At 41.5% G+C, this 144,179-nt stretch overlaps 1 protein-coding gene across 4 annotated transcripts; it reads right to left on the bottom strand.

Annotated features, from left to right (window-relative positions):
• Window positions 1-43,808: 43,808 nt before the first annotated feature.
• Window positions 43,809-134,410, bottom strand: TSC22D1 (TSC22 domain family member 1). 4 transcript variants are annotated; one of them, XM_059491658.1, is made up of 4 exons: window positions 134,035-134,410; window positions 130,556-133,407; window positions 46,209-46,260; window positions 43,809-45,218 (listed from the first exon to the last, which is right to left on the bottom strand). In XM_059491658.1, the coding sequence occupies exons 2-4, from the start codon at window positions 133,372-133,374 to the stop codon at window positions 44,961-44,963; spliced, it is 3,129 nt and encodes a 1,042-aa protein (XP_059347641.1). In that variant the 5' UTR covers window positions 133,375-133,407; window positions 134,035-134,410; the 3' UTR covers window positions 43,809-44,960. The 4 variants fall into 4 exon arrangements, with proteins under 4 accessions (XP_059347641.1, XP_059347636.1, XP_059347648.1 ...); XM_059491653.1 differs by lacking the exon at window positions 134,035-134,410 and having other exon boundaries at window positions 130,556-133,416; XM_059491665.1 differs by lacking the exons at window positions 130,556-133,407; window positions 134,035-134,410 and adding an exon at window positions 46,670-46,958.
• Window positions 134,411-144,179: the final 9,769 nt, after the last annotated feature.

The following is a 144,179-nucleotide window of genomic DNA, read 5'->3' as shown; positions in this document are numbered from 1 at the left end:
CTAAACTATTACCATAACAGCAGTGTTTTAAAAACCCCACTACTTAGAGGTTTATAAGGTTCCTTGGAGAGGTTATTGCAGAAGCCACAAAATGGAAACAGAGGAGAGAGTTTCTCAGCTGCTTTGTGCCTTCCCACATGCTTTCGGCCCTGTGCAGAGAGACCTGCCTGGTTGAAACACAACTAAAGCCTCTCTTAAGCAACCTGCTCATCTTGGGGCCATCCAGGAGCTTTCCCTGCACCAGGAGGATCCCCCATCAAGATTTAAGAGCCCACTGTTCCATTGCTCCAGAAGAGTTTTAGAAGAAAAACTGAAGGGATAATTTAGCAGCTGAGACAGCCAGTGTTTCTCTCCCAACAACCTTGTTTCAAACAAGACCCTCAGTTCAATCCTTTTTTTTCTGTTCACTTTTCATGTTTTATTTTCCAGGTATTTTGAATTAAGGGTATCCAGGCTCTGAAAATTCACCAAACGAAACATCAAAGTGTTTCAACGTGTCTAAATGAAATGCTCTATCTTTTCTAACACTTTCATATTTGTTTAATACTCTCCATCAAAAAAAGTGTTCCCAACATTGTTTATCCAATTCAAGGTCCACACACTCTTAGGCTGTCAAAAAATAAAGACATCAGCAAAAGCTGTATTATTTCAAGACATTTCCTTATAAAGCAATGGCACTGTGTATTAGCAGCCTTTATTCTCTGCAGATCCCTGTCTCAGCTGCAGAGGAAGGAAAGGGCTGGCTGGTCAGAGAGAAGGGACCTGGCTGAGCCTCTGCTGACTCGTGCCAAAGCACATCCCCATGCCTGCACAGCCAGCACAGTGCCATCCTCACTGGGGCTTTCCTCCCTCTCCTCCACTAGCCAGAAAAATCTGGCACTCCCCTTGGGGCACTGAGCCAGAGTCCCCTCCCTGGCTGGCCCAGCTGTGCTGGAGATCAGGGGGAGCTGGAGATTGGAGAGGATGAGTAACCATGGAGCAGGCAGCAGCTGCCTTTCTTTATCCCAGGAAGAGTCGTTGCTCTGAGGTGGCATCCCTGCAGGCAAGCCAGATTTCCAGTCTATTAAACTGACTACTTCCTTCATCACCTGTATTTTCCCTTAGTTTTTTTAGGAGTTGCCTTAACCTTTGTGCAGCATGACTTAATTCACCATTTCTGATGATCTAACAGATTCCAACGCTCAGACCTCTCTCTGTGATTTCACTGCTCTGCTGTCTCCTCTTTGCCTGGTTGCCATCTGACGTGGAAAACATCCCTTTCTCAGCCCTTCCTCCCCCTTGCCTTATCTCCTGACCACCCCCTGTCCCCAGACCTGTTCGACAGAAATCCCACCACGCACTCCTTGCCCATTGGAGCCTTACCCCTCCTGGCCCCCCAGAGCAGGGAAGGACCACAGCCCACACCTCCTGGCTGCCAAGAAGGCAGTCTGGAATGTGAGCTCATGTTTTCCTAAAATAAGCAGGAGCTGTGCATTTAAGCCCAGCACCTGTGGCGAGGCGGGAGCGGCTGTTGGCGCCGTGCAGCACTCAGGGCGCTGCTCGCACGTGGCGTGGCGTGGCACAGCGCGAGCCAGCGGCATGGAGCAGCCAGCAGCCTTCCAGGGGTGACTAATGCCGTGCTGCTAAAAACAGCTTCCAGGGGTTTTCCATGAGCAAATCTCACTATAGGTCGAGTGCTGGCTTTTCACCTGCTAAATACAAGAGCCTCACTGTAATGTCCACGCTGATGGATTTTTTTTTTTTTTTTTTGCCGGTGCATAGTACAACTGGCAAAGGAAAGCTCGCTCTTTCCTAAGTGATGGCAGCATCTGATCCTTGTTAACACTGCTCTTAAAAGCTAAAAATATCACCCTTTAAATAGATTATGTGAGAGTGTAGAAACAAGGATCTGTGGTAGACATGCAAGAGAAGACTGGAACACAAAGTATATTGCACGCATGGACACAAAGGTACAAGGGCCAAAGAGAAGGTATGGAAAGTAACATCCTGGTGTGGCTTCCCAGAGATGCACAGTTACATCAAATAACTCATCTTGTCAAAAACACATGACACTCAGCTAGCTCACAAAAGGACCAAGCAAAATTCTTCAGAGCCTTGTTTCAGAAATAAAGTGACAAGAACTGCCATCAGTCCTTTGGACTTCCCAGGGTCTGTGTCCCTTCTGGCCTGCAGGGCTTTGCTGCTCCTCTCTCAGGCTGCTGGGTTATTTCAGCGCCTCTGTGTGAATCAAAGCCACATCTCCAAGAAAACTGAATGAACACATGGCTCGGCTCACTGTGAGGACAGAGTATATACAGTGTGAATTTCTGGACTTATTCAATTAATGTCTTGCCTAAACAGGCTCCAGAGCTATGTTTTCCTGCATAGTTGAGGGTTTCAGTCAAGCAGCTGAATCGTGTAATCCACCATCTCAGACATGACATATTACTTGCCCGTTCTCACTGTCCCTGACAAGTTGGTTCATCTTATAAATCATTTGGGGCTTCCAAATGAAATATAGATTCATTTTATTTTGCTTACTTCATTTTAGGAGCAAGCAGCCCAGAGATGGGTGTGTCAAAGTTCCTTCGCAATACTGCTCCTAGGAACAATAAAGTCCTTGCACAAACATTAGTGGAAAGTAAAAGGCGAGTTGTGCAATTACAATTGAAATCAGATTGCCTTGAGAAGCTGTCAAAATATCTATGAATACATCACCCCCATTAGCAATGTTATACCAGCTCCTGAATTTTGTGGGAAATACATATCCATATCTCCTTCTAGCTTAGAGCACCCACTTTCCCACCTTAGAACTTCCTATTGTGACTTCTGTTCAATATTAAACACCACCAGGGGCAATGTGAGCACGATGGCAGGGACCACAGATCTTCTCCTCAGAGGCTTCATTTAGTTCATGCTGCTGTTAAGGTGATGAAGAAGAGGTACCAGATGTGGCATTTGACAGTGCAAGGGGCACTGCAAGATTGGCATGGGGCAGCTCACAGTGGCCCAGGTCCTTGAGAAGATGGCCAAGTTTGAAGACCCTGTATCTTCATCCTGAGGGCTCCACAGAATCCCAGTGTGAAAAAGATGGATGCCATGGAGTGGCCCTGTCCTGGCCTGACTAGAGAGAGAACATAAATTTTCTAACATGGTTTTGACTCCAGAGAGGGGTCAACCAGCCCAGTGTGGCAGAGACGAGGTTTCACCACCTTGAAGCAATTAATTGTAGCATTCCCGAGGGGCAGGAGACTGCCTTCAACTTACTTCTAATTAATTTACAAATTATCCTGCTGGCCCATAAAGAGCATCATGCACTAATTAAGCCCAGCTGCTTCATGAGAAGAGTTACAAAAAAATCTGTAGATTTCGGGTACCTAAAAGAAATGTCCTATCTGCAATTTTTTCAACTAGCACTCATTGTTCCTGGAAGTTGTAAAAGCTGAGAATGTGTTCAGTAACAAAGATTTAAGCATTTGTATTAAATCCTGGGGATGTCCACAATTATAATCAACAGGAGATAAAGATAGTGCCAGTGACTACCTAGGACTTGCATCTCATGCTGATGGAGAGCCATGGTTAAAACTTTTCCCACCGATGGAACACTTATAAGATGCTCTCCTGTGTGCTTTCTTTGGTTTCTGATGAGGTGTAAGCTCACCTTGAGCTGGCATGATTACCTGTCTCTGCTCACTAGGGAGCAGGTTATACTCATGATACCTGTAGGAAATTAACTGATTGTGAGACCTGCTCCTCCCTGCTCCATGTGGCAGAGTTTGGACGTGTTCAGAGGTTGCTGGAGATGGGGGATTAGACAGAGAGGGAGGGAGTCAGAGATTTGCACAGCCAGGCAGCTCACTGGTTGCATAAGCCCTGTGTCTGTGGGAAATCAGACTAAACCTTTTCAGAAGCAATACAAACATGTAGCCTTTTAGGACTAAAGTCATTTATGCAGAAATTTCCCCTATGGTCAGACTATTTCATAATTATCCACACTGGGATGTCTTGCATTTTGCTTTGAAGCATCTGGTTCTGGGCATGTCACCATTAGTTTGATCTAGCAGTTCCTATCCTTATATAATAGCAAACCACTTCATGGCTATTTCACACAAAATGTCTCTCTTTTTGCCCACTAAATGACCTGGAACTAGAACACAAACATTCTGTTTGCACAGTTTTACATAACATTCACCAGAGTTTTCACACAACACTATTAAAGACTAATTTGTTTCTGTTCCCAGGCTGATGGAAAGCAGCTCTTTTGGTAGCTTGATTGCGTCAGTGTTCTTTGAATATGTAAATAAAGATACTGAGATAAGACCTGTCCAACTGCAGAGCTCTTTTCTCTTTATGTTTACCAGATACTTCAAGCTAAATAAAATTACTCTTTGCACTTACTCTGCCTAAGAACATGCTCAACGAACAGGTAATCAAATTTTCTTGGCCCTCCCCAACATATTGTGGTCACAAGCAGCATCTAAGAGGATTTACAATCCCACTTTTCAAAGAGGCATTCTGAAAAATTACTTAGGATCCCAAATATACCACATTGAAAAGCAACTTAACTCCCAAGAAATGAGTTTTTCAGGGAGATTTAGATTCTTGAGCATTTAATGGCCAGCTTAGAAAGAGAAGTTTCTACTTCACAGAATGTGAAAAGTGTTACCTTGCCGACTCCTATTGATCTTGACAGAAATGCATTACTGGTTGGCATCTGACAATGGCACTGAGCACCCATCCTCATCTTCATTGCAAAGTGATTGAAAGATGCTTTTCTAACTGTCTTTAAATATCATTTGCTGGGAAAAGGGCAGAAATGTTTTCACTGCCTGGTTTCTTTAGGTGTAGTGACTTGGTGGTCCATTTCCTTGGCAAGACTTCCTGAAGTGCCTGAATTGTCAATATAGACAGATGATTTTGGAACAATATTTTGCAAAACTGGCCTTAGTCTATTTAGAAAAGATATTGATATGTCCCACCCAACATGTGAACTGTCCTCTTGAGATGCCCAATTTTGAAAGACATGAGAGATCAGTCAGCTGCATATCTACTTCTGGATGAATGCGGCCCTAAACCTCATACATGTAGCCTCAAAATATGAGGTTACAAGCCTAACAGTACAGGTTCATCAAATCAGCTCATCAGATGCTGGGGACATGGAGCAGGGGTGCTGGTAGAAGGTGCCAACAGTTAAAAGGAAAAAGACACTGGCTCTCTCTGTCTTCATCTGTGTCCCTGCCTTCTTTGCCAGCTTCTTCCCTCCTGGACTTTAATTCACCAGATGCTTTGCATGGATATTCTGGTGTCTGAAGCAGGGAAATCACCTCCTATTAGAATAATATGACGATATTCCATTCATTTTGCCAGAGTTAATTTTAAACAACTGCTACAGGTTAAAGTCTTTTACGTAACATCCCCAAGCAAAAAGCAATGCCAATAGTATCTTAGGGCAAAAACAAGTGAAAAGAAAACTAAGAAATTCAGAAGCAGAAAATTATTCAGATCACATTTTAATTTTTTTTTTTTAATAATGGCTGAACAGAAGGCATGTACCAGACAGTTACAGGAGTGAATTAGAAGGGTTCATTTGCCCTTCAGAAGGGCACATGAGCTACCTGCTCTTTATGGTATGATATGAAACTGCAAACCTACATTGCAAAGAGAATATTATATAAAGTAATAGAACTTTACTTGCCCAGTCAGTCCTTCTGACATTTCTTGGGATTGTTTTTGTCTGTGTATTTTGACAAGTCAAAAGAAATGTTCTCTATTTGCAATTGCTACCTTACACCACACCCCAAGAATTATCATTTTTTTAAAAGATCAATCAGAAAAGAAAGATTATTATTCACTAATATTAGTCATTGATAGAGGAACAAGGTCACTTTAAAGGTCAGAATATTTCAGTAGCTACAGAAATTCTGCCTAAATTACTCAGCATCCCATCCAACAGTGCATAACAAGAGGTTCTGGAGGCAGAATGGCCCAGAGAAGCATTTGGCTACCATCAGGTTTATGATGCTGCTTGAAGCAACACAGAGCCTGATGCTATTCCATGGCATCAGCTGTTGATGGAAATGTGTTCAGCCCACCAGAGTTTTCCCAGAGTACTGCCACTTCAGTATGCAAAAAACCCCCAAGCCCTTAAAAATATTTTGATGCAAAACTGCCTCTGAAATCAGTGGCCTTTATGAGGAGCTCAACACTGCCCCAGGCTCCCCAAGAGCTGCTCTGCCCTCCTCCTGCTTGGGAGAGGGAAAACCCACATGTCCTATAGAGGCATGGATAGTTCAAGGAGGCAACAAAGGCTGTTCCCTTTCCACCTGTTTCCCCCCTGGGACAGCCTGGAAATGCCACCAAAGATCCAGCATCAGAAGTTATGCCTTGCTTTAGAAATCCCCACACCTTTTCCTCTTCTTTTCCTGCAAAGCAGCAGGAGGATGATGAGCCAGGATGTTCCCACCATTCCCACCACCCTGTGGGTCTCAGGCACCTTTTCCTGAGCCCTTCTGCAGGCATCATTGCCCTTGCTGGGGAGGAAAGCACAGCACCAGGGTCTGAGGCATCTCCTGCTGGCACCGTGCCCCAGGCAGGCTGCCGAGGCCAGTGACCGTCCCCACCACAGCCAGCTCAGCCTTATCTCCATACTGAATAAACAACCAAGCATCTGCTTTAGGATATCAGCTGGAACAAAAGCTCTGGACATTTTGAGTGCAATTTAACAATGTCTACGACCTCAGACGATTTGTTGTTTCTTTAGCGCGTGCGGAGCCTGACCCCATTCACATCCTCTAAATCCTTTTGCTGTCTTCTTCTTTTCCTGCCCTCAAAAAGGCCACAGGATGAAAACAAAAGAAAAAAATCCAAGGGGAACCAGTATTAAATTTTAAGCAGCAACAACCAAGCACTTCATCAGTGTGAACACGGTATTCATAAATCTTTATCACCAACAATTTTTTTTATATTTGGAAACCACTCTCCTACAAATTAGTCCCATTTGTCCACTCAGTGCTAATGTCATTAAAATCGACCTCGTTTGTCAAAGCATATGAATCCAGAAATCTGTGGACTTGTTAATTTCTCAGTTTGAAAACGTAATCTTGATTCATAAACTAAATTTTATGGAAAGAAATCTTGTTGTATTTGGAAACTACACTCCTGTTACTCCAAGGAAAATTAAGCATAGACCACCCTTTGTTTGGGTTGGCACTGGAGGACACTTTAACACCTGTATAGCCCAAGAGCAGCCACTCATTCCTTTCCATTTCAACCCAATATTTTTCACCTCAGTCTCTGGCTGTGGTTGCCACAGAAATTTCAGAATGGTGGAGGTGAGGTGACAACAATAAACGTGATTTATCACAGCTGCCTGAGACTATTCTGAAAAAATGGGATCCTTTTCTTTTTCACAGAAGGATAACTCTGGGTATGGGCAAATGCTTGGGGAAAAAAATAAAAATCAAAAAGAAAAACAATGCCAACATTTTCCTGAAGCTCATTAATTTTGTTATTTATAATTTTTATTCCATATTTCTTTACTAATTCCACTGCCCCTTAATGCAACCCGTTCTTTTACAATGAAATCTAACTTCTAATTTCACTTTCGATTTCTGAAGTAACATCAAAATTGGTCTTAGCTGATTACAACCGCTAAAATGTTCAGCTCTTCACTAATGGGCTGCTACAGGAAGAGATGGATACAAATCCTACTTTGAAGGAGAATGTGAGTGGGTATCAGAGGTAGTGCAAAAGTGTGGCTGTGTATTTGTTTTTTGCATTTGATATAAAAACAGGGAAAGCAAAAATAAAGAATCATAGGCTAGTTCACCTTGGAAAAGACTTCCAAGATCATCAAGTCCAACCATTAACCCAGCGATGCCAGGCCCACCACTAAACTATGTCCCTAACCACATCTTTTTGTTATACACACTGGAACTAAAGGATAAAAAACCCCAAAACAATGCACCAATTTCCCATCTACTCTGTGTCTTGTTTGCAGATGAAAACTCTGCAGTGTCCTGCAAGAAGCCTTAAAATGGGTACTGATGACAGGTGCAGTACAGCCAAAAGACAGCTTTGATAACAAAGTATTTCACAGCCTGCTGTTGCTTTTAAAGAGGGTGTGCAGCCCTCACAGATTGCTGAGGAGGCAGCCAGGTGGGTGAGATGCATACAGTGCATGAGAACAGGCACAGATCGTGCAGGCAAGAAAACAACTTTTGAAAAACAAGCTCTTTTTCGTAGGGGCTTTGGCAAGAACCCACCGAAAGGGTTAAGACCCATCTGACCTCAGTAAGGCCAAACTTTTCTTCTCTCTTTTGGGCATCTCTGAAACAGTGACTTAGGTTTATGTGGTAACCAGCACTGTCCCGTTGCAGGTTCGTGGTGTAAACAGCGCTGTTTACACCTACAGCTCCTACAACTTCAAGCCAAATGCCTACAAAATATTACGCATCCCACTGAAGTGCTATTTGTCTTGATCAGAAATAGATTTTGACTTGCTGCTCGGAGACTACCAGGTGCTGTGGAAGAGGGGAGGAAGTCCCTAAGGACCCTAGCTCGCAGCCACAGCTCCAAAAATCTGCAAAAATGCTGCATGGGTGGCACATGGCCTGTCCCTGCTGCAGGCAGCTCACCATCCCACCAAACCTGAGCCTCAGCATCGCTCCCCTTCTGCCTCCTGCCCACGGAGCCTGTCTGGGCAGCTGCAGCATGGAGAGCAGCTGGCAGGCAGACAGGGCAGGAGGCTTCTAAGGAGCTGCCAGCCACTCCTGGGTACAGCAGCATGGCCACAGCCCCCCACAAGAGTCAAAAAACAGTGGACTTTCCTGGCCTCACCCGTGTGTCCTCCTCCAGGTCCTGGCTGTCACTTCTCTTCCTGCCCCCTACCAGGGTTCATCCCTCTGGGCGGTGTCATGCAAAATACAGGACAGCAGAAGAACCAGCTGGCCCCAGACTGGGACATGATGGTGGGACGCAGAAGACATCTTCCTATGTGCAATTGCTCGTTGCTGCACACAGGCTGGGGAGCAAGGAAATGAGGCCAGGATCGTGGGATGTGAAGAGGAGAGAGCCAGATCCCATGTGAAAGCAGTCTGTTGGAGCTGGAGACATGTCCCCACTAATGTCCAGGTGAGATGGAGGAGAGTTGCCCATCTGTGGAGCAAAACATGAGGGATGGATGAAGGCTCAGCATGGTCCCATCCCCTCAGCTGTGATCCAGGGCAGCCTGGACTGTGCATCTTTGGTGGTTTTCCCCATAATAGCCCTGGCCCATGTACTGCTCAGCCCACCTACAAGCAGCTCCTATGCTGCTGAGCCCCTGGCAGCCAGATCAGCAGGGCTGGGAGTCTCTGGGACAGCCCTGACCTGGCTGCTGCACTCAGCCCCTCTGCCTGCCCCTTCAAAGCTGCCTGCTTCACCTCATGTTTCCCTGCTGTGCTCCAAGGGCCATGGCTTTGGGAAGTATTTATGTAGCAATAAAGCAGCATTTTCACTGGGGAAAGCTGCATTTTAATAGTAAGAGGAGAGGACTGTTAAAGGCTGCAGAAGGCCCCGTTTGGCGCCAGGCACTGCTTTTTTTTCTCTCCTCCATATGTACCCCATATGCAAGTACAGCTGAGAAGCTGACATGAAAATTTTTTTAAAAAGGAGACAAATATCTGAAACTGCCCTGAGAAGGAGGTTCGGGGCTTCTGAGCTCTGCTTTTCCAAGAGCTGTGAAGACCCCAGAGATCCCTTACCTCTGTACTTTCTAATTCCCTCCTTGGAGGTAATTAATAGCACAGGTAACTGTGATGTGGGTGTATTGGTGAGAACTTTACACTCTTTATGCCCTCTCAACAGCGCAGCTGCTATTCAGTGTTTTGGTTCTGTGCTGTGAGAACACATCTGTGGCTGACAGGGCACAGGCAGGGGCTGTTTTAGCAATAGTAGCACACTACTTTGGATGGCTGTGATGGGTCTTAGGGAGCAGAGGTAGGTCTGTGATGGGAGTACTATCCCAGCCTCTCCTACTGGCCCTCCACTGTCACTAGTCTAGAGTATCCAGCACTGCCTAAGGCATCAATTTACCCTCACCTCAAGAGTTCCTCCTAGCACAGACCACCAGGTCAATCAGAACCTAAACCCTCTCCAGGCCGTGTTTTCAGCTGCAGGAGAGGCATGGCAGTGCTGTGCTGTCAACAAGGAAGCCATGCTCACAAGCTCTGTCTTCGTTTCAGCTGAGAAATTCACTGCCCATAGATTCATGTGGATGGGTCTGTCTGTGTCCTTTGCATGGAACTGTTAAGGGATAAGGACTCAAAACATTCCTCCCTTTGTGGAGATGCCGTGTTCTGTGGGTTTTCCCAAGGCTTTTCTCCCATCACTGCTTAGGACATCCCCCAGCTCCTGATGGATCAGGTCTGCAGCCACCATTTCAATGGAGCCCAGTCTCATCGCAGGGCCTGCAGGTGGTGGGACCTTCACACTCTTGTCCTTTCTCTTTCTTTCTTTTCCCTCCTGCATGTCCTTGGGTGATGTTGTTGCACATCCATATTGCAAAACAAAGATTTTGTAGTTTTATATTGCAATAAACAATAATAACCAAGATGGTTACTTACCTGTTTTCTTTTGCAACCAAAGTGTTCTGTAATAACCCTTACATGTACGTATTTACAAACACTGATCATCCAGTGTCATTTCACTCTAATCCACCCCAAGGAATTAACAAGGATCTGGTTACCCTTGTCTTCTGCAGTGTTGTAATACCCTGCTGCTCACTGCAATACTCAATAGCTTCATATAGACATGTGAAATGTATCTTTAAATATTTTTTAAATGTCATAATCTCTCCACTAGAACAAATATTCCTTGGACTTCTTCCTTTCAGACTTGGAAGCACTCCCAGGATTCACTTTGGTGTCTAAACAAAAATATGATCTTTAATCAGGTAGCATGAGAAATACATAAATCTGGGGGTTTGAGGGGAATAAAACCTACATCATTACATTTCTTTGTTGTACTTTTCTCATCATCCTGGAGAACTCTTTGGCATTAGGTGAGCATCCCTCCAAGTATCCAGAACTCAACTTTTGAAACATCTGGCTTGTTCATCACATCTCCAAATCTGACTCAGCCTAAGACATCCTCATACCTGCAGTAAAAGGGGCTCCTCCCTTCATGCCTCCTCTCCCATAGTTCCCTTAATTTCACTGTGCATCCTCCACTGAGCAGACACATCATTGTCATGTGGTGGCTTACGGTGGACTCAAGGACCTTTTGCTCCCCAAAGGCTGCCCTGTGTTGAGGCTTCTGATCAAATGTCCTTCCATGAAAGCAGTAGGAGAGGAGACTGGTTCTTGCTTGCATTCAAAGAAATGGAGGTTACATTCCCAAAACTCAATATATATCAAGCTTACCAGGAGCATTTAACATGTGGACAGATTCTATGATGCCAATTTTTTTTTAAATATTTGTCAAATGTATGTTAGCATAGAGGTCTGCAGCTAAGGCAGTCACAGTATTTCCCTGTCCCATGTCCTAGACCCAGATTCCCACCCTTGTTTGCTGCATCCTTGAGCTTCTACAACTCCTCTGGGAAGTTATTTGGTATTGCTTGTATTTCAGCTGTGTTCAGCACTGTCATCGTGCCAGACACTGTCAAACTAGACAAATCAGATAAAGCAAGGGCAGACACACAATTTCTACCTCCTATTTTATACCTAGGGGAGATCTTAGCGTGCCACTTAAAAGGACCCAAACTGCAGCATGAAAAGTTCTTTGTAAGCTGGTCAGGCTCCTGGGTGGCCACAGTGCCTCTGTTTCCCCCAGCAAACATCTGCTTTTTTAAAGTTCTGGTCCTTGTTCCCACATAGACCGCAGGGTTTGTGGCCCTTTCAACGCCATGCACATGAAGAAGCAGGCATCCCCAGGCTCCCTGCCACCCCTCTCAGCTGGTCCCTGGCCAGGAAGGATGCCTGCTTCCCCAGTCTCCCACTTCCAGTGCTCTGTGTCAGCAGCTCCCAACAACGTCCTTGATGGGGCCACCTGAGAAAGAGTTGCTGCCCTTCCCCTCCTCACAACAGCCATGCAGAACAACAACCGCCTGCTGCCTGCTCTCTCCTGCAGTGCATTTTAAAACATTTAAAACATCCCTTTTCATGGCCCATCAGGTCCCCTAAGTCCCTCCCTGTTTGTTAAAATGTAACAGGAGGATGGAGATGAGGATGTGAGTCCTCTTGGCTTGCTTCTCAGCTAAGAGAAACTGGGGGGTGCTGCTCCCCATGCTTCTCAGCCCACAGGAGGAGGAGGAGGAGGGCTGCCAGGGACAGGCAAGAAGACCTTTTCTAGGAGCAGCTCACTGGGGAGCATCACCCTCTCTCGGCAGTAAGATGGAGAAGAGAAGCAGACAAGAAAGGAAAATGGATGGCAGGGAGTCAAGCTGATGAGTAATGGACTTGGGAAGTGGACTGTGGCAGGGAAAGGTACTTTTCACAGGTATAAAATGTCTCCTGCAATAGTGCCTACTGAAAAAGATCATTTTGCTCCTACTTTAACTGGTTTTTACACTTCAGTAGAGCAGACAATGATGCAGTATATGATTCTCTTACAAAGAGTGAGTTTTCTGCACTGTAATAAACACTACATTGATGGTACTTGAGTCACTTTTCTATATGGAACATCAGGGAAAATATTCAAAAACCTATGGCAACATCTTTTCTGTAGCTTTGGGGAGTCAGCCTTGAACAGAGAACAATTCACTGGAATATCCTATAGGGTAGAAAAGGTAAGATTTGTTATTTTCCATTAAAATCTTTAGGGTATTTTCTGTAAAAACTCTATAAAGCTATTAGTCTTTGGGAGATCTGAATGCCTCTGAATTTTGTTCTACCACTTGAAGTGTTGTTTTAGAACTACTTCAGCCTTTTAAATGTGTGTCTGCCAGACAATACAGCTGATAAGAATTTGCCATTAATTGGAGAGTGGGGCATGTACCAGACTAAGTGATTTACTTTTAGAGTGCTGTTATTATGGTTGTAGACTGCATTTGGTTGCTTAGAAACCATCCTTATCGATGATTCAAGTTTTCTCCTGATAGCGTGGTGAACAGATAGCACCTTCTTTTTCACTCAGTGGTTGTCAGGGGGAACAATTTTGTAAAAACCGCTGCAAGAGGCAGTATCCCTCCACAGACAGGCAATAGCATAGATGACATGTTGCTTTTGGCCAATTTGATCCTTATTCCAAAGGATTAAATAAGATTTTTAGAAAACAGCATTTGGCAACACAATGCTTAGAGACCTATTGTTCAGCTGGGGGGAGAGGGAGAAAAAAACTTGCACATCAAGTGGGAAGAATTATCTGACAAACAGCATATCTAACAAGCAAAAGATACTGAGAAAAAGGTCTCTGTAATGTTTCATTAAAACCACAGACACATTACCAATGTGGACTTTTAGGCTGGAACTCATTAGTAAATGAATTCTATCTGTGACAGCCTTGTCAAACCCAAGCTTTACTGATTACATTTGGCTTTCAGGCAGTAATCCCCAGAGAAAATTATTTATTTCAGCACTCGATGAGTTACTTCATCGATGGCAGTGATAATGACATTATCTTGACTTAGGTTAGCATTTATAGGCCTCTTGGAAGGACTGAGTGTTCAAGGGGGATTTGAATGAAGACAGGTGGGAAGTCAAGCATGATGGTGCACAAATAGTTAGAAATGTTTGGAAAGCCCAGCCCAATAGCAAAGGGATTCACCAAACTGGGCTGAAGTGGGGAATGCTAAGAGGAAATGACCCCCAGCATAGGCAGCAAGGCCACAGTGGAGAGGGACTTCAGGCTGCCTGCCTCCCTTGGCCAGCCCCTTGCCCTGCTGGCATGCACGGGCTGAGCAATGCTGGCTTTGACTCCTGCCAGCTCCCAGCTGAACCTGGGATGGAACCCCTCCGACAGAGAGGATGTCAGATTTCCCAGAGGGAATGAGAAAATGAAGCTGTATGGGTGATGATCAGCAGGTAATGATATGCAAAATCAGAGAGGTAACAGGCACAGGCAGAGCTGAGCTGGGAGGCTGAGGAGTAGAAACAGGCTGTTAATGGATCAGGCCAATATCAACTTGCTTTCTTAGCAGTAAAGAAGAGACAAAGCGAAGAGGGATGGATCAGAGCAGCAGCAACTCTGACTCCTCTTTAGGCAATCCTTTTTTCCTTCCACTGACCTTGGGTCAATAGAGACACATTGGGATCCTTAAGGGAATTTCTCCTCGAACTCCAGACATTAATGGTCCCAAAGGAATTAATGTTTTACCTTCACACATCTGCCATGGCAATTCATACAATACAGATCTGGTGGCCCAAAATACCTGCTTTAACAGGCCAGACATGGAACAGGAGCTCCAGGAGAATTCAGAGCTACCTTTGAGATATGTCTGATACAGATACCACAGGTGAGATTGCACCACAAGATCCCAAGCTTTGCCAGTTTGAGCTATGAAGACATTTTCTGAAATGCAGGGACAAAACCTAAGCCCAGGAAACAAGGCTATCCCAGCAACAGCTGTTTGGAAACTCCTTCCTTTGGGAAATCTTTTCCAGTTTAGAGGACATCAAACAGAGATCTAAGGATGCTTGACAGCCCTTTAGCATATCCAAAGCAAAGGATGCCTGTTAATGTTTCTGTTGTCATCCAGCTAGCCTAGTAAGGCTCCATCTCCATGAGGAAATGCACAGCAAACCACCCTGGGTGTGCCAGGGACAAGAAATCAAAGCAATAACACATTTGAGGGCTCATAACCTCTAAGACCACATCACATCACCCTTCTCCTGAACTGTCTGTATGGAAACTTACTCTGTGGCAGGAGCATCTGCAGGCCTTGTGTGAATTCAGGAGGTTTTATGTCTGCTGAAATTGTTCTGTCAATTTTCACTGTAGAATATGTCTCTCAAAGTGCAGTGAGCATGTACCAAGTCATTCTGATCCAGTATCACCCCAGCTGTAACAATGAAAGAAAGAACAGCTTATCTTTCCCAGTAATTAACTCTAATCTGACAAGACATAGGTGAATAATTGCAAGAATAAAGGCTATTACATCTCCAAGAAATGAAATTTGATCTGCTTTTTTTTAGCTCCAGTCTTCAGCTGGACCACAAAATTGTTTCTGTTGCAAATCAGAAGGGTGATATGATTAAACAGCAAATCTACTATTACTGCTTTTAAGGCAATACTAACTTTTAATATCCTAAGCAAGTAAGCTTAAGATAGAAGCTGCAAAATTCAATTACAATTTCTGGAACAGAGTCTAAGCCATAGGGAGCAAATGGCTCAACTTTAGAAAAACTTTATTTAGGGAAAAGGAGGCTGGGTGTTAGGGTAGTACATAGTCCTAAGATACTGCTTCAAAACAAAAAATCTGCATATTAAGTCTTTCACTCAGTATCATGCATATTGTCAAAGGAAAGGAGTGGACTTCAATTTGCTAGATGACCATGACCATCATAAATTGCAATGAAACTTTCCTCAGGGAGTTTGTCAGTAAAGAGGAATTCTGCAGAAACTGCAGGAGGAGAAGAAAAAGTGAAGAGATGTTTCCTCCAGCACACCTGGTATTGAGGACACTCTATGAGCAAAACCTTGAAGGGCACCACCTCCTAAATTTCCAGAACAACAATCTAGAGAACAGCTGAGCTTATAAAGTACTTGAAAGTGCTGTGTGCAATTTAAAATAAAAACTATAAGGCTAAATGAAGTGAATTGTTTAGCCATAGCCTAAATTAACAAATAATGCAGAGGATAATACTTTTCACCATGTAGCCATATTAATTTCTGTACACAACAGTGTATTTTGAAAGCAATGTGGTTCAGAGCTACCAATAATACGTGGCTGCTGTGCTCTTTCAAATGGCCTGTCTGTGCTGAGGACAATACAAAATATGATTTTATTAATCTTTCATTCTAATTTCGTGGCACTCAGCAGTGTTTGTGACTGTGCACAATGGCAGGCACCAATCCAGAGGCTGTACTGGCACAAGCTGGGTTTGTTCCATTGACCCCAGCAGAGCCATGCTGATTTACACCAGCTGAAATCTGGCCCATGGTTTCAGCCTCGGAAGGATTAAACTTAATTAGTTCTTTATGTTTGACCCACAACATGGGGATATCCCAGCATCTCAGACCCGAGGGTGCCCATCTCTGCCCTCAGCTGTAGTAAAGATCCCCATTTAGACCAACATCATGACAGCTGCCTGGCAAGAAGCAGAAACTCTGCTGGGGCACCAGGCCCACTGACTGGTTGGGATGGCCACGAGGGGGTCACACAACAGGTTTTTCAGAGGTGGGAGGGCTCCGTGGGGAGCCCAATTCCTGCCCTGACAGAGGCAGCTTTCAAGACCAGCCCTACAGGACAGCAGCCCTTGAAAACCATCTTCTGAGACTTTCTCTACAAGGAAGAAGGGTTTGACTCTTCCAAGGAGTCCTCCTCATGCTTGGTCTGGATGTGCTCTTGGTCTGGTGGTGCTGGGAAAGGTGAGTGTGGGGTCCTTGTCTGCCTCACACCACGGCACATGTGTTGTGGCCCTCCATCACATCACCCTCCTGCTGGCTGGCTCTGCCTCCTTGTTTTTCTGCTGCTAAATTTCCCTCCTTGAAAGCTAATGTGGGATGGGCAGACTCACACAACTGCTAGCTTTGCAGTGTGCTCTGAAAGTTTCCAAATCTCTGACCAACAGGGAAGCAGAGCGCCCTTTGCAGGTAAAGATTTAACACCCAGGTCCTGCCACCCAGACAGTGCTCCTGCTTCTTTGACCAAAACACTCACTGCCGACCCTCTGAGGATATCAGAAGTCAAATAATTTGGGATTTTAGAGGTTAAAACACAAGCACCTTAGCTTGCCTTGCTGTGCCAGAACCCAGCAGCAGTCTGCCGGGTTCCCAGCATGATCCATGGGCCATGGGAACCACTGCTGAATGAGGACACATTGCCTCACTGTCCTGTGCTCACTGCAGTTTGACAAATGCCTCTAAGGAGCAACTTACACAGAACTCATTGTAATCATCATGCCTTGGGGCTGTGTCCTTTCTTTCCAAGCAGAAGGAGCTGAAAGCATGTATGGAAACTATTTCTCACTGGGCACACTGGTGCAGAGAAATCCAAAGCCTTTTTCCCTGTGCTTCTCAGCCTGCACACCCTCACTCACCCTCCTCACAGCCTTCTGGTTTATTAATCACAGAATTATTAAGGTTGGAGATGTCTGAGATCATCAAATCCAACCATTAACAAGCACCACTGTGCTCAATATGCAACTATTATGCATAGGACAGCTTAGGGCACCTGCTGTTGAGCAATCTGCAGTTGAGGGATTATTTTCTGGTCCTCAGCTGAACAGGTTCCCTGTGATGTGGCTACAGAGTGAACAGGAAGAATAATAAATGCAAAACTCATGGCATTCACCCTGTGCAAGCCTGAGGGAAATCCTAACTCTGACAAAGTCAATGGTTACCTCCTCCTACTGCATTAGGATTTTGCCTCTTTTTTTTTTTTTTTTTTTTTTTTCCCTGTTTGGAACTGAGCAATCTGTCATGCCAGGAATGGTGCCTGGGTTTGTTTTGCAAAACATAGCTAGGAATGTCACAATGCCTGCCTTCCACGTAGGCACAAACATCTTCAGTATAATCATATAAAAATCCCCTGCTGCTAAGCTGTACCTATGAGGAGTTGATTTCACTGTGTCCCTTCACTTGAAGGCTTGCTGAAATGCAGCTGTTAACCCTAAGGTATATCTCCTTACAGATCTGAAGACTGTACACTGGTTCAGTAATTTTGTCATTTCATCTGGGAAAGATCAAGTCTGGAAACCTTTTTTTTTCCTCTGTTCTCTCTAACTTGGTAATTACACTGTCTGTGAGAAAACAGAGCAGAAAGGAAATTGCTTCTAAAGGACATGGTAATAAACGTGTCACGTATATCACTTAGCTGGGTTGTGTTTGTTATTAGCTCAGAATGGAAGAAGACTCGAGCTGCAGTGCAGGAGCATGATGGACGGGTTCTCCCAAGAGTGCAATTCCAGACTGCACTGATTATCCCACATTTGCACCAAGGGGACCCAGCCCATGCCATGCACCTCATTAGCTTTCAGAGGGACCTGGGAATCCTATTTCTGTGTACATTTATCCACAGTTCAGCAGCAGAGAATTCCCTAACATTTCCCTCTTTGATAATTTCCATTGACTGAGGATACGACTAATTTCAATTAAACCAATATGTACTGAGGATTACTCCTCTGACTTCACACTAATGCCAGCCAACAGAGGTGAAAATCCTCCTTGTGGGGACTCCTCCTTGGGAGCTGTCAGCTCCATGAACTTCAGCTGTGAGGTTCACCTGTGGAAATGAACATAATGATGTTGGCTTGATGGTGAATCTCAGACAGGACTCACAGGCTAGTGAATGCAAACACTCATAAATTTCCCTGTAACCAAGATTTCCCCTTTATGTCTTCAAAATGTATGTACTCAGGATAGGCATGCTAAGCTACTGCTTTAGATCAATCCCAAGCTGTAAAATAGAGATAAATGTGTTGAACAAATAGCTGCTTTACTTGTGTTTCCCACTACTTTGCATAAATGAAATGGCAAAAAGCAGCTTGGACATGTAGTTGAATCAGGCCAAAGGTTGTCTGGAATTTCCTGTTGGAATATATGTGTTCCTATATAGACAGACCATGGATGGGCAACCAAGCAGCTGGGCTTTTGGCTAGCACTGGAGCTAGAGAATTGTATTATGGACATCCTTAATTTTTATCAAAACCCAAAGTAGTCCTGCTCAGAGGTGAGAAAGTCAGGCAGCTGCACCAGGGCATGCAGAACAGACACTCCTGGGCTTTGAAATGGGGGAAGCCATCCCAAGACACTGAAATATCTCCCAGATTTAGGGAGGACTTTCAGGTCAGCTGAGCTTGGGTCACTCCAGGGCGGTGAGTGTAGATCTGCTGCTAAGTGAGAAAATATGCTGTGATGGCGGCTGGGTCACAGTGACAATCAGATCAAATGGGGCCAGTTTAGTCTCTGTGGCCAGTCCTGGGTCAAAGACTACATACCATCAAAAAAAAAACCCTAACCAAAACAAAAAAAAATCCCACATAAAAACCAAAAAAAAAAACAAAAAAAAAAACAAAAAAAAACAAAAATAAACCAGGACACATATATCTATATATCTGTAGCTCCTCCTTGGTCACATGAAGCACATCTGTCAAGGCACATCTTTTGAAAGCTGTATATTGGCTTTTGTTTTTTTTTCCAGGACATTACAAAGGCGGCATCCATTCACAAAATCTCTTTCTGCCTGATTTAAGTTAATAAGCTCCACCAAGACAGCAATTATTGCCCTGTTTGGCTGCTGCCTGCATCCATTATGTGTGTGTATATTATTGCTATTTATCAGCAATCTCCTTGGAGCTATACAGTGACACAGGATTATGACATTCGTTGCTCCCAGAGCTTGCTATACCAATTACAAACAAATGATCAGCAACAACCATAACTACAGAGCTTCTGGTACAAGTCAGCCAACTTTTGAGCCATGGTTGGGGATTCAAAGAATCAAACTGTGGCTTGTCAGATTATCAGGACTTTGAGTTTTAATATGATCCATCAGAAAAAGCCAGTGCTTTGGCTAGAGTACATTTGATGCACATTCCTGTGAGGATGGTTTTCCTTGTTTGGTTGGGGCTTTTTTTCCCCACACATGGCATTGGTTTTAAAGCATTTAAGTGGTGATTATCCCTTATTTTCCTCCGTTATTGGCAACAATGAATTGTGGGGATAAACAGACTATATGCAATGGTTAAAAAAAATAAAAGCACTTTTCTGAGCTAAGAAAATGAACTGTGGAGCAAAGACCATGGCGCAATTACACAGGCTTATTCACTGATAGAAGTAAGTGCTGCAGCAGGCAATTATTTCCAGATTCTACCATGCAAGAAAGGCAAACTGTTTGCTGGAGAGCATTCATGAGGGTCAGATGATGGAGGGAAAGGCCAGGAAGACAAGAAGGAAAGCTTTCACATCCCTTTTTCAAGCTGTCACATGAAAGAAATGCCTGTAGTAACATTCAGTGAATATGAACAGGGGGACGTTTGCAAACTGCCAAAACGTCCCTTGGTGAGGCAGAGAAAGGAGAGAGAAGAAAATTATCATGAAATAAAACAATAGGAGAATTGACACCATTTTGTGCTATTTTTGTCATCTGGAGCTGTGGGAAGAGAAGCAAGCTGTGCCTATCCAGCATGTTCTACCCTGGTGCAGCTGCAGCTCCTGCACAGACTCCTCACGTGCTGCTGGGGAAGCACATCCCAATGATGGTGATAAACCTTGATGGCAACAAGGAGAAATGGAGAGAGCAGAGTTAACAAAGGTCATGGACCTGACTCACCACCACGTGAAGTAAACAACAGTGTTAAAAACATGTGCCCTGAGCCCTGGCCCAGCTGCAAAATCACCTGGGCCTGTTCAGAAACCACACTGCTCCTGGTAGCACGTGTGCATATACCAAATTAGCCACGTATTCTTACAGACTTCTGCTGAGCTAAGACTGTTGCTGGTTGCTGTTCAGCCCTGAGTTGGTGGCTGCAGGACCCCCAGATGATGGCATCTGCTCTGGATGATGGGCAGAGACCAGCCCCTTGGAGAGTCTGGAGCTGTTGCCCTGCAGTGACTGCATGGGGGACCCAAAACACGCACGTTTCTACCAAAGACACCAAGGCAGTGGGGTGGCTCTGGAGCTGCTGGCACATATTCCACCATCCCAAGGCTCAGGCAAGCTGGGACCAGCACACCACTCCTGTGGGCACAACAGCTCCATTAGCCCAGGAAGCTGCTCAGGATTAAATGAGGCTGCAGAGAAAGCTCCTCAGGAAATACAGCCACTCAGGCATAAGAAAGCGGGTCCTGCTATCTACAAGCAATGGGCTGAAAAACAGGAAATGGAGGTCAGGAGAAGACAGCCAGTTCTCATATGGCAGCGTGATAGCAGTGACCTTCCGCCGGGGTCTGCCTCTGTGCAGTGACCTCGGCTGCTCAGTCCTTCACAAACGGCCTGGAAAAGGGGTGAGGAGGGAGGGGAGAGAGCTGGCCACTGATAAGGAGCTGGCTGAGGACAAGAACAGGCTGTGAGAACTGCAGACGGCGAGGGGTCCAAGGGCAGATCAAATTCAACATACACAACTGCAAAACTAGGTATTTTGAGGGGGAAAAGAGTCCTGGATTCACATGGGCTCTGCACAGACCACTGCTGGTCCAGAGCCAGGTCCTGTGTTTAGTGTCCACCAAAGCATGAACTCAGCCCTCAGCAGCAGTCAAGAAAGCAGGTCAAACACTAGGAGCCTGCAGGAAGTGAACAAAGATCACAGAGCCTGGCAGGAGAAGAATTACAAACCTTGTCCTCCCTCCTCTTAAAACAACTGGACATGGATGCTGGACTGGATGCGAAACCAGTCTAACCCACACAACATGGCCTTCTCCATCAGCCATGCTGTCACCTCAGTGCACATCCAGGGTGGGAGGTCTGTGCACCACTCAGTGTCACTGACACAGCCTTGCTCTCTCTACACACAGTAAATGAGAAGGCATGCAAATAATATGAAAAGGAGGCCTCTACACCTTTCCACAAAGATAACTCTGTCCCAATCAATAAGTGACTTTTTTCCCAGCCCTTAACAATGGGATATAAAATGTCAATAACCAAAGCAAACACCAGAATACCAGCCTTGGGAAGGTCCATCACATTCCTTGTTTGCCAGCCAAAAGCTGGCCTAAAACGCATGTAGCAATAGGTTTATTGCTTTTTGGTTGTCAATAACAATCTACATTATTTACAGTAAAAGTCACCTGGCCATGGAGCTATGCCATGGGGCACCCTCTCTCTCCTGCCATTTTTAGCCATACTTTCACAATACAGATCTTGTTGCAGGGCTACTGCAAGCAGCTGGACAGTTTGCCATGTGTTTTCTTGCTACAGCTTGAAATAATTCCTGGGGACGTGTTACATCCTGAAAGCTGAGACAGCCCCAGACCAAAGCAGCCAGTGAGCCCGCTGCACTCTTTCAGGAACTGGTCTGTGTGTCACAAGCAGGCAATTTACACCAAAACACTCAAGATTGTGCTCATATGGGCTTGAAACAAGTAGTACTTGTGGCAAGATGAAAGGGGGTTTTGCTTTCATCTTAGATGGTAACCTTGCTCCTTCTCCCAAAATCAGAAACTGACACCTCAAGCTTTGGTAGCACAAGATGTCAGCAGACTCTGCTGCCCAGGGACAGTAAGGAATGGGGCAGCTGGGAGAGCTGGTGAGGAACACACAAGGAGAGTGCATGGAACAGGCATGGAGCCATAGTGGGAGAAGCATTGGGGACCTCTGGGGACATGCAGGGGGTTTAGTGGGGTGTGGGAAGGGTGTGGGAAGCATGCGTGGCACACAGAGACACTTAAGAAGGTGCAAAGGGACAGGTGGGATACAGGAGAGGTGCATGGGGGGGCACAAGAGACCCATGGGTGTGTGGTGGGGCACGGGGAAGCATGGCAGGACATGCAGGCAAACATGGAAGGACAGGTGTGGAAAAGTGGTCACATGTCCTTCTCCACAGCAGGACACGTGTAGAAGTGGTGAGACACATGGGAGAGCATGTGGAAACATGAGGGAGACACAGGGGTTTGGGGGCCAGGCACGGCATGACACAGGTGGCAGGAGGAATGGGGGTCACAGAATGGGGGCCCACTGGAGATTGAGGGCACCCACAAGGCTTCTCCAGGCAAGTGTCCTCACCTCCCATAGGGCCCCCCTGTGTCCCAGCCTGTGGTGGGCAAGAGGACTCAGGGGGATGTGCACACTTCAAGGGCCAGAGGAAGGAGCACCAGCAGCCCCTTTGCACCAGCCCTCCATAGAAAAGGTGGGTGTGAGAGAATTATACCTAAAACACAGAGATAACACTAAGATATGTAATTATTTGTGCATACGTACTTACAACTAATTAATATATAGATATGAAATAAGAAAGCAAAGATGGCCAGACAGCAGATCTGGAAGGCAAGTGTGAAGCACAGTGAAACCCCCATCCACCAGGGAGGAAAAGTAGCCCAGCCCTGGTGAGGCGATGCTGAGGTGGTGTGAAGGTGGGGGAGGGCATTAGGGGGGCTCTCTGAGGGTCACTCAAGTATGCTCCCCTGGGGCCTGGAGAAGGCAGGACTTCTTTTCCCAGACTTCCTCTTCAAAAGGAGGAAAACCTTCTGCCTGTTCATTGCAAAGTGTATCTCTGACCCAGTGAAACCAGTAGAGGAAGTGTCAAGCCACACCCTGCAAAAAAAAACAATGCTGTGTGAATGTGTATGTCTGTATCTGTGCACAGATGGCTCAGGGCAAGGGAGGCTTTGTGGCCCAAGGGATCCAAAATCTGCCCTGTGGCTGTGGGGCTGCTCCATGGGCTGAGAGCCCATCTGGCCACAATGGCCCACCAGCTCTCCAGCACTTGGGCTGCCAAAGCTGGTCGCAGCCAAAAGCTGGCTTATGGAGGGCTTCTCATCCCAGCCTAGTGTGCCTCCACTCAAAACTAATTTACAGTTCTTCCTTGATCTAAACCCACCAAGAAAAGGAGATAGGTGGAAAGTGCACAGATGTACTTCTTTCCCTTCCCTCCATCTCAGCAGTAGAGTTTTCCCCAGGAAGGCAGGCAAGGAGATTTTCTGGTGTCCCAAAGGGGTGGAGGGATGTCACCATTATATTTTCTGAAAAATTCTTTCGCCAGGATTTTTCTCCTGAGAAGCTGAAAAGCATCAGAAAATAAATGTAAACAATAATTATCTGATTGCTTGGAATGTGGTCTGGAGGTTGCTTACCAACAGGTGCATCTTTGATTGGTTCCATGTGAATTGTTTTTACTTAATGACCAATCCCAGTCCAGCTGTGTCAGACTCTATGGTCAGTTGCAGGTTTTTATTATTCATTCTTGTCTAGCCTTTCTCTTTCTTTAGTATAGTTACATTATATTATATTATGTTATGTTTTATGTTATGTTTTATGTTATGTTTTATGTTATGTATTATATTATGTTATGTTATGTTATGTTATGTTATGTTATGTTATATTATATTATATTATATTATATTATATTATATTATATTATATTATATTATATTATCAGTCTTCTGAGAACTTGGAGTCAATTCTCATCTCTCACCTCGTCCTGGGGACCCTCACAACACCACAACAATTGGTGACCACAGTGGGAGACCCACAGCCACAATTTTTGTGTGGCCAGGCAGAATGACCCACTACACCATGGTAAGTGGGACTCTTCCCCAGATGTGGTTGGCCACAATCCAGCTTTACTGTTGAATTGTCCTCACATCTCTGAAGACAAACTTTAAAAGAATTATGTTACAGCTCTTGGTGTTTTCCTGTCCTTAGGAAAAACTTGTTGATTTGCTTTTCTTACAAAAAAAGAGCAACTCCAAATCAGCTATTACAGGCTAATTTAGCCCACACCATTCCTACAGCCTGATACCTTTCTGATAACACGGCGTGAGGGTTTGGGTGGATTTGTTTTTCTCGTGTTTACTTTAAATCAAGTCAGTCTGTTTTTCTCTTTCACTTCTGCAACTCCCTGATGTGTGAGGCAGCATTTTATCTCAAAGTGCCCCCAGCTAACAGCAGGAGCTACCACTCACAGCATAAACAGCCAGGGATTCTCCACTGCTGCCCGTCTCCTCTGCCCACAGCCCCACACAGCTGCAGGTCTCACCCCTTGGAGTTAATGTGGTGTTTCTGCTGCATTGCCTTGTGCTGGTTACTGGGACTTTACACTCCCTGCACCAAGATTGTGTTTGAAGCTCAATTTCCATGCTTGGCATCAGGCAGACACCATGTTGGCCTCCATGAGAGGGGGACCAATGTGGGTGACACCCCTCAGGTTGATTGCTCCCAACCTCCTTCCCTGCTCAGCAGCTGCCTTGGGGACAGGGTGGCTTTGGCAGCTGCCAGCAGGGACCTGCCCCAGGACCTGAATCCGTGGGGTGGGTACCCAGAGTGGGGGGAGAGGCTCTTGGAAGGCTGATATTAAAAATGGCAAGGAAAAGGAAGAAGAAAGGGAAGCCAAAGTAGAAACTGAGAGCTCTGGAGCTGGGAGAAGGAGTCAGTCTGTTACTCTGCTTTTACTCTGCTGCTGTTAATCTCTACCCACTGAATGAGTCCAATTAGTAATTATCAGTGTATGCCAGCTGTTATTTCAGTACTGGCAACACCTGCATTTAGACAACATCTGTTTTTTCTGTGAAGCTGCAAGTGCTATAGTTAACATATTGGTATTTAATGTTTTTTTGGTTTGGGTTTTTTTCTTTTAAATCTTCAACCTGTTCTGTAGTGCTGTGCTAGCAGTACACAAGCAAACGAAACTCAGCAGTTCAAAATTACTATAAATTAATGAACTTCTCCTTTCCACATTTGTCCCCAGCCTCAGAGCCGCCCTGCCTTTTGCTGCTTCATCGTACTCACTCAAAATAAATCCAATAGAAGTTGCAACATCTTAGCACATTTCACATAAGGCTATTCCTGGCACATGCTGAAAAGCATCTATTTTAATGGGACTTGGGGGGGTGGGTAAACCATTTAGCCAGTTTTAGGAGGAGGTGCCTGTATCAATAGCAACTGAAGCATCTCTACAAGAGAAAAAGAAGAAGAAACCTTCTGAGAGAGAGAGATGCTATTAAGTTGTTGAGGCTTTCAGATCTCAGGGCATCTTCTATTTTATTTATAGCTCCTCTGTGACTAAATATTATTTTTCAATTACTATATTATGTTTTTTTCAGTTGGGCTTCTTATCCTTTCTTCGAAGCAATGTGACCACATAGTAAACTGTTTTTGAGTAGTGTTTGCTGTTTGAGGTTACCAGATGAAACCACAGAGTTCCTTATCTTGTCTTTCTGCATCTGTTTTTACATGAGCTAGCAGAGCAAAAGAGCAAAGCACTAACAATCGAAAACTCCTTTTTCCCCTCTCCCCACCCATATTTTTGAAGCCACAGGAGAAGTCCCCTGTAGGATCCAGCAGCTGGCTCTCTCTGTTTTTTCTGTCTGCAAACCAGGTAGGAACATACTTCCAAAGGGTGGGCAGCGAGGGAAAGCAGGAAAGTGGAAGGCAGTCACCAGCCTGGCATGGGCCCCCCTGAAACTTGTGTTTGTGCCTTAGGAAACAGCTCTGGAAATAGCAATAAAGTTTGATTTGCTACCTTTCCTCCCCAAACTTTCAGCGTTCAATATTTAATGGCTACTAAGTCTTGACAGAAAACCTGTCTGGACATGAAAGCTGGTGGGAGTTTGCTCAGTTCTTGGGATCCTGGGCAGCAGTGCAGGGGGTTTGGGGGCTGTTCTCCCAAGGGTTGTTATCTGGTGTTGGGAGGGCAGTGACTGTCACTGCTGCCATCTGGAATAGCTTTAATCACTCTCAAGGGAAAACTTTTGGGTGAGCCCCGGTGACAAAATCTGCTCCTGTATTTATAGTTTTAGATTACAAGCTCATTAAAGACTTCTAGCAGGGATGAACTGGGCCACTTTTTCAGGCAGGGATGTGGGGATTGGAACATCTGGTCCCTGAGCTGTGCTGTGCTCTGCTGGTACCTAGAGGCCTTTCCAACCCACTGAAGATTCCACAGACCTTGAGGTGCTTTCAAAGGCATGTTTTACATGTTCCAGTGATCATGCTGGATGTATCCCAACACAATGTTTCTACACAGGTGTGCTAGTACAAATCACCGTGTAAGGCTGTCTCCTTGCAAGGGTTCAGCAAAGTCTGGCCAGGCTGGGATTGGTGCTTAAGAACAGCCATACTTGGACTGCTGTGGCTTTTTGATCTTGTGACCTTTAGCTAAGAGGGAAATTATTTAAGAAAACATTATAAACAGCTTCTTGGAAGTATGTCTTCAATTATCATTATCTCCAAACTATTGCTCCATGTCACAACGAGGTGCCCAGCCATTTCAGGGATACTTGGCCAGACAGCACTAAGCTGCCTCTTGTGCTCTGTTCCCACATGTTCATCACACTGAACCAGCTCTGTAGGAAAACAAAGTCTGGCCCAGATCACCTGGAGCACCTGGGATGGCAAGGAGGAGGAGGAGGCAGTGGAGGAAGCAGTGAGCACAGGAGCTCAAGTGTGTTCTGGTGGAGATCAAGTCAACAGCTCATCTGCTAGGTAGCCTCCTCTCCCTAAGCTCATGGCTGGATTTCAGAGACAACACAATTTTTCTAGCATGGAATGACCTCCTCAATCAACAGATTAATTTCTGAGCAAAAATTTGTAATATCAGACTCTCAGGGATTTCATTTTTTGTGCACAGCCTCCAGTAAATCACGTGGAAATTTTGCCTGAGAAACAGAATTAGTGTCATTATCTGGAGACCCAACTTGAAAAGACAGAACTGATAATGACATGGGTTTAGTGCTGTCTCTCAGAAACTCCAGCTTTAATAAGATGGCCGGGAGAGCTGCGTTTAGACAAACATTTCCTGCTGGCAGAAGCCATTTCTGAATCACTTGTCAAGCTCCATGTAAGTCCAGGAAGCTTCACCCCAGCGGGTGACTTCTCACTGCTGGGCCATATCTAAGTCTAACCTGAATCCTGCTCCTCCTTCAGCTTCAGGCCATTGCTACTAATCTGCCACCTTCAAGAGCAGAGCAACAGCTTGCTCTTGTTTCCGTTGGTATATATCTTTGAAAGCTCTTTCCCGTCCTCATTCTGCTCACTTCTCCCCAGGGAGGACCCTAAGTGACCCCAGAGGTTATATGCACAGGCCTGTATCTTTTATGTATTAGCATGGTTCTTATAGGCCTTTTCTAAATACCAAAGGTGAAAAGCACACACTGCATCTCAGGTTGGCTGCTACAGATTCCTGAACCTCGTGGCTTTTACCCATAAACCCTTTTTCATAGAATGATAGTGTGGTTTGGGTTGGAAGGGGCCTTTAAAGATCATCTCATTCCAGCCTCCCTGCAGGGACACCTTTCACTAGATCAGGTTGCTCAGAGCCACATCCAGCCTGGCCTTGAACACTTTCAGGGATGGGGCATCCACAGTTTCTCTGAGCAACCTGTGCCAATGCCTCACCACCCTTAAAGAAAATAATTTCTTCCTAATACCTAAAATAAACCCACCCTCTTTCAGTTGGAAGCCTTCACCCCTTGTCCTAGCACTACATATCCTTGTAAAATATTCCTCTCCAACTTTCTTGTAGCTTTCTTTTCCTATGGGACCAGCTGTCACTTCTATTCCCAGTGCTTTTCTCCCCAACACTGTAGCATTTCAGCTAACGTCCTCTTCCCTGGTAACTGCTCCCTATCCCATCCCCCGGGAGTTGGGTTCACAGCCCCAGGGTCCCTTCCAGCAGGGGCTTATCACACCCAGCCCCAAAAGGTGAGGGCAACCCAAGTTCTTGCTAACAGATCCCTTGGGGTGGATTAGAGTGAAAGGACATTGGACAATCAGTGTTTGCAAACATATAAATGAATATAAAATTAACCCTACATATACATATATATATATATATATATATATATATGTGTGTGTGTGTGTGTGTGTATGTATATGTATATATATGGAGGGTTAATTTTAGAACAATTTGGTTGCAACATAAAGCAGGCATGCAGCCGTTTTGGTTACTGTTATCTACAGTAATATGTCAATATGAAAGCATAAAAATATCACTCACTTAAGAAAATGTGTAAGGGAAAAGAAAGATAAAGAAAGAAAAGGTAGGAGTAGAAATGTGTCACCACCCATGGATCTCACAGCAAGACTTGACTGTTGCAATTTAGTGTCCCTGGGTCAAAGTGATGATCACAGTCTTGATCTGTTCAGGGTGGGGAAAAAAGGCCATAAAACACAGGGTCCAATGGGTTCAAATACACTCGGGCTCCTTGGGAGCACCCAGGCACCTCCCCTGGAGGCGAGCCTCAGAAAGCCTGGTGGAAAGCCTCAGAAATGTGTCTGGGGGCACTTTGGGGTCTTCGATGGTTTGTGACACCTCCTAAGACATGACAGCTCCCTCTCATATCGGTGCAGTTCAGCCAGGAATGCCCCATGACGAGGGATGAAAACCCTCAGGACCTTTCCCAGGTGGAGCTGTGAGGGGAGCTTTACAACTGAGTGGCTTATGTAAGGGAGGGCAACTGGAATGATGAAAAGCACCATCCCACCTTATAGGATCAGCCTCTTATCGGCCTCAAAACCAGTTTGTAGCTCCAGTGCTGATTGTTCAGCCCCTCTGGCTTATGCAGACTAGAGGTTTGCCATCACACACACAAAAACTCACCTCCTCCCTTCGGGGGGGTGCAAAGCACCATGCCACCTCCCCAGAATGGGCCATTGTTTTGAGTCATTAACCATTAACATTTCTCCAGGCTGGTTTATTGCAGGATGTGGTGGTGTGGCCTTCCCACCAGGCATGAGTGGTAACCTTCTCCCGTGGGCATTCTTGACACGGCATGTCACACCTGAAAGGCATCTTCTTCCTAACAATTTCATCTCCTACACTGAGTGGCTTCTTTCTCTCCTTTTTTTTTTTTTTTTTTTTTTTTTGGTGTTCTCCCTGCTTCACTTGTTGCATGAAGGCAGGCGCCGACAGGCCTCGCAGGAGGAGGCACACCGAGCAGCCAGTGCTCGCTCTCCTCCCTGCTTCACCCTGACTGCCTGGGACAGAGCTGACACAATTCACAATTGCTTTTGCCAGTCCCAGGGGACCTTTCCCCATCCTGCCCCATCCACATCCCCGCTGTGCCTCTCCAAGGGCACCCAAAATCCGGCTCTGGTCACAGGCCCACATGCAGAGGTGGGCTCAGTGCTCCAGCCTTGCAGAGGTAGAAGGCATCCCTCCATGTGCCCTCTTTGCCCTGACCCATTTCACTCCCTTTCTCTGCTTTACTTCCTGTGACAAATGTGCTGTGCCGGGTCTGTGGAAAGCAGCTGGAAGAGTTTCATGCCCGCACTGTTTTCCTCCTTTATCCCGCTCAGCAGGCTTGGATCCATTCAAATCTCCCTTTCTTTTCTTTATTTTTTTCATCTTTTCAGTGCAGCTTCCTACAATTTCAGCTTTTTGGCTGACTCGAGGCTTGAAATCTGTCTTTCCTCTTTCCTGTGCTTCCTCCTGCAGTAACCCTTCATGTGCCATGGCCTTGCTTTCCACAGGCACGTGGAGGCCTGGTATGAACATCAGAGTGGAAAGCTGCTGGCACCCAACAGAGCCACATATAAGGAATGTCAGGGTGAAAAGTTTTCAGGACACACTGCAAGGTGTGCTGGCTCCATCCTGCAGAGAGACAAGGCAGGTAGATGCCCTTAACACCGCACAGCAGGACTGCAGGCTCAGGCAGGCCCTCAGGGACAGGCAAGAAGCAGAGCCATTCCATGTCACAGCTGTGCCTTGGGCTCGGACACCCCTGTTCTGATGGCACAAATGCAAACACATTTCTGGCCACCTCATGTCTTCTGAGGACTTGCCACAGCCTGATGCAGGAACACCGGCAGTCAGCTGCTCTTCCATTTGGCAGATGCCTGTGCAGCTGGAAGCCCATGGTAGGAAACCAGAGGGATGTCCCACCACCAGCCAGCCGTGCTGCTGGCAGCTGCAAGCTCAGCTGGTGCTCTACAGTTGGACTAGATGATCTTTTCCAGCCTAAATGATCCTACAATCAGCAGTGAAGATTTTACATTATTGGATAACAGAGCAGGATGAGTTATCAGAGGGGAACAGGAACCCTCACTGGGCTTCTACCAACCTACCTAACTACAAGGACCTGCAACAGAAAAGGACATTTTTGCTTTGTCCTGATTTAAACCATATTGGTGAGCCAGCCTGAAGCTGGTCTGACTTCCCTCTGCTCTCACCAGGAAGCATTTTTTGTGTCTATTTATTTCTGGATGCTGTTCACTGTGTGCACACTATCATATGATTCTGTTTGATGCTGGAGTAATAGTAATAATAATAATAATAATAATAATAATAATAATAATAATAATAACGATAATGATGATGATGATGATGATGAGGATAGTTATTGTTATATGCTTACACATACAGTGTGACACTGGCACCCCATTCCCAAATAGCTGGAGTCAGACGTGGAGCTCAGCATGCTGTTTCCTGGAACAGATCCCCAAGTACTACAGATAACTGTCTCAAGTTAATGCTCCAGATTGGGCAGCTCTTCGAGTTTTATTTTTGTTTAAGAAGCGTATTTGCCAAGAATAGGCATATTTGCTGATCTGGAATTTTCCTCGGACATTAAACGAGCCAATGGCAACAACGCAGGAGTCATCCTTGTCACATGGGTCAACCTCATCTCTCTTTTTAAACAAGTCAGGCATTTCCAGCCTCACAGCCCTGTCAGCTCCATGCCCATATCCCAGCAGCAGAGTGCAGGGAAGACTCAGTGCCTGGCAAACCCAGCTTGGTCAAAAGCAAATGACAAAAGAAAATACCCATACCAAAAAAAGTCATTTTCTCTTAAGAAATGCTCTTTCCTGCTTTTTATCTCTGGTTTAGGGCTTTTTTCATATGATTTCATGGCATTTCATTTGTCCTGCATATTATAGAGGAAAACCTTTTTATTTTTTAATTCTGTTTCATTTTAAAACTATTAAAACCATCTGCCACTTAGTAAACACTAGCATACTTTCTTTTCTAGATCAAAGTGTCTCCTGTCTGTGTTGTAATGGAAGTTTGACATTATTTTTTTTACAAGACAGGCAGGAGACACTTTGATCAGGTGCCAAACTGTTTCACTACAACAAACAGGCAACACTCTGAGCTAGGAACGATAAGATGTTATTATGCGCCGTGATGATTTCATGACATGTCAGCCATGATGTTAAAAAACCCTACAGAATATATAACTTTAAAAATATCACTGTGAAATTCCAGATTTTTTTAAATGAACAACTTATGAATTGAAAGTGTTCCTATTATATTTTCCCCTACAGATTTATGACCTTTTTGTAGCATAATTGGCTATTTTTTTGAGTTATTTTAATTTTGATCAGTATCTTCTGTCAAAAACACTTAATTTGAAAAAATTCTGATGGATTCAACTTAAAAAGCTTTTTTAAAAAGCCTATTTATAGACTAAATATTATTGTACCTGTCAGAGAACAAAGGAATCACCTGCTAGCTCTTTTGTCATTCCTAAATAAGTTAATTGCTTGAGGAGTATTTGATCCATATTTCTCAAATGCACTGCTCCGACCAGCCCCCCATACATGTTTGCCTTTTATCCTGGGATGCAGGATGACTCCACAGAGCCCATGGCTTTCCAATAACATAAATACACACTGTGGAAAAACAAACAAGCAAACAAAACCATGCACATTGTAATTTCTATCTTAATTTGCATTCTGAAGAGAAGATGAGCTCTTCCATAGCCACCTACACCAAGCACATGGACACCACAGACAGGCTGGGTGTGAGTGTGCAGCCCCTGAACAGGCAGCTGCAGGTGGAGCAGGTAAAGTCAAACAGTCTCTCTTCCTCTCCCTAAAAGCAGGTTTTCTCCTGCTTTGTCAGCAGAAATTATTCCAGCTTTCCATGTGGACAGTCACAGCTGAGGAAGGGTTGGTTGTCTCTGATGGACATGGCAGCTGGAGGAGGTGTCTGCTGCCCAGGATACCTGGTAGCAGAAGGGAAGCAGCATGCACAAGGTCTCACCAGTGGGAAAAGATGGGCACTCCTCCTCATCTGCAACTTGCAAATTATTTTACCACAAATGAGGTGAGAAACTTCATGGGCCGAGAAAAAAGTTGCATCAAAGAAAAGTCTGATTGGGTATTAGAGAAAAAAACCCAAACAACAGTGGGAGAGATTCTTCAGAAGGACTGTGGATTTTTTGTCCTTGGAGTTTTCCAAAACTCATGTGGACACAGTCCTGAGTGATCTGCCCTCATGCCAAAATTAGCCCAGCTCTGAGTGAGAAGTTGGAGCACATGACCTCCCCAGGTCCCTTAAAGGTTCAGTCATTCTACATGTATGCTACTTTGTCCCTGCAATCACGTGATGAATTCCAGGCCAGGAGATAACAAGTCTCAGGTTTTCCCAAGGGTGATCTTGTATCCTTACCCACATTTGCTGTGCTGGTGGTGCAGGTCATCACCTCCCATTCCAGGCACATGCCATTGGAGGCACAGCATCCAATCCTTCTAGGAAAAAGTCCTTGGCTTCCCAAATAACTGCATTTCAAGCATGCATTTGAACCAGTCTGGGGTTGAAGGACACCACCCAAAGTCAGGCAGAGACCCAAGGCAGCACCAGTCTGGGGGCACAGAGAGTTGTTTGTCCAACACAACCACATGCTCCCGTGGCGTCAGCACACAGAGCATGTCTGAGCACAGCCCAGGCCGCTGCACACCGGGGTTCTGTGTCAGTATGTGCAGCACAAACAGGCACCAAGTGCAGATCACTTCATATTTGGGTCTGCTTTCATCCCCTGATGCTTAAGGTCAGCAGGTGTCACAGCCTGGAAAATGACTTTCCAGCATCAGTGGAACAAAGGCTGCTCAAGAAACAATTAAGCCTTAGATCAGCTTCTCATCTTTTAAAAGCAAGTTGTTCAAAACCAAAAGCCATAGGATTGTGTACATTTGTCTTTTCAACCCAGCAGTAAGTATTTTAAAGTGCAATAAATCATTACTCATAGAATCACAGAATATGCTGAGTTGGAAGGGACCCCCAAGGATCATTGAGTCCAACTCCTAGCCCTGCTCAGCACTGTCCCCAAGAGTTACACCATGTGCCTGAGAGCACTGTCCAAATATTTCTGGAGCTCTGTCAGGCTGGTGCTGTGGTCATTACCCTGGGGAGCTGTTCCAGTACCCCACCACCCCCCGGGTGAAGAAGCTTTTCCTAATGTCCAACCTGAACCTCCCCTGGCACAACTTCAGGCCAGTCCCTGTCGCTGGTCACCACAGGGAAGAGATCCGTGCCTGCCCCTGCTTTTCCCCTCACAAGGAAGTTGGGAACTGCAAGGTCACCCCTTAGTCTCCTCCAGGCAAAACAGACCAAGAGACTTCAGCTGCTCTTCATATGGCTTCTCCTCCAGGCCCTTAAATCCAGAGCCTGGGAGGCTAAAGGTTTGGGTTGGGCATTGCCAACCATCCAGAAGCTGTGCTATTATTGTATGATTCCAGTTTTTCAAACAACTCTCCTGTCCTTTGCTGTGCTCCCGATGAAGTTCTGATGTAGTAGACTGGAGGTGGGACCATTAATGCTGCTGGTTATTTTTGCTGGAAATGGCTGTTTCTATTTTTCAGTCTCAATAACTCAGCCAGCAGTTTCTGGGAAACAGAAAAGTCAGTGCTTTCTCCTGACCCTTCAAAACTCAACCTTTAGGAAAGCTGTTGTTGGAGAGTTCTGGATCCACAGTCCTGCCCCCACTGTTGGGGCCACTGAGAAAGCCCTGCTGGCTGTAGGGTGGCCGTGCTCCTGGGCACTGAGGGGCATTATCCCTGGTGCCTGGGCTCCGGCTCCAGGGAAGCAATCTTCTACAGCTGGTGCCAAACACTGCCCAGGTTGCAGAGCCATAATAAAAGCCCTCCAGATTCTTTTGGGGTGAGCGAATGAACACCACTGCCTCTGAACTAAATGCTACTTTTAAGAGGCTCAGTCGAGCTGTAGCATTCTATAAACCCAGTCTGAACATTGTTTCTCCTCACCCATATGCACAGCTGAAAGAGAGTGGCCCCTTGCCTTCCCCATTTTTGTAAACAAGGCTGCAACCTTTATTCCTGCCTTGAGGAACAGATTGAACTGCTTTTGATGATCCAGAACAATGTCATCCTTTATTCCCTCTTCAAAAGCAATTAGTATTTCAGCTTGATTATTTGCAGATAATATGAGTCACCAGATAAAACACACTGAATACAAAATGCTCCTTGGGAGGGGAAGAGAGAAATGGTATTTAAGGTTAAAAATTCAGCATATGCTTAAATATCACAAAACTGTCACACATCGAGGAAAATAATTCAGTCCCATTTCATGAAACAGGAAGATTGATCCTGTGTTTGTTTAACCCCAAACCCTTAATTAATTTGTTGCAGGATCAGGGCACCATGACACCAAAGGCAGATTGTGTCACTGTCACAGCACAAGTTTGGTGCAGCACGATTTCAGAGCTGTCAAACTATCCAAAATTTCAGGCCAAATATGTAATTTTATCTTAAAAAGACAGTTTTTGAATTTTCTTCTCTTATTTCTTTTCTGATTTCTAGCTTGATGTATTGCAGCTCGTTGATATTTTCAGCTCTTTTATCCAGAAACCCAAGGCTAGAAGCTGACTCATTTTTAATAGAATGTACAAATCTCACAGGAGCAGCATTATTTCAGGAACTCACATTTTAATGGGAACATCAAATCTATCTGGCATTATGATAAGGTCATCAGAAATTAGCAATACTGAAGGTTTATCCTGAGTTTGCTTCTAACATAGATGATGGCTGATATATCTTTTCTCTGTACTGATGTTGCCAAGTAGCTTCTTTGACAAACTTTGAAGTAAATATAGAAATGGACTTTTGTGAAAATTTAGACCAAAAATAAAATATGCTTTTCTCTTTTTCTGAAAAGAAAATTAATGTCTGAGAGTTTTCATATATGACATCTCAAAAGAGTGTTTTCATTTCAACCTTTCCCTAGATTGGAAATGAGATTCCCTAGATTCCATGGCTGGAACAGCCATAAACTGCCAGGCTTTGCTGGAAGGATTCTTCCTTCCCCCTGGGATGTACATCACTGTGTGCAGAACTGCTGTGGCCTTCCACAGAGTGTTTTATATTTACATCAGTTTTTTAGCATTGATACAAAACTTTTTTCCTCTCTAAATTACTAACAACTGATACTTATACTTTCACATCCCCAAAAGGAAACTCTTTTAAATAAAGGGGTGCTTGCCACTGAATCAGTGTGGTGAAATGCAAAGAGAACTGTGGTGCAAGTTAATTTTACCTCCAGATTGCCTATGAGTAGCCATGCTGAGATGGAATTAGAAAATCCATGGAAGTGGAAGTGTTTTCCTCTGGGCTATAGGGTGCAGCCCTCTCCTTGCCCTATGTGCCTCACCAGTGGCTGGGGGCATAACCCTCAGGAGGAGCTCCTTGAGGGAAGGGTGGGGGGCAGTGGCCGGCTGAAAGCTCCTGTATCACCTGTCTTACAGGCCTTCCACCTCCTGATCCAACAGGCTCAGAATGTATGGCCTGGGGGGTCTAGGCACACATATGTGTTCTGCCAAAACCCAGATCGGCCAGGAGCAAGTTAAAACACTGCAGGCTTTGAGGATGCTCCAGTAGAAAAGCAGCCCCAAAACTCCTCACTATCAACTCTTTAAAACAGAAAGGGACACCTGCTAGACTAGTTCCTTCCCCTGTAAGATTTCACTTGATTTATTAAAAATAAACTAAGAGCAGCAATATTGTGAAAGGCAGATGGAGAGAGCCCATGGCTGCAGGCTTCTCACAAGGCTTTGCTGGGCCCCTGTACTCAGGGGCACAGACAGGTACAGCACTTCAGCCCAGCTGCTTCACTCAGCTGCGTTATTCTGATAATGCATTTGAAATGCTTCGCTCAGCTGCATTTGATTTTCTCCCATCCCAGGTAAGTATTTGGTTTTCCCCTCTATCAACTGGGGGCCACTTCTCCCTGAAGGCAGGGATGCTTGCAGTGAGCTGCAAACCAAATCCACTCTTCATGCTCACCTTCACTTTTCATTTCTCTTCAGATCTGGGGTTTTCATCAACTGTATCTTTTCTACAAAGAAGCCTTCTGGCTTCTTTCACTTGTGATTTTGCAAGTCTTTATAATCAGTTCTTACAAATGCTTTAAGCAAGACCACTGAAGCACTTTGTAACATCCTTCTGGAGCATTTATAAACAAGGTTGTGTCAGGGACCAGCCTGACATCACTTAGAGACAAACATTTACCTCTAGGGTCATGGAAATATTTCCAAAGAACTGTTCCTTGCAGAGTTTCAGTGGTCTAGCCTGCCCAGATGTTTGGTCCTCACCTCAGTCACCTCACAGGGTCAGTGCAAGCAGGAAGGGTGGCCCTGGAGTAGCTGGCACCAGGGAAGATGCCACTAACAGCACCAGAGACAATTAAGTCAGCGAAAAAGCCCAACTGCTTTTAGTATGGACATTCCCATTAATTCATCATGCTTTCATGTCTATGCAAAAGATACAATAAGTTACCCCTGGAGCACCTTTGGAACTCCTTAATGCCCTACCTCCCATGGCAGAAAGATTCTCTTCTGCAGTCTAGAGAAGTAACCACTCTCAGTACATTATAAAGCAGGTTTCACGGCTCCCCAGCGGTGCCAAGTTTCCAGCTTCTCTCGGCTGTGCAAGGAAGGGGAAATGAGCTCCTGCAAGCCTCCCGTGAGGAATGGATCCTCGTTTCCAGCGCCTGTAAGCGGGGCCGGCAGGGCAGGAGGGGGATGCAGTGCAGAGCACGGCAGGCTGCAGCCCCAGGTGAGCCCACGGAGGGCACTCTGTTCTGGCAGCGGCCGGTTTCACGGAGATCAGGAGTGTAAGCACAGATCTAATTGAATTGCAGATGCCTTTTCTGATGGCTATCTGCTAGCAAAGCTTCAATTAAAGCAGGAGCAAAGGCAGAACGGGGAGGTTCTCGGTAACAAAACTAATGGAAGGAAGAGTGGCCATTTACAGCAGCCTCCATAGGGAGCATAATGCAGGTAGATTCTTTTATCAAGATTTTTTTTGGGGGGGGGTGTGGGGCGAGAGATCTGAAACCTCAGCACAGATACCCAGCTTCCAAATCCTAGAGATCCTGAGTGTATGTTGGACTGGAAAGCAGCTAACCATAATTCAAATAATACACAAATAAGCTCATGTCCATTGCTTCCAATACTCCCTGATGAACAACTTCATCTGCTTTCCATTCTGAAGGCCATTGAGGTTTGTTCTTCTTGACTTTGGTTTTAAGGCTGAAAGGTTTTATTCACTCCCCTTTTGTTACTTCCAAGATTAAAGTGGCTTTGCCTTGAGCTTGCACTTGCCAGATCAGAACCTCTCATCTTCTTACAGTGCCTTTGGAGCTCCAAAGAGGGAAAACTTGAACAGAGCTCTCAGTGCACCCAAACTACAAGACTATAAATTGGAGTATTATGACTTTTGTTTTGTTTTGTTTTGTTTTTTTACCTGCAGCTACTTTCTCATGATGGCTTGAGCCACATCCAGTGTGTATTACCACATACACATCACTGAAAAGCCACCCCCACCCAATGCAGCTGAAGAATCAAAATTGAAGATGGCTTGAGAACCTGGTTTAGCTCAGCAATAAGGTTCTTGAGAACTGTTTTCCCTTTCCTCAGACGATTCTTACGCTGTACCCAAATTCCTGTTGTGCAACAGTTTGGAGGCCTCTGGGCCATGTCCTACCCAAACCCTCTTGCTTCTTGGCACAGCACAACTCTCCTGGGGGCATCTCAATGGACAATCACCCCCTGGGATTCAGTTTCAAGGAAAATAATCAGAGTTTGGCTGATTTTCCCCTTTGAACTGCTGCCCTTTTCCGATGTATTTACAATGTAAGGAAGTCAGTTTATTCATGGTTTGGCTTTTAACTTTGTTGTTGAGTTTGGCTTTGCTCCTGTTGGAAATTGGACCCCAGTTGAGGAGGGCAGTTGCCAGTGTCTGCTGGAAACTCCTTGCCTGGGATTCTCAAGCAGGCCGTTTGTTGACCTAGCTCAGCACAAACTAAATAAATGCAGTCAGAAGAGTCTGCTTACTCATCACAGGAAAAGGACTGGCCCAGTGGCAGGAGTTTTCCAGAATATCCCCAAACATTTCAAATGCCTAAGTTCACTCCAGACTTCTAAGGAGGTCCCTCCAGCAACCATTCTCCATTTAATTTCAAACATCTGAAGTAACACTGAATAGCAAAGGTTGGAATTGGGCTGATTTCCTTGAATTTCTAACTTATTTCAGGTTTAGTCCAGCAGAAAATTCACCAGGAAGTTAAAAAATACAACCCTAAAAGAGAGGAGAAAAGTGACAAATAATGCATCATCTGTAAGATGTAACCTGTTAGTAATGTGCTGAGGATGCTTAACGAGAGGTTTTGCAAATGGCACATATTAAATAAACAAGTATGCCTCCAGCCAGCAAGCTGCTATTTCTCCCTGCAAGGAATAAATAATACTTAAAATTCTTTGTATTAAGATTTTTAGCTACAAAAAATCACGGGTGGTAATTCCCAAATAGCCTTGTGGGGTTCTTTCTGCAGCTGAACCACAGGAAGCTGCCTCCCAGGCATTGATTTATTCCCTAAGAATTAGGGAGAGGCATCTCTAAGGCACTGCATTTACTCCCCTGCTGCTGGGAGGTTTTGTCTGGGTGCTCTCTGGACAGTTTCCAGGCATGTTATTGAAGAGTATTTCTCTTTCCTTCCACAACAGTCACTTGCTCACTCCCCCCTGACAGGGATGGGGGAGAGATTTGGAGAAGTGAGAAGGTTTATAGGTTGATATCAAGACAGTCTAACAGGTAAAGCAAAAGCCATGCACACCAGCAAAGTACAACAGGGAATCCATTCATCACCACCCATGGGCAGGCAGGTGTTCAGCCATCCCCGTGATAGCAGGGCCCAGTCACATGTAATGGTGACTTGGGAAGACAAACCCCATAATTTCAAACATTCCTTCTTCTTCCCCCAGCTTTATATGCTGAGCATGATGCCATATGGTCTGGGATATCCCTTTGGGGTCAGCTGTCCCAGCTGTGTCCCCTTCCAGCCCTGTCTCTGGTGGGGTGAGAGGCAGAAAGGGCCCTGACTCTGCGTCAGCCCTGATCAGCTGTAACAAACACATCCCTGTGTTACCAACACTGTTCTCCATACAAAACCAAGCTATAGCTCCACACTAGCTCCTATGATGAATCCTAGCTTCATCCCAGCCCAAACCAGCATATTCTCCATTCCTGATTCCATACCATTTACATCACGCTCAGGTCCCACACTCTCCAGTACATCCTCATTACCCACCACCACTGTCACCATCCTTTGATATAACACACAGGATCATTTCCTTAGTTTATGGATCAGCCCTGTGAAGTGTCTGTCAAGCATCCACAAACACCCACAAAATGTCCTTTGAGATTGTTTAGTCCCTGGCTTTGGTCAGGAGATGTGGTGTGCTGAGTGGAGTCACTGGGCACCAAGGCAGGTCACGTCAGGTCACTGCTGCACTTGCCCTGCTTCCTGTAAGGCTTGTCCTCCACTGGTTTGGGTGATTCCTGCTGCAGTAATTCCTATAACAGCCAAGCCAAACTCCACATTAGAACAATTTCAAGATGTTTCCATTACAATCTCCACCTCTGGTTCATTTGGAGCAGACCATGGGGTTTAAAATTGCAGTTAACTCTTCTGCTTGCCCTGCTCTGGCCTGGACTTTTCCACACTCCTTTAGGAGCGTACCTGCTCCAAGTGAAGCCTTATCTATGAACCACAGACCCTTCAGGGATCCACCTGCTGTGGCATGGACTTACCCACAGCCACAGTTGCTTTGAGGTAGACCAGTTTCAGCATGGTCTTTTCCATGGGGCACAACGCCTTCAGAGATGTTCCTGCCTCACCCACAGCCAGTCCCTTGGAAAATAAACCTGCTCCACTATGGCCTTACCCATGACTGCAGTCCCTCCAGGGGTGTATTTGCTCTCTCCTGGGCCTATCCTAAGCCACACACTTTGGAGTAGTCTTGCATGACCTCAAGTAGAACCTTGATGTTTCAAGGTGTGCCTTCTCCAGTATGGACTTACCCTTGGGCCACAATCCCTTCAGAGTCCAGCTGCTGTGGCACAGACACCATGGCCACAGATGCTGTGAGATGTACCTGCTCTGGCACGGCCTTATCCAGGGCCACAGATGCCTCAGGGTGTCCAGCTCCCACATGGACTAACTCACAGATCCCAGGCCCTTCCACTCAGGTTCATGCTGGAGCTCCAGCCTGTCCAGAGCAGCAGCACAGCAGCAGCTCTGGCTATCTGCCAGCCCGACACATTGCCATGGCTGTTATCGAAATGTTCTCAGGCACCACAGAGTAAGGAGATAAGCTGCACAGCAGTGCACTGGGCAGCCACTAACGAGCACTAGACTCAGGCAAGCAAGCCCTGTGACAAACAGGAGCCTGTCAATTAATAGCAAAACAGCAATACTAGTGATAAAATCGATGGAGCACATTCCAATCACATCTGGCGGTACTCTGAGCCCCACAGCAGGTGACAAAAAGGACTGTTGTGGTTTAACCAGGCAGCTGCTGAGTGCTACAACAGCCACTTGCTCTTGTTTCTCTTTCCTTCCTCCCCCACAGTGGGATAGGGGAGAGAATCAGAAAAGTGAGAAAACTCGTGTATTAAGATGAAGACAGTTTAACAGAGAAGCCAACAAGGAATCCATTCACCACTCCCCATGGGCAGGCAGGTGTTCAGCCATCTCCAGGAAAGCAGGGCTCCACCACATGTAGCAGTGATTTGGGAAGACAAACACCATCATTCTGAACTTCCTCCTCTTCTTCCCCCAGCTCTACACACTCTGCACAACACCGTATTTTATAGGATAGCCCTATGGTCAGCTGGAGTCAGCTGTCATGGCCATGCCCCCTCCCTGCTCCTTGTGCACCCCAGCCCTCTCTCTGGTGGGGTGAGAGGTAGAAAAAGCCCTGACTCAGTGTCAGCCCTGTTCAGCTGTATCAAACACATCCCTGTGTTATCTGCTTTGGTCACAAATCCAGCCCATGATCAGCTACTCTGAGAAAAAGTAGCTCTACCCCCAGCTAGTTACCACTTTCAAGTGTTTATGGAGACCCCCAAAATCTGAACTGCCTAGACTTGCCTCAGAATTATTTGCCAAAAAAATTTTGGATTAAAAAAAAAAGGCATAAGAAGAAAAAAGACCAGCAACCTGATCTCAGTGATAATTTGCTTTGATCAGTTTATCATATTGCTGTTAAAAATAAAGCCAGTGTGCAGTTAATTGACAGCAAGAAATGAAATGACAAACAGCTTGAATACAGCCTGAAGAGTTACTGAATTAGAGATATGCAGAGAATAAAAAGGTTGACATATAAAAGAGAGGTTACATTTAATATGACTCAGTGCGGATGAAAACACGAGCATCTCAGAGTTTGTAAAAAGAAAAATTTTGGCGGAAAAAGACAACACTCTTGGCCACTGATAACATTTGATTTAAAGTTCTCTGAAAAATTATTTGTTCTAGAACAAAAGGAAAAATCAAAACAATTAATTCCAGAAGTATTACAACATAACTGACAAACATCTACTCTTTGTCTGGAGTTTAAGCACAGTTTTAGTCAATTTGAATCCATTTCATGAAGAGGCTGCAGCTTTGATAGTGCTATTGCTAAAATCATCTCAGCAACAAAACATTGCTTGGCCTCATGTTAGTGGTTAATAAACAGTTCCAAGAACCAGCTCCAGAGTTTGGAACTACTCAGTACATAAATGATCAGATTTGCCACTGTTTAGCACAGTGTAGTAAAATTATTAATGTATTACCTAACCAAAATCCTGAAGCCTTCCAAATAATTTCTTAAAGAACAGTTAAAAAAAACCCAGAGGTCCATTTCATTAAAAATAAAAACATTCACAAATGTTGATAGCTGAAGCGGGTGAAAAAACAGATCTGTGTAAGTATATTAAAAAAGTCAAATTTACAATGTTACGGCCTGAAAGCAGTGAAGAGACAGTCAGAAAATAAAGGCAACTGCAGACAATTAAGCCCTTTAAAAAGCACCAAAATTAGCATTCCTTTTGTCGGATCCAAATAATTCAAGCGTTGTTCTGCCACAAAGGCCATCAACAATTTCTAATTTTAGCTTAATCCATTAGAAAGAAAAACCCTGCATTTCTCACTGGTGTTTCCTCATTAAGAGCACTCCTAAATTGTACACTGAAATCTCAAGAACACAAGCTATGAATTCAAGTTCACACTCCCATGAGCACTTTAATATGGCAATCCCAATAAAGGCAATTCAACTACTTGTGATTCAGCTAAGCAGTGCCTTAACTGCTACATGGTAAGTATGCACCAAAAGCAGAAATTCAGCTATGAATTACACAAGAGTGACCTGTCCCACCTTGAACCTTCAGCTTTCTTGTTTCCTGTGCTACACTTGATTACTCTCAGTAACAAGAAGCTCCACAAAAATAGTATCTCCTGATTTCATTACAAGTGAGCAATCATATGACCCTATAAAAAACCCTTTGTAAATAACCTTTATATTTTAAGGCAAATTAATTTCTTTTCCACGGCTGTAAAATTGCAAATTCCTTTGCTCCCCTGGTTGCAGTGTATTGATCACACCTTCACTACTCTTTCATCTAGAAATTCATAAGCTCAGATTCCATTTTAATCAGTATTACTAAGAAGCATTTTTTCAAACTTACATGCACAAAACTGGAAATTATTCTCAACGTTTTTCAGAAGGCACAATTAATACTGCTGGGATAGCTGCCTTTGTCACCGAGTTAAGGGTGGGAACAGTGCACAGGCAAGGACACAGTTTGCCACTAAGAAACAGCTTATATATTGTTATATACAACAGATATCTGTGGCCCCATACAGGACTGGACCAAACCCAGCGTTTTGCTTAGTCAAAGGGTGTCCTACTCCCTTCCTCCTCCCTTTAACTTCAGTATCTGCCTGTTTTCAAGAACTGACCTCACCACCCATGTAAAACTGCATTGCAACATCTTAAACGTGGCTGTGGTTAACACCAGTACACTATACAAACAGTGATTTATCAACATTGTATGCTTTATTGAAAGTTGACAAGTGCAACAGTTAAATACATCGACGTGTTACAACTGTAGAGAACATGCACAAAAACATATGCATACTACTATACAGATCATATGCAAAAAATCCATACTGGGAAATCCAATTTTTTTTTCCTTAATTCTTTGCTAGCAGGGCTTGATAATTTTTGGAGTGGTTTTCCCCATCTTGAACCAAACTACAATGAACAATGATTTACTTCAAGATAATCAGCAGCCAGGGAACTTCAGAAGTTACACAAACAGCATTAATTTGCCAAATTCTGAACATTTGCGTAGGTGCATTCTTATTTATGTAGCATAAAAAAAAAACTTTTCAAACTTCTTCAGATCAGCCAATGAAACAACTAAACTTCAATCTGTACAACCTAAATAGTTACAGTTTTCTATTTTACAAAGTAATTACACTAAATACACAAATGTACAGTAGGCAAATAACCTTCATGGTAATAATCCTATGACCCAACAACTGTATTGTCACCTACCTGTTTTCTATATATAATACAGCTTTATGCACCTGTCCACTGGTTCAGAAAACGGTGCAAATATTTGCACTTAAGGTTTCAGGTGACAATTAAGTGTTAAACACTGAGATTACCTTTCTCCCTCTTCCTCTTAGATCCTACGCACCAATCCACACTTTGGAACCCCAATGCACTACAGGGGGGTGAGCCATCACTTTTTACTCCAGTCTATTTCTTCACGTTTCCAAGTTTGAAAAGCACTTGTATCAGCTGTAGCACTGGATGAGTGGAAGATTTAAAAACAAACCAAAAAAATTCAGGCATGCAGCTTCGTTTCTCAGCCATTTGCAGAAGCTGCTCAAGTCCCCAGTGTACTTGTGCTAATTCTCTGGAAGAAGTTTATTTTATTCAACCAACCTAAGGACATAGACTCCTTCAAGCCAAAGGGGTAAGGGAGGTAAGGGAGAGACAGATGAGTGTGTAATACAAGGGGGAGAAGCCTCTCCTGATGTGTGCAAGGCATGGAGTCCTCAGTCTGGGTTGCAATGTGCATTGAAATGGATGAAGGGTGGCTGTGGCGGATTCCCGCTAGTCCTCCTCGCCCTGGACAGTCCAGAAGCCAGCAATCATGGTGGCGATGACATCGGGAGCTATGCTGAAGGCCCTGAGCCCTGTGATGCTGGCTGAGCAGGCTGCTGCGCTGTCCCTTGTGACTGGGAAGAGGAAGGCGGAGAACCAGTCTGCAGCTGTGCTTGGAACTGGGCAAGCTGCTCTGGGCTGGCAAGTGTTTTTAGCAGAGTGTTCTCTTGCTCCAGCTGCGAGTTCTTCTCTATCAGCTCTTTGATTTGCTCTTTGAGGACCTCCACTTCCTCCCTGACAGCGTACATCAAGTGGCTCTTTACCAGATCCTGCAACGCAGAGCAGAGTGTGCGCGTTAGGGGAGCGGCGCAGCGGTGGGCCCGGGCGGCGGACCCCGCTATGCGGGGTGGCCCCGGGCAGCGCTGTCCCTGCCGTGCCGTACCGAGCCGAGCCGGGCCCGGGCTGTCACCGCGGGACTCACGTGCGGCCCGGCCTGCACAGCGGCCCCGCCCCCCGCCAGGCCCCGCCCCCGCGCGCGCCGGCTGCAGCCAGTTCTGGGCGCAGGTTGCCGCATTTCCCTCCCTCCCGCCGTCCGCGCGCGGCCGCGGGTGACGTCAGAGCGCGGCGCGGCCAATGGGCGGCCGAGTTATTTATAGCCCGGAGTTAAAGGCTCGGAGTTTGCCTAGCAACAGCCGGAGAGGCTCCCGGGAGAGCGGCTCCAGGCACCGCTCCAGTAACAAAGGGCGGCCGGGCCCCCGGCTCCGCGCCGGGCGGGGGCCGGGGCAGCGGCCGCGGCGGTCCCCGAGGCGAACCCGCCGGCTGCGGGCACCGCAGCGCCCGTGCCGCCCGCGGGGAGAAGGGCGCAGCGGCGGGCATGTCCCGCTGCAGCCCGCGGGGGATGCGCTCGCCTGCGCTTGTGGGGGGAGTTAAAAAGATAAAATGAAAAGTACCCCAAAACGCCCTCCTCTCTCTGGGAAAGTAAAACCCCCCAAATACGCTCCGCTTGGTGCCCAGCAGCGCCCCTCCGCCGCCGCATGGAGCCGGGATCAATCGTTTGGGGAGGCAGTAGCCAAGAGCAATGCCGTCATTCCCTCCCCGGCATCAATACACAAACGTGCGCATTCCTCCCCGCGGGAAGCCTTTGATCAATTAAAAATAAAAATAGCAAAACAACAAAAAGCTCCCGAAACCGACGCCGTGCCTCCCCTTCCGTCCCGGCTCCGCTACCGAAACGCGTCCCAGCACGGTATAGCCGCTCTATCCCCATATTGTTTACCGCTTCAAGCACGAACGAGGTTTTATGCCCCATCGGTACTTACCATCGCTTGCTCGATTTTGTTGTCGATAGCTACTACGCTTGCACCAGAGGAGCTGCAAGAGAGAAAGAAAGAGAAAAAACATACAACATTAGCGGCGGCTGAATTATTTAAGAGACAAGAGACGCGAGCATTGGTAGCCAGTTGGCTGAGAAAGTCATCCTCCCGCTGCCCTGCCGCCGCCTCACCAGGATGCTCTAATGCAGCAAAGCAACCTGTAAAGCCGCGCCGAGCCCCCCCGCCCGCAGCCCCGACCAAATATCCCGACATTTTGCCCCCCGACGGACCATAAAGATGGAGCTCGATGGCAGGCTGCGGCAGAAGCGCTGGGCGCCGGGGAAGGCAGCAGCTCCGAGGGGAGAGGCGGGCGCCGGTGCCGCCGCTGCGGCTCCCCCGGACAAAGGAGCTCACCTGCCCCGCTACCGCCGCGCCGGCAGAGCCGCTCGGACACAACACTTATTTACCTACTGTCGAGCCTCAGGGACGAGGTGTCGGTGCCCAGCAATGACGATAAGAACGAAATCGAGAAGTGTCTTAGTTGATAAACTCCTAGATCCATTGCCACCGGTCTACAACATTGGGCATTCATGCAACCGCGGCCAGAAACGCTCCCCGGGAAAAAAAAATATTTCAGGTCTCGCTCCTCTCGGAGGCGTGTGTGCGTGCGGGGCCGCTCCGCCGGGCGAGGCGGGGCCGGGACCCTGTGGGACCCTGCGGGGCTGCGCTCGGCCGGCTCCGAGCGGGGTCAGCGCTCCGCCGCGCAGCACAAAACCCGGGCATCCCGGCCCCCCCCATCATTTATGCGCCGGCGCCGCCTCCCATTGGCTGCGCTGCCCGGGCCCCGCCCCGCGCCGCGCATCTCATTAGCGCGTTCCACCCCCCCCCCCCTCCCGCCGCGCGCGGCGCGGGCCCGTGGCGCCCACGCGGAACGGACCTGCACGCGCGGGAAGGGGGGGGGGGGGGGGGGGCTCGGTCCCGCCGCCTCCGCGAGCTCCGGCACGCGCGCTGCTGCCGCAGCGCCGCTCGCGCTGCCGGCCCCTGCCCGCAGCGACCGAGCGGGGATTAAAAATAAAAAAATTTAAAAAAAAAAGAGAGAAAAAATAATTAGCGGGCCCGAGGAGCGGCGGGGAAACCCCGCACGGCCCAGCGGGAGCGCGGGACGCGCCGAGGGCCGCCCGTGGCCTCGCCGACACCGCCACCTATCGGCGCGCGGCAGCGGGGAAGTCCCGGTGCCGCCTCCCAGGGCTTGTCCAGGAGCCGCCGTGCCTCCGCCGCGGCCCGACACCCGCACGTTTGTGCCCGCACAGCGCAGCCCCTAGCCCGCAGCTCTGCTCGCTTCGCCCAGGCCAAGCAGGAAAAGCAGGATACCCGCACACTGCAGATAAAACTCTTTCAGACAGCCACGAGACACCGCCATCCCTTACACACACCTAGCGAGCCCATAAAACCTTTTCTGAAAAAAATATCCAGCCACTGATCGTCTACAAAAGCACATACGGCACAAACCTGTGGATTTCTAACAAGCCGGCTGATATTATTCTGCAGTAACAGGGAAAATGCCTATTCACTTATTTTTAGGTTGCACCATAAGGCACTTAGTCTTAAAAGTTGCAGTACATGCCTTAATAATTTAGGATAAGATCCTTCTCCCACTAACTGTGGTGTTTTTCTCAACAAATGTTATGCTCTCATGCGTCATGGAACACAGCAACTAAACTCAGTGCCTGTCCAAATGATCTTCTCTATCAGTAACAGCCTAGAAAGAGAGCCAAGGCTGAACTAGACCACCATCAAATCCCGTCACAAGAAACAGCCAGCCTCTAAAACCACTCTTTTCTAGACCTGCACTTTCAGCATGTGTTACATTACTTAAAGGCAGAAAAAGAAGTCAAAAACCTCTTCCATTCTCTACAGCAAACTCCTCCAAGAGCTATAAGTCACATACATCACAGGTGCTGCTCCCAGAGAAGCAGGAAAGCCAGGAGGCACGGAATAATCACCTTAAAGCTAAATTTAGCATTTGCGTATCTGCATCATCCTTCTTAGTTTATTTATGCTGTCCTAGACTACTATTCTTTCATTCAGTAATGCCAGCAGAGTAGTACAAACTAATCCTGTTCACAGGGAGGTCACATTTAAGAATAATAATTCCTCACAGCCACTTTCCTGCTACCATACATAGAGGGTTCACATCCCACAAAGGCACAGCTCTCATCCCACCCTTTGGATATGTGGGGAATTTGCACAGGATAGCAGCTGAGAGGCTGGCAATTAAAGGAAGTGTTTCAGAAAAACCCTTGCCTGTGCTGACTGGCAAACTCGTGACAGCAAGTGAGGGGAAGCGATGCCTTTGAACACGTGCACCGGGCTCCAGCTCCCCATGGACAGCACCGGGAGCCACGGGCTGCAGGGACACCTCCCGGGCACTCTCCCTGCAGAGGTACGCACTGCACACTGCCATCGGGTGAGCCCTTCCACACACAGGGCCAGCAGCACGGCATCTCTGCTGGAATCTCCATCAGCTCCTTGACTGGAGCTAAATTCATGTTTTGTGACAGGCTGGGCTCAAAATCAGGGATGTCTCAAATGACTCCTCCCCATGGCAGTTACTCAGCACAATTAACAAAACTGCAGCTGGACAAAAGCTCTGGGAACACCTCTGTGCCTTGTAGTTCTTTATCAGAGAAAGGGCAGAGTAGGTGCAAAACCAGAAGTCCTATCACTGCTAATCAGGCTCTCATAGAAGAACTTGAAGATAGCAAACTCACAGGCCAGGACAGACTTATCCTGACAACTCCTGCTTTGCTGTTGCAGGACAGACAGCGGACAATTGTATTTGGTTTCATTCATACATGTAGAAATAAAGTCATGGATTCATTCCAAGATGGTTGTTGGTTCTGCCATAACGACTGATAATTATTAAATACCATTACTCCGTTTACAACAGAAAAATTATACCATTCTCAAACTAAATTAACAACACTGCCGTCTTTAATCTATATTAATCTTCACAAAGTAGAGATAAAACATATGATCCTAAATCAAATTCCCACTGAACTCATTAACCATCTTCCATTAACTTCAGTGGGCTTTTAACAAAATCTGTCATTTATTTTTAGATGCCTACAAGCAGAGTTGTGATTCAACAGAAAGCTGTCAGCTGCGTAAGTAGGACTGCATATTAATATGCACGCTCTGCTTTGCCCACTCTACAAGAAAGCAAACCATAAGTGTCCCTTTATGGCTGAGAAAGTGGATCATCTAGGAATTTAAAAAAAAACCCCATGATATAAATTACTTTAATCTCCAAAATTGGGGTGAAATTTTTTGGGAGGAGGGGACAGCACCACTATCTCTAATGTTCTCAGTTCAATACCCCATCCTCTGCCTGACAAGGACAGACACTGAACTCTAAGGACTGGGGTTTTGCTGTTGTTTTTTAACAAATGTCTCATGATCATGAAAGTACATGGAAAATTTAAGGAAGATAGTTCTCCAAACTCAGATTTCCTCTAGAAAGACGATCAAGATTACTACTGTGTTACTCAAAACATTATAACCACCTCTTTTAAGACCTCATTAACAGATAATACATGATATTCGACTCCTGGAAAAGCCTTAATTCCTGGGAGTAGAGGTGAAAAAGGCTGCAGAATTCCTCAGTTTGGTTACGGCACTCTAGGCCTGCACTGGGTTGGACAAATTCACGTTGTTAGCACATGCTTTGAAAGCCTGTGTATCTACAGAACACCCCAGGCGTTCACAAACTGCATAAAGTAACAGAAAAAGACTCGAGATGGGCTCCTGAGAAATCAGCAGGGTAGAGAACAATACAGCAAAGGAGTAGCTCACCAGCATCTTTGATCCTCAAGTAAACTGACTTCTTAAATTGAACATACAAACAGCAATCAGACTTTTTAGCACGTGTCACCTTTTGTAATATTTCAGCTCTTAAACACTGTTCCTCCCACTAAATAATTTCCTCTTGTCTCAATTTATTCATGCTAATCACTTGAAGAAAGTGCTTTTCATCTTAAGCACATAATGAGGTAAACTACAGCACAATCATTTTGTCTCTGTGCAAGTCGGGTTTGTCATATTTCTCCATGCGTGTTAAAAAGTTCTTTAAGTTAAAACATTTACCTTTTAAGTACCTTGTCAGTGTGTGCTCCCTTCAGATGACAACATTAAAAACCCTCGATAAGCATCTTCTGAACATAAAATAAATCTCATCTTTTGATGATGTTACAAAGATGCCACACCAGAAACCATATTAGAAAAACAGCAATTGCTGTCACAGCACACTTTCATCTTATGCCCAGACAGGCTCAGATCTTGTGAACTTCAACTACAGCTTTCAGCTGCAGAGTGCAAGTACTGAAAAGGTTAAAAATAAAATCTGCTATTTATTCAAAAAAGGCTTCAGTAATTAGATTCTACCTGACATCTGACTGTGCATTCCACTTGGCATCTAAAAATGGAGAATAAATGGCAGAGTACTATTCTGCCTTAAAATTCATAGATTCAAAATTCTTTGTGTACTGACAGAAACCGTCCTGGCATCCAACTTATGCAGAATTGTGCCAAGCTAATAACTGAGACAGCTCTGGCTGCACTTGACATCAAGGACTAAAGGTTTATTTCAAGAGACCATGATTTTTTTTTCTTCATCTTAGTAAAGGTACATAACTGGAGAAGCTGTCCAACAAACTTTCTTTCCCACAGTAAATCAAATATTTTTGACAGACTAAGGACCAAAAAAACCCAACCAAACAAACAAAATAACTCCACCCACACAAGCCCCATCTTCAGATAGCCTAAATAAAGATCACAAAATCTCAGCCAACTTCCTTCTCCAGCTCCAAACCTTTACTTAAGATCTTGATTTAAAGAAACCAAGCCACTAAGAACTTACTGCTCAGCTCCAAAAGACTTGTATTTTATTTCTAGATTGAATTCCACTATTTCAATTTACATACTTCTGCTAAATTGAAAAAGCTCTTTCTGCAAGACAGTACTCTCTCAGTTTTCCTAAATGTGAGCTTTTCCTCCCCCATAGTAATCTTATTTGCATCTATAATTTAGTTTATTTGTTTGCTAGAAATTGGGGTTTAGTTCCAGGAAAAACAGATAAAAGGGAAAGCTATGCAATATGCCAGTGAAATGAAGTGCTGTATTTGTACATCCCTTTTTTTCCCCCCTTTTTTTTTTCTTTTTTCCAGATGTGCAAGCATAACTAAATAAATATTTAGTGGAAAGAATACACACACCCTACTGGGGCTCTGGAAATAACCTGACAGTATCTCTGATCACAGTGCATACACAGAAGTATCATGCTGTGAGCTCTGCACAAGAGAGAGAAGGCTGCATTTAAAGCAAGAAGATAACCATGTAAGATCAAAAGAAAAACAAGGAGAGGTTCTCACTGGTTCCTCTGAGGATATCCTCTTTCTCTTTGACAGGCAACTAATTACCAAGTCAATCCTAGTTATTTTTAATGAGAATTATAATGATTCTACCAATTTTAATGCTGACAAAACAAAACATTCTGTCTATAATCAAGTATCTGGACAGGCAAAGAGATGACCCACTTGTTACCCATCAGAGCTCTGCAGGGAAATATGAGCCATCTTAAAGCAATTTTGATGCTTGGAGAGGGATGTAGGGCATCCCCTTTCCCGAGATCATTCACAGATAACCATCTAGCAATGCAGTTGAGATGAAGGTCTGCGCTCTGTACATATCCAATGAGTTTTAAAGTCCCCTCACAGAGCCAGCTGAAGTCTATCACACTCAAAACCTGAAATTACATCCAGATGCTACTCCACTTTAAATTTAAAGAAGTAATGCATTTGCAGTAACATGCAGCTTGGGAATCACAGGCTTTCCTGATTTCAGAAACCCATAAATAAGCAGGTCTGAAATATTTGACTTTACTACAAGTGAAAGCCCTCCTCCTCAGCATCCCATAAAGTGCCCTTGACCAAGGACTGCAAAGGAAAGAATCCACCAACATGTTAGCATCCTGGAAGTTTTTAAGTGAGACATCTGAGCCAGGAATATTTTCTTTCCTCCAGAAAGCTCCACACAATGTCACACTGCATGCTGACATTGTCCCCAGGATGGATGTGGGAAAGAAGTTTAGTGTCATAATGCAGTATATATAGAAGAGTGATAAAATGTTACAACCTCTAAGCTTCCCAAATTTTTTTTTCCTTTATATGAAATTTGGCTTCAATAATTTAAGACTTAATGCATAGAAAGTGCTCAATTCCCTAGTCTTCTGTGTACTTTTCATGTGTAAATGCTCTTCTCAAAGGCAAGAACACCTCTAAGTAAAAACCACTTACACAAATATTTAATCTCACTTATTCTAACTGTACAACAGATATTTTCAACCACATACTCCAAAATTAAATGAAGAGGGAAGGAAAGAGTCACGGGAGCATTTTAAGTTACACTTAACATAACAAGCATGGCAAGCATAGGGAGTGTTTTGGCACACTGACATGACAAGCATTTGGAAAGATGAAATTCTCTGTTATTAAAAATCATCTCTAACCCAGGGGACAAACAGCCCAGGAAGGACTACAAGAAAATGGCTGACACCCACCCACCCCAGGTTACCTTCAATAGTACACAGTGGGTTTAGTGAGCAAATTAAAAACCCGCCAAATTTAACTGTAACTAAGAAGGGTAATCTTCTATTATTTTTGAACTTGTATTATTTTCTGTTTGCTTAAGGCTGAGGAAAAACCATACTCTCATGAAATGGGAAAATTATGTCTTACTGAGTACTGCTAATTGTGGAAGGGAGAGATATAGGACCTCGAGGCTCTTCATTTCCCCTGTTCCCAGCCCCTGGTAAAGTTTACACCCATTTTGCCTTTTTTTTTTTTTTAACTCCTTAATTCATTCCTTCCTCTTTTCCCTCCTCCTCCCCTGTTTCTAATTGTTACCCTTGAAACTATACTGAAAATCTTGGATCAGCTAATAATTTAGTCATGCTTATTAAAAAACTATTTATACAGCATTAACAGCTGGTCTACACTTCCCACTGAATACCATTTGCCCTTTGATGGCCATTTTTTGGTATGACATTTGAAATTATGCCTTTGTTCCCTACAGAAGCCCATCACACTAGAAGCCAACTCAGGGTTGCTAGAAAAAAAAGCCAAAACCTCTGCAATTAACTGGAGTTGGCCTATGGTCTTGAGGAAGCTGGGAATTAAGTTCCCTACCCCAGCTTTTACAGAAATTATTAAGAACAGCTGATGAAAAGTACAGAAACAAAATATAAGCCCTCAGTGTGGGAAAGGAGCAGCCGGGATGTGGAATCCGATCTGCCGTGAACGAGGATGAAAATCGGCCACTTCTCAGCTTTTGTGGGGCTCATCCCTCGTTACTACCCTGCTGTGCAGAACCATTTTTAGGTAATTCTGTTAAATAACAATAACCTCCCAACACCGCAACTTGTTTACAGTATAGAAAAATAAAGACAATAAGCTCAGAGTTCAGTGCCACTTTTCCTCCTCACTAAGTATTTTGAGACAATAGACCTCTATCCAGTTGCCCATTTCCACTCCCACAGTTTCAGTCTCTGCAATTAACAGCAAATGGCTTCACGTTTATCAGCAGTATCAATGTACAAGTAGGGAAATCACTTTAACTCCCCGGGTTCCAATGCATGCATATTACACAAATTTGAAACGCTGTATTTCTTAGTCTGTAAGTGGTCAAAATACTCTGCTCTAGTAATGCCACAACCCACAGTTTATCATAATTTGGTGACATCCTAAAAAAAATATATATAGGAAAAATTCAAGACCTTCTGTATCATGCAAGAACTGTACTTTATCAGGCTGAATTTACTGTAGCAAATTTAAAGGTATTTCTCTACCTGAATGGAAATTTAAATTTCTAGAAATCAACCCCATGTATCTCCATTACCATTCAGGAAGCATGGGGAGAATTTCCACAAACAAATAAGAATATGACCTGATTTACTGCACAGTGTGTATACCCCAAAATCTTAATTTCCTTTAACAGCCAATGAGTTGAGCATTTGTGGGATAATTTCCTGCCTAACCTGTACCTTCCCCCCATCTGTGAAAACAAGCATATGAGAGGAATTTGATGAATTTAAACTCAGTACAGCATTGAGAAACAGGTTCAGCTCAACTTTGCAGTGGGAAAGCACTCCCAGGCTTCTTAATCCAGCCACAGCTTCAGTGATTTAAGAGACACAAATCCTGCTGACTCACAGTCACAGAAATCCCAACAGAGTATCTCCATTTACACTCTCCTTGCTGAAGGAATAAAATGTAAAATGATACTGACTTGAAATAGAATATAAGATACCTGGGATAGTAGGTAAGACTATGAAATTAGGTGCGCTTCAAAACTTAAAAGAACAGATTGATCAAAATTACAGTTTGACCTGACTGCCTTGTGGCTTTAGGGGTGTATTACCTACTTTAGCACAACACTTTGTTCTCAAAACCCTGCCACACTGCAAACCAGAGAGAACAGAACACAGGTGTGCTGGCTCAGCATATTTTGAACATGTCCCTGGAGCACCTTCTAGGCCAGAGACTGCAAACAGCTGGCATGGGTCCAGGTTCACTCCAAAAGGCTGTATATCCTGAAGTCTTGGTTCTCCTTTAAATGGGAGCCAGCCTTCCTCAGTACCCTACTGATCCTGGAAAGGAACCTCAGGCAGTAAGAAGCTCTAATTTTCCACAGGACAGCATCTTCCAGCTTAACTGCAGCAAGCACCTCCAGACAGCGGGATCCATGGTGGCCATGCAGGGCACACACCACTGACATTTAGCTGCCCTTGAGCCAGGCACTCTGCAAACAGCAGAAGACATTCTCTTTATCTTTTAATACACAACTTGCAAAGGAAAGATTGCAGCCTATCATTTCATCCCTAATCAGTGTCTGGGTAATCGTCTTTACACAGTGAAGGCTGCATTTGCATTTACAAGTGGCCCTGTTTAGGAAGCATTCCAGTCCTCTCCCTAAAACTGCTGATGCATGTTTTTTGGTGGATAGCCACCTAAACCGTTTAATTAGATGTCCAAGGGTCTTTTGTATATATAATGTCCAAGGCTCATGTATATACTGTCAGGCACCTAATACTTCTGAAAAACAATTAGTTCATCCTCCAGAAACCACTGTCCTTATAAAAATACCCTGAACCTCTGTGGCTTAAAACAATTCAAAACAAAACCCAATCCCCACAAAAACAAAACCAAAGTAACTGTAGTATCAGAAGTCTGAGTAATGCAGTTAGAAATGCATGGAGTCCAGAACAGCTCCCAGGAATTGTTTCCTCATTCCTACACAGGGTTAGCCCAGTAGCCACTCTTCTACAACCACAACACAATGAGCCGCCACACTATTCTCAATATATGGGAAGGAGAGAAAATCCCTACTGCAACACAGGATTTAAATTCCCTCTTCCATCTCCACTGACAGAGCCAAGGAACCACTGCTGTCCATCAAGCACAGAGGACAGAAGGATCTTTTCTAAAACCCACACTAGGCAACCTCCCATGCAGGGAGGCCTGCCTCCTCCCACACAAGGTACAGAACAGGGGAATTCTTCTCTGACTGTTCCCAGCTACTACTAATGGATAGAGGCCCTCACCAGGTGGACAGTAACATCAATCAGCAGCTCAGGTACAAGCAATCATGACAACTACAAACAAAAATATTTGTAAGTGAATGTTTGAGTCACAGGATAGCACTGCTGCCACTCAGATAGGCTACTGACTTGCCCAAACCTGTTTTTCAGCCCTATTTCTGAAGAACTCTGCATTTAAAACAAGCTGTCAATAAACTGATGCAGGTAGAACAGAAACATTAAACTGATTCTGAGGCTGGGGGGGAATTTACTTATACTGATAGACTGAAAGATGTCAAGGTACTTGAAAGGATCCTTTAAATCCTTGGGAGGACTGAGATGTGACTTGAGTGAAAAAATACCTTCAAATAGGGAAAACACTAGGTTTAAGGGGCTATTAAACTTTTGTTTTACTTCTTCATATTAGAGTACAACTACCTAATAATTGCCTAATGATGAGTTAAAACCTCTTTTTAAAAAAGATTAACAACATTAGCTCATAAATACAGTGAGATTTCTATCCCTTGATATCACAGTACCATAGCATCATTTAGGTTGGAAAAGACCTTTAAAATCATTGAGTCCAACTGTAAAACCTAACACTGCCAAGTCCACCTGTCAGAGAATAGATGCCCATCACTCAGGTATGCTTTTAATAAATTTAAATTATTGATGGGCCAATAGGGATGACCTAAATATAACAGCAAGACAGATGCTTTCATGTCTGCCTTCACTATTCATGTATTTTAACCAACTACAGCCCATTTTACCCATCCTAAGAGTTAGCAGATGTACCCAGTGCTCTCTCCTTCCAGTTTATGCCATAACCAAAGGCTGAAATATCTTCTGACTGTGTTCATCTCCCCCTACCCTCCCATCTTCTACACTTCCAACCAAGTTTCAAAAAGGAACATGGAGGATGCCACACCACTATTCTTTCTGTATGAATATGGAAAGAGGGTGGCGTACATCCAAAGTGGACACAGTCACCTGTCTGCAGTCTGCACTTCACAAGAGGCTGCAGCTCCTGCACACCCATACAATCATCATTTCCAGCTGTCTAGTGCTAGACAGCTCCCCAGCAGTACACAGACATTAGGGATTGCTTTGCCAAAACAACTTGGTGGAGCTCCAGAGCATAAACTCTGAATCTTGAACTTCATTCTGGCAGCCAAACTTAAAATGCAAAATATGCATAAAGTATTTAATTTTATTAAGAGTCCAAGTCCTTCTCAGTATGCTGCAAAGTGCCCTTGACCAAGGACTGCAAGAAGGAAAAGATTCACCAACTATATTCATAATCTCTTAAGTTTTCAATGAGATGCCTGACCCCAGAATTGCTTCTCTTTCCTCCAGAAAACCACACACAAGTGCACCCACTCTCAAATTCTGCATCTACACCAGAAAAAGCTAAATGCTTCTTTGTATTTGACCCATGCATCCAGCAGGGTCAGTTTTGAGAAAAAACATAGTCACATACAATATTAGCCAAGATTGCCATTTAGCATTTGCTATTTATGGTGACAGGACAACCAGCCAATTTGAATTCACTGAACAATAACCAGGAGAAAACCAGCATCTCTGCAAGAGAAACTAGAGGAAATAAAGGCAAATGAAAACTAAATAGAAAGTAGCTTGCAGAATAAGACTACAGGAGAAACTGTCCCCATTTTCTGTATAATGCTGGCAGATGCAGACTTTGGTTTATGACTAGAGGTGCTACATCATGCTCCTGTGTGTATCACTAAAGGTCAGTCACAACAAAACCTTTTAATAATGCAAAAGGGTTAAAGAAAATTACATGTTTACTTCACCAGACCTTTTTCATTACACATTCTGTGGAATAGCTTGGTTGACGGTAGGAAACAATGCTACCTCCTCAATACTAGTTCTCATGTTCAGTAATACATGATCCCAATCACTGCCGTATACATGTGCTGCTCACACATAACTGTTCCCATTACATATCAATTGCAGTGATAGAATATTATACTTAAGCAATCAGATTAATTTACTACAATTCTTCTGTTAATTTGAAAGTCCAACATGTTTTCATAAACTATCAATTACTGAAAAAAATAAAATTGAGCTTTTAAAAAGTTTTCCAATGTACAATTTTATATTCTTTAAAGCAACATCATTCATAGGGGAAAGCTATTCTCCACAGGCAATACCACAAACATAACGTGACAAAAATATGAAGTTGAATGTATTAGCTGATATATGAAAACATTTATATAAGATCAAGGGGTTTAGATTTTAAGGGTGTGGCATAACAAAAGCACCAGTTCAGAGATCAGAAGTTAGGAACAAATTCCATGCTCCCTCCCACAGATGGGTATTTTCCTTCTGCACACAGAAAAACAACTCTACAACATGAAGAGTCAGGGCATTTTTTCCCTTCACTGTCATGAATTTTTAACTCAGTAAAATAATTCTTCCAATTCACCAAGTTACTTGGTATTTCTTTTAAACACAAGAAAGAACCACATAAAAAACCATGCAGTTCATATTTCACTGTAAATACAGAAAAGGAGGTTGCAGAAGACTAAGCTGTATTTCAGTTCTCTCCAAACATTTAACAAGACTGATTAACTAAACTTTCCTTTCATCACATGACAGTACAGAAGATAGTGCATATTATGTATGAGAAGTATTTAAAAGTATTTGAATGAATACAAACTTCCTTTATAATGAGTTTCAAATCCTGTTTTTTTAAATTCCCTTTTTTTGGTTTAATATTACATTACTTAAGATTTGAAATAAATGGAATAATGTTCTTTGAAAAAATAAATAAAAGCACTGTAAGAGCAAATGTTTTATAATATGGATTATTTTAAATACTGCATATTTCAAGGCATGTAGATTTCCACTGAATAAGGAATCAACTCTGCATGACGCTACTCTCAACCAGTATGATGTTCCTAGCCTGAAATAGTTTTAACAAGTGCCAAGCACTTTGATTTAGAGGTATTAAATACTTGCACAAACAAAATAAAGGAACCTCCCCCAAAAATTAAAACAAATAAACCAAGCATCTACATATTAAAAATATTTACAAATACCTCTTCAGATGCTGTTCCAGTTCCAAGAATAACACTTTCATGATTATTTGGTCAGGCACTTGTTTCTGGAGAAATCCCACTTTCATTGATGTGTCTTTTTAGTACCTGCTGATTAGTTTCCCCCAGATGGAGGGCCAGAAGAAATACCTCTCAGTCCTTGGTGGCTGTAAGATTAGAATTAGCATTCCACTATTAACTGCAGGTCCTGAATTCTGCAGCACTTTAAGAATCGCAAAGCCTTGCCCGTTAAAGATTATCCACTTGCTTCAATTCAAAGTTTGCTGAGTTTAATACTGGTTGGTCATGATCAAGAAAAACAAGAAGGGCAAACAGTGACACCACAGATCCTGAGGTCACATGGTGTTCTGTTACATAAAGCATCAAAAGAGATTAAAATCTTCATGATTACGTTTTCAAATCTCAAACAAATGCATCTTCTCTCAGCAGTGCCAAATTCGTCAACTCTGAAGCTGATTCAACTTGCTCCCACTTTTTGTGAAGCATGTATTAATCACTACAGGTAGCTAATTCTGCTTAGAGGAAGGCAGCACGAGTTGTACTGTTTCTCAAATCAAAGTTTTAAGGCTTAATGACAATTCTAATTAGACACAAAAATGACAGTAGCCTGTTTGCCAGAAAATATTTTACACAGGCAAATCCTGTCCGTCATTGCTACTTTAAAAAGAACCAGTGATGAGAGTTGGAGACATGTATCTAGTTAGTGAGATAAAGATAGCAACTCATCATGTATCAAGCCAAACTACAGTCCAATATTCTTCCTCACAGATTGCCATGAGGAGGTTTTGGTGCATTGTAGTAGCTCTCTGCCATGTAACTATGAGCCTATATGCAGAGATACCATAATCCAACATTGCTTCAACGTAAGCATTTTCCTTTCTTGACTCTGTTGAATGCTTTTCAGTGGGGAAAGAAGTGCCTACAGCACACTGTAGAGAAGGAAAGATTAATTTCCTTACTCCACAGGCAAGCTGCAGAGTAAGAGAGAATGCTCACCACAGAAACAGCCAGGCACTTGCAGTATGTGTGCAGGAGCTCCCACCACACCAGAGAGCATGGGCATTGATTGCAATGGTTATGCCCTTCCATCAGACCAAGACCACACAAATGCAGAGACAAAACCAGAAATCAAACCTAGCAGATGTTATTTGGGCTTACTGCTGACTGCTAAAGTGATGTCAGATGTGTCTCCTCAAGTAGATTTGCCTTGCAAGAATACATTAGAAAGAAACCAAGAATCATAGAATGATTTAGGTTGGAAGAGACCTTAAAGACCATCTAGTTCCAACCCCCTTGCCATGGGAAGGAACACCTTCCACTGGACCAGGTTGCTCAAAACCCCATCCAACCTGACCTTGAACAGGGATAGGGCATCCACAGCTCCTCTGGGCCTTCTGTGCCAGTGTTTCACCATTCTCACAGTAAAGAATTGCTTCCTGTTATCTGATCTAAACCTGCCCTCTGGCAGCTGGCTCAGAGCATGGCCATGTATTATTTACCTGCACTTCTGCTGTACCTTGCCAAGGCAGTGAAGAGGTGATCGATGGGAAGAGAAGTAGGTATTATACAATAAAACAGGAAGGGGTCTGGCTTGGGTGAGGAAGGGAGAGTTAAAACCAACTCTACTTAGAACCAAGAAGTCTACCATCTCACACAAAGAATATTTTCTTTAGGAAGCAGTGAGGAAGCAAAGAAAAGAAAAAATGCAAATTGTTGGAAATGAGGGGTGCAGTGGGGTTAGTTTCCCATTCCCAAAGCCTGGAGGGAATTCAGCTAATTTAAATGGAACTTCAGATGTACTGACTGTGAAGGAGGGCAGAATATTTCTAAACAGCCTTCCCAGATCCTTGTACGCCTGTCTTACAAGGACAGAGCATAATGTTCCTTTTAAGGCACACCAAGGAGTTGAAGCTGACAAAAGTTACACTTTACAATAAAAGTTTCTCTTATTATATCAAGTCCACCTCTCTCAGCACAGCATGGGAATGGGTAACAGGCAAGGCTGATTTTAGCATTCTCCTCGCACTCCCACTGAAAAGGCACAGAGGTGGGACCACTCAGATGGTGGAGCAGTTGTATTCCTGGATCCTGGTCCTTGGAGAAGAGGCAGACTGATATAACAGCCCTAAGAGAGGGATGTTTACTCTGAAAGCAGAGCTACTCTTGAAAACTTCAAGTGGATACAACTACATATAAGAGGGAGGTGAATCAAAGTCAACAGCCTTCAATGGAAAATAAACAAGGAACAAAGGAAACACCAATTAACAACTACGGAGAAAGTCTGACCCAGTATTATTTAATAACATAAGTATTCAAAATGAAATATTACTTATAGCATGGAATCTTGTTTATTTTAAAGAGCTGAAGCATCAAGCTGACTAGAAGAATGCTCAAAACCAACTCCAAAAAGCTGAACCAAGACAGAGATTTTACTTTGGGCGCATCCTTACATATACTTCCAGAGTTGGAGACTTGGTACAGCAATAACTCCTAATGAATCTTGCTGGTTACATAATCCCATATATCAGGTGTGCTACAACCTCTCTCAGACATTCTGCACAGCTGAGCAGAGGCAGTCAGGCTCAGCTAACTGTGTCCCACAGAACTGCACCAAGAGAGCTGATAGATTTCAAGATGCCATTCTCCTAACGCTGTTTAACATCCTTCTTGCCATCTCTGTTGCCTGTAAAGCTGCACAGTTGACACCAGGTAGGAGAACCCATCTTCCTCCACACCTACTGTGCGTACAGTACCTGCACAGGTCACAGGTGTTTTCCAGGATGCCTGAAGCTATGAATATACACTGACATATGTTGGAGTGGGAAAGGATGAAAGCAGTGACATGAACCTTTCCAGTCTTTATTTTCTCCTTTCCAGTCTTTACTTTCTCCTTTCCTATTCTGAGATGCCCTCTGAACAGAAGCTCCATCACACTAGCAGCTGTGCCATGAGAGTTAAAAGTAGGGTCCAGTAAGTTGTGCACGTCTGACTAACACACTGCTCAGCTCCAAAGCTGTTCTTACTCAAATCTGGGTTTCCCATATAGCCAGAGAGATCACTAAATGTTAGATTACATGGTGAATGGTGATAGGATAGGAATTTCTTAAGAGACACAAGTTTAAACACTGAATAAAATTTATGAAATATTAATAACTGTACTATCAACTCACATCCAAACACAAATAAAAAGATACTACTGCAAGTATTATTTTTGCAGTGAAATGAATTTCTGCTAAAATTCTTGCAATTTGCTATGCTTGTTAGAAGAAGCCACATCAGAGTCAGATTGAAAGTGAAAAGCAAATATATGCACACCTAAGCACGTATGATGTGGGACTGCAGCATATATGCAGCTGCTTCATTCTGCAGAGCAGCAAGTTCACTGCTGCACTCACAAAGAAAAGCCACAGCTAGCTCCATCTCTGGTAACACCAATCACCTTTCCTCACACTTCAGCCCCAGTTCTGGTGATGACTTTACAGCAAGGCAACACTCACAGACTTCATTTGATGATACTTTAGCTGTGTCAAGGAAAATTATTTCTATACCACTGATCTAGAAGCACCTGATTCAAATTAATCAGCTTTTTATTTGGGAGATGGTTGTGCACTATATCAATTCCATTTCTCACCTTCACAAAAGGCAAAGGATATGCTCTGTCAGTTACCAGACTGAAAAAAAATCAAAGTGAAAACACAACTGCTTCAGAGGCAGGTATTCTGACAACTGTGTAATTTTTTTTGTAAGCATTTCCCATAAATCTGACAAAGTTGGTTCCAGTGCATTCAAGTAATTAAAAGCATTACTCAGTTACGTGCAAGTCAACAACTTACAGGTAACAGAAATCGCAAAGAAATTGTAAAACAACTGGATTATCTAAGAGATTGAATATTTTTATTGCTTTGAAAAATAGCCTCTAGCTGCAACTGAAAAATGCCTGAAGTACAAGGATCTCCGTTCTTCTCCTGTCACATTCAAGAATTCAGCATCAAGCTCTGCTTTCCTTCCTTTGTCCTGAACTATCCCGGCTCTTATATAAAGTGACAGATTGCACACAGATGAATTATCACTCTGGGTACATGAGAATGTCAGATACAGGCAAATTTTAACATTTAATGAAACAAAAAACAAGATTTCATGCATGAGAGCATCAGGTACCTAGGTTCTCCCCCACCCACAGCTCTTATGTCCAAAGGGGAAGAGAGGGCCTATTTTAAGATTCTTGGTTTCACAGTTTTGCTAAAAAAAAAAAAAAAAAATTAAAAAATACATCAGCCCAAGTTTAAATCTAACCTGTAAGTGAATGAATCTGGCATTCATCCAGCAGAATTTACTGTTAATGTCAGTCTGAATAAAGTGTAGCACTTCAGCCCACATTCCTCAGCATGTTACACATCGCTGATTGAGCTGCCATACCTTCACGGGTAAACATTTAGTAGGTTCACTTTCCACGTTCTATAGAGGACTTCAGACACTGTTCGAATAATGCAGACTTCACCATATGACAAAGCAGAAAATAAAGCCGACTTTTGAACTACAGACAAAGTGCCCTACAGTAACAACCATCAATTTTGACATGATGCAACAAACAAAGAATAAATTTAAAATTTGGATGTGCCTATGAGTGCTTGATAAAGCATAAAATATACCAGACATTCAAGCTCTTCTGGAGACTTTAAACTTACAAACACGCAATCCTTAAGATATTTAGAGGTTAAAAAAATATTTTACAAATACAGCAAAGAAACCTCTATATGAAGTTGCAGTGCTTACTGGAGCTATCCCATGCATCAATTGCATCCTAACCTACAGGATTTTTAATGCCCCGTTAATAGCACCCTGCTATTTTAAATCAATCTTCATGAAGTGCTTTGGCACAGGGTTTTGCAAGGCTGCTAGTCAGCAACAGCAGCACACAAAAACTAAAACTGACTTCAGAAAATATTAGAACCGATGAGTAAAGCAATGCATGCCAGATTATCAAATGAAATAGTTTTTATTACAAGAAAAGGTAAAAAGCACAAAAAAAAAAAAAAAAAAAAAAACCAAACTGTAAAAACACATCTGCACTGCAGTGAAAACCAAAGCACTGAAATGAAAGGCAAGATCATGGACAACAAACTGGAAATATCTCACTCCCAAATGCCAGCAGCAAAAATCACTGCTGTATTTTTGCTATCTTTGTATTTTGAATGACTATAATGAAGTGCAGTTAGAGAAGATAACTTTCTGTCCATTATTAAGCAATTTCAAAAAAGTCTTGAAACATCTTGAAACATCAGAAAAGATTGAAACATCCATTTTGCCTGGAAACCACTTCTAGGCATAGCCAGAAGCAGATTATTTAGGTGAGAACCCCAAAAGGCAAGCAGATAAATGCAACTTTCCTACAGTATCCTCCAACCTGCCAGCAACCAGCAGCTTGAGGAGTTCCTGCACAAGAAGAAATAACTTAGTGTTTTTAATGATGCAAGAGAACCTTTTTCCAAGAACTGGTCAATTTATTTTCCTTTCAAGACATTACTTACATCACAGAGTTCTGAAGTTTTTGTAAAATTCTGGCTGGTTAATTTGGAGTTAATTACCCAGGCAAGACACATTTTTTTACATTATCAAATATGAAGCATCAATCATCCTGGCTTTCAAAGAGATGATTTTGAATCTCAAGAGCAGCCCTGATTTAAAAACACACATTAGAAACACCTGGAAGCCAGCACAAGCATGAAGGAGCAGCTGCAGGAGTCAGTCGTCTCCAAGAACTACAGTGAGCCATCTGCAAGTGAGGGCTGTGCATTCCACTAACTGAAAGTCACTGAACTTCTGTCATTTAATCATACAGAAGAGCAAATGTCATCAAAGCATATTCAAACTGTGCAACTCTGTTAGCATTGATACTGAACAAACACTGCCAATTAGAATAGTTACTGCTTACTGCTTTTAGTACTGTGGAGATGAATAAAATCAGATTAAGCCTACAGGGGACAAGCCCAGTATCTGTTCCACTTCTGCAAGTAAGGCATGTCTCTAGCCTGGCTATGCTTTTAGCCTAGTCTAAAGTGAGTGCTCCCTTCCTTTGCTGTAGTACCTGTGAAACACAAACCAGCAGAATCTCTGATTAACAAGAAGCCTGATGAACATGAACTGGCACAGCACCTAACAACAGCTCAACATTTTTTGCTGCAAGGGATTGACAATTTATTCTGCATGTTACATCAGCTGAATACACAATTAAAAATTAAGGATTTGCAGAAATTCAGCCAGACTGGAGGGGAAGGAACCCTGCCCCCCAAAACATGTCAGCATTTAACAAGAATTCAAGAGAGAACTTAAGAATACTATGAAGTTATAGTTGCCAGTCATACAATCCATGAAATGGAGCCTCACAGTTTCGACAGACAAATGCACCATGAAGAAAGACTCAGAGCTTCCTATTGAAAATGTCCATCCAAAACCTCCACAGGAAAATTGCAGACTAAATCTCTGTCCTGCCTAAACCTCCAAACTGAGACTCATTGCTAGGTGTGAGCTAAAAGGAACCAGTTAAAGCGACGCTTATGATATCCTTCCTCAGTAATATTGTAGCTTTATGAAACTAAATTACAGCAGACATTCCTTGAACATTTGGTGACATCCATATTAAAGGAGTAAATCAAAGATTTAGAATAATGTAGTCCTAACCATTATCAAGATAGGAAAATCTGGGAGAAGACAGCTGTAGAGTTAAAAATTCTTCCTTTATTTCAGGTTTCAGACAGCAGCCTGTACTCAAGCAGCAGTTCAGGCCCAATAAGCTTTGGGAGCCATAAGGCTACTGTCTTATTTTTAACAAGTCAGCCTGATGAGAAAAGGAGGCAAGCAGAACATCACCTCTGAGATACTACAAAAGCACCAATTCATACAGGAGTAACCAAGCCCTTTTGGTATCGTGGGCACAGCAGCTATAACATGACCCTCACTGCTCTAAGCAAGCTGCACAGACCAGATGGACTGGGGTTCTCTCTGCCATGCCAAGTATTTTCCCACTGAAGGAAAAACACTTTGTTATCCTCTCTCTCTTCCTTCAATTAGGCCAGAAATTCTGCAAGGCAAGATCTAGCTAAAAAGTGATTCTCTGATGTTTAAACCAGAATAAAACCCTCCATTAACACATCACTTCCCAAGAGAAGGTGACTCCACCAGGCCCAAGCATTTGGCTCCTGGACCACCCCAGGACCTCTCATGAGCAGCACAAGGCAAGTGCTGTGCAAGCAGAAGATAGAAAGGTGCAGCTTGCTGCTGAAACTGAGACTTCACAGTCTGACAAGTGCTCTGTTACCTGTTCTTGAACAAATTACTTCCATCATGCTGTGAAACCTACTGAAATACTTTAAGAGATTTGACAGGAAAACAGCATCAGTGAAGTAACACCACAGGTGGCAAACTAAATACATTGCCACTTTGAGACACTGATACCATACAGGTCTTTTCCTGTCATGAATCCCATCAGTGGCCCACCAGGAATGATTAAGCTATATTAGTTCAAGTGTCAACAACACCCTATCTTTAAGCATTAGCTCCTTTAGCAGGCATTGGAAGACAGCACTAGTCCAATACTTCATTATTTTTATTATGAACATTTAACTTTTATGCTGTGTCTATTTTGTATACTTCTAAACTGACTACCTTTGCCAATATTTATTTCAGAAAAGACTGAAAGTCATCACCTTCAATTTTCTTATCTGGCTATGTAACAACAGCCAGCAATTATGAAATTAGCTGCTTCTGACAAAGCATTTTCTTCAGAGACCTTCTGACAACATTTTCACTTCTTCCCTTATCAGTCAGAAGCACAGTATGCGACAACATTTCAGATGCGCTGAAATGCCCCTCAAGCCAGAAACTGGGACGTACCCAGTAATTATCAGTGGTTTTCTTGAACTGAGTTGCTGTAATCAGGTGAGCAAAAAGCTGTGAAGGATATTTGGGAGACCAAAATAAGCACTTGGAAGAGTATCACTGCATCTCAGAGGAAGGAAGATTATTTTTATATACGCTGCAATTAAGACTAAAAAATGTATTTATAATGAAATTAAATATTAAATAACTGAACCACAGGAAAACCATCAAAGTACACATTTGGAAACTAGAAAAACATGTCAGTGAATTAAGGGAACTGTAACAATAAGAAGCAAAGATTCAAAATAAAAAGGCAAGTGGAAGCAGGGAAGAAAGAGGGGAAAAAAAGTAATCAGGGTAAGCCAAACAGTTAGGAGAGCAAAGCATTAAAGAGAGATGGGTCAGGAACTGCATGAGGGAGTGAAGAGGATAAAGAAATTATTGGCTAAAAATACCCAAAAGAAAGGTAACAGCGGATGGGGGGTTTTTTTGTGCATTTAATACAACATCTGAAAACCAGAAAAAGCATTTCTGGACATGCCATACTTTTCAAGGGGAAAAAAAAATCTAGGAAGGGAAGAATCAAGAAATTAAATCTACAGCAAGTGGCTGCCAAAGCCCTGCAGTTTCTCTTGGCAGAACAGCACTTCCACTGATAAACCAATGACATGGGATCACTGTCTTATGATGACAACTTTTAGAAAAGAGGAAGAAAAAGGGGAAAAAAATTTAGAGTTTCAGACTCTCAAGCTCCCTTTTCCACGTACATGAGCAAAAACATCCAGCCTGTGACGACTCTCCCTTTAGTTCATGCTCCAAACACAGTGTACTAGAGAAATGCCTTAACCTAAAGAACCAGAAGTAAAGCAGTTATATTAGCCAAGACCCTTCCATGGCTCATCTTACCCTCTGGAAAGGGCTAAGGTGACAATGCTAGGGTAGCTCCTTCCAAAATGACACATCCAGCCCTGAACTGTGCTGTCCTGCCTTTTGGAGCCACCAAAGCACCTCCAGCACACAGGATGTCCCGCCAGGGGCACTGCAGCTCAGCCATGCACCAGCAGCTGCCCTTCAGTGCAGGCTGGTTAAGCACCATCCAAAGCAGCCTACATCCATCTTTCCACAATCACAAAACCCAGCCTACATCCATCTTTCCACAATCACAAAACCCAGCCTACATCCATCTTTCCACAATCACAACTGATTCGGTCACCGCACGTGTGAGGATTTTTAAGAGAGCAGCATTCCCGTGTGAGCTCTGAACAATATGCTGCTGTTTTCACTCCTCTTCAGAGCACAGTCATTTTGAGTGGGCAGGACAGATGGATGGATGCAATACCACTTTATTGACCTATGTGCATTTCAGCTGTAGTTAATAATGGCTAACACTTCATATTGTTCACTGAAAAATGCACCAGAAGTAGTAAGGATGATGAGTTCTAAATGTATTCCAAAAACTCTCTGTACTTCTGGCTTCTGAATATCAATTTAACAAGTTAAAAGAATGAGGAGTTTTGTTTCCAAGGCAGTTGGGGGAGGAAAAAAAAAACCCAAACCAATCAAAGTTTATTACTTTCCCCATTGGTGAACAGTTCAATATCCCATGAAACCTTTGCATTTATCCTTATCAGTACTTACATACTGAGCTAAGTCCAAAGATGTAAGTAACCTGCTCAGCATTCAAGGCTACAGGCCTTCCACTGACAAAGGCTAAACTTTATGTGTTTTAATAAAAGGCACAAATGCAGCTAACAAGGCAAGTTGAGTAACATTCTCTTACTCTCACTCCATCACACATATTCCACTATTGTATTTCACAATGGGCTCCAACTAACTGCCATGAAAGGTTCGCCTACTTCATCCTGCCCACATGTTTTTGCCTCCTCCTTTTCACTGGATCTGAAGGAAAACCAAAAATTACCACCTGCTACTCCATGTGAACAATATGTCATGGTTTGACGACAAATATAAAAGTGAAGGCAGAAATGAGTGACTGGCAGAGTGGGAAGAGTGAGACTGTATAAACATTTTTCTTTCTAGGCTGCTTTCCCCCTCCTTACTCACACGCCAACTCCATTACGAGCATAAGGTCTCCCAGGAAACACCAGGCAGGATATACTACCACCAAAAAGCAAATACGAAATTTTGTTATTTTCTATCTGGAGATCTATTTTACTGTTGGTAAAAGGGAGGGAGGAATAAGGAAGACCAGATAAGGAAAGAAATATTCCTGGCTAATTATCTTTTCTAAAGATGCACATAGTTGCAGTAGCATTTCCCTTTCCCAGTCCACAGCTGTGTGGCATATCTGATTCAAGATTCATTGCACACTGCCAAGCTAAGGGCATACTCAGTAAATACGGATATAAACAGACTGGTATTTACCTGTGTCAGAAGTTTATCAGAACAATTGAAGAACCACATTCCAATGAAGATAAGCAGGCAGGCAGAAATGACAGCAGAAAAAAGAAAAAAAAATCTCAGTTATAATCAAAGTTATTGTATTAAGAGACACACAACAGCAAGTACAATTAACATTAAACCTGTTATTCAGGGTCACTCAAGAAGTGACTGAATCACTTGTGCCTAGGAAGAGAGAGGTATTGACACAGATACAACATTATCCAATTATTTTATTCAAAAGTATTATTAGAGTCATTTTCACATTTAACTGTGTGGACTATTCAAAGGCATCCTGCAAGGTAAGTGCACAGTTTAAAAAAGGCCTGCTCATAAGCTTAGTACAAGTAATTCATATATTGGACATCAAGTGGTGTTTCTAAAGCCCACTTTGGCACAGACAAGGTTAGATGTCTAGAGGATAGCATCCAGGGTCGCTGCCTTTTCTCCACTAATCACAGAAACAGCAGAATGAATATCCTGAACTGATATAAATACCTATAAATATCCTTCCCTCCTATAAAGCGGACTTTTCAGTGGCCAGCATAAGCCAAAAGGAAAGCTCATAAAACAAAGCACAAGCACACAAAACCCCCAAAATTAAAAAAGAATTCTGGTAGCTAAAATCTACTATGCACAGCAGCCACAGATACTATGACTTTACAAAGCTATTGAAACTGAGACCCTTACTGGAAAGGATTTTAGTAGCACCTTTTGTGTTCCTGTGCTTTGTGCTGGTTTCTGAGCCCATCCATTTCTCTGTTCCCACCTCTTCTGTATCCTTTTCTCTATTCTTTCAGGCACTTTTCCCTTTGGTTTACCAACCTGGCACATAGTAAACCTTCCAGGTGTTCTCCTTTCCCCTATTCCCAGAAGACACAGTTGGCAACAAAGTTCCAAGCATGAGGGAAGCATAAGAAGATGGGTAGAAGGTGAAGGCAATGGATACCAAGTATGCAGAATTCATCTGAGCTGCAGATGTCTCAGCAGAGAATGCAGAGAATTCTAACACACCATACTGTAAGGAAAACTGAGATCTGCGGCCACACAAAAAGGTCAGTCCAGCACCTTTATGAAAGCCAGAGATAACAAGATTTATTGAAAAAACAAAAGGAGATTTCTCCAAGGAGAAATCATTATGTATTATCTTAAGCTGCACAGACTAACCTTAAAATAATTTCAGCTTCAGATATTTTTACATTTATTTCAACAACTCAAAAAGAGTGCTCAATATCTGCTCAATCTTCAATTCCCATTGAAGAGGAAAATAATTGTTTTTTTAAGATTTGAACCTTTGCTCAATTACACAGCAGAAGGTACTTTCAGAAACTGGAACATTGTCATCTTATTGCTGTTTTACCATTTATCCCAATGATTTTCTTTTCACCCTGAATTAAGAGAAAATTAGACAGTTTTCAGTCTCAAATTGCCACTTGTCCATAAAAGAAAGTTTTAAGTAGGATTAAAAGGTATTCTAGATTTTGTTTTTAAAGCAAGTGGTTATTCAGACTGATTTGAAACTCCCTTCATCAATTTTTTTCCTCCAAGCCCCTGTTATATAATAATTCAACTGCCTAAAAACACTAGTTTCCATACAACAAGCATAAAAGACAAATAATCCATTTTTTCAACAAACACTTCTCTTTTGCATCAACTTAGAGCAAGATGGAGCGGCCACTAATATCAGTACTGCAAATATGCATCTGAAATACAAATGCAGCTTAAAAAACAAAAACAAAAAAAAAAACCAAAAAAAAAACCCCACAAACCAAACATAATCCCCCAAAATGACAAGAAGCCATCCTATGACCACGTGCATAATGTAATGCTTGGAGAAAAGTAAAGAAGCAAAGAAGTCACACAGATTCTTAAGCTTCCCATACAGCACACTGTGCCCAAAAACACAAATTAAAAATGCATAATGCTTGCATAACCAGAAATTCCTCACTCTCAGTGCAGAATGGCTCAATGTTATCAGCACCAACCTTACCCCCAGAGGGCTCTTTATATGTGGAATTATCTGTAACAGTCAGATAATAGCTTTTCTGCTATGACAGAAAAGCCTTCCTTGTTTATTACTGGGAACTCAGACAAGAAAACTGTAAAGTGTACATACAGCTCTAGAGCATTCCTTATTTTTCTCACAAGCTTCATCCTATTTGGGAGTTATTCAACCACTACAATAAGGGATACCTTAAGAATGTCCTGCCCGAGCAAAATTTATTCCAATGCACCACACTGCTGAGACTGCAGACTCAGCTGAACACCACCCCACCCTGGCAGCTTTAAAGCTTTTATTGCCTTTCTTTCCCTCGATGCTTCCGTCCTTTTGGGGTCCATGGGCTTGGAGAGGCAGATGCTTCTCTGGTCAGACATGCACGTCAGGCAAGCCCCTACTGACAACTTTGCCCCAGAAGTCTAACTCTAAATAACTTTTAAGTTAAAGCTGAATCGATGTGAAATTTAAATAGGAAATACCAGACCAGCCTCTGCAGAATCAGTCTGGAAGAAAGTGGAATAGTCACCATGATACATACATGCAAAAAGCAACCTTAATGCTATTAACAACTTCCATCAACCCTGTCCTCCCATATATAGGGTCAGTACAAAGCTCTGCCTAACTTACTGAGTTCATTTCACAACTGTCATGTACAAACAGAATCTGCATTCTCATGGGGCACCACTGTCCCTCGCTGGACCCACTCCCCACTCATCTTAACTACCGCTAGTTTGGCCGGTTGTGGATTCAGCTTCCCTTCCGACTCACACGCTGGAGCCGTTTCCCCTGGGCACATGAACTCGGCACAATGCGGAGCAGCAGAGGCCGCTCCCCGCAGGTGCCCGTGCTGCTGGGATCGGTTATTTCAGGAATGGGCTGGACACAGCCCGGAGCAGCAGAGGCCGCTCCCCGCAGTTATTTATCGGTTATTTCGGGAATGAGCTGGACACAGATCGGTTATTTCAGGACACCGCGGCCGCCCCGGCGCTGGGCAGGGATGGAGAGGAGGCGGCGGTGGCTCAGCCGCGCCACCTGCCGGCCGCGCCCGCGCCGCCGCTGCAAGCGGGACACGCCGCCGCACGGACGCTGTCGCCGCCTCGCTCCGCCGTGTCCTGCGGAGCAGCCGTCCCGCCCACCCCGCACAGGACGCGGCTGAGGAGGGAAACATCCCATCCCATCCCGTCCCATCCCTCCCGGAGCCGCCGAGCCGCGGGCGGAGCCCGTACGGCCGCCTGGAAGGCGACACTGCCCCGCTACGGCCGCCAGAGGGCGCTGCGGGCCCGGGCGCCGCCGCCGCAGGGCCCGGCGCAGGGACCCTCCCCGTGCGGGCCCCGAGCCGCGCTCGGCGCCACCGCGCACCTGCTGCAGATAAATAACTACACACATAAACCGTGAGACACGCACACAGAACTGCACGCAGCGGTCCAGGCTCCCCCTCCTTCCTCCCTACAGAAAACGGCTTTATCTCCCGGAAAACAGCCTGAGAACGGAGGCACAACGACTCAGCTATCTGGCCTTCACCCACAGCGATAACGGCCAAGCACGCTGGCACAGAAATATCTCGGCTTTACATAGACTGGGTATATAAATAAGAGCATCAGAGCAGACAAAACCCGACTGACAGTGAAAGGCAGTTTTGTGGATGTCGGTGGAGCACAGCCGGATATGGGAAACCACGGCTTGCTGGGCATATCCATTCCCAGCTACCGTGCGTCACCCTTGGCCTGGGCCACACGCCGTTTATACATCCCTTTCTGTTACTATAGTCCCACTGCATGGAAAGAGTTCCAGGGGAAAGCTCACAGGGACAGAGTCCTACCAAAAGTTTGAGAGAGGGAGCCTTTACACTGAGACATGTTCCCACCAGCAACTCATCTCTCTGACTGCCCTGAGAAGAAGGTGCCTCCAGGACACTGTACCAACCCCACTACCAGCCTCTTCCCCTGGGCATCCACCAGACATTCACTACACTTTCAGGTCTAAAAAGACCTTGGAGCCAAAACCTCTGTTGGTTTTTCCCTCTAACCAAATATTTAAGGCTGTGTGCACGCAGGAGAAGCCCAGAAAAATCTCCCTGGTGCTGCAGATACAGGAAGCCAGCACAGCTTTGACTGCTGGAGCCTGCTAGTGAATGGAGGCAGAAAGAGAGAGTCATCTGAATCAGACTGAGCACACAGTGTTTTTCTTGGGAGAGTAACCTGCAGAACACCACAGCAGACAGGCTGCAGTATACCATGCTTGCCAATTCAAATCAAGCTAAAGTAACACAGTCCCCTCCCCTCAGTCCTCTCATCAGCAAAAACGCCACAGGTAGCAAGATACTAGTGTCACACCAGAAAATCCACACTTAAAGAGAAATGGGGAAAATGACAATTTCAATTTATGGAGGCATAATGTATAAGAGAGGTGTTTTTTTGTTTTCCTTTCCATACACTGAATTGACATTGTATTTAAGAAACCTTCTCTTTTTCCCCACTGTAAAGCCATTGTCATTTCTCAGACTGAAGCAATCCTTTATCAATTTGATTACCAGACTCCCTCTTATGTTTTCCTGAAAACTCCCCTAAATTTAGTCCTTTCTATTGCTAGGAGGTCATTAGCCAGTGCACAAAAAATGCATGCCCACAGCATTGCAGCTTTATTGAGAAGGGACTCTTATCCTTTGGGCCAGCTTCACAACATATGACAGGAAATAAAAACAATCCAAAGAGTTGTTTTAGCAGAAGCTGCCAAAGGGTCATCGCACTCTCACCTCCAACCCAGTCCAACTTTGGTAGCTGGTGGTTACCTGCGAGCAAATACTAAATCAGTGAGATGCTGTGCACTCAAATCCTGCCACTGTTCCCAGGGATACCACAAGAAACAAGCCCTTGCTGAACCTAGCTTAAAAAAATACACACAAGTGTGGGTATGTACACAGCGCACACAAGTGAGGCTTTATTTCAGAACACAGATTTTAGAGTCTTCATTTTCAAGACTTTTTACTGCTAGAATACATTTACAAATCAGGTTTTATGGGGTTTTTTAGCATTTCTTTATGAAAAATGTGAAGCTTAAAGAGAGTGTACTCCCCTGTGCAACCATTTTCAGTGTTGGTGAACATCCAGTCTTGTGTTTTTCCTTTTTATGAACACACAAAACACTTGAAGGTATTGTTGTTTGGTTTTTTCCTTCCTTGTTTTTTTACTGTTTGTTTGTTTTAACAGAGCATCAGCCAACATGGCACAGACTTGTTCTTCAACTGCCAAAAGCATCACTAGTATAAAAGTGATGTCAGCACTGTTTTGTTAGTAACACTGGCCTTCCCTCTGAACAGGCAGAACATACACATTGCCAGGTCAAGCATTAATGGAAACTATTGTTAGTTTTCTTAGCCCAGCAGCGTGAAAGCTTGTAAGACAAAACAAGATAAAAAAAAAAAAATCTGGATTCACCTCAAACAATCACTCCAACTCACATAAAGATCCATATGTTCAGAAACTCAAGTGACTGAAGAAACGGCAAAGGTAATAAAAAAAAAAAGGGATCAAGTCTTGAGTTTTTTTGCACTCCTCCATTTCACCTTCTCCCTCACTGACTTACCTACACCTGCACTGGAACACAGCATGTCAAAGAAAAAGATGTGCCTGCAGTATTGTGAACTCAATGAAAAACAGGTACTTTATGCAACCTACTCTTCCAAATTTAGTATTGAATCAACTGTCATAACAGGATTTGATACAAGAGTCTGAATCTTTTGTTACTGTGCCAGCCTGGAGTTTTGTCTACTATGGTAGTTTCAATACAGCACGTAGGCTCCACAAGTTATCTGATCAAACCCAAATGTATACTTTTACATTATCAAAGCAATGTTTTATTCAATTATTTCACTGAATCATCTTAGCTTTCTTGAAGTAGTCAAGTTCCTTTAACTCTTTACTTCACAAAAAAGTGAAGCAGGCAGTGAGTTTTCTTTATGAGAAAAATCTCTGAAAATGGACCTTTGCCAGGATGCATAGGGAAGAATACTGATGGGCAGTTCTTATTTTACCAAATGTCTCTTGCTATAGGTTTTACAAGTCCAAGAATTGAAAGTTTCTGCCTTCAACATATGTGAACAAATAATAACACGGCAAGTCCAATAAAATGAAAAAAAACACTGAAAACAAGTAGGTAAAATGTAAGACTTCAAAACCACTTAGTTAAGTATAATACAGGTGTTACCAACCACAAAGTAACAGAAAAAAACAATTAGACTGGAAGGGTCCTTTGGCTTCCCTCTAATTCAACCTCCTGTTTAAATGAAGGTGAACTTCAAAATAACGTGAGGCTGCCTTCTGAAGCAATGGTACAAGAACAGACAGAACCCAAAGCTCATGAGCACCACTACCCTGACAGACCACAAGTTGGAAGGTGCCATCCAAAAGACTCAGCTTTAGGAATGCTGAAGAGCAGTGAACAGAAATGGTGCAAACTTCATATGGACCTTGAAATTCAGACCAACAAAGACACACATTTATGATCTGCTTACCCTCAACTAAAACAGCACAAGTTATTTTCTGGAACAGCAGAAAGGAAAAGAGTAGAGTATCCGAAGAACCAATAATCAATTTCCAAAATATTACAGCTCTAGGATATGAGAACCAGGAGAAACTGTATGGCTCATCCAAAGTAGAGTTACAAAAGTACAGCAGGCAACTCATCAGAACATACTAACATACTAAGCTGTGTTTGAGAAATTACTTCAGCTATTTGGTTTCTGCACTCCTGGTTGGAGAGCAAACCAGAATCTCAGCTCTCTACAAGCACTAACCTTTAGTATGTCACATTTATTCTCTTGTGACAGTTTAAGGTAAGAGACCATACTGGCCTGAAAAATGAAATACAACTCTCCTCCCTCATGGATGTTTTTAAGGAGGAAGGTCTCATACTAAGACTTCTACTGGCAAAGGTGATCAAGGCAACAGGCAAAGACAGCAAGAAACTTAGTACACGAAACCTTTTCATAAATGCCCAAATTGCATTTGAACTAGGGCAGGACGGGTATCAAAGGGAGAAATGACAGTGAAAACACCACCAAATACATCACACAGAAGGCAACAGGTTTTGTAGTACTGTCCCAGATGAAGCCCTGGTCTCTGCCTAGCAAATGTAAGTAGGACTAGGTCATAGCTCCGAAGCACCCCAAAACCTCAAGAATTCAACACAGTAACTGTATTAGCAGATTGTGCTAATTAGATTCAATTACATATTTAAAAACAACGGTCGCAAACAGTTATGTTGTAATTAGGTATGATATCATGATCCAGGCTGCAGACAGCATTGAAAGAAGGCAAGAGAGATTCTATCCAAAAAATAACTCCAGAGACTGATCCAAAACATTCATGCCAAGTAGAATTAATTTTAAAAATGCCACATCTGCAATACATACATATACATAATAATATCACAAAAAAACCTTGATACAAAGGCAAGAATTAGCTACTTTAGTCTTAAGTTAAAAACACGTTTATGAACCTGCACAAGTTTTATATATATGCTTTGGTGCTGTTCTGTAATACTCAAATGACCACTTTCACAAAGCTCATCACCTGTGTAGCTTGGGACTGCTTTCTAATTTATTACTCTGAACAACTGTTTCAGTCCAAGTGTTTAGATGAATGCTGCCTGAATAAAATCACTATTAGTAGTTTGTTAAAGTTCAAAGATATATATTTAATTAGTAACTCAGTGGGTACAGCTCCATACAATCACAAGTCAAAAGCAAAATACAGCAGAAAAGGAGGACAGAAACATTAGAGATGTAGAAATCAACATTGCTATTACTACAAGAGGAAAAAAAAGCAAGCAGGTTACACAAAGACTGTAAATGAACTGGATATGTATCTTAGCCTTATATCATCCCAATTTAACATTATTCTCAAAACATCTGTGTTATATAAGTACAATATTAAGTGGTTTTGAAGTCTCTTTAAGACCAGTTACTTTTTTTTTCTGCACTCACTGCCAATACCAAACACACCTTTCTATACTATAGCTTCCAATAGTTAAAATGTTCCAAAAACATGATGGTCGCAAAGTTATGATGGAATTTTCCTTTTTTTTTTTCCCAGAAGTTGTACTCTAGACTGAGCTCTAACAGCAAGGTTAGACATGCTGGAAATGTTTGCAATACATGTTTGCTGATGTTAAGAATAGCCCAAAGATAAGCAGTTGCCTAAACTTGGCAGTTATGAACTGGGACTCTACACAGGCACAAAACATTCTTCTGATGCTCAGACTCATTTGTTCTCAAACACTGACTGTCCTGGCTCCAAAGCCATACAAAAGTTTAATGAGGTGACAATCCTCTGCTGTCACAAAGTTTTGAGAGATTCAGGTCACAGAAAAAAAAAAGAAAAAAAAAGTAACAAACCATGGGTAATTTGACACAACAGGAACTCAGTGAAGAGAATTAGATAATAGGTGCTGGGACTTGGGTTTTTCCCATCATCAAGATAAAAATCTTGTTTTCTTCCCAACACTAAATGAGAAGCTCACACTTGGTATCAAAAAATGTGTGTATATTTGATCTCTGAATCCTGGGTAGAATTTAAAGAAAACCTCTGATAAAACATTCTTTTCAGGGGAGTCACAGTCATTTCTTCCCCAAAGCGTCTTAAGGTAGTCTTACCTTTATATGCATCCATGTAAAACTAAACTTGAAGGAGAAGGCTAGTGCAGAAAGGAGAGTTTTAACAAAGCATGTAATGTTATCCAAGGCAATTAAGTCTGCCTTTCATCAGAAATACTGCCGTATTAAATCTGCCTTCATTAACAGCATAGAATTTCCCATATTTGTCAGAATTATAAATTTTGAAAACTTAGGATTATTTGATCTCATATGCATTCTGTACCATTTCTCTTGAAGCCACTGTCATATACTGAAAAAATAAAGTCATAGCAGCAATAATTCTCCCAGCCCCTACAACATAGCCATCTTGTCTACAGTAAAACATGTTTTTTTAGTTTTGTTTTGTTTTTTTTTTTTTTTTTTTTAATTCCACTTTGGAAAATGAAGACTATTGAATGCCTTGTTTTATACCAGTAGACCCTAGAATAGATTCACTATTTCTATTTAAAATTTGATTAAATAACACTCATAAACACCTTGAATTCAGACACTCTAACAGTAACTTCAGTATGAGTAATTGTACCTGCCTGCTCTGGATTAATTTTATTTAACACCAGTTAGCATAACGTGTAAGGGTCCACTAATTCAAATGATGCCCTATTAGGAAGCTGCACTGAATAATTTTTCAGCCAATTTTAACGGAACAAAACTTTTCCCTAGAACCAGTCATCAGTTTCTGAAAGCACATAGGGCACAAACATGGACAGATCCTTCATCTAAATTAGTCAGATATTAAAATACTTCATATTCTTTCTTTTCATCACAGATTCTTACTAGGAAGGACCCAGATTTCCATCCATTTTAAAAGCAAAACCAGAAACAATGGTATTTTGGTCCCTGAAAATGTAAGGGACGTCTACATTCAGTAAAGCAGCGCTGCTTCACAACAGCCTGCAGAACCAGTGCAAGGCCATTACATTTCACAATCACTAAGAAAATGGAATTTCCAGATTGAAAAAAGGACAGGCACAACAATCTGGAGATTTCCTCATCACATCTAATGGACAAAAATTATATGATAACAACTTAGACTAAAACTTTACATCAGTAACCGTCCCCTTGTGTGTGCACAGAAGACAGCTTTTTCATTCTTTTCTAAAATAGCTTTGTCCCAGAATTAGCTTTCCATGAAATGTTCCCCTACCTATTAAAGCATACTACCACTATAAATACCTACTGGAATAAAGTGTTAAATAAATCATAAAGGCTTAAGGGAAGACTTGTTTTCTTCCTTGGATTGACTCCCAAACTAGCCATAATCAACAGTATGATCCTCAAATATTAGTAATTAGTAATATTAATAAAAATGCTAACAAAAGCCACAAAAGTTAAGAAAAAAACTTACCAATCAGGCAAAATAAATAATCAAAATATACCACAACACAGGAAAGCATCATAAACGCCAAAAAAAATTTTTATATATATATATATATATAGCTTGAAAAACCTCAAAGTATTTTTATTCCTTTCTTACCCTAGATGACATGAAAAAAGAGAACTTCAGCTTCTCTCCCCTCCATGTCATGGGAAAGAAGTTCTATGTTTTCATCTTCATAATTACTAGTTTTATCTTTTGTGAACTACAGTCACCTATTTCCAACTGAAGCCAATGCATTTATTATTAACCTAAGCAGGGAGGATTTGGACTTCAAGTCATTAAGGATTTCAGAAATATAGGTTGGATGATCTATAATTAGCATTCCTGATGATTTAAACATGGTTTGATGATTACTAAATTCATCATCTTTAAATAAACACTTCTGACTCAGCATCAGCAAAATAGAGACATTTTCATCAACTAATTTAGCCTAAGACTTTTTGGCAAACAAGAATAGGAAAGAACCAACAGCTTTATAAGATCAGTGAAGGCAGGAATAGACATGCAACTGTGTTAACAAGTAGAAGGGAAAATATTATCATGAAACTGAATCCAGAATCACTGCAGACATTTGTTCCCATACCCCAATGTTTTGCATTTTAAAGTGACTAATCAGAAAGCAGACACTACATAGACAAGAAAAAAGTCCTTATCTAAGTATTCAGGTAAGTGACCTACCCTTTTTAAATTATGATTAAATACTAACACACATTAGAAGTCAAGCTGTATCTTGTAGAAGCTCACAGAACATAATATAGAAAACATTTATTTCAGTACTTAGTAGTCAAAAGGATGAAGCTAATGACTTCTGAATCAAAGTTTTAATCCTATAACAGAGCCACAGTATTCAGTTGCCAGTGACTTCTCAGGAAGTCACCTGCTAAGTGAGCCAGGAAACAAAACAAAAGCACTGTGGACCCATAATGGAAGAATGCACAAAGGCTGAAAGAACATGTGCCCATTATAATCCTCAGCAAACAAACAAAAACCAAAATCAGGTACCACAATTATTTCATCAGTTCACTGTTGTCCAGAACTCAGACCTTCCCACAGCTCTCAAAGATCTGACCCATATTTAACAGCCCGAGCCAGAATATCACAGGTCATCTGAACTGCAAAATCTTGTTTCCAATACAATGGTGTCACACAAGGCTGAGTGTCAGTCTTTCTAAATTCTCACACAAGGATCTGTTCAAGGATAAATATAATTCTTTACACCAGATAATTGATAGTACACATATCCCCAATAATTAATTGCAGTAGAACATGAATCATTTTGCATATCAGGTCTTGAACTCTGTTTTGCCTACAGACTCCTTAGAAACTTGGTTTGCATAACATGTTCTTTCCAAAATATTCCTCTGCTGAAATTAGTAAGTAAAAAAGCCAAACAAACAGATAAAGATAAGGCACTTCTAGTTTTCAAAAACTTGTCCAAATTCTTTTATTTTAAGTTCAGCAGAGGACTCTTCCTTCCATTTTCATGATGCAAGCATTCCAACCTACATATTTAGAATGAACTCATTCTTTCCAGATTCAGTAACCCCCTCAGCTTTTATATATTGCATTAACTTACTCCACATTAAGACATCAGAGACCTTTAACTCTCTTTTTTACTGTGTTACCTCAGTCTTCAGCCACTGGGCTTCATACCATTCCCCAAACAGCACAAGCCATGCTGATTTTTTACCAGTATGTACTTTGTATGAAGCAAATCATTCCTCATTTTCCCCCTACATCAGTTGCTTTAACATAGATGAGACACTAGAATGATGCCAAATGTCTAATGTGAGCTTCTTCAGAGGTCTGAGCTCATTTTAAGAACAAAATAAATAAAAAGGGGACAGGTGTATCAGGGTACAAGAATATGGCTGAATATACTACCAACCTATTTACACAGTGCCTGTGACATTTTGAAAGAGCCTTGCAGCACAGTATCTGAAGCTTCACAGAGCACAACATCAAACATTTATTCTCATGATTGCTTCAAGGAGCTTTTCAGTTTTCCTGGTTTTCTGTATCAAGGTCGTTGAGTTGGTTTTTTTTTTACTGATAGTTATTTCCTCCAGCCAAACAGGTGGCTGAGAGAATTCACCAAAGTATTTTTTAAAAACTTGTCAATTTACATAAGTTTAGACAATATTACTGAGTAATAGCTTAAATATCTAGAGGGTTTTATGAATGATGGCTTTCCTTCAGATGAAGTTTCTTATACCATTCCAGAGAAACTTATTGTAGACCTAATACAATTTGCAACCTCTGCTAAATCAAAATAGAGAACTATCCCAGAAAAGGGAGACACTTAAGTATGTGCTGCTTGTATGGATTTTGCTTTAGGGTACTCATGCCTAGAAAAGGTTCCAAGGTCAGATCTAGGACCCATAGAAAAGGTTTCAAGGTCAGATCTGAATTTCCCTAAGCTGTCTGAAAACAAAGTGCAACAGTAATAAATAAATGACAGTGCACTACCAAAAAGATTTCATTAACAGTCTGAAAAGTAGAGATCTAGCAGGGGAACAATGCTGCCCAACATGACACACTTAATAGCTGTATTTTAAACCAGATTTTATATTCTAAATGGTATATATGTTCTAAATTAGTTATAAATGCTGTACGCTCAGACTTCTGATTTTCTGAAAGGCCCAGCATCTGTGAGTCTTTACATTGAAATTATTTCCCATTATACTACAATTTCTCTAATGTGTTTCACCAGCACAGTACATTTGAAAATTTACTTCAGAAGATACTGATTCCAGTTATCTCAGATGCTGAGATAAGGAGAGATTTCTCCAAGAGCCTTGGCACCTTTTCTCAGACCCACAGCCCTTGAGTAGCAGCTGCCGAATCCAGCAGCCCAAGAGAGGCGCTCCAGCCCAGCTCCCCACCCCAAGGTCGGGTAGTGAAGCTGAGCACAGCTCCCCACAGGCACACACAAAACACGTGCACAGCACACACACGTCTGGCAACACAGGTCACTGCAAACTCAGCACTTGGGTAAACAGAGCCGGCACCAACATCCTCTTCCCACTGCTCGCTGCCGGGGTGAAAGTCCATTAGGAGACAGCGTACACACGTGCACACGCACTCAGAGCGCAACCGGCCTGTGACTGCCCTTGGGCTCGCTCACACTTTGCCCAGCAGCCGGCTCTGCCCAGCTAGCAGCACAGGGCACAGCAGCCCCCACGGCCCACCCCAGGTGCTGAGACCCCCTCACAAACATGCAGACACTCATGACAGAGCCCTCTGGGATGTGGCCTTGGAGCCTCTCCACCCAGCAGCTGGCCCCCAGAGCCTCCCGTTACTTCCCGCACAAATACGCACACTAACGGGGGTCTCAGCCGCACCCCAAAGTCTCTGCAGCACTTGGCCTGTGCTCCCAGCTCCTGCAGCTGTATCACACAGATGCACACTGGGTTTTTTCTGGACTTCACGGCCACTCCCAAGTCTCCTCTCCCACTTCACTGTCCTCAGTCATCACATCCCACACACACCCCACTACGTGGGCCCTTGTGACCCATGGTCAGACTCGAGCTGCTGGCACTGAGACCCCCTATAGGCACACACACAGCATTGAGCCCCTTACACAATCAATTAGAGTTCAATGAGACTGCACTGATGAGGCCAGGGCATGGCCTCACAAACATCCTGAGCAGCCACCTGTTTACACACAAGCAGCTCCCTTTGCTCCTCTATTTTACCCATGGTTCATTCCCCACAAAGTCACCGATCCCTCCTTTCCCCAACCTTTTCCCTTCCCCAAACATCCCATTCTGAGCTGGGTATGATTCCAAAATGTTCTTACCTGCATCTACCCCTTTCCAGTCTGCAAGCTGGCCTCTGTTAACTCAAGTGTCTGCCACCCAGGTCCCCAAGGGCTGATAGTCTCCAGTGACAGCCCTGGCAGGAGACAGGTCAGGGGGCTCATTTCTCTGACGAGGTTACCGAGTTCCCCCATGCACTGCTGTGCCTCAGGGCTTTGCTGTGCACACGGAGACAAGCCTTTCAATCACATAACCTATCACCCTTACTATTTGCAGCCTGAACATCCCAAGCCATTACAAGAGTATTTATCAAAGCCATGAAAATAACATTTCAAAGTTCAAAGCTAGTGTATTTGGAAAACCATCATGTTCACAACTTGTTTCAAGTTGTGGGGGTTTAGATTAAAAAACACAGGCATATAATTTATCAGATTTATTCATTCAAGTTGTTGCTTTTAAGTGTCAGGTGCTGGCTCATGTGTAATCCTAATAAACGTTTTCCAACAGTTATCAGGACACTTAAGTAATACAAAAAGCGCCACATACCTTGTTGACCATATCGTATTATATTTGCTTTATAAACACTCATGACTGTTAATGTTATTGCTAAGCAACTGGATGATCTACCATACCGTATTTGCATAGCACTGTCTATCAGTAAATAAATGACTTTCAACTCTTTTGGTTGACAATTCACAGAATTACACACCTAACTAACACTGAACAGGTTTTTTAAAACTTATGATATATTATCCAAATCACTGGATGACAAAAACTCATTCACCACTAGTATTTAATAAATTTGAACTATAAAGAGATTAAAAAACATGGGAGGTTTGGGTTATATAGGAGATAAGAGAAAAGCTGAAGTTTTAATTAGACAGCAGCTCAGCAAGGCAGAAGTAGAACTGCAGACATCATCTGGAATTCATGAAACAAATTTTATGCTTAGAAGGTGAGAGAACTCATCACTTCTTACCTAGTGGTTACGGTAGCTGCAAAATGCAAATCTGTTCACGTACAGAAGAAGAGAGTTAGTCAGAAGAAAAAGAATTAATTAGAAAATGGAAGAGGAACAGACAAAGAGGAAGCAGGGCTGGGGTTTTATGTTAGGAGTAAAAAGCTGTCCCCTTCCACTGCCTCCTACATGTTGCCTTCTCCAGTAAACCTGTGCTCTCCTTCACCAGTACAGAGGGTGATAGCTCTTTCAGATCCTTCTTCCTTTCCATTTTCTCTGAAAAGCACATGTTTTATTTGAATCAAAACCTCACTATTTCCAAACTATTTGATCTCAATGACAACGTACAACCTAGCAGAAGAGCTACTATTACTGATAACTTTTAACACCCTGTTTCCCAAGTCTCACTGTTAAATGGCTCACTGCCTTGTGCAAAACATCCTACAGAAATTCATATTCTGAGGGAGCAATGAGCTTGGCCACACAACCTGAGGGAGGAAGTATGGCTGGGCAAGCCCACTAAGGGTGAGCAAAACAGGCTTTTGTATGGGAGCAAGTTTGTAAAGGCTGAACTTCAGTGAGGGGCTCTGAAAATCTGACTGAATAAACAAAACACACTCTCAACACTGCAGTGATGAGCTGACCCTGTCTGTCACTGCTATGGAAAGGTCAAACATATAGCAAGTCAGCATAGAGTTTTACATGCCCCATTCTTCCATGCAGAAGTATCATCTCACTTCAATGGTCTAAGCAGCCATACACCAGCTGAACAGCAGCAGGAAGAACTCACATATTCCCATTTGTCAGGTCAAAACAGTGGGTAATTTTACAACTACTCCACAAGAGACACATTAAAATACACAGATGAATGACAGGAATTTGGAGCAGTGGGCATGACTACAAAAATTCTGATTACCAAGTGTCTGGAACTGAATGCTCTACTAGCTAGAGAAACATCCAAATATTAGTTAGGCAGGTTTTCTAAATATGGAGCTCCAAAAAGTCTATGGCCACCCACACAGCCACATGCTTAGGTTATACCAGACATCCCTAACTAAATGCTTTATTTTTTGGTTTGCTCTTTCCCTCATGATTTTTAATTTCCTACTTGTACTATTACCAGAGAAGCTGTAGCATCACTGTTTGCAGCCTAAAGCTCAACACAGAAATAAGCCCAAGAACCCTCACACAAGAGGATAAGATAACAGATTTAAGCTGCTTTTGCAGAAACATCGACCTCTTAGTATAGTTTGGGAAGGTCCTAGGACAGAGAATCTCCTTTCTATATTAAACATCAGAGAGGAAGTTTCAGTTTGCTTGCAAAGTCAACAATAAAACAGCTGGGGCAGAGGGAGGAAGAAGGGACAAGAACAATGTCCTACCCACCAAGTGGAAGTGGGCTGCCAAAACAGAAGAATATTACTACCCTTTTAAAAAGGAAAAAAACTTCCAGGGCAATGCTCCTAAAATTTTGGTTGTCAGCAGGAATCAGAATTAGAAACAGTAAGTTTGAAGAGAAAGGACAACTGCCTACCTCTCCAGCCCTACAATGCCTACTTAACATGCACTGCTCATTAACAAAAACGCATTCCAAGCAGAATAATAGTTTCTTCAGGTTAAATACTTTTATAAAACAATACACACGTAATATGTATATAATGGCATTACCTGGCATCAAATACACCAAAAGTCTCTGTGGATAATGGACTATACTTCAATTCTGTCTCTGGGTTAAAATGTAAGATATTCTAGAGACTACATCTTTGAATGTTTGAATCTTTTTCCAGGGAAAGTCAGAAGGAAGTGATACAAGACAGACAGAAGCTTTTAAGTACATTATATAGGCTTACTCCGATTAACAGTCATGGGTTTTTAAATCCTATAATAAACCTACAATATTTCAATATAACAGTAAAAGAGAATGGAAACAAAGCTCCCATCATCAGTGTCAATGGAGAACTACTCACATACTGATAGACTAGGATACCTTTAGAATTTGAATGTGATAGCATCAAATTTGTACAAGTTTAATGCCATTATCAAAATAACAAGTTGGACCAAAATTAATGCTAAGTCCTGATACATCCAATTATGCTGAAACTTGAGTATCACCATGATAACATGAAGGCATGAGAAGAGGCCTTTCATGAAATTGTCTTTAGATAGATGCAGTAGTTATGCATGGCCTAAAATCCTCAGAGGGAAATATTACTGAAAAAAGAGAATGTTGTCAATTTCTGTGATGATATCAGAGAAACACAAAAATTGTCAAACTGCTGAGATTTCAGCACTCAGATTAGAGAGGAAATGACTGACCACCAAGAGTCTGTTACACCAACATTATTTTAATTGCTCTTTGTGCAGACTCTCCTCTCATGTAAAATCATGAGTACAGTACTTGGTCCAAAGTATATATATGATGGAAGGAAAAAAAATCTTTATGGCTCAGAGGCCATTTCCTATACTGACTTACACTTTCAATCCTACTTTAAAAGGCCATCAGCAAGACAGCAGTAGATTTATTCAGTAAATTGTGATTCCTTTGTTGTAACAATTAACATTTTAAGAGCTTTTAGTTGGTCTACATAACATCAAAGTAACCGTTAGGAAAAGGACTGGTCAAACCCAAGAACTACGGCCTCAGATGTGTGTTAGCACAACTCAAAAGTTACAACCAAGCTGTGTAACATTGTCATGTAACTGCATGAGCAGAAATCATTTATTTCTGCATGTGAAGCACCATCTGCAAGCAATAAACTTCTCTATCTTATTCTGGCATCCAGAAACATGACTAATGGCCTTTCACACAAAAGATACACAGCTGGAGAGGGTGCCAAGATAAACCTGGAGTACTTGTGTTTATTGTACAAAATCTTACACAATTGTTAAGAGTTCTCAGGAACTCAGCCTCTCCTGAAGTCTGTCTCTTCTCCCTACACATGCCCCAAACACAACATCTATTCTAACATGCTGTAACAAACAGGTTTAGTATAATCCAAAACCTGTTAATATGCCCCAGATCTCCAGGTGAGATGTTAGAACAGACCCAGCAGGACTGCTCAACAGAGCATTTGGGGGAAAAGCACTGTCCTATGCACTGCCATCCTTCCAAGCAACAGGATTAATTAAGCACGTGATTAGAGTCAGAAGGCACCCCATAATTTGCAAGGCATATAACAGGTGACTATATCAACCAGGAATGCCAGCATGTCCTTCAAAAGTACATCAACTCACAACAGCATAAATCAAAATGAGTCCTAAGAGGTTAAGATGCCACAAGCTGGTAACAGCGTTGGATAGCGTCTGTCTATCTATGAGCACCACAGCATTTCCATGAAAATTCAGCAGACACCTCTCAAGGAGGCTGCCCTGCAGTAACAGGTCCTCTGTTAAAGCCATACAGAATTCTTATGTCTTCCCCACAGAGCACTCAATGATCCTTGTGGGTCACTTCCTACTTGGAACATTCTACAATTCCATGAAATTAGGAGTGGTATTAATGAATCCTCTTGAATTCATAGATGAATGTAAGATCTTTTTATGAAAAATCTTTTTACAGATGGCCTCAGGACTAAAAAGCACCTTCTAAAAACAGAAATCTTTAGTTCATGCTCTTCAGCATTTGAAACTACTTCTAAAGCATAAGGATTTAAATTTGTTTTCTCCTCCAGTGGAACTTTTGGTCTTAATCTTATCCACCATTATGGTTGTAACGAAATACTTGAAGTCCACCATATCTGCAGTTTAGAAAGCATGGAAAAATTAGGTTATAGGTCATGTTATTTCAGTACCATCTAGCAGACATGACTACCACCTTCCTCAAACCCTAGCCCACTTTATTTCAAGTTTCACTGAACCAGCACTCAGGTACTAAGCCACAGGAGTGGCAAAGCCACCTCTTGCCCAGTAAATCTAGAGTTGCTTTGTAAAACAGGAAAATCACTTCTAAGAACCACATTTACAGAGCAAGGCTTACACAAACTCATTTAAAACCCTCCTCTTTAAACAAGTTAGTGACAGACCTGTTTTTCAATACCTCAACAGCTACCATGAGCAAGCAAATCCAGCAACCTAATTTCTGTGAACTCCACAGTTTAAGACTGAGGACTAAAACTACCAAAAACTTCAAATAGTGTAGAAATCCACACTGCTTACATAAGCTATCTGTTTAACTTGTAATGCACATCAGTGACCACCAAAACCACATTAATACTTTATTTAAAAATGAAAGAATTAACTGACTTAATGCCTTGTTAATCAGTCTGTGCTCAGCATTTAAACCTTACCGCCCTTACTGGTCAAGAGCATTCAGGTCAAGTCCAAAAATCAGCACATAGGTGTAACAAAAAATAGCAAAAAAAAGCTTTGATAGCCCTATGTAGTGACAGAGAGACACCACTGCTGCAGAGGGTGATCACTGCTCCTTGTGGGGACAAACCCCTTTGATTAGTGCTGAATCATCAAAAACTAGATAACTGCAGTATAATAACAATGCTTTGAAAAGCTAGAGGAAAGTTATTTTAAAGCCCATAGTACCTAATTATTAGAGGCTGGGTTTGATAGTCTTTAAAATCAAATGGAAGAAATATAAATTCTAAATTCCCAAAGCTGTTAACAAAATTATATTCCACACCAACTTGCTTTAACTGTAGAAATAGACATAGCTATGGATCTGTTTATATACAGACATATAATCCCATTTCCACAGACAAAATAGATCCAGCACTCCAATTTATTCTTAAAAGCAGCAGGAGCTTGGAGTTGACACAAATTCATTTTTTAAATTTACTAAGCACTTAAAAAGATACCAAAAAGTAATAGGTTTGGAGCTGAAGAAAACAATATCCTCTCTCACTAAGTGACCTCATTTTAATCATCTGCATCTTTAACCCAACCTCCTTATGACCACTGGAATTGCTTCTCCCAGAATACTCAGAGAACTCATTATCTTAGTGTGGTTTTTAGAAAGCAGACATGTTAGCTGCTTTAGTTTGAGCTTCTTTGGGGTTTAGTTTTCATTTTAAAGGTCAGTATGAATGCCTAGTGACATGAAGCAGTTCTTTAATAAGATATCTGTATTTAATTGACCGCTTCTATATACAAGAGCACGATGTTTATTTAAAAAAACACTAAAAATACATACCTTGTTCCCCTATCTGTAAGAATGTTTTCATTTAGCAAAAGGCTAACAAACTCACAGGTGAAGCTGTCACTAACACCACAGTAAAAAAACAGCATATAAACATTCAAATATTTAACAAAAAAAAAAAAAATCTTTCTAATGTCTTCAGATGAAGAAGACACTACTACAAACATAGCCAAAAAAAAGGTCAGTGTGCTAAGTAAGACAGCAACTAGGCAACAAGGGCAGAGGGCTTATTAAAAAATGGTAGTGTTCACTAACAAAGCTTCACACCATTCACAGGTACAAATTATTCCTTTCTAAAACACCTCAGACTGGGAGGAAAAAATCCCAAGAGAGTACAGTCTCTGAAGGTAATTATTTTTCTGTCATGTTAAGAAGAGATATTGTATCACATATTACACCATACTTTATACTACAGGTCCCAAAACTCCACCTTAGGGAGATTTTTCTGCCATAGCAAAATCCTTGTATGACAGACTATGTTTAAGACAGAATTTTGAGGGAACAATCTTTAACTTTAGGTGCAAATGAGGAATTGACATTCATTTGGGGTGTAAATAAAATCCCTTGCCTTATAAAACAAATTAGTTATGTTTGTGCTGAAACACCATCCAATGGTCTCATGTAATAAGCAAAGTCTCCTTCTTGGCATAGAGAGAAAAAGGAGAAAATAATTACATCCTGAATTTTATACAGACTAAGCTGAATTTTAGGTTTGAGGGAGTAGGTGGAAACAGCATTTACATCACTTTACAGTCACTGTAATTTTAAGTTGAAAGATAAATTCCTACATTTTGATACAAGGTGAGGCTTTATTGATATTAATGTACTTTGTAAATTAAATAATGGATCATATTAAAAGCAACTAATTTTCCAGGCTTATCTAACCTGCATGGATTCTCCAAATGGTGGATGGAGTTTGCCAAGTAAATAAACCTCTTAATTGTGTCAGAAATTAATGAGCAAAAACAAGAGTGAAGAAGGGGAATAAATACAGGGCTTTAGCAGTTCTATAGTATTTTTTTTTAGGTAGTGCAGAAAAAAAATCCTTCAGGCAACAAGAATACCTGCCTCACAGAAAGCCAGTTACTACATGATTTATTCCAGTGAAGTCCACATAAAAACAAAGTTCCAAAAAGTAACAACCTGAGAATAAGTCAATGTCACAGGTCAATCAAACTGATGAGATTATTCACTAAACCAAAGGATTACACAATGTGGTTCTCAAACATCTCCAATCTAATTCTGCATTCTGTACTAAGAACCAAACAAGAACAGCTAGTCAAGCCATAACATCTTGCATACACTTTGGTATTTACAGAACAGCAGAAAGGAGAATTTCTTTAGGAAAAATGTACACAGATTCAAAAAAACAGGCCAGATTTTGAAACAGCAGGCACTTAAGGAGGGACACAAAACAGATGGTAGTTCAGGGTGACAAAATGTGGCAATACAAACCATTCACTGCTTAAGAGCAATGGCAAGTGAAGATCTGAGACTTATCTCATCCATTCATATGTGGTGCTAAAGACTGGAGAAAAATGCTGAACTGGCAAATTTGTATAGAGTGAGCAAGGAGCACAGATACCCTTGTCTATCATTATTACACTGTCATCAAAATTACAGTTTTTAAAAAGTCTTTGAAGGAGGCAGAAAATTAATCTGAAACAGTAACTTGAGTTCAACTACAAGCAGGAATTTGGGTGTTAATGTTGCCTGGAGAGACAAGCAAAATGCCCTGTAGCTTCAGTACTACCACACTGGAAGCACTGGTTTGACTGCTAGCACAGGAGATACAGTCAGGTCTTCCAAGTAGCATATCTTTTTGGAGAATGATGTGAAGACTGACATGGGAACAGAAGTTTTTATTCTCTGAACAAATGTAGCATTACTGTTCATTGTTCTCAAGCTGCTTAATTAAAAAACCCAACAGTTCCCAGCTAGTTAAAAAGGAAGTATCAAAGATTAGCGTACTCATTGAAAAGGGATAAATGGGAGAAATCTCTAGAACAGATGCAAGCATAGGGAAGAATAGCTAAGAATTTATTATAAAATTTAGCAGTAATACAAGGGAACAGATACTGGCTTTTGATGAATAGCACATTCTTGTTTTCATCACCACTCTTAATTTATTAGGAAAGAAACTAATGTAAGTTCTTTCTTTGAATATCCTTACTCCTATGTTCTTCTCAATTTTTTGACCTGCTCCTAATTTCAAGCAGCTGCAAGTGTTGCAGATATAAAAGGTCTTAAAAAGCTACAGAAGAATAAATGTACAAGTCCATGAGCCCTTCTAACTTGTCCCTGCTTTCTTCCCCTTAAAAAAAGCTGCAGCATCAACTCAGGTTTCAGACACCACTAGGTGACAAACACAACTGGTGCCTGAGGCATAATAAAGCTTCAATTCAGCACTTGTACTCTATTACACACCAGAGAACCTAACCACACAAGCTATAAATCTGGGAGTCCAGACTTTTCTATCATTACTTACAGGGGGGAAAAAAGACTTAGCTGCTTGAAGTGATTTTATGTCAAGCCTACTGCCTGTTAAGGGAGAGCTCCCACATTAGCTAGCTGCTTGTAAGTCCAGTTCCTGTGCTGTTCCAGTATCCAGCTAAGCTTCAATTTCACTGTAATCCTGAAGTCAGCCAGGAACATTCCATCTGTACATAGCAGCTGTGCTGATGTCAGCTGTTCTTCATTTACTCTTACACACTTCCGTCTGATTTCATCTCTCCATTGTTTATATATGCACACAAAGATTGTGCAAATCAATTTTTCATGCTTTCTCATCTAATACAAAGTGCTACCAGAGACCAGGAAACCATTTTTAGCTCAAAAAATAGTTCAAATTTTACTATTCATAAAAGTTCTAAACACATCAGCAGCAGGTATGTGGAAATTCCTCTGAAACATTCAAATGGATAAGGACGCTTTAATGTGAGCTCTAAAGTAATTTCATCCAATGATGAAAGTTTAAGTCAGGACAAAGTTATAGTTTGGGAAAATCTATATAAATCACATTTCTATCTTTGAAGGCCAATTATGATCTCATTAAATCAATTTATAACCATACAAGTTGTTATTTATTTAAAAGTTATTTTCTTCAGCATTACAGGTGATATCTTAACCTGAATCTGGCAAGAGGAGGTCAGATACTGGTATGGTTACAATTGTTGAAGTAGTTACCCAGAAGAAAACCACCAAAAGCCACATGCCTCCTTAACTGTGCAACCTCCTACAACCTTCTCTCAAGATAATATTTTATCCTGCCCCCATGAAAGTGACACCCATCTGTGCAAGGTACAATTTCTTCACTTACTGTTTTTTAACACCAGGCTAAAACCTACGCATTTTCCTGTCCTCCACTTCTTCAGTACACGGAAAAAACAAGAAATGTCACTTTCTACCAGGGAGAAAGCAAAGCCACTCAAGTGAGAGCAACCAAGGAAACAAAACAATACAACACAGAACAGTTCAGGAGAACAGTAAATTTATATACTTTAAAAAAATTAGCAAGTGATCAGGGAAGTGTCACTGTCATCAGCAAAAGAATCACAAACTTAATATGGTCTTTAAACTGACAACCCAAGTTAAATGGTAAAACAGCAATTCCTGCAACAACCCACCAACTCACCTCACGTTGCTGACATCAACTTACGGACCTGTCCTAGGAGCCGTGCAGCCGTCAATTCTTCTCAAAGTCCATGCAACACACAAAACTGGAATGGTTCAACCATTAGTCACCACTGCTTGCAGAAAATGCCTTTTTCCAGCTGTCAGTTAAAAACACTTTTTCTAAACTTACCCCTAAATCACATTCATTCTTTTGAGACTCAAGGATGCTTTCATGTCTGATAAACCAAGGTATGAACCTACTTTCCTCAATTAAAGAAAGATCTGAAAAATATTTTTGACACTGTTACCTGCTCAAATCCCCACATCCTGCAAACTGGACTTAAAGAAATCTAACTTAAATAACACCATTGCTGAAAGAACAAGTCTGGCTTACAGAAAATCACATAAAATTGTTCATCTTTTGTTGCCCACCTCCTAAGTATAAAGCAAGGGAATAGAAACACCCCAGAACCTATGCTCTTTCATCCCACTTTCTTGTTTATAAAATCAAAGTAATTTTCTGGCTTACAAAAATAACATTTTTTGATACATCTCCCTTCCTGAAACTAAACTGACAAAGCATCTCTCACACAAATGACAAGTTTAGCTCTGGCTGAAGTAGCAACATCAGCAAGAATTTCCCCCAAATTTCCTGATCTTTGCAGCGTATTTCCTCAAAGCATCCTGTAATAGAGAAAGAGCTGCAGCATAAGCCACAAAGCGTGGACATAAGGTGAAAAAAAGAAAGCAAAACTTTCAAGTTACACAAGACAGCTCTTCTGGGACAGGCAAAACAGTGTCAAAAGCCAGGATTTTATTAACTGGCTATGAAACAATTATAAGGGGCTGGTATCTGGTCAAGAAGACATAAAGGATCACGTGAAGTGAGTTAGGTAGCTCAAATACTCAAAAGAAATCTTTAAGAGAATAGAAAGAGGAAAAATAGGCCTGTTTTTTGAAATTCTGTTAGTACCAGGCATTAAAAATCTCTGAAATCATAAAGTGTTTTTCCACATTTCCTGGCATTCCAGAATTTGTCAGAGGAGTCACTCGATACATACACTTATGGCAAGTACAATATAAACAAGAAGAAAATTGTTTCAGGTATCTTTATTATTTAGCAACACAAAGGCATAAGTTATTGTTCTAAGGATGTACCAAGAACCCAGGATTCCAACTGTAAAACTCAGCATGAGAAACATGCCAACACTACGGTGATAATACAAATGTCAAAATACCAATTGTAGAATTCCAACAGGCTTTTTAGTTTGGTTTTTCCTTTTGTTTTGGTGGTTTTGTTTCCTAATTGTGATGGGAGAAGTAAAGCCATTTTAAGAACTGAGACAGTAACATAAACAGGCCTCAGTGCCTGTTTCGTAAGTATTTGACAGTCCTAAATTTACCTACTACAGAACAAAATGACCAAAAACTGGCTGAGGCAAGTGTAAGTAAACCTATTAAGGCACAAAGGATATCAGACCTCAAATGGACTGGAAATTTGAAAAACAGGTATTTTCAACTAAAAGCACTGCTGGCACAAAACTCTAACTCACAGATGTTAGAATTCATTTCTGAGACCCACAGATCTTCAGCTATTAATGTCTAGATTACTTCTGTTCAGTATACAATTCATGTCTACATCTGTAGCAACTACTCATTTTTAAGTTCATCACATACATATTTCCACATATTATAATAGGATTGAATTTGATACATTAAACTGGTTTTTTTTAAAACTTCAAAGTTAACAAGTGTTACTGTGCTTGCATAGTTTAACACAGGCATGTGACTATCAGTTCTCTAAAAATACCGGGTTATAAATTCAGCACTTTACTCAATAACCACAGAAGCACCAAGATAAACAAGTTTGATAATCACAGCAAAATAAGATATTAAAAAGCCATCCAACAGAAAGCCAATTTCAGAAAGTCCAGTGAAAATGGCTCACTACATAAGTATGTACTTAAACAGCACCATCTGAACAATTATTTTTAGAATGTACTAGGACTGCAGTGCATTCCAGAATAGTAAGAAGTGACAACTGCCTTGAAGCAGTAGCCTCAAGGCTATGTTAAAACTATTGAATAATTTAAATAAGCTGGTGAATTTAACAAAAGATCTAGGCATTAGTTAAAAAATAATGTTTTGTGGCAACTGATGTAAGAAATTAATTGGATTCAAGTATAAGCATCTGGCTAGTTTACTTTAACTGCCAGAAGCAGAAAACAGAAAAATGAAAGTGCTCTTCACCTACTGCCAGAGGGTCTGGTACACCCTCCTGCCTCCTATTCTCACATTCAGCTTCAGAACAAAACTTTCCCCTTTCCTAATCTGAACATTAGAACTAAGCCCTATTCTTCGAAACTAATTTCCTATAGTAAGAACAACACAAGTGCACAGGCATGTGTGTGCTGTTCGCTACTGCCAAACAGAAGGTTTTCATTTGAGATCTTAGAAGACATTTAATTAAGTTTGACTACAGAATCCCTTAGGGGGAACGATTAAAAGGTTTCTGCTTTCTAACAAACAACTTCTCACTCTTAAAGAAAAATCTAAGATTTTTCCTTTTATAGCTCTCAACCGTTCCAACACACTTCTTTGTGACACAAAGCCACAGGAAACCTCAAAAGATGCACTACTTCCCATATTGCCCATTGTGACATTTTGGCTCAAATTTATTTTTTAAGTATACCCAGCAAGGTAGAAGTCTAAATACCATTTTCACAAGAACCTTTATTATTTCTAATGATTTTAATGTAAGTAGAAAAGGCTTTACAAATATAACAGTCTGAACCACAGCAGAACCCTGTTTCACAGATTCACGTGGCATCTCCTATGCAAGGGACAGCAAGACCCGATCACATTATTATACCAGTACACTCTTTATCTTGGATTTATTGACTTGATCTTCAGATAGGAAGATGCCAGGTTTAGGTTTTATAAAGGATATCTATATGACATTGTAACAAAAGGACCATGGGAGGCCAAACACATTCCCTAAAGAACAATGCATTACAAGTAATTTTCTGCCTAGGCCTCCATTTCTAGGGTGGTTCTGTGTGATGGAAAAAGGAGCCATTTCTTTCCCAATCCCATTTTTTTGCCAGGAGATCCTGCTTAGGGAAGGCCAAGATCCAAACCCAGTCATCTTCCAGCAACATAAGATCTTCTGCTGAAGGCTTGTGATGCAGTATAAAGGTTAGAAGGTGTCCTGAAGCAATTTGGAGGGAATGAAGAGGGAGAGAGAGTCACAAGATGCATCAAAGTAATAATGCACGTAACATAGTTCCAAATGACTTCAAACTCAGCACGAAAGAGGAACTGGTAAAATCTCCTTAGAATTTCATTGCCAGTTTTCAAGTGATTTCTTTTGCTAAAAATCAAAAAGGAATTTAGAATAAACTTCCCGTGCCAGCAATGACATAGCTGGAAAAAGAAAGGTCTGACTGTGGGCTACCGATGTTTGCAAGGAAGAGGCTGTTGCTCTGCACAGCATGAACCGAGAAAGGCAGAATTTACCTGAGCTGATTCCCCTTCTCTGGGCCTGAGGGATTGCTGATCATGTGGGATAGCAGCACATCCCTTTAATCAGAGTATTTCAGTCTATTTCCTTCACATGGACAAAAGAACAGGACTTTACAAACCCAGCAGCCACAGGCTCCTCTAAAGGAAGAAACGTATTTACATGTTTAGAATGGGGAAACTTTTTCAGTGCTGGGAATCACGTCAGATTTCAAACCCATTTGACAATCTCTGCCTTACTGCACATTCAAACCTAGCAGGAGTGTAAAGAGACAGGGAGGAGATGAAAACTGTGTGGCTATGGACCATACACAATCACTGGCCTTATCTTGGCTCCAGCCACCAGTTTCTGCTCTTGACTTAGTTTCCCGTCTAGAGAAGGGTCACACCAAGAATGCCATCAGTGCTTCACAGAACTGAAGTACAAATATGACCCATGGACAGGAAGCTTACACAGAGGCATTCTTTCCAAGGGCCCAGAACATTTTTCTCCTCTCTCTCTCCCCAACACTTTTTCTTTACAATGTTCACACGCTTTCTCTCTCTCAGCTTAGAGAGGTGGAAGACAACATCAACAAAAAAAAAAATGCAGATATAAACAGCATAAAGTCATCCTTCACACCTCAGCGGATGGCGGTTCAAAGGGGCCCTACCTACCTGCAACCCTGTCGTTTGCTTCAAGAACTGTTTGCCCAAGGAAAAAGAGACGAGCAAATCCTGGAAGCAGATCCTTCCCCAAAGGAAGTTTCTTTCTGAGTCTGCAACCTGGAGCTTTTGCTTGAGACTTTGAGCGGATTCTTTCTTCAAACTCTCACACTGGTTCTTTACTTTTGTGGGCAGCTGGAAAAAGAATGAAGCCGTAGGCTGAGGCAGGGACTCCATACTTCCAGGGTAGGGAGGCAGAAAGACTGGAGGGGAAGGAAAAGTGCTAGTTGGTAACTTCTTGAATAATGATCTGTATTCCCTCATTTTCTGCCACACAGAGACATACACATGGTCACTGCAATAGGGGAGGATGACAAGAGATGAGTACTAGTACATGCAGTTTTTTCATGCTCTGATGCCAAAAAAACCAACCCCAAAGTGTTGAACTGTGAACTTTCAAGACTATTAAGACATCTAGCAACAGATGAGATCAATCATAAGATGTTTTGTCCAGAAAGTTCTCTCAGTTTGTTACAAGTAGATGTAGGTGGGGGGGAGGGAGAAATTTAAGTGCTCATTTCTTGGAAAAATAATTCAAATCTCTCCTCTGTTCACTTTTTCTCAAGTGAATTAAAAATGGCATCTATTGCAATGCAGTGAACATCTCCCCATAATCTCTTTTAAGAAGAAATGGTCATACTTACCTGAATGTTTCCCTCACCAATGACTTCCTAACACCTCTCCCAACTCCTCTGTAAAGGCCTTAGTCCAATCTCAGGTCTTCTACTTTATTTGCCAAAATCAGACTGATTGAACACTAATAGTATCTTAATGCTGTTGTGACAACCTTTGATCTAGCCTAGGCAGATTATGATTGCTGTGGAAGATAAGAACCTACTCAAATTCCTGCATCATATTTCTGGATTTCTAAAATACTCCTCTTTTTATTCCTGAAAACCCAAATGCCCTAGGAGTTGTAAATTACAAACAGCAAACAAAAGTAATGTGTAAGAGAGCAGAAATTTTCTTCTTCACAAATCCTGAAAGCTGGTTAAGACTCCTGTGAAATTTTATAAGTAGTATGGAGTCCACATACAACACAACAGAACCAGAAGTCACTGGACTGCCAATAGCTACAGGGATAGCTGCTCACATATGCATTTACTGGTTATTATCCACTGCAGCACCTTCTGCACAACAGCAGTGCCAGGCATTTGCATGTGAGGCAGTCACTGTGCTGAGGCACACAAGGCACCATCACTTTACCAGGCAGGCTCTTCTTTGCTCTCAAGACATCAGGTAGAGCATGATCCAACAGTTAACCAAGGAGGTACGTTACTCCTTATGTTTGAAGAATTTCGCTTAATTCATTTGGGGACAATTGGTGGTATTTCTTCATCCTCTCCTCTAGAGCACACACCTAAACAAAATAGCTTCAGATGGTTAGATACCTCACATGTTCTTCAATTACAAGCTTTCTGCTGCTCAAAAAAGCTTTCTTTTGTTCATTGTGCTCAAAATAACACAAGAAAGTTGGGGTGGTGGGGGAAGGTTTTGTCATTAAAACCACAGCAATTTTGCAGTTAGAGTAGCATACAGGAAACATTTTTGTTTTTTAAACTCCTGACAGATAAAGCCATCAAGGACAAACTCTGATACTCTAAAGTAATTAAAACAGAAAAATCAGCAAGTTCTTTCTAGAGAAACTGCTTGGGCATGCAGAAGGATACTCTGCTTCTTTGTCCCTGAATATGGTTACAGTATCTCAAGCTAAGGTAAGAGTTTGTAGTCTAAATGGAAAGAGTAGCTCACAAAAGAGGGGGTTTTTTTATTGTAATTTCATTACTTTTCATCAATTCAAGATCTAGATATGTTTCTATGCCTTTCAACTGGACAAAACATTGTCTTATTATTTCAGAACAACTTTCAAAGATTAGAGAGTGAGGCTCAGTTTTTCATCCCACATGCACGTTCTTGTTTCTTCCTATTCAGAAAGAGTAAGTGATGAACACAAATAGAAATGCACTTGGCCAAGAGATGTCTCCAGGCTGATGTTTGCACTCTCCTCTTCCAGTAAAGAAGACAGAAGAAAATGAAAGAAGATAAAATAACAATAAACAGAATGTGTTCAACCCAAGTGTCTATCGCTCTGTATCTGCTGGCTAAGAACAATATTATAAAAGGACAGTAGCAGCTGAAAGCATTATTTCTTCTTAAAGACTCCCTTGTGAAGAGAAGGTTCTTCTTAACCAGATAATTTGATACGTTCATGAGATTCAAGGCATTACAAGTTGCTCTAATATTAGTTATCATTCAAAACTACAATGCCATACACGGCACTACAAGCTTCATTTCAGGTGATGCATTGAAGCTTACAAGCACTACTGACTTTCTAAGTCAATATTCTTTTCCAGCAACAGAAGGTATCAAGATATTCAAAACAACAGAAGGTATCAGAGCAAATCAGCCCAGACAAAGCAGCATGACCCAGCTTATTGCAGGGTCCTTTCAGACAGGAATCTGTCTAGGCCCTCTGTAAGAATAGACCTTAACACAAAAGACCCTATTTAATGGAAAAAACTCCAGATTCACCTTCAATACACTAAACAGTCTGACATCACCTATTGCAGCTTCAGGGGCGTAGGAGACAGGAGCACTTGGTCTTATTTGATTTGTGTCTCTTCTTCAGCAGAAGACACAAAGATCCAAAGTGAAATTTAAGGGGAAAATAAAAAGCATTCTGAGGATTTTGTCCATTGGTGTTCTCACAGAAACAGCTGAACAGCTTCTAGAAGATCAATCTGAAATAAACTGCTAGGAATGACTTGATGTTAAATTCTTTTTCTTTCATCAAGATCACGGTATCGCTCTTTTTACAACAAAGGAAGAACTCTTTTCTTTTTATCCTTTCATACATAATTCTTCCCTTGAGCAGACTTGTCTTGAACTGTATAGAATAAATGAGCTTGGTAATTTTTGTGTTCTAGCTATCAAAAACCCGAGCCTGATTGATTCCTACACAGAGATATGTATTTCACGCTGAAACAACTAAATCTTTCTGCATTTTGAGATGAGAAATGTTAATGAATACTCCATTGCCCTTATGAAAATTCTAAAGAAAGAAAAGGAAGTCTAGAAAAGACCATCCAAAGTACCTGAATCCCTCTTACAGGAATTTTGGGAAAAGTTCTTTTGTTGCCTCATATCAACCACCAGAAGTGATTTGTACTACCTAGATGGGATGTTAAGTCAGCTTAAGCAGCTGAATATCCAACAGCTTTTCTCAGTCACTGTACTGCAGTTTGTTGACAGGGCAGGCTCTGATGGGATCCTTTGGGCTGAAGCAGAAAGAAATTATGGCCATGATGACACAAGAAAAACACACTGGTGATCTACAGATAGAGATGAAGTCAGGAAAGCACCAGCACTTCTGTTTGTGAGCATATGGAAGATGGTCATGAATCCTATAATCAATACCCTCTTCTTTGGGCAAAGAGAGGAATCTCTGCAATGTGTTTCCATAGTGCCCTGACTGTTGATAAATATGCCTAGAGTAAAATTCCCTTTATTGCTTTCTTCCTTCTCTATAAGGCACATTCCACAGCCAATTCACAAGTCCCTGAGGAGTGGTCTCCATTTGTCTGCATCAGTGAGCAGAAGCTCATTAGCCAAGAAATTGAAAGTTTAAACAATTATGAGTAAATTGTAAAGGATACCATCTGCAAAATAAGCAAAAAATTGAATCTCCATATTTGGTTAATAGTACAGAATATAAGCAACAATACTTTTCATACTTCTAATACTGTAGCTCCAACAACTGCAGGATCCAAGTGAAAGAATATAGAAAACAGACAAATTGCCATACCCAATTCAAGTTACTTGCAGTCAGGTCTAATACTTCTCAAGCCTCAAACTGAAACTTTAAAGCAATATGCAATTATTTGAGATGTAAGGTGCAACTACCCCTGCAGAGCATTTGCAGCTCTTATAGTTGCTGTCTCCTGCTGCCATTAATTATACCTCTAGACATATGTGCAGGCTGCAAACCCACCATGGGATCTACACACCAGCATCCAGCTGAACTGTTATTCAAAATAAACATTACAAGAATAACAAATTTTCGTAAAACATAATTTTCCCAGAAACTAGCACCAACATGGCTCATAAGTATCAAAATGAGTGATATAAGCTGTTTAAATTCCAAGCTACTGAAACTACAAAAAAAAAATAGCTTTCCAAAATTTCTGGTTTAGGGCGTTTTGGGGGGGGCAGGGAGACAGGAGGAGGAGACTTGATTGGAGAGAAGGACAGAAGTCCTTGAACACTATAATAGCTACATTATATAATGTTATTTCGTCCCAAGATGGATAGAAAAGGCAGCAAAAACCTTGGTCAAAGTGTTATTTTTAAGATTATCATGCACCCTGTCATTAAAAGATAAATATGCCAACAAACAGAATGGCAACAATCTTGACTTTCTAAATTCCAGGAGGTGTTTTAAAAGCATTTGGCCTCTCTCCAGAAATGTTTTGTGCTCAACTTCTTTAAAGACCCAGAGGGTCACAGCATTGCCTAGATTATCAGACAAGGCATAGACAATATCTAGTTAAGACTGGCAGGGGTACCAACCCCTGAGAGACCCTCCATAAAATCCTAGTTTAGGAGTGGCAAAAAGCCCTGGCGTTTCTGAACTCAGCATGACACAGAATTCCAAAATTATATATAGCTATCACAACACCACACATTTGAGACACCCAGCCAATATTTCTTGGCACATATACAACAACAGGAAAACACTAGAGGTATGAAAATGAATGATTGGTTGATTATAGAAAATACTACCTTTTAAAAACAATTCCATTAATAGAAGCATCAATTTTATGCAATTAAAGAAATGGGTATTTGCTAAACAATATTATAAAAAAAAAATATTTTTAAGAAAAAAAATATTTTTCTTTTTAAAACTGTTTATATTGCAAGAATATTTTTAAATGTCCTCATTAACATGCTTTTTATTTCTTGTCAGCTTTTATGCCAAGTACAGTTGAAAGCAAACCTTTTTTGGCCCAACTAAACCACATTTTAATCAGATTAACAGACTTTATTGGCACTAACATACATTTCTGTCATAAAAACAGACCTTCTTTCAGTCTTAGGGAAATTCTATGCTTCTGGGCAGAGTGCATGAGCCAATATTTAAAAAAACTTTTTTTTTAAGACATCATACGATTGTGATTTTTTTGCAATTTGTTTGCTTTTTTCTGCTTTAGAAAGCCAACTAGAGAAATAAAGGTCACAGCATTTCTTTATACCTTGAACTTCCTTGAAAAAATTAAATAAAGCCTGTAGTTTCTTAATGTTAACAGTGGTTTTTGTATTTTCCTTTGTAGCTCTTGATACATGGCTTGCTCAAAATAATTTGATTCTATTTGCATACAATTAGGTAACAGAAATTTTTTACACAATTTTTAAAGCACCATTTCTCTTACTAAGTTTTCAATCTTCACATAATTCCTACACTTCTCGGGTCAGAGTCTTCCAGACCAGCTATCTAAACCTGGAAGCTGAAATACCACACAGTTAGGAGGAGTGCTTTCAGTGCTGTTCCAATAGCCACGTCAAACTGGATGCTTGATTTTATGGGGCTTTGGGTGGGCTTTCTGGTTTTTTTGGTGGGCTTTTTGGAGGTAGGGTGAGGGAAATCTGAATTTCCAGATGAGAACAGCTCAAGGCTTTTCTCTGTAAATTTTGATACTTCATGACTTTCCTCTGGAGAATTCAAACACAGCAGAGAAATTCCCCTTTCATGCAATATTTACTCCAATATAAGTATTTAATAGATTAATGCTAGTAAAAGGCAACATGGGCGCACTGATAAATAAAAGCTAAACAAATTACCTGGGTTTTTAAAGTCATAAATTTCACAAAGTTTTATTTTGGAAAGCACTCAAAAGTTGTATTTCATATTTGAGCACTGAGGTTACTTCCCATATCAAGTCCTGATTTCTACAAAGGGTTTTCTTACTCTTAGAGTTAATAAATTTAGAATGCACTCAGAGCAACAGGCTTGATCCCTTCTTCATTTTCAGAAGCAGTAAGAAGTCTACAGCCAAAACTGAATTTTCTAGTAATTGTTACAGCTCAGGCACAAAGTGATGTCAAATGCTATTGTAAGCTGTCTTAGTTCTTCAGCATTAATAGGTCTGTGATCAACAGAGGATTATTATTGTCTAACATGAGCAGTTGACAGTGAAGACGAACTGATTTAGTCATGACTTGCAAATGATGTGCAAGCACACCATGATACACCTCTGTAATACAGTCTGACTCTCAGGTTCAAGATACAAGTTTAAAAAGTCTCATATGAAGCCAGTGATGCTTTAGATCAGAATTACATTTTTATATTTTTACCTAATATGTGTTAACAGTATATGAAAAAAGCACTCTAAATTGTCCTGTACTGCTACCAGCATACAAAATATGCTGTCTTTAATTAGCTAATTTAATGTTCTCTGAAGATTTGCTGACTTAACTTTCCTTATTGGACTAGTGCCTCAATTCACCCACATTTCAGTATTAAATTAAAATTGCATCATTTTTTCCAAACCGCTTGGAATAAGACCATTGCAAGTTTTAAAAATGTTTCAGTCAGCTGAGGTAAAGGCCATTTGGAACGTATAATTTTGTTCTGTTTATGTAAAACTATTTGCATTGACTCCCCTTATCCTCTCTCCATGCAAGCACCTTCACACCTACCTGCTTTGATCAGCCAGAACTCCAAGCTTTTGCACTAGACACAATTAACTTTGGCAGTGCCTCTTCACAGGCATACCAGTGTGTAGTGTTTGACTGTCATTCTGTATCTGTTGAAATATTAGCACTTGGTTTAGCTTGTATACAAGAAAAAAAAAACAGTATCAAGTCATACATAAAAGAATACATACAAAACCACTGATTTCTAGGCTAGGCATACTGTCTTCACAAAAATTATTCACAACAGGGAAAAAGTCAGACATCACATAACGGTACCAAAATAGCAACTTACCCCACTGACTGATCTGGGCTGGAGAGTGTTTAACCACACACTGAATCTCACAGGACCCTCTTTCCTGCATTTGAGTCGAGATTTCATTGATAAAAATAACCACAATCCAGGGCAGATAGAAAAGAGCTTCCCACGCACTCAGGCAAACATGCAAGACGGTATCACAGAATCATTACGGTAGGAAAACTTAGGAACCCTCTTGAAAACAACACTACCTTTTGAATCATTACCTAACATTTCTGTATATGATGAATATCTACAACACGCAGAATTTATTTTGAAGCAAGTTTGACAATAACATACAATGGAGGTATTCTTGACATGACTCTTTTAGCATGAAATGAGTTGCCTGATCTCTGATTGCTGTATCAAACATAAGTAAAGGTCAGTGTTTCCTCAAAAGAGTTGTTACATTTAATAAAATGCTTCTGCCTAATACCAAGTCGCTCACAACCACAATCAGGTAATGATTTGCTTTCATACTTACTGCAGTTCATTACAATAATGTGCAATAAAAGACAGTCTGCATTTAAAAAGTTACTTGGAAGATGCTACCCATCTCCAAAGCTCGGACATAGAGCACTGGGGCAGGGGAGCACATGGGGAAGGGTATAATTCCACAACTCCAGTGGAATCACTTGATCACCTGTTAGAAGCATGTGGCAGACTGTTCTCCAAGAGCTGATAATTTCACCATGATAACCTTGGCCTTTAAGGAAATGAATCATTAACTGGATAGCACAGATTTTTGAACTCTACTGTATCTAGAGTTCTTTAACTGCAGCAAGACAATACTGAGTACAGACTAAAAAAAATGTATGCAAATATATGACAGGCATTGGAACTATGTTATCTTTAAGGTCCTTTCAACACAAAACATTCTACGGTTCTAGGAATCTAACTGCAATTTAGTAGCAGTGGTAAAAGACATTATTGACAAAGCTTAAGTATTTTAAAGGGAAAGTTACGAGATAAAATGTGAGCATTAACATTCTTCTTACACACTACCAATCCATCTTTTTCCCCACTCCATTCCCCAGTATGCATTAACACATCTTCCTTTCCTCCTCTTCATCACTTACAGCTAAGCAAACTGTTATTCTGAGCAGTGTCCTAAATAATAACGTAAAAAAAATTATGCCTGTGCAGCAGCTTGCAATCAGAAAAGCCAATATCATCTGATTACCCTGTTCTCCAATTATCATAAGGCAGATTCAAACTACCACTACACATTCATTTGCAGAATGAATATGCAGCAAAACCAAAGCTAGTCTGATGTAAAAACATGATACTATGGACAAGGACATCAGTAATCCATCTCCCCATGGCCCAAGCAAAGTACACAATTCAAAGGGAGGAACCGGAGTTACTATGAGGAAGCCAAATCCAAGCAAGTTTAACAATCTCTCAGAATTGGAGCTAGCATTAAACACAGAAACATTCAAGTTACAGGAAAAGGGGGCTCATAGCTACTGTAACAACTAACTCATCTCCATGTTTGATTAGAACCATTAATTTTGTTCAGAAATTGACAAAGTTAATAGAAATGTATTTAGTTCACACAGAGTTTGTAACTCCATGGACTTGTAAATTTTCTACTTATTACATTTAAGTAGTTTGCAAACATAAAGCTCTCATACTCAACAAGATTACTGCCTACTGCACAATTCTTACTGGGTCTTCAAAAGCACACAAACCCTAAATAACAAAAGAAAACAAGTATTTCTATTGCACATTTGCTACAAAACCACTTTTGAAGCCACTGATAATTTTATATCCAGTGTCTCACCTCAAAGAACAGAAGACTGGACCAATGAAGTAGATGAGCATGGTCCTATTTTTGCCTCTGGAAGTACAAGGTGAGGAACATAAGAGAGGCATCCCCAACATTACTTATTCTGACGGACAACCACCAGCTGGCCAGGTAGTACACCACAAGTGGAAAGAGCAGCAGCAGGCCAGCCAGGGTTTCTTTTCAGACAGTCAGCAAGTCAAAATACACAAAACAAAAGGGAAACTACAATAGGGAACATGGGAAAGAGATATGAGAAAACTGAAATACTGGGGGCAAAGTGAAGAGCATCATGGTAATAGAAAAAGTGTAACTGCAGTGCCACAGCCAACGAGACTTTTGACAGAAACCCCTGAAAGTCATGCACGCAGGTTTTTTTTTTTAACTCCAGTACTCATGGATCTTTTTCTTTCTCAAATATTAAACAAAAATACCCAGGGCAGCAAACATACTTGAAAATAAAATCTTTCAAGGCTGGTTCCTACATTAACCCTGTAGCAGAACCACTGACTGGATTGAACTCCACTGAATTCAATGCTCCTGAAGCATTAACTTTATTCATTTATGAAGCCACTGGCAGGACTAGAGTCAGTGTTATGGGTAAAATACTTAGGCTTCAACATTAGCCTGACTACTGCATCAGCCATGCTATTTTTAAGTACAATTCAGTTTCTTTCATGATCTGATGCAAGTCTGTATGGTTTTTATCTGGTTTTCAAACACTGTTCCAATGCAAGTTGCCATCTTATTTGCCAAATATTTAAGAACCATTCTAATATCACACAACAGTATCTACTGGTAAGACTATTTATTCATAGAAGTGACTGCTATGTTTGACAAGAGAGCTGACATTAAAATCTATCCTTCTAAGTAACACATAAAGCTGGCAAAACATTTTTTGTTATTACTTCCATGTTACTACTTTAGGCTGAATGAAGGTAAAAACATCTGGCATCACTGTGCAAAAAAATTTCAAAAGCATCACAGGTACCCTGCAACTAAAATTTTTCTAATAGAGGCCCAAGAATTTACAGCGGACACTTGAAAAATCAGACTGTATCAAGGTTTAAACAAGCAAAGCAGAGGAATTCTCAGGAAGACAGCTTTCAGTCTTGAAAATTTCCAATCAGTACACACCTATTTGTGTTGTGTTTCAAAGAGCCTGATCAGTTGAATTTACAGCTCATCAATTTAATGTATTTTTAATTCTGAATTTCTACACAAAATTTTTTGGATGATCAGTGAACACATTAGCACTTACCAGAGCTGGCAACCAAGTACTTGAAGAAATTAGGCCCTGTCAAGAATATTTTGCAATAGATATAATTGTTCTTTCCCACACTTGTTTTAATTGCTCATATTGGGAGAGAAGAACATTAAGTTCCCAGTTTTTATGTACCCAACATTTTAGAAATCTCTTCCTGCACTAACCAAATCAGGAACAAATGTTTTGAATGTCTTCTCCAATTGCAAATGGCTTTGAGTGAAGAATCCTTGTCCCAGTTTCAGGAGCATTCTTCTTTTGAGACCACTAGTACAAGTGCATTTTAGAAAAATATTAGATGAGACTATTCTGTGCTAGAATAAGTATCATCCAAGAGACAGCATGAAATTGAGAATTAACCATAACTCAAGCAGTTTTATTAGAAAAACAAACCAGTAAAAAAAAAAAAGGAATGCAATAGTTAAGTCAAAAGTACAATACACGTGACCATACTTTTGTTTCACCTACACAAACCAAAGTTCAAAGTATTTCCAAAGAAGCAAAACCACACTTACGAAACATTTATGAAAGCTAGTGCCATACCCTCTCAGAAAGAGTTCAACATTAAAAAACACTCACCTAAAAGGCTAATTGAAAAGAATTTGGGAATTCTCAATCTAAGACTGTAGCAGGAAGGCAACAGAATCTTTTAAGCAGTTTTGCTGAGCCGTCCCCAGTTCCTATGCTGTGTACCTAACAAAGTGCCTTCCTACAATTTTCAGACAGCCTACAACCTCAGAAAACATTTTCAAGTCTGATTTGTCAGGTAATTTAACTCAATTAGGAAGTTAGAATCATTGTTTTGTTTCTCATGCTGACCTGATCCTCAGACTTAGACTTACTTTCCTTTTCATCAAGACACATTCAGGATGACATTTGCAACACTAGCAGTTTGTCAGCCCTAACGCAAATGTATCTTAAAAACACACCATGGGAAAACACATTCAGCATTTGTAAAACTACCACTGTCATGATGAAATTATTGGTCCCCAAAACACAGGACCTGGCTAAGGGAAGACAGACTTCCAGATATCTCCCTCTTCTGTTTATTTTAATATTCAACATCCAAGCTTTTTGAAAAAGTTTCACAGAAGTTCACAAAAAGGTAATCAACAGGCTCACAACAGGGGAGATACATGCAGTTGCCAATTCCTCCACCTTTGTTTTCCCTCAAGTTACCTACCAAAGCCATTTAACAATTCAGCAATTCAGCAAAGAGGAGGAAGAAGAGTTGGAATAAACCTGAACAATGGTTCAAAAGCATATTCCATTTCCTTGGCTCCAACACACTCACTCTGGTCTGCTCACTGGCCAAAGTAAACCCACATGAAGACCTAACAAGTTCTGAATTACTGGTCTAATGATAGTCTGAGCATGTCATTTTCACTCCCATCATGCGCTTATACCACATTCTCTACCAGATCAGAAGACACAAAATGACAAATTGATGAACAGAAACTTTCCAGTTCTAGAATATCCAGAAACAGTAAGTCTGAAGTACTAGGCATAGTGGACCCTTGAGAACTGGAGATGCACACAACAAGTACAATAGATGTCTCTCCCCTTGTGTGCCAATCCTGCCTATCCAGCTGCTGCTTCCTCTGGAAGGACTATTGGACTTGCACAGGTTGTCAGCTGTCCAGAAGCTTGTAGGCTGCTGCCAAAGCAATGGGTTAACAGTGCACCACAAAAAGTGGAACTGCTGACAGAAAGCAGCAAATTCTCTGCTATACTCTGTCAAACTTTGCAGTTCTTCACTTCAAGTTTCTGTTCCCTTCTACAAACAGCAGTGAAAAGGAATTCAAACATGGGAACAACACCAAGACAGTCATTCCTTAGGTATCTCCCCAAAAATATGCATAACAAAATTTAAAATCCTTCAGTTCCAAAAGTTTGAGCTCATAGCAGCTTTGCCAATAGCACTGTAGATTCCAAGACTGTAGGAGCCAGAAAAGGGGACATGATATGGCTATAACCAAACAAAAGTTAAAACAGGCAAGCACTAGTTATAGACTGCAGAAGGAACAGTAAGGTTTTTCATGGTCCTTCCAGAAACTTTATTTAAAGTTGGATGTTCTCTCTCTCCAACTACACTGTAGTAAATTAAATTCATTTAAAAAGTATGTTCACCATCATCACACATAGTGTTATATACTGATGGCAAATACTTATTTTTATGATTTGTGTTATATAAAACACAAATTTTATCACTTCCTAAAACTCACAATTTTTAAGTTAAACTTACAATTGTACAATGTATTTGAATTAATATTAATATTAATATTAATAATAACATAATAATAATGTGATAATAATATAATAATAAACAGTGCTTAAGAGGGAAAATACTACAGTGAATTCATCACATCATCTTTCCTTTCATCTTCCCAAAATATCCCACCTGAAGCCTTTCAATAGAACAAACCAACAGGTTGGGGAGAAAGGCAAAGGTACAGATAGCAGGCAGAGAAAAGTAAAGGGACCATAGGAAGGAATCTCTTTGAAACAAGGCAGCCACTGGAATTTACAGCAGTATCTATATAAAGTTTCATGAATAACATTCCTGGTGAAAAAAAATCTAAATAAAATACAGGTGTGCATCATGAGCAAGTCAAAGGTGTTCTAGAGAACCAATAATTAAATGCAAGCTTAAGAGGATTAATAAAACTCTGGCTTGCAGTCCATACATCATCCTAAAATACTCAGAGCTTCTGGTTTCACTTCTGTGATTGAGGAAGAACATTGTTTTAGTGAAGCACCACCTTCAGTTCTGGTTTTACAATTATTGGTCCCAATTTCTATGTTCATTTCTCAAAAAAAAAAAAGCAACAAAAAATAGAATTACCAAACAAGTATCTCATCACCTTGCTTTGTAAGAAACAGAATTTAAAATATAAATTTATGCAACTGTACTGAATTTCTCACAGGACCACCAACTAGGTGAGGCTGGAAGGGATCTCTGGAGACCACAGAGTCCAAACACCACTGCTCATGGCAGGGCCAGCTAGCAGAAAGCAGTAAGAAGCTACAAAAGAATACACCACAGTGTGCCAACTTTTAAGATGCAGAAACAAATGGGGCTAGCAACTAACAGACCACCTTCCTCTCTTCCTGCCTGGTTTTTTAGAGTGAGTAACAATGGTACTTCCCTTTATAAGAAAGAGAAGCTTCATTTTAGAGTCCTGTGTTCTACTTATTGGGAAAACAGGCTTTTTCTTTACAGGAATTATCAAACATTCAGTGATGCACAATGTGCCACAGCCCACGAGGCAACTATATTTAACATCTCATTTTGACACCTGATTATCAAATTGGTAAACTTTTTTGTTTACACATGTGTCACAATTTGATATTTCCCAATTTAGGGGAAGCCTTTCTCTATTTGTCAGCAATTTCTTCCAGACCATATACCATGCCTGCACTGCCAGGAACTGTCTATAACTGATTTGTTACTAAAGACTTCTCTACAGCAGAATTAGGGTATCAAATAAAAAGCTTGCCATCTTAAAGTCTTAATTTCAAGAGTGTAAACATTTAGTGAAGCTGTTAAATTCTTTTCCAACTGATACAATCCAATAACTGCATTTTTTATTTATAACTACTTGTTTTGAAACCGAAGAGCAAAGAGACAGCTACAGGAAATGTGTGAATTTTTTTCTATCTGCAAGACCTAGGAAACACCAAAAGACATGAAAAAACAAAGTGTGAACAGACAGAGAAGCTTCAAAGAGCAAGTTCCAAAAAGTGCAAAGACAGCAAATAATGTTCAGGGACACTATTTTGATTGACTTCAAGAGATTTTCATCGGGATGCTTTGGAACACACAGGTTTGAAAAGAGTATGTGGCAAGACTACAAAATAAACCAAAAGAGCAAGAAAGCAAGTAACATAACCTGAAACCTGAATACAAGCAGGAGGGACTTTTTTGGTTGATTGAGTTAGTTTGTTATTGTGGCATTTAAGTGTTGAGTTATATTAAATCCATAAGAAGAATTAAAGAGACAAAACTGCTCTTCCCTAGTTTTCAAGTAAACACTGACAGTTACTTGGGACCCATTAAAAACAGTGATTTATTTAAACTGGACCAAAGACTGAAATTGTCATGGGCATTCCATATTACACTTCTTTATTAAGTATTATAAAATAAAGTTTTAAACACCAAAGACTTTTTTTTAAGCTAAGACATCTCTTCTAGCTTTCATAAACTAATGGCCACATTAATGATAAAGAACAGACTATACTGCAAACACACTAGGAGAGATATAACACAACATGTGCAATCTCAGTGACTTCAATAAAATCTCTTGAAGTACATACATGTTTTCAACTGAAGTTATATTAAATACATAAATAACTTCAAAACTACTCAAATGTCAAAGTTATGAGAAATTAAAATATTCAAGGAATGTATCTAGATTCCTATTTTTGAGTTTCATTGTTACAAGAGATAGATGAAGTTCAAAGAACTAATATAATCAACTCTGTATCAAAACCATGGCAATTCACATTTCCCACTGTCTTGCTAATGTTCCTTAGAGAGCCATTCTGACAAAAACCCCAAAACATTGATAAGCAGTTGTAATACAAATATTCAATTTTTAGGCAGCTATGAGTAAATTCCAATAGAAAATTCTTCCCTAGATACATCACTCTTCCTCGGGGGAAAAATGGGCTCCAAATATCTAGAAATAATAGGCATTTGTCAAAGGCTTTGAAATTCATTCTGCCTAGATACAGCACAGAAATAACTACTCACATACAAATATCTTAGGAATGCTTTTCCTAGATCTATCTAGTACTGCAAGAATTATTAAGTATCAATTAAAAAGTTAAGGAAAGTATTTGTTCATCTCCCTTCAGCTGGACTTCCATGCATTAAGTCTGAGGTTTAATGGGAATTTATTTATTACTAAGTATGCTTTTCATTACATAGCTAATCATCTGAACCAATTACATTAACCTTTAAAAGACAAAAAAAAAATTTTAACAGTTTGTTTTGATGCTGAAATACAATGTAAGGTTCACTTGTTCAACATGTGAAAACCTTAAATTACATGAGGGATCATCCAAACCAGAACAGAAAATCGGCATTACACAAATACACAAAGGTCCCACAGCGTTTACAACTGGTCACATATTCCATATGAATTTCAAATAATGTAAAAGTACTTGCTTTTCCATCTCATATTCCAACAAATAGTGCATATATTGATAAACACAGTCACTGAATTTCTACATCTATTCTACTCCATCTGATAACTCCTTAAGCTTCTGGATTTTAACAGTTTATCTTTTTTTTCAAGTAAGACTTACTAGAATGAGTAATAAGCTTTACAGTCAAGATGTACATAACATGCAAGCTTTTCTATTTCCTTTTGCATTTTTTAAGGGCAATGACATCAGCGGTCACTAATTTCAAAGCAATTTACATAGCATAAATTATGCACTGAGTTGTTCTGGCTTATTTTTTCTTCTGTGTTCAGCCTTACTCTACTTACATTTCTTTTTTTTAGCTAGAAGAACTTCAGTACCATCTTGGTACACAGTTTTTAAATCTATTTAATCCACATCAATTAACCAAACCTAACTATCCAAACTTGGCAATACTAGAAACTCAGCAATCCCTTTCATAACTTTCTTCCATTAGTCTCAAACCCCTAATTACAAGAGCATGAATGTTTCCAAAGCACAAATAGCAGTGACAATTCTTTTCAAAGGCAAAACAGAGTCAATACAATTCTTGGTTTTAAATAAATAAAAAGAAGAATATCAAGAGCACCTTAGCTTAAAGTCCTCATCCAGCAAAAATAAAATTCCATCCATCTCCAAAGCCTATTAACCAACGTAGCATACTTCAAACACTTATGCTGAAATCCAAACTGATTGCATAATAGAAGGTTTTGCAAAAGGCACCTATTAAAATTTCTGGCACCAAGTTATTAGACTAATTAGATTTATAAACTTATCCAACCCAATTGCCACTGTTCTACAGAATCACATGGCTAGTTCAGAGGAGTTCAGTTTCTTATGCTGTTGAGCTGTTCATCACAAGCATATCTGCTTGCATCCAGGAAGCAGCACGTACACAGACACTTCTTACAGACACATCTTAAATATCGTACAGTACCATAAATATGGAAGACAAGAAGACAAGACTAACACTTGTAAGTTGAGCACAATGCTCTAGTCAATGACAATATGGAACATGTTTCTGAAATATGCTAGCCAGTCTAATTACATATACCTAAAGATACTCAGTACAGTGGCTTAAAATAATGGGCTAAAATAGCACCTGCTGTTAGAGAGCAGTATCTGGAGGAAGAGGATATACTTACAGCCTTGGCTTTATCTTCCTACCTGGCCCTTCTCACCCACCAGTGTTTATAAACATTCCCTACAAGAAGATTTCTTACTAAAGAACATACTCTTATAGTCTTTATTATCAGCACCCCTTCTTTATCCTGTATGTTGGGTACTTTACCACCTTCATGAGCACAGTCTTCCCCTGCAGTCAAGCTTCTACTCCTGATCTTCAGAGGCCATTTACTGCTCAGCCATATATACAAATTGCTGTCCCTTTCATGATACAAAACAAGCCCAAAAATCAGAGATCAATAAAGTCCCATCTTTCTCAGACCCCTTTCTCCTAGGATGCTTTACAGAGCAAATCAACAAAGCTATATTAGAGAGGATCAGGTACATTTTCTTAAGAGTAAAGCTACACAAGTATCTTATACACGTAATTGCACCACCTTCCTCAATCTTCAGCAGTTTTTCTTCCAAGAATGTAAAATGCTCATGTTTCTGTGCCTCTTCCAGTAGACATGAGCAAGATGTGGCACATGGCAAGGACTAACACAGTAAGAATTTTAGTTGTTATTGCTTTACGTGTATTTTATTCCACTTTCGTAATTCTGCACCTATTTTCAGAGAACTTTAAGATATTCAAAGCCTACTGAAAAAGTAATCCATCACCTCAGTGTTCTCAGCAAACAGCATATTACAATATCACCCAGACAATAATATGATGTAAATGACTACCCAGCATGAGGAAGAAAAATTTCCTGAATAATAGTTGAAGTATAAATAGAACACTTGGCTAATCCTTATTTTAGGCACAAGTAATTTAGTATATTATAATTTCATATTCAAGATGTTTCTCTAAGGCTATGGAAAGATACTATAGATCAACTTACTACATAAAATAGGTTATAGACAGAAAAAATGGATGAAGAATAGAAATTCATGCCAAGACTAACACTAAGCAAAACCACATTTGCTAACTGGCCTCATACATTAGTTATACGCCATGCAAAGCCTTGGAGTATACTACACTGGGTTTTGAATTTTGTATTTTCAGAGTAATTCTTTCCAATGCTACCTCATGTGGCAGCAAACAATATCTGAAGTAACATTTTCTATACAGTAAATACTGTATAGAAAATGTTACTTCAAATATTGCTTGCTGCCACAATTTCTGTATTTCTATACAGTAAATAGGGTTATTTATTGACTTTCATAACTGCAATTAGTTTTTACAAAAAAAGCTTAAGTTTTGCCAAACATTTTATATGGAAAACAAGATCAACAGGCTTCCTGCATTTCTTATTCTTTTTAGTGCTGACTTGCAACATTATGCATCATTTCTATATAAGCCACAACACACTCCACTTTAAAACCTAATCAAACATCCTCTCCAAACACCCTCAGTATAACCCCTGAAAAGTTTGCAGACTCCTCCAGCCTCTGAAGTGGGGGTCTGGAACAGGTGCTGTAGATCAAACACAACACTAATACTTAGCCAGAGAGAAATGGCAGATCTAGTACCTGGGCCTTGTCTTTAACCCAGGTTTTGACCAAGTCCTTCCCACAATGGTACCCTTTGGGGGATCATATTCAGGTCTTGTCTAAGCACACTTGTTTCCACACACTGGACAAGATACAAATATCCTTCTCTGCTGTTGGATGGATTAAAACAAAAATACAGCACAATGAAACGAAAGGTATTTTCAATGTATTTCAAACTGGAAGTTATAAATAAAGTCAGAAAAACCCCCAAATGCCTAAGTAGATTACTTGTCTCCTTTAGGGTTTAGTGATCTCTGACGTGCTTCCTGATCTGCAGAGAATCAGATATGCCAGCAACTCTGGAGTCCTGGAAAATGTGCTCCAGCATTTATTAGCAGCATAAAGTCAAATTCCTCCTCTATGATAATTGCTTTAAACATTTGAAAAAGGAGCACTGTGATGAGGGCATATTTTTAAAACTAATGCCAGATGTCAGAGACTTGGTAACTAATTTAAAAAAGTAACTCCTAGTCTCTTGGTTGCAAACATGACCACAAAGATATTAATGAACCTAAAACGTCCATTTTCCCTTTATTTTTCTGGGTTTTTTCAGAGTTTTTTGTTGGTTGGTTTTTGGTTTTGTTTTTTTTTTTTACTGTGAAGACAGTTCACAGCAACTTTGGTAACAACATTTAGCCAATACAATTACACATGGAAGCACAGGAAGCATTTACCACCCTTTATTCCAAGTCCTGCTTTACACAGCAGTAAAATTGAGAATCTGGTAATATTAAATGCTCACCATTTGCCTATTCATTCATTAGCAACAGCTAGGAGTTATCCATAGACACTCTAAGAGGGGTTTTACAACAGGAGGCATCTTTCCTATCCCGAGGCAGGATGTAACTACCAAGAGTAGGGAAAAGCAGAGAAGGAGGCTGCTAAAGGCCACCCCTCCCTCTGGCACCAGCAGTGTCCTGCAAAAGGACAAACACATCTCAGTTGCATCAGGTAACCACTAAACCTATTTGTATGTTTAGAAAGAAGAACTGACCTAGAAAGGCCTACACTGTAACCTGACAATGGAACTAAGAATTGGAAAAATACACAAGCAGGGAGAACAGAAAAATACAGCTACTGAAATTATTTCTTTTCCTCTCACTGGTACAGTGACCACTTGATTCTGTACACAAAAAGTTTGAGTAATTCTTTGCAGCTACCTACCTACATGCATTCCTATAATCAATACAATTATTTTGCACTGCAAATAAGAATTCTAGTGTGTTTTCACAGGATTTTAAGCTCACTCTCAAATATTTGACTAAATAGGTACATAATTGGATACTATTAGAAAATTTAAATATAAATGAAAATTTAAATTAAATTTAAGCAGAAGCTTTTGAAACTCACATTTAAGGCATTTTCTTCTTTTACAGACCTCTTGGATGTTTGCCAACGAGGCTCTAATGCCAGTGCTATAATATCCAAAATGCTATTTTGAGCCATTGCTGTGCTGACCGTTACATTTTTCAAGCATAAGAACAGCTTCCCAAAAAATAATTGTGAATAAGGGGTTTTGTTCTTAATGACACCACAAATATCTTGCTTCTACTTACACAGTATCTTAATTTCTGCTTTGACAGGATAGAGCAGTTGTTACCCTTTCCCCTACTTCAAAGGTGCAACAACCTCTAAACGTTTTTTTCTTGTAGGTCTCCACAGGATCTTCGGCCAATGGGCTCCACAGACAAAATCTTTCTTAATATTAGCCCAGGAAATTCTACCCATGGTCTCTTGTTCCCAAACTGTTTGAGTGCACATCCAGTCTAGCTCATGATCTAAGCTAGCCCTCATTTATAATTTAAAGCACAAGAAAGTGACTATGCTGTCATAGCTTTAAGGCTCCTTATGAGTCAATGTCTCAATCAGAAGTCTGAAGTAGGTTTATCATTCAGCTTTAGAGATTTACTTCTTGGTTTAGGTATTACTTGGTTGTTTCATTTTGAATTCCTTCTAATCCCTTCTAATCTAATTTTTCTTAAATGACAAAAGATTATCTTTTGTCATTTAAGAAAAATACAACACCACAACTCAATTTTGAGATGTTGTAGGCCTCAGCAACAGCAGCTTTTTGTTTTCAAAGAACCAAGTTGAAGTACCATCTTCATTTATAAGATGGACATTCTGTGCTTTTCACCTGTCCACACCAAAACCAAATGACCCTTCTGGCACATTTAGCAAGAGATTTGAACTCTTCAACATATTAATTCACCATAGTAATAGTGGGTGAGAGTGAAAAATCCTCAGAAAGGCAAAAATGACCAGGGTACGATTCTCCATTGTACTTGGAGAACATATCAGTGACGTAAGAGAAAAGGAAAGCCAGTGACCCTAACATAGTCTCCACTTCCTATAGACACCAAATGTTTGGAGCAAGCAAACCTACAAGGACAACACAAAAGCCTTCTGGTTCACTAAGAATGACTTTCTGAGAATACAAAGAAGGGAAAATAATACAAATGGAGGTCTTCTCACAATCTGATGTGGAATTAGCAGCACACCAACTTTAGTTAAATCATTCATACCATTCTTTTCTTTACTCCCTTTTATTGCTTCCACTCTTCAGACTCACCAACAGAAGCCTCACTTTCCTGAACCCAAGTGTTTACCATTCATCAGGAGTCCTCAAGCAAACAGCAGATGCTGAACCAAAGTGGACAAATGGAAAAAGCACAGGACACAAACCTGAAGCAAAAGAACTCTAAGACATTATTCCAGACTTAGAAATGGGATGCATTAGTTCATGCAGCGTAACTGAGCTTGGCAAGTGTTGCATCTTGCCAACATTATTAGGAAAGAAGCAGAACAAAGTTCTGAAGCCTGTCCTTCAGCATATAAGCAGAGCAATATAATGAAGCTAAAATACAAACAGTTCATGCCAAGCAAAGAAAACACACTACAAAATCTTGAAATGCAATTTGTACACACATAAAACATACTAGCCTAGGAAACCTACAATTAACATCAAACAATTGCTTCTATTGCATATAAATCTGGATGGTCTTGGCCTCAACAGTTAAGTATTGATTAAAACAGTCACTTTCAAGGACATATGGCATCCCCACAACACTCAGTCATACCAGCCAGACTCCACAAAACCCACTTCAGCCGACCAAATGCTTCTCCACTAGCCACTTCTCCCTATGGCAATGGGTCTCCAACCATGAACCATTAAGAAAATAACCCTTCTACCCCCTCCCAAGAAATTGTACTGAAGGTATAATAGGACAGAAATAGATTTCTAGACTCAAAAGTTTCTAGTAGGCAAAAGTTTGGAACTCAAAACCAAAGTGGTCCAAAAGGCAAACCTCAATCCAGGATTTCCAAGTTCTTCACCTCATGGGGTGAGGTGAAGAGCCTTATATATTGAGCCTTCTCAGGCTCAGATTGAGCCTTCTCTTCAGCATCTCTCTTTTCTATTAGTGTTATCATCAGTTGCTCAGTTAGGTGAATTAACTTGATCATTCTTCAAGAAAATCACTCTGCCAAGTCAACAGCAGCCACACTGACATTTCAGGTGTTTATCACCATGTTTCAAACACTTCCTATTCAGTTTTAAGTTTCAAAACAGCCAGAAGCAAAAAGTTCTAATTTTCATGTTTCCTATCTGGGCCATCTTCATAAAATCCCCCACATCAATACTTAGAGAAAAAATTGCATGCTTCACCAGAAAAAATTGCACATCTTTTCAAACAGAGTACTTCATATCTTACCAGTTTGAGATTAAAAACAACCCTTGTTCACCACTTAAGAACAATCTCAAAGAAACTAGTCCATTCACTGACAGACACTATAATTAAATAGTATTCAGACATGGCTGGATCTTCTTTCATGAAGAAAAAAGCCTACTTTTCTCAGCAATTATTTTTGGTACATTTTTCTTGTGGTCACATTAGGAAGATGAGACTACCAATGATAGCTACTTTTAACTCTTATTTCTGAAACAAAATGCAAATCTTTCCAGCAATCTCATGATTTCTGAAATGGCTTCGTTTCTAAATTTTGCCTCTTCATCAGAAGCAGACAACATAAATCAGTGGTGAAAAACATGAAACAGATGAGGAAAAAAAAAATTTAAATAAAGGGTTACCCATATGCTTGAACAATTCTGCAACAGAAGAAACCATTTTAATAACATAATTTTAAAGCATACCTTGGGTTAGAGTATATAATTTAGTATATAAAATACTAAAGAAAATATGTTTCATTTAATATGATTTCTCATATTATAATTACATTTTTAAGAATGGTATCCAAGAAAACTGAAGTTTTTAGTAGAAAATGCATTGTTTAAGAACTTCTGGCATTTAATTTACAGAAATTCTACACATCACACATATTCCCATCGGCTACAGACAACCAAAACTTAGACTTGACCTACTGTGAGCACAGACCTCACACTGCCAATCTGCCTATGCCAAGTTGAGCATGGCTACATGGCAATATCATTTGATTAATACAATATGTATGACTCTAGTGATCACAGTAACAAAAGCATGAGAAGATTTGTCTGCATTCACAAAGGCTACAGATGTAATCCAGAGCAACCTGACAGCAACTTCAAGAATGTATTTTTAAAGAGTAGCTGTAAATCCACAAAATCATAAGATTTTAAAGCCAAACTAGCAGGATGGATGACTGGGATTTCGGTACTGCATGGCTCTTATATTGATCAGACTTATCTTCTGGCTAACATATTAGGTAAGCTTCATTATTTCATAAAAAGATATCCCAGGGTTTGGGTGCATTTTTGTTCTTTATTGTTGTTCTTGGAATATAAAAACAATTAGAACATTTTAAATAGTTATAAAATGTACATGGTTCTGAAACATTAAGAATTATTTAGTCTATCATGTTCAGAGGTTGGAATAGGAGGAAATTTTTAAAAATAAAATTTTAAAAATTAAAACCCTGGACAGCTTTCCTTAAGCATCTCCCCAGATAAAAAGCATTAAGAGGGAGGATTACATGGCTTGCTTAAATACTCTAAGTATTAAGACAAGCCTCTATTTGAAAATACATATGAACACCTCATACAAGTTCAATGTCCTTTACAAAATTCATAGGAGAACTTTTTCAGAGAAAATATTTTTAGTCAATAATTTCACAGGAATTTAAAAAAAACTGTTCTAAATATTTTAAGAATTTTGACAGTAAACCTACATAATAAAGATTCTACATTGGATTCTGATGGTCAAACGCAGGAAGTGAAGATAACTACACCTGTCTGCTATAACATGCTAACATTTCTTTCTCCCCTTCCACAGATCACAGTGCTCTAGAAGCTGAGGTATCTTAATGCAAATCATTATCTTCCATTTCCATGTTAAATCCCAGTGAAATAACAAGACTGCTCAGTTTCTTCCCCACATCCAACACCTGAGCAGCACTACAGACCTACACACCCCAAGGGCACTCAGTGACACCTCCTGAAGAGGCTGACTGAGCCTTCATGGCAAAACAGCAGCTCCAGCAACTGTCAGTGCAGTGCTATTCCTGAGATGAGGCACTTCATTATTAGGAGGCTACAACTCCACAAGAACACAGAGATTACTAATCCTGCTTTGCTGCTCTGTTTTTCCATAAACCACTAAAAACATTTAAGATGTTGCCTGCTTTAAAGCATCTCTGTCTTAAAATCGCTTCAGAAGTTGTATGGACATCAGACACCAAGTCCTTCACCATTATCTTTTCTGCTCTTTGTTATAAAGCAGCCAGCAAAGCAGGGCACCAATACACAACAAGGCATTTTTGCTACTATCCCATAAATAGGAAGAGGCTGTATTGCCAACAACTGCATATACTTGACTGACACACTGCATGCCTGACAATATTTCAAAAACTAAAATCCCTTTCCCCACCAGAAATAAAGAAGAAAACCAAAACCAGCATCATGAGCATTTCTTTCACACCTTCTCCCCTCCCTCCTCTCTCTCCAATCAAATAGAGGCTCAGCAACTCCTCTTTTTCACAAGCAATTACAGAACTGGAAGGAATCTCATACACTTGGAAAGAAAAAAAAACACAGAGGTAGACACACATCCTACACCAATCCCTGAACATTTATGAGCAATTCGACATTTCACCCAATTTGGGATATTAGGCCTACTACAGAAACACTTGGCAGTGCAATATGCTGATCCATTCTTAACATAATAACCTCATTCAGCAGATTAAAGAGGTACATTTATACCTGGAATTCATTTGGGTGCTACAGTAAATTATTTAACAAGTACTTAAAGTACGTAGTCATTAATTCATGGTTCCTTTTTATTTTATTTTCACTTGGTCTTATTTTGTAAGACTGCAAGAAATGAGTCTGTAAAAGCAGCAATTGCTCATTCTTTCACCAATAGGTTGGTTTCGGGTTGTTTTATTAAAAAAAGCTTTATATACTTTCATATGCGTAAATACAGGTAAGGAACGTGAACAATTTCAGACTGAAGGATTTCAAAAGCAAATTTACCAAGATGTTCAGGAGACATCTCAAATTAAGGTCAGATCAAGATTCTTCACTGAACAGCTTAGAACATAAACCATAATGCTAAATATTAACTAATTATTACTATAAAATCCTTTTTGACAGATTTCAGAGATGTCTGAGAATCCTCTACTGAAAATGACATCAAGAGAAAATTACAATTAATACCATGCACAAGTTGACACACACACACAATAATCATGAAACAGCCTAAGCTGCTCTCCTTCCCCTTACATTCCTTTCTATATGGCAGGCATTACAGCATGAACCCTCACAAAATCCTAAAGGGAAAGAAAAGCATTCCACTTCTGTCAGGCTCAATCTGGAAGTACAAATTAAAACGCTGTTTATAGTCCACAGACAGACTTCCTCAGAAAAATATGGAATCTTTCATATGGTACAAAAACACATTATGATATTTCAACACACATACATCCAGTAAAATTATGAAGCTTAAAATAATCTTCCAGGAAATCTACAGAAGCCTTTTTTTCCCCTTTGCTTATCCCAGCTCAGTGGCAACATATGCCAAACAAGTCACTCATTATTCAGATTCTGTCTGAGAAATTTTTGCTTGCTTTTCTTCAAAAAGAGAAGTATTTCAAAATTGCAGTCACAACAGACATAAAAGCAATCATACATGAATTACTGGGTTAATTTTTAATCACTGTCTTCCTTTATAGCTATAAGAGCACTAAATATTATAGAAACCAACTTAGTATGGTTACATTCTAACATTTTTGATTTCTACAGTTTCTTATATATAAAAGTCAACTGCCGGTCATCATCTCTCTTTTTTATCTATCCATGACTGTGATGGAATTGGGTGAAATGAAGGTCAGAGGAAGCTTAAGAGGCATTTAAGTTTTCTCTCATCTTGAGGGAAATGAGGGATTTCATCTCTCTACATTGCACAGACTTCAAAGTTACTGGAGAAACATTGAGAGCTATTTCTATAACTTTTATTTGTTTACAAGGATTTGGAGGAAAACACCATTTATAAACCAGCATAAGCAACACTTAATGGATACCAAACTCAGAATTTAACACTTTATGTAACTAAAAGGACTACTAACTAGATATGTAAGAACCAAAGACAATCAACATATTGATAACTCAGTTATCAATAACTAGGACCCACAAGACAATGCATTATAAATAAAAGGCTAACAACATCTGCAAAAAAGATGGTGTAGCTTACATTTGATCCACATCTTGTGATCTTACAGGGGGAATGAACCAAGTGTAACAATGAGGATAGAGACACAACCACACAGTAACAGCACTGCATGCTGAAATTACGCTACCTGTGTAACTCATCATTACGAGCTACACTGCAGTACTGAGGTAAAAAAGAACCCTATTATTAAATGCATTAAGATGCTAAAACTATTGTTGAATGTGTATCCACATTTTCAGCAGCTTTCAGTGCTATCCCTAGTACTTAGCACAGTACTTTGACACTGTTGCTTAAACAGCTGCTGGAGAAGTTCAAAACTCACTAACACACCGGGAAATCAGAGTCCTGAAAACTTCCTGCTGATATCCATGCTAACTCAAACAACCAAACACACACAAAAAAACCAAACAAAACCAAAACAAGACCAAAAAAAAAAAAAAAAGAAAAAAGAAAAGACATAAAAAAGAATGCTAGAAAAATACTAAAACCATACAGAAGCTCAAACAATATGCCTGGCCAAGCCATTTAACCAACTTAAGCAGAAGGTTATAAAACACTCTACAACCAACTTCTAGTTGCTATCAAATCTATACTTTACTAGAAGTACTGCCTGTCTTTTTTAACAGACTATGGTCCCATTCACCTAGCAGCAAGTTCATCTCTAAATCTAAACTTAGAGAAGATCCTCTGCTGCCTGTTTTAGCAATTTATAAAATGGTACTTCTCAGCTACAGAACTCAAAGAAATGATTATTCAGAAGTATATAAGCAGATGAACAAGATACCCCTTAAATTTAACTAAAACAACTACAAAGTTATTTTCTGAGAATTTCCTTGAGGAAAAAAAAATAGCATCAGTGGTAGGTGTATTTGTTGCTCTTTAAGGACTTCAGTGAGCTCCAGAACTGTGTTAAATTTCCAAGCTATAATGATAAACAAAATCCCCAACTACTTTACTTCTTACTCTGTTCTTCTAGCACATTTTCAAAATTTCAAAATGTACCCATTTCAGACTGTACAATACCTACAAGCCCCTGTAAGGAAGGCTACTTATAAAGAGTAGTTTGCTTTGGTAGCCACACTCTGTTGAAAGAAGCAAAATTACTTTTACTGTTCTGGACCATCACTAACCTTGCACTGCAAGAAGAAACAGAAATTGAAACAAGAACTACAAACCTGAATGCCTACAATTCTTAAATTTACATCCTGAATGTCAGATGTCATCAATATAGGAAGCCTCACCAACGCCTCAAAACAGCAAAATAAACCATTAAACATGAGGGACAAGCATCTAACAAAACCCAGTGGAGAAGAGAAGAAAAAACACAGGAGTCATTTTTGGTACACAACAATACCAAAATAATTTAAAGGAAGCATAATCAAAGTAACTGTTTGCTCAAAGAAAACAGTGAAAAACTTCACTGTGACTTTTCTGTTTTACCAAAACACATTAAAGATCTTACTTTTGCAAGTATGAAAAAATTTCATAAAATTGAACAAGTTCTATTATTAAAGCATAAGGATGTGTTTGAACATAATGAATACCATTCTTCATCTCTGCACAACACCAAAATCAGAAGCCCTCATTTAGTAGGTACTAACAAGTGACTCAGTCCATAAGGTAACCAACAATGTCAGAACACCTGAACTACCACAGGCTCTTCCACTTGCCTGTATGGCATCATTACAATTCCTGCCTGCCAAACATTTATAACCTCTAAATACCTCTCTTGGGAAAGTCAATTCAGCCTCAGTGGAAGACAGAGATTTCTGCATATAACTGCATCCACAAACCAAATCCTGCTTCCAACACTGACAATGCACAATAGGTGTTTGGAGGCTTGCACAAAATGAGCTGATAAGGATTTCTACACCACTGACTGTAGCACAATTACTATCTTTGTTAGCAAATTCCAAAGGCAGAAAAGGAGTTAAAGTGTTCCCAGACATTAAAGCCAGAAGGATGATCAGGTGCTCCAATTTGATACCATAATTACGCTGCACTTCCATCACACAATTCCTAAGTCTGAATGCTTTAGAGCAGTCTAAAATAAATAAAATGCTGTATCTCCAGTCACTCAGGAACTCTTTCCATCTTAGCTTTAGGCTATAGTTTCCTGTACAACCATGCTGAGAATAAACTAGTTTCTTATTTACAGCAATCATTACCATGAAATAATTTACTGAATAATCTTACCCTTAGTCCATCTTAAATAGCATTGCTTTTGGTGGTGTAAATCCATAAATGAAAGGTATAGGCTCACTTTAAGAAGTTTTCAGTCACTTGTTAAAGTATAATATGTATTACACACAGTACATTTTAGTCTCATAAATTAATCAAAAGAACAGAAAAAGAACCAGTGCATTAAATCAATGAGAACAAAGACACACTATTCTTTTCTAGTCATTTTTATGTTTCACCTACATCACACTGCAAACCCAGATCACAAATTATTCCCAGAAAGGTCATACCAAGAATCACTTGCTATAATTGCACTGATATTCAGGCATGTGCAGTTTCCTCTTTAAAAGACCAGACTAGCAATATTGCTGTTTACAATTTGATGTACTTCCTAAGCTGTTAAGAGACAGGTCTGAAAAGGATTATTTACTTTATTTCCATCTGTAAAATGAACAGGTCATAGGAGGCCTTTTTGTAGCATAGGTGTGCTAACCATATGCCCTTTTATTTATGCCTAAGCAAGATACATTAACATATTGGGGGTTGCTAGGGTTAGGGTTTTTTGGAGAGGATGGTGGTGTTTGCTTGTTAATTATTTTCCCCTCACACTCTGCTAACTTTGTTAGCTTACTATGGACTGATACAGTCTTTACTCTGTTCCCCATTATCTACATCACAGTAACTTGTAAAGGCTGAAACACTTCACTACCAATCCATTTGTCAGTGGGTTTAATTATAATTTTCAGATTAGCCTGTAAAGAATGCAAACCTTGAGACAGTAACAAAGATTGTTTATTTAATTAAATACTTCAAAATCTTGTTTGTTCATTTTCACATACACATACATAGATGGTTTCATATTTATACCCTGCTCCAAAGAGCAACCAGAACTGCAGTGCTAAGGAATGGTTTCTGGAAGTCACTTGAAGAGATAATTTCTCAGCATCTGCCTCAAGTGCTAAATTATTGCTTTTATAACCCCCTGGTATCAGTTGGTTCTTCCTGTCTTGAAAGGCAATGTAACACCAAGCACTGCAGCAACCCTTAGTTCAAAGTGTATCATGGCATGCAGAAAATGCATCCATAAAAGACGCCAGGAAAAGCTCCATCAAAAAAGGTATTGCCACCTACAGCTGGTCAGCAGACATACAAGGTGCACACCCTAAACTCCTCATTATTCTTTACTTAGAGCAGAACTAACAAAGTCAATTCCACCAACAGTAGGTCTCTTACTCCATCACACGAAGTGAGAAACTGGACTTGTCAGCATGACACAACAGCAAACACATTTTCTTCCTCAAAGGTCTCTCTTTCTACTCACTTCATTTGACATTAGTGAGGTTAATAATTTTTTCAAGTTCCACAGAAAGCTCAATTGAACATATGAACAGATTGTTTTAACAGCTCATCTCCTAGAACTTAAATTACATGATTTTCAAAATGGTGGCAAAACTATGAATCAAGTTTAAAATCTGCAAGACAGAAAATAACACCAGTGCCCCTAAAATGCAACTAAAAAAAAAAAAATCACTATAAATCTATGCTAATCCACCAGAAATCCTTTGTTGTAAAGTATTGATTTCCTTTCTCACCAAATATAGAGCAGCAAAACTTCCAGCAAACAAAAAAACCCATATAAACTCTAAAACCACTTACACAATCAAAGTAAGTATGCAAAATAGTTACTGCAGCAAAAATATAATTGAACCTTCCAGTTCTACCTTACTTACTTCATTCACTACTGCTTGCTAAAATCTTCAAAAAGTATTGAATTACATCTGTAAAAATCTCACTTGTAAACCTTTTCACTACATGGCTGTATACATGATGAACATTAATCCAGCTTCCTGATGTACTTCACTTTACAATCTAGTACCAGTTACTACTGCTAGAGATCTCTCAAAAGTTGCTCACAAGTCTTGATTCTCATGTTCAGCTTTCATCTTCCAGCCCCTCTACAAACTTAGTGCCAAGCCAAAAGACACATCCTACACAAAAAAAAACATTTCTAAAGGGATCTTTTATTAAAATTTTCTCTTAAAAAATAATGATATTGTCAGATAATAAAACATATTTTAAATCCCTGTGCTTGTTTTGTGTTTGGATCATCTTTTCCTCCTTTCTCTTCAGCTTTGTTGGATGACATGCACAAACAGGTGAACACAACTTGCACCAGCCTAAAGAATGCAAACAATTCTGCAGGAAATGTTGTCAAGGACAGGGAGGCAGTTACTAGTTCTCTTATCCTTCATTCACAAAATCTGCTTTTGAGTAATGGCAAACAACACTTCAGATTAAGTTATTTTTAAATTCACATATAGCAGCCTTCACAGGATGCTGTAAAATACATTAACTTTTGAAGTCTTCACTTTACAGGTAACTTAAAAATAATATAAGTCCATACAAAATCTTGCTGCAAGCGTGTACAGCAAAACATTGTCTACAATGATGTAAGACTGATTTTGCAACACTAAATATAAATACATAGAAAGATTCACTGTGATATCAACATGTATTCTTCCACGCTTAAATATCAAACACAGGAAAATAAAAGCAATCCTGCAGTTCTAAAGATGAAATACTAAACTCAAAAGACCATGTCTACAATTAGCAAGATTTGGTAATTATAGTGAATAAATCAAGGTAACCACTCCAAATCCAAGAAAATAATTAAGAACTATGCACTGAGTCCATACCATGGCTCAAGCTAAGGAGAAGGGGGAAAAAAAAGTATTTAACAACCAAAAAACTGGCCAGCATTTTTGTAGACCAAAAAATGAAGAGATGATGAACCTACCAACACACAAACATCTACGGCACACACAACAGGCTTAAGAAAGACTAGTCAGAAGAATATAATCTGTTTGGTGATTTTGTTGAGGTTTTTTGTTCAGCAGTTTGATTTTTTTTTTTAAATACAGAAAATACGGGGAGTATTATTCACATCCTCTTTATTTATTAACATTTGCAAATTAATTTTCCATATGGCATTCTGCCAAGCAGCTCGTTTGTAATATCTAATCTTCACTATGACTTGAAATAAAAGTCATTCATACTGGGGAAGTAAAGGTTACGGCTCTCAAAGCAGATACACTCCACACTGTCTATATTTAAAAGGCCATGCCCTGATAACAGGCATAGAAAGAGCTGCAAATGGCATTCTAAAAACTGAACAGAGTTAAAGATACTGGCACAGCCTTAAAGGCTGCTATATACAGCTTTAAGGAAAGCTGGAAGTTAATCTATACAAGGTATTACATGGGTCAGATGTGTTTTCAGAGGCACGCTAAATGGAATTTTACAGCTTCTTCGCTGGCCCAATTATGTCACCACTCACTTCTTTTCTCCTACCTTTTCCTTTGCCAGGTTTAGAATCACTTGGGATGTATTGATAGAAATCTTCAGTGATATATGTGTGTTCAGATAAGAGAGAGAGACATGGGGATTTCAAACACACATAATCACAATACATCTGCTTCTGAAATGGTTATGTCCTTTCACAATACACTACCCTTTACCTCCTGTGAAAGAGGGGATAACCTAACAAACCAGCAAAAAATGAACTAGAGAGATCCCATGGCCAGAAAAGTGCGCAGTAACAACGTATCTTGCACTGCCTTCAGTGAGTAACAAACTCTCAGCTCCAGCCTGAAAGTCCAGTGAGGATAACAACAGAAAGACCCTGTCCTGAGATCCCCTGGAAGCGGAAACCGAAGCAATCTCACCGAGTTTTTAACGTCACATACAAATACAGGGAGACGTGCTGCTGCAAATGGTCTGACTGTACACAAAAGTAACCTGGCCACTACTGCGTGCAAAAAAAAACCCAATTATTTTTGGTCTCCATTTAATAGAGTCATATCCTGCTTTGTGTAAAGAATATAAATGGTTTTCCAACTGCAGCGAAACAAAAGTGTAGCCTACCTGGAGATGACAGATTGAACAAAGATGCAACGTGCATGGCAGAAGAAAGGATATGATCTTTGGCTGGCCAAACAACAGAGGAAGAAGGTATTTCTGGCTATTGTTACCCTGAGGGATTTAAACATTCTGGAAAAACTACCAATCATGTCAAACTGTTAACATATGCTGTTAAAATCAAGGTACAGACATATTCTAGATGTCATTCTCCAAAACCCTATCTTTAGGTTTATGATTTTTCTACTTGGCTAGGATCCCCTGAAGGCTTAGGGGGATTTTTTGGTTGATAAAAGAAAACAAAACCCAAAAACAACAACCACACTACAACAAAAACAAACAACACCACAAAACGCCAGTGGGACTCATGAATAGAAGGATTAGGGTCTCAGTTTACAAAATTCAAATGAAAGAAAACCAAAAAATATTTCTGAAAAACTGCTAACAGCATAATGGTGACACTGTTGGCTTTAACAACCCAATCTGTCTTCTATCACCTTCATGTACTTATTGACTAAAAAAACATAATCAGAATGCAACAGTGTTGGAACTTGTCTTCTAGCACTCCTGGAAGACAAGCTGCTACTCATTACAGTTCTCTGGCATCTTAGGAAGATGTGATGAAAGCCACTACGGCCGTCAACACCTTATGATCGACACAATCATAGACTGCTGATAGAGTTAGGATTTTCAATATTAAGAAAAGAATCCAGCCTCTCCCAGCAACCCATTTTATTAAAAAAAATAAAATTAATAAAGTCTGGCCACTGGTATTACTCCTGATTTAAAGTTATGGCACCAAGAAGGTATTTAAAAAGTGCTTCACCTCCCATTGCTACAGCATTTTTCCCACTTTGTGTTTAGTGCCTTATTTTGTCTCCTCACCCTAGTCTCAGTTTTTCTAGTGTTTTCTGTCGTGCTCCACATTCCCAAGGAGGGTTATTTATCTTAAAAGTTACTTCTTCATTAATGTAGCTTCTTAGACAAGAAGTTCTTTGGAAGAAGCACCAGTTTTCCTGGCCACTCAGAAACCCATATCACAAGAGGTCCTCAACACATGGAGGACTCTCCACACATAATTAATATCAAACCATGACACTTTAAAATTGATGTTTCAATCAATTCAGCCTGCACACACAATGGTCTCAACTTCTCTGCACACAATGTCAAAGAAAGGAGAATGTTCACACGCACATACTATTAAGACTAGGCAGTGGTCATTTACTTGAAAAGGAGAATACATTTAGTTTGAACTGGTGAAAATGGGAAAAAAAATGCAGTTTTCTTACTCCAACTGCACAGAATTGGTGCAGCAGATGCAAAGGTTCACCACCCTTTGGCAGGCCTGAGCAGATCTCACCATGCATTAACGCTTTGAAGCAACACCATCAAGACCAAAAGTACCCAGGTTCAATTCAAAGAGCCACAACAATGTTGCTGAACATCCCTTATCCCACCATACTCATTTGCCTAAAGCATCTCTTGGCTGTCAAAGAGGTTTGGAATACACCACAGAATCGCAACTGGTTCAACCTTAGTAAAGTCAATATTTTAAAAAGACAAACTAAAGCAGGATGAAGTCCAGGCTTGTGAAAAAAAATATACCTAAGAATAAATATTAATTATTTCCATATAATAAATAATCTAAACTGCAATCACCACTAGTATATCCACACTCTACAGTATTCTTGTCTTCCTCAACACAGTGGGAATATACACACTGAACAGACTGTTAAGCACAATTTACCCACACAGTAGTTTCAAAGCATAATCAATACAACCCACCCCCTCAAGTGGAAAACAAGTTCTTTAATACAATAGCTGCATGTGCTGAGACCTGAGAAATAGTATTTTAATTAGACAGAAACATCACACTGCTTCAATTCACAGAATGGCTGTAACAAGACCTGCAAGTTAGTGCAAATCAAACTATCAGAGAGCCCATCTTTTAATAAAGTTACAGGCAGTCTTACCTCTCATCCTCACCATCTACAAGAGGCGTTGTCAAGGGCAGCACCTTCAGCGGGAAGAGGGAGGCCGAGGACGGCACGTTGCTGCTAGCGCCATCTGAAGCGGCCGATGCTCCACCACCGCTCTCGACGCCGGCAGCTTGAGGTAAACCCGCCAAGGAAGGTTCTGTAGGGCGCCTGCCGTCTTCCATTTGGCTTACAATGGACTGAGCTAGTGATTGTGCAGGGAACTGGGTAGAGCTTAATGGCATCTGCTGTGGCACACTCTGTGCCACTGGCATACCTATACTTGTTGATATCAAGGGAGGCTGACTAACGCTCTGAGCCAAGCTGCCATTCTGCACAGCCGAAGCCTGTGCTATATTCTGTGGCTGTCCCAAACCTACGGAAGCAGAAGGTATGCCAGGAGGCACAGCTGAACCAGCTTGACTTGGTGCAGGAACAGTACTAGCAGAAGGTATAGGGCTTACCGCAGGCAGCTGCTGGCCAGTCATCCCTTGGACTACAGATTCCACTCCTTGTGCCTGTGGCTGTACAGGTAACAAGGTGTTTTGCTGAGCAATGACCATTTGTTGAGGAAGGCCTGTGGCACTAGCCTGTAATCCTTGCTGCATTATTCCTGTCTGCACAGGCTGCACTACCTGGGAAGATGGAGGAGCAGCCGTTGATGGCATAACTGGAGGTGGAATTTGGTTTGCAGCAGATGGTGGTTGCACCACAGCAGCTACACTTCCTTGCTGGCCAACATTTAGCATTTGACCACTGGCAGCTACACCTGGTATTGCTGCTGGAGCATGTGCAACAGGCTGAGCCGGGGCAGCAGCTGGATGTGCTTGCACTGAAGGCTGCATGCCCTGTGCCTGGGCAACAGGAACCGGTTGCCCAGCTCCTACTCCTGTAGAACTTGGCTGCATGGCAGGGGCTGGAGTCTGAAGGATCTGCTGATGTTGAATGTAGTCTGGCATAGCCCCTGTGACAGAGTTTTGGTTCACCGCCTTAACGTGACCCGCGGCCATCTGCGTAGGAACTGGCTGCTGCTGCTGCTGTCCGTACTGCAACTGCTGCTGCACCACTGGCAAAGTCTGCACGGGCTGTGCCGGCTGCGAATACGGCAGCTGCTGTGGAGCCATACTCTGAAGGGCAGGTTGCTGGTGGCCCAGAGATGGGGATACACCTAGTATATTAACTGGGGCTGGCTGAACCCCAGTAACAGTGGTTAGACTGGCCTGTGCAGGAGGTGGGACCCCTGGCTTCTGCTGTGGATAGTTTACTTCTTGAGAATGCAGCTGGACTTGTGCAAGCTGTGATTGAGAAACACTCTGTGGTATACTAGATGCTGGAATTGCTGGAGGAGCAGCACTGCTAAAATCCATCTGCTGCGGACCCACACCTTGAAATGCTTGCTGCTGTACCACAGTAGGTGCTCCCATTTCTCCACTTCCCACACTTTCTGTATAGTGACTCAGTGTGCTTACATTGCTGCTAACAGAACTCCCACTGGTGCTCTCCCTTTCAGAAGTCACTTCAAGCGGGTTTTGTTTTATCGTCTCTACTGCTTTGTTTACTGCTACTCCCTCCGAAACTGCAACAGTGTTTTCTTTATCATAGAATTCAGTGCAAGTCCATCTACCTTTTTTGAAAGGTTCAGAACTAGAATCTAATTTTACAACCCTAAACCTTGACGTGCCAGATGCAGGTTGCTGCTGGCTTGATCCCACTGCCATTCCTGCAGTTGGATTAGTAACATTGTTAATGACACTAGAGGAAGCACTCGTACCATTGCCAACACCACTCAAGATATTCACATTAGCATTGCTGCTAGTTCCAGACAAAGCATTTACATTACCAGTACTCATGATGTTGCTTAAATTTATAGTACCAAGCACATTGCTTGCCACACTAGAACTACCAGCACCAATATTACTTAAGGTACTAGTTCCAGCAGCAGAACTTATACCTAAATTGCCAGGACTACTTGTAGTGCGGATATTAGACACGGCAGATGCCGGGGAACCAGTGGATGATGCAGCAGAAACTGGTGCAGTTGATATAACATTGTCAGAGCTTCCAGTTGTTGATAGTTTTCTAAACGATGGACTGGGCGGTGGTCCTCCAGAAACTGGGGCACTACCCACCCCAGGATGGGATGGATGATGGTGTCCATGATGGTGGTGGTGAAGATGGTGGTGATGATGAACGTGATGGGGATGAACACTTCCATTGATCACAACACTCTGCTGTGGGTGATGAGGCAGAGGAGCATGCTGCTGAGGAAGGTGAGGCTGGTTAGGAGAAACAGCCCCAGGAGTCTCTGCCTCTTGGAAGTTATTTAGAGTCTCTTCAGAGGAACTCCTCTCAGGTTCTCCCATATCAGTGGCTCTGGATAAAGACACATCCAAGATTTCTGAAGATGACAGGTCTTCAGTGTGAGACTCATCCAGGTCATCATAGCTCTCTGTATCCTCAGCTATGCTGTTATTAGAGCTCATACTAGCTGATATTTGAGCAGGGGTGACACTGGTAATTTGAAAGCCACTTTTCTTTTTCATTTGAGCTCCAGTCTGTGCAAGGGGCTGTGGCTGGAGCTGAGACTGCGAGAGGAGGTTCAAGCTTTGTGGATGAGGGGGTGTCGGCTGTGGACCCGCTGTTGAAGCTGCTGCAGGAGATGGAGGCGGCGGCTGGACCAGCAAAGGCGGCTGATAATCCTCGGCGGAGAGGGCAGCGCTCCCAACGCCAGTACCTGGTGCAGTGGGAGCAGTAACGCAGCTGCTGCCGCTGCTACTGCTGCTGCCCCTTCTAGGAAACATCGCCGGGTGCGCCATCTTCCTAGCACTAATGTCTGCGGCTGAGTCAGGCTGGTGCATTGTATCGAGTGTATTTTAAGAGTGCAATCCCCCGGTATGGAAAGAGACAGACAGACACACATACACACACACACACAGTTAGCTGTGTGCTCAGGGCAGGGCAGACACCAGCACGCACAACCCGCCCGACTCCCGCAGCGCACGGGCTGAGGCGGCTCGGCACCGCCGCTCACCACCACCCCTCTCCCCTCCCCTCCTCCTCCCCTCCGAGACAGGGAGGGGGCGAGCACCGGTCCTCCGCCGCCTCTGAATGTGACACTTTCAATCCTCCGCCATTCACTTTCTTTCTCCCTACCACCCTCCCCCCGCCTCCCTTTGATTTCTACCACCACCTCCCTGCTCGGCCGCCCCCCCCTTCCCCAGCCCCCCGACTGCGCCTCACCCGGGAGGGCAGCCAGCCGGCCGACCCGGGGGCGAGCCCCTTCCTCCTCCCCGCGGAGGCTCCGCCGGGCGCCGCGGCTCGCCGGCAGCCGGCAGCACCGCCCTCCCTCCCTCCCTCCCCGCCTCGGCGGAGCGAGGGTAGCCGGCGGGCCCGCAGGGCAGCCCGGCGAGGCGGCCGGCGCCCCTCGCCATCACCGCTCTTAGTAGTAGGAGGAGGAGGAAGGCGCGGATACGTACAGGACTGGCGCACAGCAGGGCGGCAGCGGCAGGCTGAGCCGGGCAGGGACATCCCCGTCAGTGGCAGCCATGGAGCTGAATCATTTTGGGTATCAGAGAGACGGAATAAGGACGGAAGAAAAGCAGCAGCAGCAACCCGACAAAAGAGTCCATGAAAAGGAGAGAGAGAGGGAGGGAGGGAGGGAGGAAGGGGGAGCCAGCCAGGCAGCCTCTCCTCCCTGTGTCTGGCTGTCTCTGGAGGAGGCTCCACTCCGCACGCTCTTCCTTCCCCCTCCGCCGCCTCCTCCCCCTTTATAACAGGCGGCACCCGCTCGTCCTCCGCAGAACCGCGCCTGGAATCCGTCCTCCTCCTCCTCCTCCCGCGTGTGCGTCCGCCCCGTCCTTTCTTCCCTCAGGGTCTACTCCCGGCTTCCCCGCCGCCGCGGGTCTCTCCCTCCCCGTGCCTGCCCCGTCTCCTCACGGAGCGCTGGAGGAGGCGCCGCGGGGGGGAGGAGGGGAGAGCTCGCCAAAGGGGAGGGCGGGCGAGAGACAACGTAAGATGGCGGCGGTCGCCGCGCACGCGCGGCCCGCCGGCAGACATAAAGCCTGTCTGGCCGGGGCCGGCGGAAATAGGGCTCGGCTCGCGTGGCGGAAATGGCCGAGCGGCGCCGAGCCCGCCGCGGGCGGATGGGGGTGTCCCGGCTGAGGAGGGGGCGAGGCTGCGGCCACGGCCATGGCGGGCGGTAGATAGCCCGCTCCCCTCCCATCGCCGGCCGCATCGTGTACCCGCCAGGTGCCCCCTCTCTGCCCGCAGCATGACTGTGCCTCACATGACCTGCCGCCGCCGCCTCCCTCCCCCTCTCCTCAGCTCCGCTGCAGATTTATTCAAGTTATTCATCACCTTCTCTCCTTCCTCCCCTCCCTCCGTCCAGAATATTCCTTCCCGCTCCTTCCCCCGCGCACGGGGAAGAAAGCGGAGTGCGCGCATCCCCCTTGCTCGGGGCCGCCTTTCCCTTTGTGCTCGGGGCGGGCGGCTCGCCGCGGTGCCCCGCTCCATCCCAGCCGCGGTGCCCCGCTCCATCCCGGCCCCGAGCCCCGGCGGGGGTCGCCGCCCGCACCGCAGGCGCCCTGGGCACCGCCGGTGCCGGGGCAGGGATGCCCGGAGGTCAGGTGGAATCGTTCATCCGCATCCACATGCGGTGTGTCAATGCGCGTTTGTGTGTACGTGTGGAGGAGCTTCTCGTGAAAGCTCCAGTAGAACCGTACCGAAGCGCTGATTAAAAAAAAAAAAAGAAAAAAAAAAGAAAAAAAAAACCAACAACAAAACCAAAAAAACCCCACAACATATTAAATGGAATCGAGGTGAAATCAGCCGACCTTCCTTCACTGTTCCAGTGCCGGCATCGCCAGAGCCAGGCGGCAAAGCTCAGCACGCCCACCACGGCGAGGCTGCTCCCGTCCCATCCCAAAGGGAGCTACCTTCTCCCCTTCGGTGGGCAGCAAGCACCTGATCTCCAGAGACGCTCGATGCACCCATATCTGCTCTGAGGTTTTCCTTTGTGCTCTTGTGCCTGTTGGCTTGCACAGAGCTGCCTGGCAGGTATCTCATGGCCCCACCATGATCAATGGATCCAGCCCAATGGATCCCCGCACTGCTCTCCCTCTCCTGGCAGCAGAACCCTCTCCCGCCAGCCTTTCAGAGCTCGATAGGTGTCCTGCATTCCTACAGACACGGGGACAGGTTCACACCCTCTGCCCTCTTTCTCCCTGGTAGCATGGCTTTGTCTTCAAACAGAGACATCCATGAGCAGGCAGGAGATGTCTCAAATCACTGCTTTGAGATTGGTGGGGCTTGCCTGGAAGCACTGGTGAAGTGTTTGCAGGACTTGAAGGGCTCAGGCTTGTGTTGTAACCTGACTGTGGAGCCCACAGGTCAGGGCAATCAACAGGGCATGGAGAAAAAACAGGGCTTGGCTCTTGCTGCAGTGAATATTTAAGCACATAAGGAAGAGTGGTAGAGCTTTAATGGGGAAAAAAGTTGTGAGAGTCCAAGGTATTATATCATATAGCTGAGTCATTAGAGAGTTCTTATGGGAGATGTAAATGTTAGTTCCTTTAGGCAGAGAGGAGATTTGAGTCTCCCATGTTTAGTGTGTGGCATTTAATCACTGAGGAACTAAAAAGCTGCTTTTCTTGCTCCATTTTGTGAAAAGAATAAGGATTCAAGGTCACACACAGTGAGAGCTTTTGCTGCCTGTTCCTGAGTTTCAGACTTCCATCTTGTCTCTCTCTGCTAACCTTGCTTATCTAGCTCCCATTTGGTGTGGGGATAGGGATGGCTTTTGAGAAAACCCTGCCTTTTGCACTTTAATTCCTTTCATCTGGAATGCAGGCATTCAGCTCAGGTCTCCAGGTACCTGACAGGTAGACTTGCAATTCTTGCTCCTTCCATGGCTGTACTGCCTTTATACAGAAACTAAAGAACAATTGACACATAGTTAAATAAGATTCTTCTTTTCCTGAGGGCAAGCCAATATTATTTTTAAAAAACTGACAATCAGACAGAAACCTATACTTAAAGACCATACTACCTGAAAGTGAGCTGCCTACGTGTAACCTTCACAGATTTCAGGACAGCATCACAAAGGTGCCCACAACCTGTCTACATCTTGATCCTTGGTTCAACACTAAAATCTTAGATTGTCTTTAGATACTCACACATGTAAACATTTTTGAGATGAGAGCTCCACACTGCAAGTCAACTGCCATTAAAAATCCCTCTTCTGTCTGCTTATGACTTTCCCAGAACAATTTCCTTTGAGGAATTAAGTCTTCTGTAATAATTCGCAGCTCAAAGATGATTTTTTGAATGTTTGAACAAAGTCCAACTACTTTTAAAGCACAGAGGCTATGAATACAGATGAGTTGGTTTCTAGACTTAAAAATTCGTGCAAAAGCAACCTAAAAAGGATTGAGCTGTAAAGTTTGTATGTACCTAATCAATATCAACAAGGCTGAAAAAGAATTAAAAGAGCAGTACTGTTAGTAATTAAATGTTTGCTTTGCTTATGCTAATTAACTTATATTTAATTTGAGTAGTTGTGCTGCTTCATAGTACAGTGTGTGAAATGGGGGTTTTATTAATTGGGTCCATATTGTTCTCTTCTTATAAAGAGAAACTGAAGAAAAAATGAAATTTAGATTACAGTGTTAACTTATCTGCATAATGTGGTCACTGATCTGTTAACAATCAAAATAATGGTGTATACTAGACAAAGCTCATTGGAAGTGGCACATTTGAAAGTAATTTTTTAATGCTGTTTGTAAACATGAACATTTTCATGTTACACCCTTTTTCTTTCCCTACCTATTTTCTTCAGGTATAAGCTTAATTCTCTTTCTTTCATTTTTTTGTAAGCATTAGTCTAAGCATAAAAATTGGATTCTCAGATTAACAATTTTAATTCCTTTTCATGTCCACTAACCTATATGAAATTAAAATTAAAAACTGAAATTTATAATTGTTATGGATTGTGTTCTTTCATTGTTTAAGGTGAGAAAAGAAATTTCATCATATGCCTAATTTACAAAACATCAGGTATTTCAAAATTCAGCCACCACACAACCGACCATGTGTGGAAAGTAAGTGAAATTACCCAGTAGTTATTCCAAACAGGTCTACCTGCTATTTTTTAATTAACTGTATTGATCAGCCAGCTGGAACCAGAGTTACTTGTGTCATCACTGGATGGATTCAGCAGCTTGTTGACCGTGATCAGTGCTCATGACTACAAGGCAGCCAGTCCTGCAGTCCCATCATTACCTCAGCTGCAGACCAAAGAGTGCTGGCGAGTTGCCAGGATAGAGGAATCCCTTTGGATTGCATCTCTTACATACGTGCTTCCCAAATGAACAAGCACAGATGAGCTTGATGGGAGAGTGAGTGTCCATAATAACCCTTATTTCAACTTTAAAATCTTATCATTCGGGCTAGTGCAAGAGAACAAGATCTTCACAGTGTAAATATTTAGAAATCTGTCTCCTGTATATGTAATATTTCTTCAGACAGGAAACAACAAGCCTTGTTACCACCACAGGTTCTCCAAGGATACCAAAAGAAGCAGTATTTTAATATTTTCTTTCTTTGGCTCCTTCACTATTTGACACAGTTGTGTGCATTCATCCTAGCATGTGCAGTAGTTTATGTCTTTGTACCAAGTAATTATAAAGCCAACAAGCAGGAATACTATGGGGTTTTGACTCAAAACAGTCAGAATTATGACAAATCAGTCTGATGCATGCTTTAAATCCTGTGTGACTGCTTCATAAATATTTTTTTAAAAATTTAATGAAAAGAATTTTTTTCCATGAATCTGCCATTGTTGGTTTAGACAGAAAGCTTCTCTCTTCATTAATATTGCTGACTGTAGTCTCTCAGTTGATTTGCAAAGGTGTATGCATTTTTTTCTTCCTTCTAAGAGAAATAGTCATAAGAAAATTCTCACCTTTCAGCCCTGAAAAAATGGTAATTCTGCTTCTGCATTTTCTTGGAAAGTTCAAGTCAAGTCTTGATCCTCCTTTCTTGTTTTGTTTTTAGTTGGCTGGTTAGTTGGTTGATTGAGTTTGCTGATTCCAAAACGCCTACTGAGACATTTTTCATCCCTTATTTTAATTCTTATTAAATAATGTTGAACATTTGGGAAAGGGAAGTTTTCTCACAAGTTTTTATTAAATAAATGCTTGCAGAAATTAACAATTCAAGACTGCAATCTAGCAGTCTTGGAAAAAAAGTCAGTTCTCTTTAGACTAGTAAGGTGTATTCCAATGCCAATATACACAAAATCATATCTTTCTAGATCATCTGGAAAAGTTGTTTTAAAATATTCATTATACTTGCACTTGGGGAATGTGGCCAAGTAGGCAGTCTTTTTAATGGGGATTGTATTCAAAATCAGATTTAATGAAAGATGTTTAGAAGCTTATCATCACTTTAAATTTTATAGGTGTGTAGACTACATACAGGACTATATTAACCGTATTGTGGGAGCAAAGGTTAAAAGTAAACCCTGCACCAGCCCATGACTAATGAATTAACAGCCAAAAGATCACCATGATTTTATCACTGTATTCATCTTGCTCTCCTTTATTCCTCCATTTTCTCTCGAATTTGTAGTCAACTGATGAATTTGCATCTTATAGAAGTGCCAAATTATGGAAAATATTTCCCCAATACCTCAACATGCAACTGTAATGAATGCAGTACCACTGTAGTGTGAGATCATTTATTTAATTAAGTGTTTGTAGAGTACAGGTCTTAGATTGCTAACTGTTTGATCTTTGATTAGTCAGCCAAATGGTATATATAATTAAGCTGATGATTAAATAAAATAGATGATCAAATCAATGGAAAATGGTCATACAGTTAAATAGAGCCTCCCCCCCCCCCCCTTTTTTTTTTGTCTGGTAAATCAATGAGCAAAGTAATGGGTCAACCATTTTTTTAGATTAGGTTTTATGAATTAATCATAAAAAATTGCATAGGACTGTTTAAGAATGCAGAAAATGTGAACTCTTGGTTTGTAGTTCTCAGTTACAAAGATTGTGTGGAATTGTTTTCTTCTGGCTGATCCTAAACTTGATAGAGAAAAGCGTTTAGGAAAATGCTTTGTTTGAGAACGTACTTTGTGTTCCCTCACTACACTGGGAATTTTGTGATGTCTAAAAGTTCTGTGATTTATGTGTGGTTTTCTTGAATGGTCATGAGTGAATGTGTCTGTTGTGATAAGGCACAAATCTTTAAAATCTCAGCCTAGAATTAAATTCTGTTTTTCCCCTGAAGAGATGGGTTTCTTCGATGCTGAATTCTTTGGAAAAGTAGAATGTATAGTTAGTTAGTATTTAGTACAGCCACACAATTTTTGTCATATTATCACACAGTAACTGGAGGCAGATAGGATCTCCTGATTGTGGAGGGTACAGAGAAATTCTTCTTAAACTCATTTAATTGTCTGAAGCGTCTGTATCTAGTTTTCGTCTCCCTTTTGGCTGTGTCAACAGAATTTCTGGCCATTTAAAACATATGCTGTGGAAGCAAGTGTTTGTTTGCAGAAATCCAGAATTTACTATGGGACAGTACTTGAGCAAACTTTGGCTTTGTTTTTTATATGCATTAGTTGTAATATAACTGAACTGCTTACTGAAAGTAAGCACAGACTGGTCATGAGCACAGCAGAAGTAAACACAATTTTTATCAGTAGTCTCTTGGTAAGTTTCCTGATAACTTCAATAATACAAGTTATATATACTGCACTGTTTCTCTGCTAAAGGACTTACAAACTCATTCACAATAGCAGTAAATTTAATTCTTCTGTATCTGTGAGGTCTTTGTTTCCCTATATTGTGATTTTTCAAGCATCTTGTCTCTGATTTTCTCTGCATTTTAAATACTGTACATGTCACTTTTGCTTCTGCACACATACACTGACAAGCCTTGAAAGTTATATTAAAAATGCCCTTGTGACAAAATTCAGTTGGAAACAGGTTTAGGATTTCTAAGTCAAGCACAAGAAAAAAATTTGTCTTTATCACTTTCAGTAGAACAAAAGATGTGCCAAGTCCTGACAGTTCAAACACAAAGTCAGAGGCTTAACTTCAGTCATGTGAATAGTCCCTTTGATTAACGTTTGGTCACCAAACCCCTAAAAACTTAGCATTAAATGTGTAAATATTTGTAGGCTTAGAAGACAAAAAGATGAGGTATGTGCTAAGGTGTGGCCTTATGGAGACTTAGGATTTTGTTTACCTTTAGTTGGTAACACTGTTGAGTCCTTATCAAGAAGAAGGTTACTCCTCATGCTGCCAATATTTTTTGAAAGATGCTGACATTATATCTGATGGAGCTTTGTGTCTTAGCTTAAAAGCCAGTCCTGCAATATTTCACAGCAGGTTTTAGGTTCAAGCTACATTACCTCATTTCCACTTTAATCTGTTATTAAGGCATCTTAATTGTTGTTCATAAGAAATCAGAAAGTTCCCTATTTTAAATAGGCCATTAACAAAAATGCATGCTGCTATTGATTGGAAAGTGCTTTATTCCTCCTCAGTCTTAATATCTTTATTAGTAGTTTCAGCATGGGAGCACTGATGAGAGTTTAAAACCCACTGGGGTTACTTGCCACATCTCAGTGCTGAATGAATTCTTAGATAACACATGAGGAAAGGCAGAAATAGTGTCAAAACACACCTCAGACTGTGCTGATGGAGCCCATCCTACTTGAATAAAGGGCAGTATGTCAGTGTGTCTGTCCTGTGAGACAAAATGTGGTGACATTGTAAGTGAGGGGATTGCTTCCTGCAGCAAACACCCCCTGCCCTGTGTTTCCCAGTTGTCTCTTTGAAACCATCTGTGGGAAGCAAAAGACAAGCCCTGGTCAGCACTCATGCTAAATTGAGCTCAGTAACATGCAGAACACTTGCTCTCCAATTGACAGGTGCCTCCTCAGCAGCCTAGCGAGGATGGTCAAAGGGAATCCTTGGTGAGAGGACTCCTAACTACTCCCTCTTGGCGTGGGCTGCAGGAGATGGCACTTTTTTCATGGTGCATAAAGGAGGAAGTGAATGGGATACAAATGAAATTCATTGACATGAAGGTGAGAGGTGATGCGTCAATCACACAGGTCCAGGAAATAACATGCAGGCTTAGTAGTTCCGGAAGTGTTTGCTTAGTTCACATGCTTAGCAAACACAAAATTAGACCTGATTTTGGAATATAAAATGGATGCAAAGCAACATTTTTAATGTTTGGTGACATTTATGGAGCTGGTGTTGCTGATGTGCCCTGTGAATTGTAATAATTTTAGAACATTGTGGTACTAGAAATATATTGGAGAACAGCAAATAGCCCAGAAAAATGCCGCAAACATTGATGTTGGAAAAAGCAGGAGTTTCAGTCATAGTATGTGTTTGTTTGTGAGTGTCCTCAGGTTGAGGCATTAAATCACAAGATAATCATCTGTGACTATTTAAAGGGGAGGGGTAGTATTTCAAAATCCAAATTCAGCTCAACCCCAGTGAGGTACCTGAATTAGAAGTGTTGCCGTAACATTGCTCGAACAGAGTAGGAACATTCACCTACAAGCTCTGCATGCTCTGGAGCTGTCTCCACTGACTGCTAGGAGAATCCAGGGTAATTAGATGTCTAGTGGGTGTCCATCAAAAGGGACCTTGGGTAAGGTGGGAAGTATGTGAGCCCATGGCATCAGAAAAAGAATATTTAGACTGAACATTAGAAGAAACAGTTTGGAAGGTACACTGAACACTAACAGTGAATGACAGCCCATGAGAAAAGGGTAGAAAATCAATTTCAGTGACACTCAAATTTAGCCAAGATAAATTACTAAAGAGTTGCCTGTACAGAGTAATCCTATGCTTACCAAGAGAGGGTTCATATAATCCGTAAGATTATTCCTGCCATTAATATATACAATACTCTTATCTGGCAAAGAACAACAATCAATAATTGAAGACTTTTACCTGACACCAGGATTAAAGTGACAAGTGATTATCCAGAGCAGAAAGGAATGTGATTTTAGTCTTTAACATTATGCTGGGGAATAAAATCACATTCTTTATATAGATAAATCTATGCATGTATATAAATATGTGCATACGTAAGTAAATATTTTTATCTGTGGTTTCCTGTTTGAAAATATACATTGTATTATTTTATATATATAATCTTAATATATGTTTCCTAAATATATATGTTAGGAAATAATAATCTCAATAACATTTACTAACATAACTTGGTGGTGCTCTCACTGTCTGCTGATTGACAATTCCACCTCCTCCTGCTGTCAGATGCTATTAGCCAAGGGTGCTCTGGGCTTGGTTTAGCCTGGCCTGTGCAGCTGAGAGCTCCTTCCCATGTTTCTTATCTTCCTTCTTCCCAAACTGGACATCTCTCTACAGTCCACGTGAATATGACCTTCCAAACCCAAGACTGGCAGGTAGATGAAAGCAGATTTTTGGGTTAAGTCCTGGCTTCATATTACTGATGTTGTCGTCTTTTCTCTGCTCTGGCATCCACTGTGTTTGGAGGCAGTGATGCTTCATGTTGATTTAAAAAGTGTTTAAGAACACCAAATCTGTGTTGTACAAATTTCTTCACCATGCAGCTTTTAACAACTATCTGTACATACCTTTAACCTATAATATTAATTATATACCATATTCCTTATTCCACTTAAATGCATTTGTTAATGTGCTGATCCTGAGGTTTTTTCTTTGCTTGTCTTCAATCCTACTTTTCACTTACTTTCTGACTCCTCCTCCTTTCTGATGCTTAGAGTATTTCTGTTCTCTGCAAAACTTCCCCCTAATTTCAGTCCTAGAACAGCTACACATAGCTGCCACCACTTTCAAAATGCTGCTTTCAGGCTTCCAGTTAGACCAGCTTCTTCTCGGGTAGGGTCACACAGAGGTTATGCTGCTTCTCAACTAATCCTCTGAGGCCTAGAAACAGGTTTTTCAAGCAGAATAAATAACTCTGCTGAGCCATTACACTCATTGCAAAGTGTTAAATAGCTGATTTCAGTGTTTTTTAGACAATGATGAGTGAATACTGCATTTTGTTTCTTTTTTTAGCCTGCTTTCCTAAGGAAACAAAGCTTACACAACTGTTCTGCCTGGCTGTCTGTCTGCTTGTCTGTCAGCCCCTCTTTAATAACTCTGAACCTGTGTGTTCATTTCAGACAGGAACAGAGATCCTAAAGGTATGCTAGCACTGAAGATCCTGCACTTCTGCAGCCTAGGAAAGGATGAGGTCCTAACACAGGCTCCAGAGAGCAACAGGTGACACTGCAGCCATTTGGGGTGGCAGTGCCACAGCACTGTGGTTCAGCCAGCAAGGTCTGGCCAGCCACCACACAGCCCTCTCTGGGGGCAGAAAGGGCTTGAGGAGGGGCAATGTTCTGGTGAGGAGAAAAATGTTGATGATTTGGGAAGGATGGAGACCTGCTCTGTACACAGCAAAAGTCTGTAGGCAAGCGTTGTTATTGCTGTTATTCATGGAACAAGTGCATTTATGGCAAAGAAAGATGCATGCAGAAAGAGTTTCCTTCTCTGGAGTCTTTCTCTTCATGTGTATGCACATCATGGACCCATGG

This window comes from Ammospiza nelsoni, chromosome 2 (genome assembly GCF_027579445.1).
Source record: "Ammospiza nelsoni isolate bAmmNel1 chromosome 2, bAmmNel1.pri, whole genome shotgun sequence".
Taxonomy (NCBI): domain Eukaryota; kingdom Metazoa; phylum Chordata; class Aves; order Passeriformes; family Passerellidae; genus Ammospiza; species Ammospiza nelsoni.
This window is presented reverse-complemented; position numbering and strand designations above follow the sequence as displayed.

Bases quoted from the DNA above. Each gene is read 5' to 3' on its own strand.
- TSC22D1 (XM_059491653.1), bottom strand. From the start codon at position 133,416: ATGCACCAGCCTGACTCAGCCGCAGACATTAGTGCTAGGAAGATGGCG. The intron at 46,261-130,555 runs GTAAGACTGCCT...TCTCTCTTGCAG, and splicing joins GTAGATGGTGAGGATGAGAG to CTCCTCTGGTGCAAGCGTAG. The intron at 45,219-46,208 runs GTAAGTACCGAT...TCTGCGTTGCAG, and splicing joins ACAAAATCGAGCAAGCGATG to GATCTGGTAAAGAGCCACTT.